The sequence below is a fragment of the Podarcis erhardii genome, assembly GCF_964252035.2.
Source record: "Podarcis erhardii genome assembly, chromosome: 6".
In the NCBI taxonomy this organism is placed as follows: domain Eukaryota; kingdom Metazoa; phylum Chordata; class Lepidosauria; order Squamata; family Lacertidae; genus Podarcis; species Podarcis erhardii.
Window position 1 is genome coordinate 22,823,863 of NC_138510.1, and position 106,472 is coordinate 22,930,334.

At 43.6% G+C, this 106,472-nt stretch overlaps 2 protein-coding genes across 6 annotated transcripts; one reads left to right on the forward strand and one right to left on the reverse strand.

Annotated features, from left to right (window-relative positions):
- Positions 1–3,215: 3,215 nt before the first annotated feature.
- On the forward strand, positions 3,216–32,208 carry PKIG (cAMP-dependent protein kinase inhibitor gamma). 3 transcript variants are annotated; one of them, XM_081868183.1, is made up of 5 exons: positions 3,216–3,528; positions 8,304–8,374; positions 22,281–22,460; positions 30,731–30,909; positions 31,245–32,208. In XM_081868183.1, the coding sequence occupies exons 3-5, from the start codon at positions 22,321–22,323 to the stop codon at positions 31,322–31,324; spliced, it is 399 nt and encodes a 132-aa protein (XP_081724309.1). In that variant the 5' UTR covers positions 3,216–3,528; positions 8,304–8,374; positions 22,281–22,320; the 3' UTR covers positions 31,325–32,208. The 3 variants fall into 3 exon arrangements, with proteins under 3 accessions (XP_081724309.1, XP_081724310.1, XP_081724311.1); XM_081868184.1 differs by lacking the exons at positions 3,216–3,528; positions 8,304–8,374 and adding an exon at positions 21,633–21,747; XM_081868185.1 differs by lacking the exons at positions 3,216–3,528; positions 8,304–8,374 and adding an exon at positions 21,755–21,797.
- A 4,428-nt stretch (positions 32,209–36,636) lies between these two features.
- Positions 36,637–67,589, reverse strand: ADA (adenosine deaminase). Of its 3 annotated transcripts, none has more exons than XM_081868005.1 (11): positions 66,605–67,589; positions 59,284–59,345; positions 57,850–57,972; positions 55,657–55,800; positions 53,233–53,348; positions 46,895–47,019; positions 45,312–45,383; positions 44,083–44,184; positions 43,794–43,861; positions 42,668–42,797; positions 36,637–40,159 (listed from the first exon to the last, which is right to left on the reverse strand). In XM_081868005.1, the coding sequence occupies exons 1-11, from the start codon at positions 66,638–66,640 to the stop codon at positions 40,055–40,057; spliced, it is 1,083 nt and encodes a 360-aa protein (XP_081724131.1). In that variant the 5' UTR covers positions 66,641–67,589; the 3' UTR covers positions 36,637–40,054. The 3 variants fall into 3 exon arrangements, with proteins under 3 accessions (XP_081724131.1, XP_081724130.1, XP_081724132.1); XM_081868004.1 differs by lacking the exon at positions 66,605–67,589 and adding an exon at positions 66,182–66,385 and having other exon boundaries at positions 59,284–59,341; XM_081868006.1 differs by lacking the exon at positions 66,605–67,589 and adding an exon at positions 64,799–64,833 and having other exon boundaries at positions 59,284–59,341.
- Between the last annotated feature and the right edge of the window lie 38,883 nt (positions 67,590–106,472).

Genomic DNA, 106,472 nt, shown 5'->3' on the forward strand with positions numbered 1-106,472 from the left:
TCCTGTTCCCTCATTCCAAAGGAAATGGATTTCAATTAAGCACTGCTCACCACTCAGGGAATTAGGATGTGTGTAACAATATAATAATGTAACTGTTATGTACTGAAGTTCTCACCCTGGGCCAGCAGGGGGATACTGTAGATAGTTATGCAAATGAAGGATCAAAAAGTGACATTCAGTGATTGGATAGTTTTGTATGCAAATGAAGGATCGAAAAGTGATGTTCAGTGATTGGATAGTTTTAGAAAGTTGCTACAGTAACTGTTGTACTGGAGCTCTATATAAGCAGGCTGACTGAGCCCCTCAGCTTAGTTCTGTTCTGGCATCTGAATAAAGAAGAGCTGTTTGAAGAATTGCTGTGTCGTCTGATAGGTTTGCCCACAACTTAACAGTAACGATCTTCACAGAACAGCTCCGCAAAGCAGCCAGTATTACTATCATCCCCCACAGCTGAGATACAGTAGTACCTCAGGTTACATACGCTTCAGGTTACAGACTCCACTAACCTAGAAATAGTACCTCGAGTTAAGAACTTTGCAGGATGAGAATAGAAATCATGCAGTGGTGGCACAGCGGCAGCAGGAAGCCCCATTAGCTAAAGTGGTGCTTCAGGTTAAGAACAGTGTCAGCTTAAGTACGGACCTCCGGAATGAATTAAGTACTTAACCCGAGGTACCACTGTAATAGATAACCTACCTCAAGCCACCTATTGCTCAGGGGGAAGTTTAAGCAGCAACCGCCCAGCTCACATTGAGTTGAGTTGGCATCTGTCTGTTTCGGGAGACAATGCAGAAGCGCACCTTTCGGGGGTGAAACCGTTGGAGAGTTACAGCACCTGCTGTGGCTGTAGAGACCAATAAGGGAGAGACATGTTTTGTTGCAGCTGGGGCAGATGAAAGCGTCTGGTTTTGCCGATACAGGTGCATCATGGCCTTTCTTCTCTCTGCACTCCTCCCAATGGTCATTTTGTTATGTACTGAAGTTCTCACCCTGGGCCAGCAGGGGGATACTGTAGATAGTTCTCACTCAGGTCCACATATGCAAATAAGGAATTGAAAGTGACGTTCAGTGATTGGATAGTTACAGAAAGTTGTTACTGTTGCCTTGTAGTTGAGCTCTATATAATCAGGTTGGCTGAACCCTTCAGCTCAGTTCTGTTCTGGCCTGTGAATAAACAAGAGCTGTTTGAAGAATCACTGTGTTGTGTGATATGCTCACCCACAACTTAACACATTTCTTCTCTGGTCACCTCTGTGGATGCATGACCTGACAGTCTGTTGCCAGGCACCGCAGTCGTCTGCAAGGGATTCCCAAACGGCACGGTTGATGTTGCCAGCCGACATCTTTGTAACGCATAATCACTACAATATACCAGCTAACTCCACAAAAGCTGAGAGCAATTAAGTGTAAAAGGATATCTCACTACCTTTGGATCCTAGCTGTGTATGAAGCCAATTATACAGTTGGAGTGCAGCCAGCACTTAACACAGCCTCTTTGCTAGGCTTGGAAAGCAATCCAGGGTTTAGTTTCCATTTCATGACAGGTTTCAAGCAGCCACTTCTCTGGAAAAGCAGCCACTTCTCCAGAAAGAAAAGCAGATGACTCTGGAGAGCAGGGAGCTTTCTGTCCATGGGGCAACAGGCTAGTCTGAGAACTAGGGATGTACAAATCAGGCCATTTCAGTTTCTCATTTTAATATTAAGTTCAGTTCATCACCTTTCTGCATCAGTCTGCATTTTTGTAAAATATTGCATTGAAAAAGTCCTCGCAAAAATGGATAATTATCTCCCCTAATATGTACACTTTTTGCAAGATATTTTCCCTAACATGCATGATATTTTTATGCTTTTTCAAGGCATACTTCCCCCTAAAATAGGCATTCTTGCACACCTGTTTTGCTTGGAGAATAGCACTGCAATATTCGGAGAAGTGAAAATTTTGAAGGAGGGCTGTGCTTCAGTTCACATATTGTTTCAGGAAGTGTAAATTAGGCAGATACTGGACAGAATTTCCACTAATTCAGGTGACATCAGATGTCATCAGGTGACATCACCACATTTGCTGCATTGATTTTTTAAAAAAATATTTTTGAGTTGCAAATTTAACAAAGGAACAGATGGGAGGAAATAATAACAAAAAAGGAAATGATGTGAATAATATTAATACATTGGTACCTCGGGTTAAGAACTTAATTCATTCTGGAGGTCGGTTCTTAACCTGAAACTGTTCTTAACCTGAAGCACCACTTTAGCTAATGGGGACTCCTGCTGCTGCCGCGCCGCAGGAGCACCATTTCTGTTCTCATCCTGAAGCAAAGTTCTTAACCCGAGGTACTGTTTCTGGGTTAGTGGAGTCTGTAACCTGAAGCGTATGTAACCTGAAGCGTATGTAACCCGAGGTACCTCTGTAGTAAAAAAAACAAAAACAAAAACCATCAGTTCACACCATCAGTTCACACTATGGATACAGTAACCGTCAGTACATGCATCTTCAAGTAAACAAATAAGTTAATGTAAGCTCTCCAGATGTCCAATCAGGTATTTGCATGAAATTGATGTTTATATGAAGTATGTTCAAATATAGCCAGGGCACTGAGGCCCTCAGACCATTGCATGGTGGGTATTTATCCTTCGAAGTACAGTGGTACCTCAGGTTAAGTACTTAATTCGTTCCAGAGGTCCGTACTTAACCTGAAACTGTTCTTAACCTGAAGCACCACTTTAGCTAATGGGGCCTCCTGCTGCTGCCGTGCCGCTAGAGCACAATTTCTGTTCTCACCCTGAAGCAAATTATTTCTGGGTTAGCGGAGTCTGTAACCTGAAGCATATGTAACCTGAAGCGTATGTAACCCGAGGTACCACTGTATAAATGAGTTGAAGGGTCTTAATGTAAAATGGGTAGGTAATAGGGGAACTGGGACCCCATTTCCCATTGCTAGGACTCTGAGCAATTACTTAATTGGCAAATGTCTGAGATGCATTCCACCCACAATATGCCTTGATTTCGTCCATAGCTTCCTTGAGAACAAACGTTTGCCTACACCTAAACAACAGCCAGTGGGTGTATTAAAGTAGGAAGCCTCTTTTGACAAACAGAAAACAGAAGGAAGTATGTTTCAGCCCACAGCTGCTGGGAGATGAGGTTACAATGCGAAGTTGAACAAAAGCAAAGGAAACAGATCCCCTCCTGTGTGGAGGGAGATGGGAGCCAAGCAAGTAGCTGCTTGGTTGACATCACGGAGGCTGAGCATTGGATTACAACAAACAGGGACTTACTTGGCAAGGGAACGGAGTGAGGAAACGCCTCCTGAGCCCTAGAAGTGCGACTGCATTTAGCAGCTATTAACGCAAGGAAACTGGAAGTCTGAAACTGTGACTAAGCTGTCTGCTCTGGCCCTTTGACATTCCCAGCACACTCACGCTTGGACGAATGTGTGGGTGACCGAGCCGCACTTGAGCCTTGAGTTTTAACAGTTGGGGTTCCTAACTCGCCACACTGAGAGCTGTTGGAGCTTGGAGCCATCTTCTGTAAGTATAACTTTGCATTCTGAACAATGGTAGGCAGCAGCCGCGTTGAAACTGTCGCTTTTATTCCACAAAATGTACGGTGTTATATAGTGAAGGATTAAGTTGAGTAGTTGGCTCGTGTCCTCCCTAGAACACATTTGTTTAAAAGATCTTCTCTTCCACATGAACTTTTCGGTGTGTGGCAGAATTGTGTTCACCATGAAATGTATAACAGCTGTGGGGGGAAAGCAATGTTCTAGTGATTTATCAAAGATTAAATGAAGGGAGCAACAGTGAAATGAAGGGTGAGAAATATTTTGCAGTCGAGGGAAAATAAAGTGAAGTTTTTACAAAACTGAAATTCAGCTATTATTAAAATTACTAGTTTCATGCATGTATTGTATTTGTGTGTGCGCGCATGAGTTTTTTTGACTCTGGAAATAATTGTATTTTACATGGTACAGAATGACCATCATATTCTGCCAATGAAGGAGTTGGACAATGAGGAATTTTTCAATTTTATGGTTAAGAATATTGTCAAGCTCCTTCACCTGTTGTGAATGTTAACAACTGTCACCACCAGTTAACAAGTGATTGAGAAGAGAAAGAACATTGTGATGTTCACAGTGGATTGGAGGCAAAAAGTTGGGCCTAAAAGGCAGGAATGGTTGGTGTGGAGGTCCAAACTGAAAAACCCAATTCGTCCTGGTAGCTAGCAAGCTAGCAAAGATGAATTATATATCATAATTTATTATTTATAGCATTCAATTCCTGCCCCTTTGCCAAAAAGACTCTCGGAGTAGTGGCTTACAAAAGTCCGTACTGAGGCAGTCCCTGCCTTCAAAGTTCAGAATCTAAAAAGACATGGCACGTAAGGAAATAGGAATGGGGGGGGAGGAGGAAAAAGCAAGCTCAAGCATTAATTCAACAAGTTACAGGTCTTATAAGTTATTATATACAGTTCTTATGTATGAATATAAATTGCTGCTTACTTAGATATTTGTTTTGTCAAGCCTAGTAGTGGCTGACTTGCAGTAGCTCTCTAAAATACTGAACTTGGAACCCTCCTCATACAGACCACTTGATCATGGGCTCAGTCACTGAAACAGGCTCTTCGCTACAGAGATCTGTTGGCTGTGCGAATTAGACCGAGGTCTGACCAGTCCAGTGTTTCACCTATTTGAGTCTCTTCAACAGTTTTATCTCTTCTCTATATCCATCTTAATGTCTGTAGGAAAAAGTAATGGGTTCTTTGGCCTTGAAGTTTAGGCCGCCTCAATAATCCCTGTGATTAGAAAAGCACCTTAGTACACTTTATGCTGGGGGACGCAGGTGGTGCTGTGGGTTAAACCACAGAGCCTAGGACTTGCTGATCAGAAGGTCGGCAGTTCGAATCCCTGCGACGGGGTGAGCTCCCGTTGCTCGGTCCCTGCTCCTGCCAACCTAGCAGTTCGAAAGCACGAAGTGCAAGTAGATAAACAGGTACCGCTCCGGTGGGAAGGTAAACGGCGTTTCCGTGCGTTGCTCTGGTTCGCCGGAAGCAGCTTAGTCATACTGGCCACATGACCTGGAAGCTGTACGCCGGCTCACTTGGCCAATAAAGCGAGATGAGCGTCGCACCCCCAGAGTTGGCCACGACTGGACCTAATGGTGAGGGGTCCCTTTACCTTTACCCTTTATGCTAGATCCCTGTTGATGGTATTGCAAACACATGACAGTCAAAAAGTAAAGGTAGCCTTGTTGGCCTATGAGAAAAACTCCAAAACCCACATTGGGCCAACCAGAATGTCACAAAATAGTGTGCAAGCTCGAGTTCTCCAGTACTCTTAAATCAGGCTCAAAATTCTCAAAATGTCTACCCTCGGGACCAACTCATGAGGGCTGAGATTTACTGTGTTGGACTGGGAGACCAGGGTTTGAATCCCCACTTGTCCATGGAGCTCCCCATACGACACATACTGGATGACTTCAATCTTGGGTGCGAATTTTCATAAAGAAGTTTATTGGCTGCTGCTACTGGTTAACGGAAGGTTGGAATAAACTTCACCATGAAACCCTGTGTTAGAGTAGGGGCTAACCCGCTTCTCTTTGCCCCATGATATTTTCTATTTGTCCCATGGTTTCCAGCAGTGCCGGATTTACGTATAAGCTAAACAAGCTATATCTTAGGGCCCCACTCTCTTGGGGGCCCCCCCAAAAAATTAAAGAAAAAAACAACCTAGATGTACATTTCCAAAATATAAGATAAAAAACAAATAAAATAAAAACCTACATACAGTAGTGTTGTGTAGGCTCCTATGATGCAAGCAATGGGTCCTGCCTGCTAGCCTGCTCCCTAAAATATCACTGGTTTGCTCATTTCTATATACAGGGGTGCCTACATGGACTGGTTGCATGGCAACATGTGCAAATGGCTTTAGAATCCTATTAGGCCCAAAATTACCATATAGCATATATTCAACACAAAAAACAAAGGACAGTTGGACATATAAAGGGACCCATTACCTTCAGTAACCTAAATCCGGCCCTGGTTTCCAGGCATGGGTCTGAAAGGTTCTTATTTTGTCCTGCCTTTTCCCTGGGGGATCCCACTATTTACTGCTGAATCAATCTGCAGAAAACCCAATTGATGTTTGTTCCTATTCAGTAGTAAACAGTGGGGTTTCCCAGGCAAATGATGGGACCTCTAGGACCCCGTGCCCAGAGATCATGTGATGGACAGAAATAGGGAGGAGCTCTAGAAGTGGGGAGATCTAGATTCAAATATCCACTCAGCCTTGGAGCTCACAAGGTAATTTTGGGCTAGTCTCCATTTTTCAGCCTAACCCGCCTCACGGGGCTGTTGTGACGATAGGATGAAGAGGAGAATGATATATGCTACCTTGAGCTGGAGGCCAGGTGGGATACAAATATATAAAATCAATCAATATTCTTTCATGAGCCTCTGAAGGATTTTTATACTCTCTTTAGGAATACCCAAACTTATATTGCTTCTGTCCCACTTTTTTTTTTTTACAAAGTAATAATAAAAAAATAAATAAGAATAAAACTGTGCACTCCACCCCCGAGACCATTCCATTGTAACTATCCAACCTCCCAAAATTTCAACACCACTTGCGATGGTTTGATTCCTTTCTGTTTTAACAGTACAAATTCTACAGACACCTTCCATATCTCCTCCCACTTTTAACTGTTGCAGTTTCCCTCAAAGAATGCTGGGAATTGTAGTTCCATGAAGCACCTGAGGATTCTTTGTTAGAGCTCCCAATTCCCCATCGTAGGACTGCAGTTTCTAGTGCTTTCCTAGGGAATATGCCTGGCTATTAAAGTATGTGGTATAGCTATACCTTTTCTCAGGTATTGATGCCCACTAGAGAAATAGCAAAACAGATTAATGACCTGGCCTGCACCTCCTCCAATGTTTATTCCGCAAAACAAGAGATGTCCTGATGACCTTCAGATCTTGCCATCACCATGACTTATATCTTTAAAGGATTTCCTCTTTGGAACGAAAACTAGTCTACGTAGCATTTGTTGGACAGCTGTACTTCTGGAGCATCTATACTGAGGTCATTTGTTCCATCGTAGAAATTCAGATAACAACAGTTACATCCTCCATCTATACCTATGGAACTTTTGTAACCAGATATAGTTGTACTTCTGATACCTGCTGACCTAAAACCAGTTTGTCCTTTTTAGGACAGCTTTGTTAGATTTTGAAATGTGAAGGATTATATCCAGCTTTTTAGTACCTACATCATTTGCTTTCTTTTGATTCCGGAGATCAAACTTTGATTAAGAACAAAACAAAGTGGCGATGATCACATCCTTGCTCTGGAAGGCAGACCAGCTCATGTTTTCTTGTTGGTGACATTTTTCAGCTCGGAAGACTGCACTACACTAGTACTTGTCAGAAACCAAAGAAAATATATTGACTGAACATTGGGAACAAGCAGCTGAAAACAAGGAAACCCAGAGAAGTTTTGAAGTGCTGAATGCAAGCCAAAATCATTAAAACCGTGGAGGGGGTGGGGATTTTTCTATGAACTTCATTGTGTTGATTTTCAGCTAACTTACCAAAGACATTTCCGGATCTCGGTCCATCTGCTAGGGAAATTCCACAATGAAAACTCAGCTGGATACAGGCTTATTTGCATACTTCGCAAGGAACCCAGGGGGCAATAAAATAAAACGAATCAGTGAATATATAGCCCATTTTTTCCAAGCCAGAATTAAAAATAAGGAGAAATTAGTGGGAAAGTTTTCCTACACCATCTTGCCACATGATTAGTTAAACAGAATCTCTACATTACAGACTTACCTGATACAGTATAACCGCGATTCTTTGGAATTGGAAGATGGGTACATATTGTCATGAGTGTTCTCAGTATCTCACCAAAGTATTATTCCTGGGATTTCTTAGGGGATGCTAAGATGATATAAATTCAGTATAACTTTCTAAAGCAGATATGGCCCTAGTAGCAGCAATTGCACAGTATCTTATCCACCCTGACCCAGCAAGAATGCTAAAGTATCCTAACCAGAGCAGATTTTAGGAAGCGGAAGCGGGAGGAGAGGAAGGGGAGATTCTGTTGTGCAGATGGAAGTCAACTTATGCAGTGCTGGATACAACCACGGTGTATCTTTTAAATTTTCCATTTCCCTTCCATTTCCCCTTTAAGTCTTCCCTTCCCTTCACACTTGTGGTCACAGAGTCCTCAGAAGGGTCCAGAATAAGTGTTTGCTAATGATTAAGGACCACATTCACCCTCCTTTCCTTTCTACTTCCTCTCCAGAACTACTTGGTGCCTTCTGGTGCATGGAGCTAGATGTCTGTCCTCAGCAGAAGGAAAATGAATTAAGTAAGGTAAGTTCCCAACACACACACACACACACACACACACACACACACACACACACAAAAGTTGGTGGTGTTATAAACAAAATCTGCCCTTTTCCCCTTATGGGGTATCCAAGAGCCGGTATAGAGTCCTTACGTGGGTTCCCTTTTGGTAGGAGAAAATAACAGAGGCCAACCAGAGAACATTGAGAAGCAAAGCAGCTAGTAAGCCTGATCTTTATTGATCTGTTGCAACAGGGTGCTCCCCTCACATGCAGAAAAGGAGGAGGATCCAGAACGAAGGGTTGCCTGCCCTTATATAGATATTTTAAATTCCTTGTCCTGGAGCTCATGACCACCCCTCCATACATCATACATACATCACAGAAAAGGTGGTCTACAACAGAAATTTGAATGTTGTTGTTTTTCCTGTCTGTCAGGTTATCCAATAATGCCTTATCTGATTGCCTTTCCTGGTAGTCTGCCCATTCGTTTGAAATGGTGAATACTTAATTCCTGTAACAAAGAAGGTTTTTTTCACCTCCTCCCTCCTTGCAGAGAAACATTTGGTCAGCTTGGGAGTCAAAATGGTTTCAGGACTGTCTTCCTGTGCTGATCTATGTACGTGCTTGGTTGGTACATTTATGAACATTTATTATATATATAAGACCTTAAATGTTATTATTACAGTGGCTGTATGAGTGTGCAAGCGCTGCACTATTGCAGATATTCATATTTGGCAGTTTGAAGCAACTGAATGCATGAAAACTGACTCCTTTTTGGAAATGAAACACTGCCAAGGCCCATAAGAACTGTCTTTAAAACAAAACGAAAGCATCATATGATGGTGGCCTCAGAGCAAGCAAGCAAGCTAACAAACAAGTAAGGGGAGCTCAGCCAGCCAGTCCACCAGCCCTTGCTATTGCAAATAGACAAACAAGTGGGAGGCCAGGCGGGCCAGCAGGCAGCCAGGTGTTGTGCTGGCCTTACTTGTGCTTGCTGTGTGACAGCCAGACATAACAGCTGTTGAGCATTTTTTTGTGCAAAAACGGAAAAAATATGAAGCCTGGACACTGTTTCCGGCCAGCCAAATCCCTTTGGCCATTCTCCGTTGGGTCACAAAGGCTGGGGGCATCCTCTGTGCCCCAGAGAGGGGGCAGTGTGGGGAGAGGCACCCCTCTTTAGGGTAGGGGAGCAGCTCAGAGATCAGGGGCAATGACAGCTGCTGCCTGGCGGACTACCAAGGAGAGGGGAGAGGAGACTGAGGGCACACTTCACAAGGGAGGGTGTTCGAAAAAGGGTGAGAGGCTGCCAGCTCTGCGGGCAAGGGGTGACGTAACTGGGCTCCTGAGCCCCACAGGGGTGCCGCAGAAAGAATGTAGCTGGTCAAGGGAGCTGAGGACTCAAAAAGGTTGAAAACCTCTGGTTTAAGGACTCCACTTGGTGTTAAGTTGGTTTGAGAAACTGCATTGAACAGTACAGTGGTACCTCGGGTTACAGACGCTTCAGACTCTGCTAACCCAGAAATAGTACCTCTGGTTAAGAACTTTGCTTCAGGATGAGAACAGAAATTGCGCAGCGGTGGCACGGCGGCGGCAGCAGGAGGCCCCATTAGCTAAAGTAGTGCTTCAGGTTAAGAACAGTTTCAGGTTAAGAACAGACCTCCAGAACAAATTAAGTTCTTAACCCGAGGTACCACTGTAGTATTTTGTGGGTTAAACCACAGAGCCTAGGACTTGCCGATCAGAAGCTCAGCGGTTCGAATCCTCGTGACAGGGTGAGCTCCCGTTGCTCGGTCCCTGCTCCTGCCAACCTAGCAGTTTGAAAGCACGTCAAAGTGCAAGTAAATAAATAGGTACCCCTCCAGCGGGAAGGTAAACGGTGTTTCTGTGTGCTGCTCTGGTTTGCCAGAAGTGGCCAATAAAGCGAGATGAGCACCGCAACCCCAGAGTCGGCCATGATTGGACCTAATGGTCAGGGGTCCCTTTACCTTTTTACAAGAGACATATGCATTTTGGATAACGTCGTGTGAACATGGGAGTAAAAACCCAGCACTAGCGATGTGGTGAGTGCTACAAAGCATGCATATCTTATTCATTCTATATGCTGCATCGGACAGTTCTTGCCAAGTCAAATCATCTGTCCCACTCATTTGCAGCACTGCACTAGGACTGAAGCAAGGGATCTAAATATAGTCCTGAATTCTGTGCCTAATGAATAGTCCACTGTGTGTAGTACGGCAAGACTGCTGGAATTTACCCTAACCCATCCTTGCTTTGTTGAGGCACACTACAGTCTTTTTTGGACATGCAGTATTTACTGTACATCCCTGAGAAAATCAGGAATTTTCCAGCGCCTTCAAAGGAGCTCAGACAAAATGAAAGCATTGTTTTAAAACAAAAAACCAAGAAGATGGAGGAAGACAAACAACAGCATCTTGGGAGAGGAGAATGCTCCCTGCTGCAATTCAGCATAACTTCATTCCATAGTGACACCCTCTTGGGTCCTACTTTATTTCTGTTTACTGAGAGCTGCAGAGAGAACAAAGTTTTCTGCTTTCTACAGATGATTCAGATTTCTTTTGTGGGGAAAAACCAGAAGCTTTTCTTTTAGGAATAATTGGTGGAGAGGTACCTACCAAAGAGGGGGGGAAAAGTTTATGTATGCTACCACAGCTGCTTGAATGATTTATGCCCAAAGATGGAAGCAAGAAACAGTTCTGACAAAGGAAGATTGGCAATTAATGGAAGAATAAGAAATCAAGAGGAGAGACTTTTAAAAATAGAATGAAGGAAATTGATTGACTATTTGAAGACACATTGGAAACAAAAGCATTAGCGGGACTGATAAAAACATGTGCAGTAAGAGACAATTCAGGGGAACATAAAGGGAAAATTATAAATATATTTGAATTGGATATACAGTAAAAAAAAATATATGAAATAAATATCCACAGAAGGGAGGGGAGGGAAGTTGAGCGGGAAGGTAAATTAGATTTGTAAAGATTTTGTTTTTCTTGTTAAAATATTTATAAAAGCTGTTTTGTTTTGTTTTTTAAAAAAATTATTTCGCTACCAATGGTTTAAAATTCATCTCCTACGCAAAATAAATGTGCTGTTGGAACGTTGCAAATTCTGCAGAATTCAAGAAGATCACACAGGGAAAAGGAGGCTATCCCAAGCTTCTCCACAATCCCCAGAATATTTATGAACTTTAAAAAGTTTCCTTTTGAAGAAAACCGAATAAGGCTACAAACCAACAGCAACACAAGAATATTCATGTGGAATTAATATTAAAAAAAAAATTTTTTTTTTAATTAAAAAGATGGCCGGGCTGCCTGATGCATCATGTGGAAGGGCAACACTGATGACTCGGCCAGCATTCAATTCTCCAGGATGCTTCTCCACCTTTGGTCCCCACCTTCCACTAGGGTCTCATCTAAAGCTCCTAGAAGCTGTCAGCATGCAACAGCAGCCACACCCTGGGTCAACGGGCTGGCTAAACCAGCTGAGGATAGCTAATAGATCTCAAACCCTTGGTGAGTTAGGGATTTCCCCTGCAGCGGATTGAGTGGACAAGACCAATAGTGGGTCCAATGGTCAAAAAGGAAGTTTCTACATGTGCATGTACTGTAGGAGGAAGTGAGAGGTAGCCCATCTAGGAGAAGGAAAACTCTGATCCTCAACCTCCATGACCATGCGGGATATCTTTGGGAGAAGAAAAGGCTAAGGAGTAACACCTAGATGGATTTGGAGTGGAGTCCCTAAGATAGCTGGATGGTGCCTTGGGCATCTCCTTCCAGCAACTGCTGAAGCCAAGCTGTTGCCAGGCATATTGCTCTGTTGTGGGTGAACATATCAGATGACACAGTGATTCTTCAAACAGCTCTTGTTTATTCATAGGCCAGAACAGAACTGAACTGAAGGGTTCAGCCAGCCTGCTTATATAGAGCTCCACTACAACACAACTGTAACAACTTTCTGTAACTATCCAATCACTGAATGTCACTTTCAATCCCTTATTTGCATATGTGGACCTGAGTGAAAACTATCTACAGTATCCCCCTGCTGGCCCAGGGTGAGAACTTCAGTACATAACACTCTGCTTTCCTTTGGACCACATCACTGAGAGTGAGCTCCCTACACATTGCCCAGGCTTGCGCCCTGGGGAGGTCTCTTGGGTGCTGCTAACATTGTGGTTTGACTTCACCCCTGGAGACGCACTCCATTGTCTCTCGAGACAGATGGATGCCAACGGGAACAAGGGATATGAATGTATTAGCATATTAAGGTTAAACTCACCCATAATTTGTACTGCATTTATCAGATTGTAGTGACTGAAACTTTATTTTTGACAATTTCTCTGCTTGTGGATATGAATTTTTTGGGCTTAAGCACATTTTCAGGACCACACACATTTTGACTCACGTGAAAAGATTCATCTCTCTCATGTTCACATTTTTGGGTTCATGTTCTAATCGTGCTTATTATGCATTTTCCTAGAGACACATTTAACGCTGATAACTTGTTGGTATTTACCTGTGCAAGCCAAGTTGCAAAGCCAGGACCGTACTGCAGGGTGCACATTTGATGCCTGCATTCACCTTCCGTGTCAGAGCTCTGCCCATATTTGTAATATGCGGATAATGATAATATGGGGATAATGCTGGTTGATGTGAAAAGCACAGGCTGCAGGCTGCACCACGAGAGGGAGGGGAAATATGTGTCATTTCTCCTGTGGTCCTTACTACCGCCACCCAGTGGATATCTTTAGCTCCTGCCGGACTAATTTCTTTCCTGGGTCAACCAGCTCTCTAAACTGGATAGTATGGTAAGGCAATTAGGGGCCTAATTGTTCCTTTTTGGGGGTGGGGGAGAGACACTATTCGTAGTACTGCATGCTTCCAATATGTTCAACACCACCCCCCCCCAAAAAATATCTGCAAACAAACCAAATTTAGCTTTTACTAAAGGTTTCTATAAGGCAACAATTTAAACAGCTGTGAAGTTGTTAGTAAAATAAAAATCAAAATGAACATTTAACCACTAGAACAAATGCAAACTACACAGGGAAACACACCCTGATACCCAGTTGAGACTAAGTGTTAAAGCAACTCCCAGGCTTTTCAGTGTTAACTTTGATCCTGGAAAATCTGCTGAAGTCCTCTGGCTTTTTCCTTCTGGTTTCTGTACTTTTTTCTTCAATAGCACTCTAACAAGACAATCTAACGATGTCTACTCAGCTGCAAGTCCTATTGAATTCAATGGGGCTTCCTCACAGGTAAACAGAGCTAGCTCTCTTCTTTGTCCGTTCTACTTATACACCTCGTTTCCAGCGCTTGCCAAACCTGTCAGCTAATCAGAAGCGCAGTTTTATTTGCATTTATCGTCCTCATAATTTATTTGGTTTCTTCCTACTCCCCCAGTCCCCTTTAAGGCTTTAGGTTTCCTTTTCCCCTTTAGTGCCAAACATCTCGGCTGAACCTTTGCCCCTTCTGATCGAAGCAACTCGAAAAACATAAACCAACCGTTTTTATGATAAAGAACAGAATATAAAATGGTGAAACAATCCTCTTGTAGTGCATTTGAAGTGCTTTCAGCATCTTGAAAGCACTATATAAAAGTTAATATTTAACCTCATAGCATAGCATCAGTTCATTCTCTAATCAGTTTATGCATCAGGTCCATATATGTGAAAGTGTCTATTCCACCTCTCTGTTCATAGAGTCCAATATAGAGTCGACGGCGAAACAAGGCTTAGACTCTGTGGAACTGCAACAACCTTTCGTGTGGATTGTTGGACTCTATGAACAGAGAGGTGGAATAGACACTTTCACATATATGGACCTTATGCAGAAACTGATTAGAGAATGAACTGATCCACTGGGTCTTCTACTTTTTTTGTTGAACTTTATGAGCTTCTTCTGTTGAAATCTACAATTCAATACAATACAATGAATAGTATACATTATTTTTTCAAACGTACAGCCAGTCACGTCTTGTGTGTTTATTGGGTATGCAAGGCTTTGGCAAAGGCGGACCTCACCTTCCTATTCTGCCTCAGGTGGTGAAACAGGATGGGCTGCCCCTAACCCCCACTAACAATGAGTAGCCCATGGGTGCCGAGGTAGGCAGAAGGTAGTTCCAGAGCGATCTACCAGTAGATCTCGGAATGATTTGCAGTACTGGGTTTTTGTGTGGCAGGGCTGAGAGTTCAGTTTTGGAACTGTATGCAAATTCTTGGGCTGAGCATGTGCTCAGAGGCTAGTTTGTACTTGTCTCAAGTTGGCAGATCTTGGGTTCTAGTAAAAAACCCAACACACACACACACACACACACACACGATCCCTCCCAATTCTGAGGTCTGCCTGCCTCTGGCATACGATATAAAGCATTCAGTCTATATGCGCCATAAGCTTAGTCATATTATTCAATGGTTCATGTTAACATGAATAATATTCATCGGTTTGCATTACAGATATTCAGGTACTTACATATATGTAAAACAGGTGCTACCCACTTGATTGACATGCAGTAATTCCTTCCATACCTGGATAATCATCTACTAATAAAATCTCCAGGGAACACGATAACCATATAGCTTTAATTGCTATTGCTAGTGAAATGTTAACAGGAAAATTTGTAGTGATTCTACTTGAAATTTGGTATCTTGGGGAAAGGCCCACAACCCTAATATTTCCCCCTCTCTTTCGAATAATACTGTCACAGTAGCCACAATGAAAAAGCCCAGAGGTCTTCTTGATATCCAATACTTGCATCAAATAAGATCTTAGAAGTAAGTAATCTGTACACTTTAAATCATTCAAGAGCTCCAGGGGAAAGTTTGAACACTGGCTGGAAAGGGCAGGAGGGCAGCTATTTTTAAATGCTGTTCGCAACTTTTCAAATAGTTGTGCAAATTTATAAACTAACTGTATCTTCACCGGAGATTCAGTATGCCTGTGACTGTTGAGGGCAGTTCACAAACGTTTGTTGTTTCACCTGAAAAAGCTGAGATAAGGATATAATATATGCACAGTCAAATCATGAATGGATTACACAATTCATATATTTTGTAGACCCACCTGTGAGGGTTTTAGCCTGAAAGGCAGCCTAAAAAATATAACAACAACAATAAATATTTAAAAAATCTGGATGCCGACTGTCCCATTTTTTCTTGGCATCTTGTGAAGTGAACAGCATCTATTGGAAATCTACATCCCAAAAACACCTAGGCATGGAAAAATTTAAATAAATGGCCTCCCCAGGCCACTCAAGGCCAAATTGGGCATTACATGCAGATAAGTAGTATACTTCATCAGTTCAGCATTCTCCCCCTTTTTTACTATTGTATTTTGCATATCTCTTTTCTCCCCCCTTTTTTTCTTTTTCTATTTTTTAAAAAGTAATAATCACAAATAAATAAGACTAAAAATGTGCACCCCACCCCCAGGACCATTCCATTGTTAACTATCCAACCTCCCAAAATTTCAACACCTCTTGCAATGGTTTGGCCCCTTTCCGTTTTAACAGTACAAATTCTGCAAACACCGTCCATATCGCCTCGAAATTATTTCTCCTGTGTATTCCCTGTCTTACTGTTATGTAGTGAAGTTTCACCCTGGGCCAGCAGGGGGATACTGTATATAGTTTTCACTCAGGTCCGCGTCAGTTATTTTAGGCGGGAACTCTGGGCTGTTGTTGTTACAATGTTGACAGCCGGCTGCCTATAAAAGCAGGCCGGCTGAGCTGTTTGCAGTCAGTTCTATTCCAGCTTACGAAATAAAGAGCTAGTTGGAGAAATCGCTGTGTCGTCGGCTATGTCAACCCACAACTTAACACTGGCGACGAGGATGGGATTGATGGACATCAGAGCACAGCCAGATGCGGCCAGCCTCTGAACTGAGCTGAATCACTGAGCTGAATCACAGAGCGAAATCACTGAGCGAAATCACTGGACAGAACCAATTCAGAGCTGACTGTTCTGGCTAGAGCACTGTGTTCCATCCATCGCCCTTCACGCCGGCATCGGAATCATGGCTTCACTTGTGCCTCTACCGCCGTTTGCGCCAGCCTCTGAATCATGGGATTCCTACCTCGCTCGGTTCGACTGCTACCTCCAAGCCAACGAGCTGACAGCAGTATCAAAGGATCGGAAGCGGGGCCTATTCCTCAGCCTCTGTGGGCCTGAGGTGTTTGAGACGGCCCGAGCATTGGTTGCGCCCGAAGCAGTCCAGGCAACACCATGGGACACGATCCAAGAGAAGCTCCGCAACCACTACGCACCAAAGCCGTCCAAGATTGCTGCCCGCCATGCGTTCTACCACCGGAACCAGGCAGAGGGGGAGTCAATCAACAACTACACCACCGCCCTGCGACAGGCTGCAATGCACTGTGAGTTCCGAGACTTAGACGATGCCCTGATGGATCGAATCGTCTGCGGGGTCCGGGACATCCATCTGCAACGGCGTCTCCTCGCCAAGTCAGACCTCACGCTGCAGAAAGCCATTGAGGAGGCTGTGGCCTCAGAAGCTGCTGAACGCTCCGCCCAGGAGATCCGCAAGTGCAGCAGCCCGCGTCTTGCTAGGGAGCCAGTTCCGGTGCATCATGAAGAGGCCAGCAGTGATGAGGCATCCTCCAGTGAAGGCGATGACGTGCACCAGACAAAGCGGGAGCACAGGAAGTTCCAACAGAAGTCCAAGGGCCAACCGGAATGTGCCGGCTGCGGAGGCAACCATTCCCGTGCCAAGTGTCGATTCAGAGACGCCATCTGTAGGAAGTGTTCCAGAAGGGGCCACATCGCTAAGGTCTGCCGATCGGCTCCGTCTGACACCCCCCCTTCATTGACTCGCAAGTCCAAGCCTTCCCTCCAGTCTGCCAAGGAAAGTTGTTTCGCTCTCACCAACTGCCGCTGCCCGTCTGGAACCACGATTGGCCAAACCGACTCGCCTACGCGACGCAAGCTGAACGTCACGGTGCTCATTGAAGGAGCTCCATGTGACATGGAGATCGACACCGGGTCTGCCCTGTCCATCGTGTCGTGGAGCACCATCAAAAGACTGGTACCCAGAGTGTCCAAAAGGCAACTCGACTCTCACCGCGTACACCTGAGAGACTACCAGGGAAACGACATTCCCGTGGTAGGCGTTGGCCGGTTCCGGATTGCCTTCAAGGATTTTTCGGGCCTGCTCCGGTTGGTGGTGGTCGAAGGTCAGCGGCCAAGCCTCCTAGGGCTAGACTGGTTTGATGCCCTCGGCCTGGAAGTCACCGGCATCAACTGCATCTCTAACGCAGAGACTGAGGGTCTGGTCAAAGACTTTGCCGAGGTTTTTGACGGCACCTTGGGGCAATATACAGGTACGCCCATCTCCTTTAGCCTTGATCCACAAGTCGCCCCCATCAAGCTAAAGCCACGCCGGGTTCCCTTTGCTCTCAAGGCTAAGGTGGACGAACAACTGGACAAACTGATCGCCCAAGGAGTTTTGGAGCCGGTTGACCACGCCAAGTGGGAAACCCCCATTGTCACGCCTGTCAAGCCAGATGGGTCGGTGAGAATCTGCGCTGACTACAAGTGCACGATCAACAAGGCACTTCAGCAGCACGCTTATCCGGTTCCTGTTGTCCAACACCTGCTGCATTCCCTGGGTGAGGGTAAGGTCTTCGCTAAGCTGGACCTTGCCCAAGCCTATCAACAACTGCCCGTCGATGATGCCACTGCTGAAGCCCAGACGATCGTCACCCACCGGGGGGCATTCCGTTGCCGCCGGTTGCAGTTCGGGGTGAGTGTGGCTCCTGGCATCTTCCAAAGCCTTATGGAGTGTCTCCTGCAAGGGCTTCCGGGCGTGGTACCATATTTTGATGACGTCTTGGTGTCTGCAGACTCACACCAGCAGCTGTTCGAGCGCCTCCGTGCCGTGCTGACCAGGTTCCAAGAGGCCGGGCTCAAGGTAAAGAGGGAGAAGTGCCAGATCGCCGTTCCACAGGTAGAGTTCCTGGGCTATCTTATCGATGCCTCCGGCCTTCACCCGACCACATCCAAGATCCGCGCTATCCAGCAGGCCCCCACCCCAAAGAACAAGACGGAGTTGCAGGCATTCCTGGGGCTGCTGAACTTTTATAACATGTTCCTGCCCCACAAAGCCACAGTGGCTGAGCCTCTTCACCGACTCCTTAGTACAAAGACGCCTTGGGCCTGGGGTCATCGGGAGACGGCGGCCTTCAACGCGGTTAAGGCTCTCCTTTCATCAGACAGTGTGCTGGTACAGTACAGTGAATCCAGGCCGCTGGTCCTTGCCTGCGACGCCTCACCTTTTGGCATCGGTGCTGTCCTTAGTCACCGTTTTCCAGATGGAAGAGAAGCACCACTCGCCTACTTTTCCAGGACACTATCTCTGACGGAACGGAATTACAGCCAGCTCGACAAGGAGGCATTGGCACTTGTGGCTGGAGTGAAGAGGTTCCATGAATACCTCTATGGCAGGACTTTTGACCTCATCACTGACCACAAGCCACTCCTGGGCCTCCTCGCCGGTGATCGTCCAACTCCACCGGTCCTCTCGCCACGCATGCTGCGATGGACTGTTTTCCTGGCTGCCTACCACTACCGGCTCATCCATCGCCCGGGGAAATCGATGGGCCATGCCGACGCCCTCAGCCGTTGCCCTCTTCCAGCATTTGTGGAAGACCCGGCTCCAGCTTCATCGCTCCTTCTGATTGAGGATCTTCCGGCAGCGCCTGTATCAGCTGCCACTGTGGCCTCCGCGTCTGCCCAGGATCGCACCATCAGCCGGGTGCTCAACTGGGTGTGGAGGGGGTGGCCACAAGGGCCTTTTGCATCAGAGTTCCAGCCCTTCGCAACCAGACAACATGAACTCTCAGCTCATCGCGGCTGTCTGCTGTGGGGAGACCGCGTCGTGATTCCCCAGGGACTCCGTCAGCGCGTCCTGGAGGCTCTGCACGTTGGCCACCCGGGAATTGTCAAAATGAAGGCGTTGGCTCGGTGTTACGTCTGGTGGCCTAATATGGACGATGCCATCAATGCCTGGGTGTCCGCCTGTCAAGCGTGCCAAGAGTCGAGGCCTGCACCACCGGCAGCTAAGGGACACACCTGGGAGACGCCAAAGACACCCTGGTTGAGGGTGCACATCGATCTGGCTGGCCCCTTTCACGGCCGGACCTTTATGGTAGTGGTGGACGCCTATTCCAAATGGCTGGAGGTCGCCCTGATGCCCTCCACCACTACCGAAGCTGTCATCCGGGTGCTGCGAGGCCTGTTTGCAACGCATGGGTGTCCTGATGTCCTTGTCTCTGACAACGGACCACAGTTCACGTCAGGCACGTTTGAGCGGTATCTTTTGGGACTGGGCATCCGCCATGCCCTAACGGCACCCTTTCATCCATCCAGCAACGGGCAAGCGGAAAGAATGGTGCGCTCGACAAAAGAGGCACTGGCGCGCCTGGACCGGGGAGACTGGCATGAGCGGGTCGCCGAATACTTGTTCGTGCAACACATCACCCCTCATGCGGCCACAGGGAGGAGTCCTGCTGAACTGCTTATGGGCCGCCGCCTCAGGTCACCACTCGACCGGCTACACCCGGACTTTGCCGTGGCTGAACCCCCAGGCTGTGCCAACGCGCCACGGTCATTTGTCCCAGGAAACCAGGTCTTTGCCCGGAACTATGTGGGGGACATTCCTTGGGTGCCAGCCACAGTAGTGGGAGTCACTGGACCTCGCTCGTACCAGGTGGCACTCGAAGACGGACGCTTGTGGCGACGGCACATAGACCAGCTTAGGCGCAGGGTTGGGGACTTGGACACTACCGAGGTGCCCCCAACTGCGCTTGCGGCTCCAGAAGAGACACGTACAGATGGCGAGGCCCCACCTACACCTCCCTCGCAAACTGCCAGCGTGGAGCCGAACCAAGCCGCTTCAGAGGGTCTGCCAGACTTACCACAGACTCAGACCACTCCACTTGCGGAGGCTCCACCCACAGCAGCGGATCCAGGGGATTTGGTTCCAACGCCACCTAGGGTCGCACCACAGCCTCAGCAAGAACTGTGTGGCCCTCCGGACTTGGCTACCAGTCCCCGGCGGTCTGGCAGAGTTCCCAAGCTCCCAACTTATTTAAAGGACTATGTTGTTGGACATGTATCACTGTTGGTCTAAGTATGGGAAATGTAACCAATATGCTTTTGTGCCTAATTGAACCATTACGCGTAGTGCTGTATATAAGGAAACCATTACGATTGTAACTAACGCCTTATCTCGGTGGGGAGGGGTGTTATGTAGTGAAGTTTCACCCTGGGCCAGCAGGGGGATACTGTATATAGTTTTCACTCAGGTCCGCGTCAGTTATTTTAGGCGGGAACTCTGGGCTGGGTTGTTACAATGTTGACAGCCGGCTGCCTATAAAAGCAGGCCGGCTGAGCTGTTTGCAGTCAGTTCTATTCCAGCTTACGAAATAAAGAGCTAGTTGGAGAAATCGCTGTGTCGTCGGCTATGTCAACCCACAACTTAACACTTACCTTAATGGCACATGTTAATTTATCATTAATAGCTATATCCCACACCTCTTTACACCCTTCTTCCATTTTACATTCTGCTTGCCCCTTCCAATTCCTAGCTACCATCATTCGCGCAGCTGTCAATAAATCTGTGAGCAAGTCCTTCACAGCCTGCAAACCTTCCACAACTTCAGCATCCTTTTAAAACCCGAAAAGTCAGGTAGGACTGGAGATATTGGAAGAGAAGTGGGCGCTTAAGCCTTTCTCTTGTGAGCCTTCCAACCCTTCAATGCTTTAAACCAGTGGCTCCCAATTGGTGGTCACCCACCAACGGGGTCTGTGGCAGATACCCATCAACTGTCTGGGACATCTCATTTTGGGGGGGCTGTGCTCTCACACAGGTCACATGACTCATGCGGGAGGGAGCATGGGCCGGAAGATGTGCATCCCGGTTTTGTGCCAGGGGCGTGTTGGAGGGTATGGTGGGACCATTCACAAGACTACCAGAGGGATAACATTTTCAAAAGCAGAGGGTCCATGGCTTGGCTTTTGAAAAACAAGGGGTACGCAGTACTTAGCTAATTGGGAACCACTGCTTTAAATGGTTGGTGTGCACGCAGGCCAGTCCACATGTACCTCCCTTGGGGAAACAGGTAAAAAGCGAGAGAGTTGAGAAGAACTTTTAATAGCTTGTACTACCACAGCCCTTCTCTTGCTTCGGGGGTGTGGCGATATAATCCCATTCTTCTCACTCCATCCCGCCATGTCCTCTGCTCTGACAAGGCTGAGTGGGGCGAAGGATTCCATTCAGAACTTGCAGGGCGGAAAGAATTGCACATGTCTGTTTCACAGTTGAGGCTGTTGGATCTTTAACTGCCAGGTCATTTAAAAAGCGGGTATGTGGCAGGAGTAATGGGGGAAGGAAGTTGCTGGAATTAGATAACGGGTGAGAGGTACGCATGGGAAGAAAGGGGAGCAGCTTCACACATTCATTCCCCATTAGGCCAGTTATAGGCCGAGTTTAAAGCCTAGTTTAAGCTGCCACCCTTCTCTGGAACTAAAAATGGCCACTGGCAAATGGCTGTTGTGGCACAAGATGTAGGGCCTCTGGCTCACATCCACTGAGCCAGTCAGAACCTGAAGTGAACGGAGAAAGCAAGCAAGGAGTAGATAGTACAGGTGGTCGGAGTCAGTGAGGAGCTGAAGAGAGCAGGAGCGCTTATCAAGAAAACAGAAGTTCCCTAAGCATATCTCCATACACTCCAGTTGCCCCTATCAACGGGATTTCAGTGGGCATAAACACACTGGGCTGTGCTAGATAGGAGCTCCTGATTCTAAAAAGGAGAATAGGTGGTTAGGCTGAATTACAGGGTTGCTGCAAACCTACTGTTACGTTGTTAATGCTTTTCCCAATTCCCCTTCGCTGCAGTAAGTCCAGGACTGCTGAGCCTGCCAGTTTAACATTTGGAATGGCCGAGAAAAAAAAGGTAACCTTACTCAAACAATGCCAGAAATGCCTCATCGACATGAATGGAGACATGTTAGATGCACAGGGTATATGTCTTCACTGCAAAGCTGAGGAGCAGCAAAAGAATCAGAAAGGCAAGAGGTAAGGCAGGGTAGAACAGCAAGGTTTGCGTTAATTTGCGGAACTCACCAACTAGATGGCTTAAAAAAAAAAAAGTAATTAGGCACACCATTGGAGAATGGATCTATCAATAGCTATTAGCTGTGTTAACTAGAGGGACGCAGGTGGCGCTGTGGGTTAAACCACAGAGCCTAGGACTTGCTGATCAGAAGGTCGGCGGTTCAAATCCCTGCAACGGGGGTGAGCTCCCGTTGTTCGGTCCCTGCTCCTGCCAACCTAGCCGTTCGAAAGCATATAAAAGTGCAAGTAGATAAATAGGCACCGCTCCAGCGGGAAGGTAAATGGCATTTCCGTGTGCTGCTCTGGTTCACCAGAAGCGGCTTAGTCATGCTGGCCACATGACCTGGAAGCTGTTTGCGGACAAACGCCGGCTCCCTCGGCCTATAGAGCGAGATGAGCGCGCAACCCTAGAGTCGGGCATGACTGGACCTAATGGTCAGGGGTCCCTTTACCTTTACCTTATGTTAACTAGACAGAGCTTCCTTGCTCAGGGCCATAGGGAGGGGAAAATGGGGCAGGAAAAAGCAGACTCTGCTTATATATTTACTGTAACAACTTGGTTGGCCAATACGGGGAAGAGAATGCTGGACTGGATGGATCTTTGGTCTCATTTGGTTCTTGTTAAGTCTGGCTGGGGTTCGGGTTAAGAGAGAAAAGAGGAAGCTAGAGCATTCATTCAAAGACCCTGTGACTTGGCTGGCTAGCAAGAGCATCAGAAGAGCACTTCTGCATCAGAGCAAAGGCCCATTTCATCTAGCACCCTCTTCTCCCAATGGCCAGCCAGATGTCGATGGGAAGCCCACAAGCAGGGCATGAGCACAACAGCCCCCTCCCCACTTGTGCTTCACAGCAACTGGAGTATTACTCAACTCCTGAGAGTAATACTCAGCCATCATGGCTTGTATTCATCAATACCCTCAACTCCCAAGGCATTCTTAAAGCCATCCAAGTTGGTTGCTACATCTTGTGGTTACGAATTCCATACTTTGTGTGCTATGTGAGGAAGTACTTCATTCTGTCTGTCCAGAATCTTTGAATATTCAGATTCACTGGATGACTTTGGGTATTATGGGAGAAGGAGAAAAACTCCCATCTAACTCCATACCACACAGAATTCTGCACACCTCTATCATGGCCTCCCTTAATTGTCTTTTGTTTGAACTAGCAAACTTGCAAATGCTTCCCTTTCCTGAACCCTTTCCAGCTCTGCAGTATCCTTTTTGAGGTGTGGCAACCTATTCCATCAATCCTGAACACGGAATTTGCCTTCTTCACAGCTGCTATACACTAGGCCACGTTACCACCAAGCTATCTACTATTATTCCAAGGTAGTCTTACTCATCATCGCCACTTCAAACCTCACCAGCACACCTATGAAGTTTTGGGATGCACATCACTTTTTACCTGGCTTATCTCTTTGCACATTGAATTACTGTTGCCATTTTAATGATCATTCAGCCCAACTGAATGAGAAACTGAAACCAACATATATGCTCACCCTTCCTTCTGAAGCTGTGATCCTTCATATTCTAAGCTGTAGTCTCTTAGCTTCTTTACCTAAATCCCAAGATTCTGCTGGCAAAATTCTGCTGGCAAAATTCACTTTTAAACAGAAAAATCAAGCTTGGTTGGAATTTTATTTCTTACTTTCATTTTTAAAAATGCAGCAGTAGCATTGTTTTACACCATTTTCTATTTATAATATGCATCACATCTCTATATAAGGTAAAAGGTAAAGGACCCCTGGGCGGTTAAGTCCAGTCAAAGGCGACTATGGTGTGCAGCGCTCATCTCGCTTTTCAAGCTGTTTCAGGAGCTGGCGTTTGTCCGTAGACAGCTTTCTGGGTCATGTGGCTAGCATGACTAAACCACTTCTGGTGCAATGGGACACTGTGATGAGTGCCAGAGTGCACGGAAACGCTGTTTACCTTCCCGCCGCAGCGGTACCTATTTATCTACTTGCACTGGTGTGCTTTCAAACTACTAGGTTGGCAGAAGCTAGGATAGAGCAACAAGAGCTCACTCCATCGCACGGATTCAAACTTCAGACCTTTCTATCAGCAAGCCCAAGAGGCTCAGTGGTTTAGACTACAGTGCCACACGTTTCCCTACATCTCTAGATACAGATACCAACACCAGTCCTCAAAATTTAAATATTCAGTGCCACCTCAGTTTCAAATGACCGGGGCTGTGACTTTGCACTCAGTGAAATATGCACGCACGAACTGATCACACCTTTATATCCTGCAGATAAAGTTCTGGGCTTGTGTTACCAAGATAGTGCCAAGTAGGTGAAATGAGATTGCAAAACTGATCAGATCTAGTACACCTCCGTGGCCAATCTTCTTCTTATATGCACCTGCTTCTATTGACAAATTTTGAAATTTCAGAAGTGAAGCCAATGAAAGAACTCCTTGTGCTTGCTTCACACCTCTTATTCTCTAGGACCAACTTAGCATTATGGGTGCTTCCAGATGACCTGTTTATTGTGCATTGATCCTGATTTGCTCACAGGGAGGCTAGACGAAGTTGCATCAAAGTAAGTGATATCCTGCCCTTTCCATTGCATTTGCCCCTAACTTTCCATATCACAAAAAGTTAGATCTCTTGAGGAAGTAGGTTTGTTGCCCAAGAGCTCCAAATCAATTTAATTTGCCAGCATGTGAATCCTCCCTGAAAAAAACCCTCACACCTTGATCTCCATTCTATCACCACCACTGGCCTCAGGGAAAAACAAAGCAAAACTCAGTTATAGCTATCGCTCCGGAGCTTTTGGAGATCATCAACTGAAACATCAGATGAATTAGAGTGGGATACATTGCCACTTTCCCTCCTCACATTACAAAAAATAACTTTTCTTTCTAGTTGGTGTCCTACATTTCTTCCATCAGATTCTGATGGCCTCACTCTCAGGCTTAGCTACAGCAAGATGAATGCATCATGTATCTTTGGACCATGCCTTTGGACTTCAGTCTTGCTGCTTGAAAACAAAAACAAATAAGCACCATTTCATGTGAGAACCTGCTTGATTAATGCCGCTTCCCATACAGCTTAGCCAATCGCCATGCTGCTTATTGAGAGCATCCACAACCTGCTGCAGAACATGTGAACCTTGTCAAGATCCCATGTTTTACTGTAATGGGAGTTAAACATAACCCAAAGACTCCATCTGCTGGCCATACAATGTACTCAGTCCAGCACACCAGACTTGTCTCTTCTCTGTCTTAACAGGAGCCCCAGTATTTCCTAACTAGAACTCTAATATTTCAACCTCAAAGATAGTCCATGAGCAATGAGTCCTGTCAAAATCTATCTAGCAAAATAGGATGCAGCCCACAAAAGTGTATCTTACAAGAAATTTATCATTCTACAAGGTGCTATTGGACTCTGTTCCTCTGGAACTACTTAAATAGCACTGGTCAACAACAAATTTGTTGTCTGCGTTTTTTCAGTTGATTTAGGACGAATCTGATGCACTGAATCCAAAAATCACATTGGTTTTGCTCAATCAGGTCAAGTTTTTGAGCTATGGCCACATGTCTTTTTTCACATTTTTGTACGCTTGTGTGGAGCATTTTAGAAGAAGTTGGTGGGGGTAAAATGCCATGTCGAATAATTGTTTTGATTGGAAATGATTATTTTAATGACAAGAAGTATTCAGGTTCGATAGTTCTGGGTGATTATGTCGAAAAGGGATCAGTTTGAAGTCATAAAACCTCGAAATCTTCCATAAATTGGTGCGGCTGGGATCAACAGAAAGAACCGGAGCAGCCTCAAGTATCCTGATCTTCAATCAGCACGTCATCCTGTAGCTCATTGTGATGAAATTCCAGTGCCTATCTTCGGAGAACTTCCTGACATTAGTGACGAAGATGCCTCCAGTGTTGAAGGACATGAAGAAGAAGTGGTTCTTGAAGATGATGCTCCACATCCATTTTCCCAAAAGGAGTTGAATGATCTAGTTCGCGACCTCAGCTTGTCAAAGGACTCTGCCAAACTGTTAGCATCCAGATTGAAGGAAAAAAACCTTCTCTCCGACAGTGCTCGCATCAGCTTCTTCCGCAACAGGCATCAAGAGTACTTCCGTTTTTTCTCGGAAGAGAAGGACTTGGTGTACTGTGCAGATATTGTGCAGCTTCTGCTCAAGCTTGGAGTGCCACAGTATGAACCCAAAGATTGGAGACTGTTCATTGACAGCAGCAAGTGATCACTGAAATGTGTTCTGCTACACAACGGCAACCAGTTTGCTTCTATACCCCGGCTCACTCGAGTACACTGAAGGAGAACTATGAAGCGGTGAAGTATGTGCTGGAGAAAATTGGTTATGATCAGCATAAGTGGTTTATTTGTGTTGACCTGAAGATGGTGAACTTTTTGTTGGGACAACAGTCTGGCTTCACCAAGTACCTATGTTTTCTGTGCATGTGGGATAGTAGGGACCATGCTCAGCATTACACGAAGAAGGACTGGCCTGTGCGGGAGGAATTGGTGCCTTGCAAAGAAAGGAACGTCATCAACGACCCTCTGGTGGACAGAGACAGAATACTCTTCCCACCGCTGCACATCAAGCTCAGCTTAATCAAGCAGTTCACCAAGGCTCTGGACAAGGATGGTGACTGCTTCACTTACTTGTGCCAGGCTTTTCCAGGATTGACCATGGAGAAGTTGAAAGCTGACATCTTTGACGGTCCTCAGATCCGTCAGCTCATCAGAGATCCAGAGTTCGGAAACTCAATGAACGAAGTGGAACTGGAAGCGTTGAAGGCATTTGTTCTGCTAGTGAAGAACTTTCTTGGTAACAATAAGGCCAGAAACTACGCAGAACTTGTCAACAACATGCTGACTGCTTTCAGAAACCTGGGCTGCAACATGAGCGTCAAGATGCACTACCTATTTTCACATATGGACCGGTTTCCTGAGAACCTGGGTTCAATGAGTGACGAGCAGGGGGAGAGAGTTCATCAGGACATGAAAGAGATGGAGACCAGGTATCAGGGTCGCTGGGACGCAGTCATGATGGCTGACTACTGTTGGACTCTGAAGAGAGACCTCCGTGCCGCTGAGCATTCCAGGAGTTCCAAGAAACAGAAGTTCAAGCCCTGAAGTATGAAAAATGGTGACGCAACATGCAATTTACGTGTACTTACCTTTATCAATGCCCACCATTCAGTTTACAGTAAACCTGACGTGATGGAGAGAAAAGGATGCCATTTCCTGATTCAGCAGTGCAAAAATACCCTAAATCAGTTGTAGAAATCTAGATAACATTCAAAAAGTAAAAAATTGTTGCCCAGTGTAGTAATCTCCTGAGAGGACTTTTACATTTTCCAGCAAATATATTTATAAGTTATTTACCATGCCTTTTTTCTTATTAAAATCAAGGTTATTTAACACGTATCAAATGCTAAACAAAAACCAATGATAGGAAATGGTGCATGAATTCTGGGAGGGGGACTAGCTTCATTAGCTACTTCTTTGCGAAAGCCACAGTGGGTAGAGGACAATCTAGTTAAAAATGGAAGGAGTCAGAGAAGCTTATCACAGTTTATTGTGGACCCAGTGCTGCAAGTCTTTCACACTGTACACACAATGTTGTCCTCATCAAAATGCCACACACACCCATACCCCCCGCAACCCAGACTTACCACTTCCACATGTATTTTCCATGGATATGATGAATCCAGATTCAACAGGAAAATAATACGGGGCATGACTTTGATGAGGACATTGCCATGTGGAAAACACGGTGCAAAACATGCTTGCATGAGCATGACCACAATGAGCTGCTGTGTATGGAGGCGCCCAGAGTGTCATATGAAGAGTGTGTGTGGTTGGTGTGCAAAACAAAAAAGAAGTTTAGTACCGTATTTTTCGCCCTATAGGACGCACTTTTTCCCCTCCAAAAATGAAGGGGAAATGTGTGTGCATCCTATGGGGCGAATGCAGGCTTTCGCTGAAGCCTGGAGAGCGAGAAGGGTTGGTGCGCACCGACCCCTCTTGCTCTCCAGGCTTCAGGAAGTTCTGCGCAACCCTCGGGAGACCGGCGCGACTTCGCGCTGGTCTCCCGAGGGCTGTGCAGAGCTGCCTGCAGTCCCGGGCTTTTTTCTTTATTCCCCCCCCAAAAAAAAACTAGGTGCGTCCTATGGGGCGAAAAATACGGTAAGTGGTTTGTTGAGACCTCCAGCATTTTTCAAGTGCTCTGATAAAAGAATAGTTTCAGAACTGAGGCAATAGGGTGTCTAGATGCAAAGAAATGACATCTTTAAATGTCCTTTAAATGTCTATAAGAAGAGAAAAAATGCAGCTTGTCATATAGGGATGGGGGAAAGCTGCTTCATGGTGCATTTCTAAGTTATTGGCACCAACCCGACATTCTCAATATATGTTGCCAGAAATACGACCAGCAAATGACTAGTATCTATAGTAGCTGCTGTGAAAGCTTGCAATAAGAGAAACCACATGCTGTCTTTAGTCCTCTCCTCAGAACTTCCCTCATTTTTGCAATTCATTGTAGGCTTTATGGTGGGATTGTTGCAGCTTTGACAGTTATTTGTTTTTAATTTGGGTCCTGAGTGTGTCTTTTAATGCTAGGTACATGTGCCCGGGCCTTTTCTGAAAGCTCCCATCTCACTGGTCCCTGATTGCTGTTCTTGAATACAGCTGTTAGGTCAACTCTGTGTCACCTTCTCATACCAATGTAGCAACCTGATCAGTTGGTTTGCCACAATTTATAGCATGCTTGTTCCAGGAAATAGCTCCAAAAGGACAACACCACAACTCAGAATGTAGGCGTGTATTCTCAGATCCTGAAAAAAGAAATCCAGATCTGGACAAGAGGAAAGACAGTGTGAATTCTATAGACTTCAGGAGTTCAGTTCAGGTCTTTCCATTTTGGACTTCAGACAGATAATATTTCTTGATGTGGCAGAATGCCCCGGTTGGAGAAAGGGCATCTTTGTAATGCTGAAGGTGAATACATTTCTCAAGGGTAATCAGTTTTTAGCTCTGTGTTCCTTAGCTCCTCATCAATCATGGACTTTACAGCTGAGCTTGGGGGGAAGGAGGGCAGGGGAGAAAGGATGTTATGCCTGGCAGTATTTTTGTACCAAACCTGCTAAGCTTAGTAGGGTGGTGGGGCCCCTTCTGATAACCTGTGTATTGAACTGTCATCCCAACGGTGGCCAGCTTTTTTAGTTTCTGTGTTGCATGTTCTCATAGGTGTGAGGTACGATGCTGATGCCACCGTGCCAGCCCAGCCCTGTGCCCTAATCTTTGGGGCTGCTGGAAGCCAGGCACTTTCACGATTCTCCCTCTCTCTGCTTTTAAAAATTCAGCCAGGGGAGACTGAAATCAGGAGTGGCAGCCCGGCTGGAGTGCAGAGACGGGCTGTTTAAATTGTTACCTTCCTTTCCCAAAAGCAGGTGATGCGCAGGACTGGGAGAGAAATTTGGTTCGGTTCACCTTTAAAGGTGAATCTCCCTAATTTATGCTTTCTGAAACAATACATGAAGCAAAGCATTGTTATCTTTTGAAAGCCGCACTTCTCTGAATTTTGCAGTACAATTCTCCAGCCAAGAATATGCACATGTTGGTGAAAACAGCATACAAAAATGCACTGTATTAGCGAACATTGCTTTGCAAATGTGTGTATATTAGGCAAAGTTGCATATTTCTTAAGAAATGTGCATATTAGGAGAGATTTGTACTAAATTGAAGAAGTTTCATGAGGACTTTTAAAAATTGCCACCTGTTGTGGATATGTGGAGAATTCAGCTTAAGAACAGAAAAATGAGAAACCAACATTGAGACAGTCACCCATTCCTGCTTCCCATTTTTGTGAAAATGGAAATGAAATTAACCTCTTCCCCTGCCAGCCCTCCACCCCTGCTTTTAGCCTTCTGTGGGTACTTTTCATACCAAATATATATATACAGGCCTGGGTTTACTCTACTGGCATCCTAAGAGGCTTTCTGTTTTCCAAATTGTATCTGGCACTTCCTACCGAGCTAGATGGACACGTGGTCTGCCAATAGGAATTTCCTCTTAAGGCAGTGGGTCTGGCTTGCAACTCCTGAGCTATATGGAGAAAGTGAAAAGGCGTAATTTCAAAATGGCTCCTTGATTACATTGGCTAGTGACAGTGGTTTCATATGATGCTTATGAATTGTTCAGTGAAAATGGACCTCATGCCCCTTGACATTTTCTCAGCCGTACACATCTCTGTTACACAGGGATCCTGCCTCATACAATGTGAATGAGACGATGGAGACCGAGCCTGCCTATTCTGACTTCATCAGCTGTGACCGGAGCGGCCGGAGAAACGCAATACCCGACCTTCAAGGAGATGCAGCTGCTCTTAAACTGGAGAAACTGGCAAGCACCATGGAGGATATCGCTATTGCAGGGGATGGTGAGTCCCTCTTTGCCCAAGTCCAACCCGAGCCGCTTTTCAGACAGCTGATCTAATCAGGAAGCTCAGATGAACATGTTCTCTGCAAAACACACAGGGCTTATCTAAATCACTGCACAATGTATACCAGCTACATCATGTAATGCAGATGGGACATAGGTATATGCTACTAACATCCAACTTCTCACACTTCTTAACACGTTGCTGAAGAGCTAGTATTCTGCTGGTACCACTGAACCATTGGCAATAGCCACACCAGCTTTATTTGCTAAATAAATCAATTTCCATCGGATCCAATTCACACAACTCTCTGTTTGATCATTTATTTTTTACAGAAAACCAAGATTCGGCCGATGCTACCGAGAAGCAATCTGGACTGACTCCTAAGAGTGAAGACGGCAGCCCGACCTTGTGAGAGCTCTGATTTAGGCTGCGGAAGGGTGGACGACAACAACTATGGCTCTTCCATCTGTTAAGAAAGCAAATTGCAATAAGGAGTCCCCACTTAAAGGTTTCTGCCATGGCCATCTGGCTCTTACAGTCACTTTCTGTGGCAGCTGGTACCTTCAGAGAACTGTCTCTCACTCTGCAACACTACACACCAAGAGATGTTTAGTGACTTGAGCCACTCAGAGAGCCTTTTGGCAATTATTTTCCTGTATAGGAAAACACAATTTCAGTAATAATATATAGACCTCAGATTTTATCGTACAAGGTACATTTTGCTCACACGATAAACTATTATTTATTCCTATCTCCCTGTAGATTGTTAGGAGACTTGTGGTATATATCTCCCTTGTGCACCTGCTGCATCTCAGAAGTGCTGATATTTTTTGGGCTGTGAACATTGGTGAAGAGAAGTATGGGACATAATCCGCCAGCCACTTCTCCAACATGAACGCCATTGAAACCAATGAAGTTTGGTTCTTTTGTGGCATAAGGGCAGGTGCAGCCTTGCACAACACTAATTCAGTTCAGTGGCAATTCCACAGGAAGTGTTCTCCATGAAAGAGGCATCAGTGACCACTTCTGCTTACGTCGCTGCTTCTTTCTGGTATGCAGAAAAAGGATTTCAGAGGCACAAACCAGTGGATTGAAAAATTGGTTTAATTGTGTGTGCTAAAAAGTCAAGGCAGCACTACTTCAAGCTAACTCATTAGCAAGTTCTGGAGTTCCAATGCCTCTGGTAAATTGTTGCATCCTCTGTTAAGAGTTGTATCTTGTGGTGAAACTTGTATGCAGATCCATAAACCTGTTGTCCCCCCACCCCAGCAATTAAAACTAAATGAGTTCTTCGTTCATGTGTTTTGCTCTTTTCTAGCACTTTATGCCCCAGACTCGCAGGGTTTTCATTTGGTCTTATAACCAGTGCTTTTAAAAAAATAAATAAAAATGTTTAGGGGTACTCTCATTTTCCTACTCATATTGAAATACTGCCCCTCAGTGAGGCCAAACTTAGAATCCCAAAATGTTTAGGGGTATGCGTACCCCCAGGAAAAAGCACTGCTTATAACCCAATCTTAACTATGAGTGTGCCAAAAAACGTTTGCGTTAATTGGAGCACCCCAATTCCTGTGCCAATGTAAGTTACTGCTGCAGTGCTGCAGGGACAGATATTTATGATCGGAGTTGTTGTTGTTTAGTCGTTTAGTCGTGTCCGACTCTTTGTGACCCCATGGACCAGAGCATGCCAGGCACTCCTGTCTTCCACTGCCTCCCGCAGTTTGGTCAAACTCATGCTGGTAGCTTCGAGAACACTATTCAGCCATCTCGTCCTCTGTCGTCCCCTTCTCCTTGTGCTTAGGGATTTTTTCAAAAAAATGTTGTTCCGCAAGTGTAATCTTTCCCAACATCAGGGTCTTTTCCAGGGAGTCTTCTCTTCTCATGAGATGGCCAAAGTATTGGAGTCTCAGCTTCAGGATCTGTCCTTCCAGTGAGCACTCAGGACTGATTTCCTTAAGAATGGATAGGTTTGATCTTGCAGTCCATGGGACTCTCAAGAGTCTCCTCCAGCACCATAATTCAAAAGCATCAATTCTTCGGATCGGAGTACAGACAGCCATGTCTATCCATGGAATATGGCAGGATTCTCAAAATGGCCTCTGGGGGGCATTAAAGCACTGGTCTATGTGTGCACACCTCAAGCAGGGTGGGGTGGAAATGGCAGCTGGCTGCCTCCTCACAGCAACATGATTTTAGCTGTGTGAGTGTGGCAATCTAGGAACAAAAGAACTTTGTTGGATCAAACCCAAGGATATAGCCCAGCATTGTTTTGCCCAGCAGACGAGCATGACATGATAGCCATAGCCCTCTCCTGCTGCTGGTATTCAGGGACATACTGCCTTGGTTATATACTAGTACTAGCCATTGAATATCTTGTTCTCCATCAATTTGTCTAATCTCATTTTAAAGCCATCTTAAATTGTTGGCCATCTCCACCACAGTCTGTAGAAGTGAATACCACAGATTAACACTGAGCTGTAGGAAGTTCTTCCTTTTGTGTGTCCTAAATCTATCCCCATTCAGCTTCACTGGATAATCCTGGATTCTGGTTATTATCAGGGAGAGCACAAAAATTATTTCTATATTTTCTCTGTACCATGCATTAATTTTATACAACTGTCTGTCATGTCTGTCCATACACTTCCAAACTAAGCAGTTCTGGACGTTGTAATATTTCCTCATAAGAGAGTTGCTGATCATTTTGGCTGCTCTGTTCCAGTTCTACATTCTTTTTTTCTAAAAATATACATTAAGTTTTCAGATTTACAGTTCTCAAAGAAAACACCATTGCCAAATGTAACACAGAAACAGGGTTGGGGTGGAGATAAAAGGAGGAAAGGGAGCAGAAGAGAAAAAATGGAAAAGGGGGGGGTCAACAGGACAACATTCATTCACACAAAAAAGAAAACACAGAAAATCTGACAAATATGGCTGTTGTTAAGGGATGGGATGGGATAAAAGGAGATGTTTACAATTATGAATTTAAGAAATTATTTCTACATTATTTTGAGATAAGACCCAAACTGTACACAGTGTCAAATACACACAGTCTACTGGCTCACTCCTATCCATATGAACTCACTCAAAATAATTCTAAAGGTTTACTGAGACTGGCTGGACTTACCATTGCGGAAGCCTTGCTGATTCTTCTTCAGCAAGGCACGTTCTGCTAAATGCTTGATAATTTTTGTCTTTCATATCTTCCAGTAATTTAGACATTAGGCTACCGGGTATGTAATGTTTTACACACACACACACACACACACACACACACCACCCTCCAGATCCACTGTAAAATTGGTGTTACATTGGCAGCTGTCCAGTCCTCTAGTACATTAGGCCAAATGACACATTTCTGTTAGAAGATTAGCAATCCAACACACTTGGGTGGATACCAGCGATGTGTTAATTTTTAATTGACCAGTAATTCATTTAACTTCATCTATTGCCAACACTATTTGTGTCAGCTCTTCAGACCTACTTCCTGAAGAAGTCAGATCAGGCTATCTATCTCAGGCATAGGCAAACTCGGCCCTCCAGATGTTTTGGGACTACAATTCCCATCATTCCTGACCACTGGTCCTGTTAGCTAGGGATCATGGGAGTTGTAGTCCCTAAACACCTGGAGGGCGGAGTTTGCCTATGCCTGATCTACCTCAATTCTTCCATGGTTAAAACAGACTCAAGGGTTGGAGTGGGACTATTAGATCATCTAACACAACTGCCTACTCAATCCAATCTCTCTCAGTAACATGCCAGTCACTCCTTCCCCTTCCAGAAAGCCAAGAGGCTTTGTGTTACCTCTTTCAATAAGAAACCAGTCTCTGCCCTTTCTCCTTGCCCTTTAATTGGGGTGAAGAGTTAGAGGGTAGTGTCAATAAGAAAGAGCTTTCTGGGACATAACCAACAGAAATTACCCTGTTCAGCAAAATGACTTTTCCTGTTTGTCTCCTACGCAAACCCACAATGGCGAAAAAGAGGGACAGTAGGTTATTCACTAGTAACTGTGATATCACAGGAGACATGCTAAACATAGTGCTTCTAGCCTGTTAAGTATGCCTGGGTTAAGTATTATATTTAGCCAAATCCCCTGTGAGCTGGTTCCAAGCTACTTCAGCATGAAGTTTCAGTGGGGAGTTAACATATGAAGAGCATTTGCCAATGGTACTGAAATATCATGCTCTTTTAAATCATGTAACATCCTGTTTTCCAAAGGCATTTCCCACTGAATGACATGCAGCCATTTATTATATCCGGGTTATATAGTACGGTATTTCCTAGTTCCTTACTATATAAGTTGGCAACCAAAAGTTGATGGATCTTGCATATGTAGCTGTATAGAAAGATGTGAATATTCAGTTTCAGACTTCATAGAATCATAGAACTGTAGAGCGGGAAGGGACCTCGAGGCTTATCTAGTCCAATTCCCTGCAATGCAGGAATTCAACTATAGCATACATGAAGGATGACCATCCAACCTTTCCTTAAAAGCCTCCAATGGAGAATCCACCACATTCCAAGGCAGTCTGTTGTCAGTAACTTGTCTGTAGGCCTGAATTACATTGGCCTTCCAAAGTACTGTGTTACCTGCTGGAATATTTGGTGATGCAGTGACCATTCAAACTCTTATAAGTTTTATCTGCTCTATCTAATGGCAACCACTTAGTCCCCCTTGTAAGAAGTTTCCCTTTGACTGATGTCCTTTTTGGACAAAAGATTCAAAGCAAATTCCAAAAGTGATTGGATTATTTCAGGCCAATCTAGATAGGAACAAAGGAAGCTGCCTTATACAAAGGGTGGACCAAATATCCCACTCATCTTTCATAGGACCCTTCGTTTCCTGGTGAAAGTTAGATGGTATCAGTGATTGGGGAGCGGGGCAGGCAAAAAACTAAACAAAACGTAAGGCAGGACTGAGCTTACTTTAAAGATGAGGTGGCCCATTTATTTATTTTTAAGAAACAAAAAGCAAAGCTTCACCTTTGCTTCAAGCACTGGCTTAGCAGCCTGGCATTTCTGTTGGGAGTTTATGCCCCAGGGAAATGATACATCATGATATAGCATCTTCCCAGGATCATTCTTTTGGGGTGTGGGGAGAGAAATGGCGGCTCTCATTAGGACCTCAGGCAATGAAGGATCTTCCTCATTACCCCCTTTTTCACTGGAAATGCCAGGGCTATCCACCTATGGCTTCTTTCTAAGTAAAAAGAATCCCCGAGAGTCTGTGGTTGTGGAAGAATGACATGAAAACAGTGTGTGCAGCACTGTTTAACCCTTTCCTTTCTTCCCTCCCCCAGTTGCTATCCTATACTCAAACTCAAAGCTTTTAATTTCTATTTTTTTTAAAAAAAGCAGCTGCAACAGCTGCTGGGGAAGAGGCATGCAATTGGGTGTCACATCTAATTTGGCCTTGAGATGCATGAAGAACAGTAGCACAAGTTCTCGTTACTTCTGTGTTATGTAGCCACACACTGGCACTCTTAAGCGGATGTCTAGCCCACAGTTCCTTCATTACCGTTAATTTTGCCCATCCAGCTGCCATAACAGGTTCCATATCTACTGCAGTCCAGGTGGAATCCAACTGGACATCCCTCCATCCCCTTGTTCCACCAAGTGACAGTACCTGCCTCTGAGATAAAATCACAACATTTCTAGTTTTGTTTTTTAATTGAATCACATCTTGCAGACTTGGGCTTGAAATCAGCAACAACAATGACATATGCATATAGTTAAAATGGAATTTATTTCATTAAACCAAAATAAAAATTCTCCTTTGTTCTTCAGGATGTGAACAACATAAGAAAAATTTATAAGGATAACTTTTCATTGACATTATAAAAATAACAAAATAATTCCTATATATATATTCCTGGTTATACATAAGACATTATAGTTTACATTCAGAACTTATTTTTGGAGACAAGTGCTATGCAAGGCTCAGTCTCTTTTTCACATGCAACCCAGTGATGTCAAAGCCATTCATCAGAGGCATATTTTTGGTGTCTGAAGCTTTGTAATACCAGCCTATATAACCACCGAAATATGGCATTGTATGATTTCCTCAGCTGTGTTTATTAACTTTTAAAAACATTGTAAACCTAAGCCTATATCACTATTATATAGAAGAATTAGTAGTACAGCATCAGAAATACAGTGATAGACAGGCTCTGGGTCATGCAGACTCAGGTTCGCCCATACCACTTGTTATCTCTGGTGCTAGATATACCTGATAGGAATAAGCCCTGCTTGCACTGTGATGAAAGCAAAGATGTGTGTCATTCCTATGTCCTACAAAACTAACACTTCATGGCCACACTTAAGACAAAAAAGAACCACTATTCCCAGCAATGTCAAGAGCTACTTGGTGATAAGCTCGAACAGACAAAGGGCTCTGTGAAGAGCTTTCCTTTCACAAAGAAACAGTGTTTAAAGCAAGTCCAGCTCCTTGATATAGATTCTTTTCATTTTTTAAAAAAGCATAAAGATATGTTTGTTTTATAAAGGGCCTCAGTCTCATTTTCAGTTCAGGGTAGAAGTCTACAATAAGCCTCCATTTGTTGTGAACAGTTTAATACACATTCAGATTGTGCACCAGCCATATTCACAAGTACGTCAGTTCAGAAATGTTAAACTAAGATAAGAAATCCTGCTCTGTCTATAGAAAAAACACGATTGTGTGAATTCACTTTTGTGTGGCTGAAGACATGTGTCTATGGACCAAGCCAGATTTATATTAAGTGCACAGCTGTTACTGAAAATGGTAACTGAGGTTTTAGGCACCACCCTCCTGTCCATGACATCTAGAAGAACTCATCTGCATTCTGATGTCACAACGCCACTTCATGTTGTTGGCTGCCACTTGGAAGGAGGCAGAAACATGGTGTGTCGTGATGTAATCAGTAAGTTCTATTAAACATGGAAGGGGAGCTAAACATGTGGTTGCAGCAGATGCACTTTTGCTAAAGTATCTGTTTGTGCCCTCAACAACTATTCCTTATGAATGAAGCACAAAGGTAAAATAAATAAAACCTGGGTATTTTAACATATGCTGAGCCACTGCACAAACTAATCATGCTCTACTACTGAAAGCACCTTGAGGCATCTTTAGAGGTTCACAAATGCTGTTCACTTTTCTAGAAATCTGATAAAATTGCATAATTTAAAAGATCTACTTTAAATGCTGCTCTGTTCGTGTAAGAGGGGGGCAAATCTTGCCAACTCCTTCCTCCATCTGTAGCCCCACAACGTATCTCACAACACATCCAAGGCTCCCTAGTCCCTTGGAGCAGATATGCAAAGGGAAGGGAGAATCAGGAAATCCCTGTTCTGTGAACTCTGTTCTATTCATGAAAAGAATAGAAGTTCAAATCAAAGCACATGTATTTGGGAGTTTCAAGTTCCAGAGTGGAAGATTTCTGTGAGTCTAGGAGACAAATTCTGTAGTACATCAGTCTTATCCTTGCAAGTACAAGACTTCCAGGTTCCTTGGAATACAAGGACAAAAGGATCTGCTCAGATACATGGAGACTTTGTGGTTATTTTTAAAAGATTCTCCAACAAATGAGTATTTCTAAAAGATGCAAAATAGAATATTATAATCACTAGAAGAAATCCCACAAATGTATGCGAGATGAGGCCTCCTGGCATGGTGCTGATGCAGTATTACTTAGATTTGGATACTATATTTTCTATTTCTGCAAAAGACCACTGACATGTGGTTTTTAAGGTATTTACTTACCGACTGACCATAACTTGGTTAAACCAAAGTATTTGCATAAGTCAAATCAGTCCCATGGATGGGGGGGGGGGGCGTGCATCAAAAGACCATGAAGTTGAATTCCAGAAATTCAGCCTAACTGGTTTGTGTACCAGGCAGTTGAAAACCTACCAGATAACTTAGCACCATTAGCTAAATTTACCATACTGTTGGTAACAGACAAGAAAAAAAACATTATGCTATATAAAAGAGAGCTTAGTCAAAAATGCTAGTTAAAAAGGGCAGCAGTTCCAATAGTGCAGGCAGCAGACAAAGCAAGTGTAATGGAATAAAGGAGTTTGCTTCTTTTGCAAATCAATCCTTTTTAAAGTGCTGTGTTGTTCTTTGAACATACACAGCTTAAGACATATTGAACAAGTCTGATTTGGGGAAAGGCAAGATGCTGATTCTGGACTACAGTAATTTGCCCCAATTCGGCAGCGATCCCTTGCTATATTGGGACCTATATGCACAGATCAGATGCATGTGACTCAGAAGAGTCTTTCAAGGTGATCACCATTGACACTGTCTTCTGGATAGTGATGCATGCTCCTAGCATTCTTGAAATATAGGTAGGAACTGTTATCTTCCAGGTGCACTCAACAATCCTTGGATCAGAACCACTATTCTTTAAGTATTAGCTCCAAAGAATTTGATGACATTTAAATAAGTATTAAGTTGGTATTAAGGCCAAGCAGAATCAAGAAAGGAATAAACCCAGCCTATGACTGTGTCAAACAATCAGACAACCAGGGATAAAGTGAAATACTCATTTCTATCAGAGATTCCCCACTACAAGATGTTAAACATCTGAAAAAACTCAGTTGTGATTCTCTCTGTTTCAAGTGTATGGGCATACAGAAGACAAATTACAGAGAAATCTCAGTAAGGCCAGAGATAAGTTATAGCTTTCAAGAGAGAGAGGGAAATGGTTTGAGAGATGCTTTGCTTCCCCATTGTATATACACATTCTTTTGTCTCTCTGTCGCTTCTGGTCAACTAGGTTCTTGAAATAATCCAGTCTCTAAAACCTGCTTCTACTTTGGTAAACAGAGGTAAATTCAGCCATTACAAGAAGCAACCCCTCCTCCAAACTTTCCAGTCTCTGAAAAGATTATTATCTTTAGCCTAAAAAAACAAAGATGTAAACTCATAGCACGCATCTTATTTATGGGATCTGGGTATTCTAGGCAAATATAACACAAACATTGTAGGAATACTGTTCTTTATATATACTGCATGCCCCCACTCTGTGGATGGTAATAGTAAACAAGATAGTAACACAGTACTAAGTTTGTGCGTTGTCTTCAAAGAAACAAAATGGAGGTCTCTGACTACCATGAAGTTGTCAGGAAAAGAGGTCACGAGTAGACGGCATCATATGGATCAGAACTCTGTGCTTTGTACCATCCCATAGGCTTCATACAGCTTGTAGAGAAGCTCCTTTTTTTCTTTCTCTGGCAAGAAGCTAGACTTGGCAGCATTTATGTTCTGCGAAAATTGGAACAAACACATAAGTGAAGCTCAGCAAGTATAATATTCTGCTAGTGTCTTAGTATGCATTACTAGCGAAGTCTAAGTGAAAGTAATGGATGCAGTTTCCAACCCTACCTTTTCAGCTTTTTGTTAAGTGGGGAAATGACAGCCTTTTAAAAACAGTCTCTAGGCTTTGATCACTTAGCTGGGATTAAGTCCCGATACTCCTGATTAGACATGCAAAGTGGAGCACTTTAAGAAGCACACACAGTCATATTCCAGAGATCTGGTAATCAGTTGGTGCAACACTGTGTTATGCTAAGTGAGAGCAATGATCCATCTATCTATCAGGACTAGTGAGGGCTCTATGGAATCAAAGGTAGCATTTCCCCAGCGCTGCTCCTACCACAGAACTTTTAAGTAGAGATTCCAGGGATTAAAGCTGGGACCTCCAGCATGCAAATTATTATTACCAGATTTTTCTACCGCTACTACAAAGCTTCCGTATTCATGATCACACTCAAGGCATGGAGTATTAGAAATCAGAGAGGTTCCTGGTGGGAAAATCAAAGTTTCAATCACTTGGCCCACTTCTCACTCCAGTGGCCCACCATCACTGCCACCAAAAGAGGGCTCCAGTTCCAAGGGAAACCTAAGTGCAGAAATCCACATGGTTCTCTCCCTTCAGTTGTCCATGCCTAATATATGGATGTCAGGGCTGCGGCAGGGGAAAGCTGTGTGACAAAGCAGTACAGCCCTGCTCCCTGATGGGATGGGGGAAATGCATTGGCTTATAAATTAAGGACCCATTAAAAATCAAACAAATGTTTTCCTTGCCTGACCAATTTAATGCCTTTGCTGGTCATTCCTATGGTATGGGACATGTCTCAGTTGCCAGTGTTAGGGTTCTGAGTTTTTAATACCTTCCTCATTACAGCTACAAAGGTTTATACTTCTCTTTTGTTCTCATATTACTGTCTGTGTCAAAATGACTTCTGGTCTGGGGCATTATGCAGGGATCCCAGACAGGAACAAGTGGACTTCCAACCTGTCCTCATGGGGGACCCTTAGCGGTAAGGGCTCACATTTCAACCTCTTTAAAGGGCTGGGTGGTACCTGCCACATCTCTTGGTTAGTCTCCATAGGTGAGAGAAGCAGACTACACTATGAGCTGCCCTATGTTAGTGGCCTTCTTCCCCCCAAACTCCTTACCTGTCAGGCTGGTGTTAACCACTGGCAGCAAACCATGGTGATGCACAAAAGTTGGAGCCTTGTGGGCTTATTGTTCAAAACTAAAATACTGCTCTGAGAGCGCAGCAATGCAAGCAATAGATGGTTCTGTGTTTTGACTTCCAGAAGCAGTTTAACTGCTGATCTCTGGAAGCAAGAAACTATCACCTCATTTTTTGTAAAGTGCCATATATGTTGGTAGTGTTGCTACATAAATAACATGTCATATGCTGGCTTGTTGGCTAAACGATGTGGTGACTCAGCACTCTCTTTCCTCCTGACATGTAATGTGCCTGCCAAGATGAGTCAACATTTCTCCAGAGAGATTGTAAACGGAGATTGTTTTTCCTGGCTTGTAGTGAAACTGAGCACTTGTCTCCATTTGTATGCCTTGTGTCTTTGTTTTCATAAGTCAAATCCTAATATATTTTCTGCATATCCACATGCTTTCTTCCTACATAGTTCTTCCTTTTTATGGGCACAGTGTTTAAAATAAACAATTATATCCATGCTCCCACATACCAAGTCAACAAGGCTCTTGGGGTGAATGGGCAGATATGTGCCCATTTTTAAAAAAATGACTAAGCAAAGAACTGACAGTTCTGGAGAAGAAGGAAGGGCTGAATGGGTGGGCAAGTAGAAATTCAGCTAAAAATGGTTTCAAGAATGGGTGAGGAAACACTCCAGCTATGAAGTGGGGAGGAGGACAATGGCTGCAATAAAGGACACTGTGTCCTGTAATAAGCACTTGAATGAGTTTATATATAATTACTCTTCTCAACAACTCCTTAATGAGTTAAGAAGCACTCTTCCTGGTTATTTTTTTATCTGAAGTAAGGAGCTAAATCTATCAATCAGAGCATGGGTTGAAGAGCATCAGTGCCTTACACAATGACAAAGTTTATGAACATATGCAGATACAGATTGTGAATTAAGATGTCCATTTACAAAGCAGTAACCTTTCTGCATTGGTCTTATAATTATGTGGGGAGCTGACTATCTACTGCGCCTGTCTATATGGCAGTTAAGAATCTCACCATACCTCTACAATCTAGAGTTGTGATTTGGTGCAGGTGTGGGGTACAATTCACGGAAATGGACAGGCTGCAGATGTGGTTCTATGCCCACTATGGTGAGCTCCTATAAGGCCATTTCTGTTTTGGAGAAGTAACTTTGAGAAGATTTACTTTGGCTGCAGATCGAAGCACAGCTTACTTGGAAGTAAGCTATTTTTTCAAAGCAAAGATGTTTAGGATCAAGCACAACCAATGCAAAAAACCGAAACCAATTTACCAGCCTCTTGAATTCTTCCTCAGTGAAGCCCATGCAATCACGAGCTATTTTGTAATCCGTGTTAACTGTGGAGTTGAAAATGAGTGGATCATCTGTGTTCAAGGAATAATTTGCTTCATCTTTCATAAACCTGAAAAAAGCAGAATTAAAACATCAGGGTTTTTTTAAGAGTATAATTAGCATTTTCCTCACGGGGAAAAATATAGTTAAGCCTGTTTTCTATCCCACTTGTATTGAACCTCCTAGACAATTTCCATTAAACTACAGTCCAAACACCAAATATACTTTTTATTTATTTTTCACTGTACAGTCATACCTTGGGTTACAGACGCATTGGGTTGCACGATTTCAGGTTGCGCATCGCACTGAACCCAGAAGTACCGGAACGGGTTACTTCCGGGTTTCGGCGCTTGCGCAGAAGCGCTAAATCGTGACCTGCGCATGCACAGATGCGGTGCTGCGGGTTGTGAACGTGCTTCCCGCACAGATCACATTCGCAACCCGAGCATCCACTGTACAATAATGTGACATGATACAACACATTTCAAGTAATCCGCAGAAAATATCACAGGGGGAGAAATCCCTAAAAAATGTTTTATCACACATCAAATCATATTAAGTTTTCTCAGATCTTAAGAATAATATAAGATCCAATGTATATTGTTGAATATTTTCTTGTCATACTGTGTTACTTTTCTTTGTTATAGAAAAGACAAATTAGATAAAGTGCTAACTGAATGCTCTAGAAGGCAGACGGCTTTCTCAGAAGTGGCACCCTCCCTGTGGAACAGCCTTCCTTCAGATGCCAAGGAGATAAAGAACTACACAACTTTTAGAAGACTTCTGAAAGTAGCCCTGTATCAGGAAGTTTTAAATGCTTGATGTTTTATTATGTTGCTATATATGCTGTAAGCCACCCAGAGCAGCTGCGAAAACCCAGCCAGATGGGCAGTGTATAAATAATAAAATTATTATTATTATTAGATGGCAAACTGGGAGGCTTAAACCTCATGGCTCGCCTCAGTATTAGGATTTGAGCTGATAACTGGGTAGTGATTTTGATCCAATAAGTGAGAAGTAATGTCAGAATAATTAAATAAAAAAAAAACCCAACCCAAATCCTTACCTTACTAATGGATGCTTACTGAAGCTGGTTTGGCATGCACTAGTGAGGTGACTAGACCAAGGGCAGATCTGTATATTTATATAAAAAACAAAACAGAATCAGTACACATCCCCTTTAAAATACCTATGTTCATAACTCAGAAATGCTGGGCAGTGGCTGTCAGTGAATATACTGAGCTGGATGGACTAATGGTCTGCCTTGATACAAGGCAGCTTCCTCTGTTAATATCAACTGCAGCTATTATCTGGTTCACGTAACAGAGTTGGAGACTTGAAAGACATTCCATTACCTCGAAATGCATATTTTCTTTCAACAGCCATTTATATAGACTTTCATCTTCCAAGACATGGTAGCCATGGCCAATTCGCTCTGCCTTTAGGATGTTGACTGCCTATAATGAAAGACAGGGGGTGGTGGGAATGTAGAATCAACTTTTTGCTAATTAGGTTACTCTCAGTTGCACAGTTCACGATAACTACAGCCCACAGCATTAATGTGAGAGCAGCTCTATAAATTGTTTTGAGCTATTACTCCTATTATATAAGGTATACTTATCACAATCTGCTAAAAGCTTATTTAGAAACACAGCCATACTATGTATGGCACAGGCCTTCTGGAGACCCCTCAAAACCCTTGGATTGTAATATTTAAAAAAGTGGGAGAGTATGGTTTAGTTTGTCATTACATGAACAAGCACTGGGCTCACACATTCCTTCCTCTCTTTATGATCTCCAATGCACTGTCTTTTGCAAATAGCAATAGTTTTCTTACCTGAAAGATTAAGCTATGTAGCTTGCACTCAAATCACAATCAAATTCGAGAGATGGGTGGAAGACAGAAATTAAACACCTGGTATAACTTTTTTTGTCTTTTTACAGAAGTGGGTGCAGCTCTGTTTGCCTCAACTGAGTGGATTACTCCTGTGAAATTACACCACACAATGGTGGCTTTTTTTTTTTTATTATAAAAAAGGAACAATTTATAACTGTTTTGATTTTTTGTAAGAATTAGAGGAAACATACATGCATGTTTGCCCCTTGTGAGGAGACGAATCCCACCAAATCTCAGAAGGGTAGCTGCAGAAGTCTTCTTGCAAGGGCAGCTCTTACAGTTTGGGGTGTGTGTAACAAAAAAGAGAGGAATCATTTAGTCTCCCTTAGCATCCTGTGGTCTGAAAATTGCAGATATGAGAGGTGGCTCTAGGTAAAAGTATCAAAATTGCACACAAATCGGTCTAGCAATTTTTGAACTAGGCACCTTTAAAGTTGAATGGAAGGGAGAAAGAACTAAATAGGATTCACTTTCCACCCTCAAGACGCTGGAAATGGAGAGTCTAGGTAAAATTGTTCCCTCTGATTACAAACTTGACCTATCAGTCACAACAGAGCTCTCCTTTCTCCCTTTCCCCCATTGTTCAGATTGTACATTCTACAGTTTGCTGTATATTCAGTGTCAATTGTCAGCTTTTCCAATGACACAACATCCTTTTTTTTTGTGTTCTGCAGTACAACTTCTTACCTCCTTGACAACCTTGGGTGGCCCAACCTCACCAGCATGAACAGTTCGATGAATGCCATATCTTTCAGCTTCCTGAATAAAAGGAAACACAAGGAAGAGAATAAAAACTGACTGGCAAATGCTAGAGATCCATAGAATTTCTCAAGGTAGCATTTGCTACCTTATCTTTCTTTGGCTGTAGTCTAAGCAGAGCTGCTAAAAACTGGAATATGCACAATAGAAAAATCTGCTTAAAATTGGTATTTCTCCCGAAGAGGAAAATTTGTTATTTTATTAAAATACATGTAAAACTAAAGATTGTCACTTTTTGCTTCACAACAATCATGATAAAATTTGTAGCAAAATACCACTTAATGCCAAAATAGGCTTCAAAGTGGTTTACAAAATATAAAAAAACACAATAAAAAACACAATTACAGCATTGTTAAAATACACAATAAAACCATTCCATTAAAACATAAACATGTGGAATTAAACTATGCAAAAAAGCTCCTTGGAGATTAAAACAGGAGACTGCTTGAAAGTTCTTGGGCACGTCTTCAAATGCTGGTGGAATAACTTTATTGTAACCGAAGGTAACAATGATACCAAGATTTTTCAATAAGCCTAGCAGCAGTACATTTCCTTCCCTATCTCCTTCCCACTTTTACATGTTATGGCACCATTCCTCCACTCTTTCCAGGCATGGTCTGTGCTTTAAATCTTCGTGTCTGAGCACACGCACACGCACACCCTCCGAGTTTTCCCTGCAGAAACCCACTCTTTAAATCTTAATGGGAGGAAACGGCAAAACATGGAAAACAGAGGAAGCTGTGCAGGTTGCAGGGCAGTGGGAAATGCTCAGACAAAGAGGTTTTAAGCGTGGATCTGTGCCTAGAAAGACTAGGGCAAAAGGGTAAGCGTGGACAAGCTTTTAGTCTGGAGGAAAATGTATTTCTCGCATCCCCAAGAGTCTTAAGTCTTTCACAGAAGAGCCTAGCATCAGTCGGTGGCACCCAAGAGTCCTTGGCTAAAACTGGTGGAGCACCTGTATACCCTCTAACCCTATGTATAACTGTTCACATGGTTGATAAAAAAAATCCAGCAAAAGCATATTAATTTATACCTGAGTGAATTTACAGAGAGGAGTAACTACACCAAACTTCTATTTGGAAAGCTTTAGCCAGACATTTCTTATCTCTAGTCTCAGTCTGTGACTGAAGGTTTGCTAGCGGTTGTGATTAGGTTCTCGTACCTGTAGACCAGTCCCGTTTTAATAAAAAGATGTAGCAAGTTTTACATGAGTGCATGATAATAAAACCCTGGAATGGGAGTCTTATATGTTGTTCTTCTCAGATTGCATGTAAGGCAGGCAGTGGCGTAGCGTGGGTTGTCAGCAAGGCAAGTAATTTGCGCCCCCTAACCCTGAGTGAGCCAGGTAGGGGCAGAGAGCTGCGAGTGCGAGCGCGCCCCCCCCATGTTGCGCCCGGTCCCCCCTGCACCCCCCACGCTATGCCACTGGAGGCAGGCACTGAGGGTTTTGAACTACCCAGCTCCCCCCAATCCTGTTCTTTTGGCTCCTTACTCATATCATCTGAACAAACCTCATAAGCCTTCCGATGATCTGGGTAGGTCTCAGCATTTATCAACTCATCGCCAGCTAAGTCTATAGCAACCACTGTATCATTCTTATACTTCTTACACAGTTCCACCACTTCCAGTGACCAGCCTGGAAAGAAAAGCACAACAATCTTGTAAGGATGCAGCTGAGTTTCTGCAGCTGCCAATGACATACACATACACACACACACACACACACACACCCCATGTATAGGAAAATATTTGTCATACAAAAACATCACTTTGTTTTCTAGAGTTTCCCTCCTTTGACAAGGCCTTCTGAGAAGATCAGGCAATTGTTGGTAAGGTAAAAAGGTAAAGGACCCCTGGACGGTTAAGGCCAGTCAAAGGTTTGCAGCGCTCATCTTGCTTTCAGGCCAAGGGAGCCGGCATTTGTCCACAGACAGCTTTCCAGGTCATGTGACCAGCATGACTAAACCGCTTTTGGCACAATGGAACACCATGATGGAAGCCAGAGCGCATGGAAATGCCCACCTTGCTTTGATAGAGAACAATTAAAAAAACACACACCATGGTTCTATAGAAAGCACATTATGCAGGCCACTAAGCTATCCAGAATCAGAGAAAAATATAAATCCTAAAATGGCCTCCTGTGAAAAAAGTACCTAAACTTGCAACAATAGCTATTTTTACAAAAGCTGTGAAGTCCAGAGGTCAGGAGTTCAGAGAATGCCAAGCATCTTGTTAGGTGTGATTTAATTGGGTCAGCTGCCAGACAAAATAGAAAGCAGATGGGAAGATAAAGATAAGCCTCTTCTAAAATACTGAGGACATCTTAATAGTGTGTGTATGAGAGGATGGGGAGGAAGATTTGCGGTATAATTGCAAACATGGCTGGAAAGCAGTTTCTGCCAGAACCCTTTCCATTTCTTGGTTTTCAGCAACTCTAGTTATGATTTTATAGAAAACTAAGTTTGGCATGCAACCAAACTCAGCAAACACTCTGGATGCACCATGATTTTTAAAAAAAATCTAGAATCCCATCAATTATTGCATTACTCTACTCACTCCTTCGTGCATGGACCACTATAATTTATGCATGATTACAAGTCGGAGAAAAATGACACACTGTATTTCATTGATCCAAGCCAAGGGTTCCCAAACTGTGGTCTGTGGAACACCAGTAGTCCAAACTTCATTCAGACAGTCCATTACATGTCTGGATTTGTGGTTGAAGACAGTTGAAGATGGGAGATGGCACACCCATCACATTAAAATTTCACACTGATTTTTAACTCTATATTTATTGTGTCTTTTATTTCTTATATATTGTATTTTCTTGTATTAGTCTATGGAATTCAAACTGAAATACAATAAACAGGGTGCACCCAGGGTGTTAGCTGAGTATGTTTGAATGCAATGCAGACAATTTTTAAGAAATAAAAATATAACTGGTTTCCCTAAAAGTCAATTAATGGGAAGTGTTCTGACAGAAGCTGTTTTCAAGCACTGTTTACAGGTATACAGTACTGCATTCTCTCTCTCACGCACACACCCAACTTCAAAAAGCAACACCAACAAACTTTCTTTCTTTCTTTTTTACAACTGAAGACGTCCAAGTAATTGCTATATTAGTGAATCAAATGTAGTTTTGTTTAAACATTTTGCTTTTTATTGTACCACTTCCTAAGTGCTCTGGAAAGCAAACCATCAAAACTAATCAGCTAATTAAAAAAACAGTATACAGTCACTCTAGATCTTTTCCGCCTTTATTATTTGGTTATTGAATACCAGCTGAAACAGGTAGGTATTGCATCGTTCACGCTTAGACAGACTTTAAGGCAATGGGAGGTTTACAGCCTTTTAACCCAACAAGAACACCTCTTTGCATGTTATTTAACGTAGGCATAGAGGACAGTTGGTCTTCTATCTTAAACATCAACTTCAAAGGTCCATATAGCGAAATATGTCTGCTGTTGTCTAATCTAAACAGCTTCCATGCTTTCTTACGCTGAAGCGCTATCCCTGCATTAAGGTCATGTATATCAGAGTGTTTGAAAGAACAAGGGGAAGGATATCTCATTATCTAATCTGTAATTGCAAAGGTTCTTTTCATTATTGCCCTGGGCCAACCGCAAGGAAAATAAAGGAGCAGTGAGTTCAAATATTTTCTTCAGGCAATAGTTAACTTATAATTGAGACTTGACTATTTAGGTTAGACTTTATTGGAGAAGACCTCCTCAAGAAGATATTTTAAGGAGATACTCACAACTGCTTCCTATTATTTATTTTTTTACATTTGTTAGTCAATTTCCTCTAGACATGCTTGTTACTACATAATTCCATAGCTGGTTTGAAAGCTGTATTATTGCTCATTGCTCAACTACAGTTCTGAGTAAACACAGGGTTAGCACAGAAGTCACAATGGAGTTAGTTATGCAAGTGACTATATCTGTACTGCAGATTATCTTGGCCCTGAACTTGAGTCATTCCAACCACGATGCCAATCATAATATCAGAGCTGTCAGATTTCCACACACTAACAGGAAAGTGTGACCCTTTCCTTATAAAGCAGTGGATTAACTCTGTCCTGACAAGTCTCAGTATAAATGCCAATACATTTTCAGAAGCTTAATATGGAAATCACTTAAACAATAACCATAGCAGTCAATTCTGTGACTTCCAGCTGTGAGCTAAGGGAAGGCACGTTTGGCAAATCCTCACTGTGATCAACTCCCACCTGGAAACCTATGTCCAGACTATGGAAGGATGTGCGGATCCTGAATTGGCCTCAACAGTCACTTATGGACACACTGTTAAGACCATATTCATGGAAGACAATCCTACTCGGCTGCAAGTGATCACCAAAGAAGCAGCAGCATCTGGTGAAGCAGCCAAAGCATTTCAGGGTTCAATCCTGCCCATACCTGAGGTTCAGATGTGGAAGAGCAGAGGGATGATCACCCTCCAGCAGATCCAGCCCTGCCAGTGATCCTGAGGAGATTGCCTGGGTTTCTGGCTGGCTCTGCCATGTAAAACAATCCTGCTAGCAGGAACAGTCAATTCCACAAATATCTCAACGGAACCTTCCATCATCATATTTGCCTTGTCTAATCTGAGCTTCAAATTTATTCATCCACAGCCATCCACCACCCATTACAGAGGTTGCACCTGGTTCAAATGAAAGGGAGAAATAGGGCAGCCCTACCTATTCTTGTGCCCTCCTGATGTTGTTAGACTACAGCTCCCATCAGCCCCAGCCAACAAGGCCACTGTTTCAAGGATAATGGGAGCTGCAATGTAACAACATTAGGAGGGGACCAGGTTGTGGAAAACTGAAGCAGAGTGGGTCCTATGGTACATTCCACTTACTGTATTTTTCTGTGTATAAGACTATATTTCCCCCCAAATTTTTAAAGTTTAAAATTGGGGGTCATCTTATACAAGGAATGTTGCAACTAAATATATAAATAAATTTATTTCTTAATTTTGGGCTCAAAAAATAGGTGTTGTCTTATACATGGGGGCATCTTATAACGAAAAAATACATTTTTAATTAATTTATTAAAGTTGCAGTCACTTTATCTTGTCCTAAGCAACTTACAACCAATCAGACAATAACTCCATATAGATACACTGAAACCAAGAGGAAAGAGAAAGACATTAAAAACATCCCACTCACTTCTAAAAAGCCACAGGTAGTTAAAGCCCAAAGGCTTGGTTATAGAGGAATGTTTTTGCCTGGTACCTAAATAGATATAATGATGGCTCTTTATTAAGAACAGCTGTTTGTACTGCACATAGCAAAGCACCTGTTTTTAGGTGTTCCAATTACAATATTATTTTTAAAAACAGATGATAGTACAGACAACAGCAGCTTAAACCAAGAGGCTTGACTGATCTGAACTTCTGCCTTTTGCAGCTTCCTTTCAACTTGCAGTCTAATTCTATGCAAAGTTAGGTATGCCATAGTCCACTCAAATGAATGGACTTAGGTGCACCTAAATATATAGGCTGTAAAGAGGCTGTTCTAAGTTCCAGGCAATATTTTGAAATCAGCTCAGCAAGATCTTTAATACCTGCCAAAGTTTCAAGGCATAGGCAAAGCTTCACTGACACCAACTTTAACTGACTGCTGCTTTCACAAAACTCAAGACAGAAAATTCTTGTTAGCTCAGCAATCTGTGATTAAGATGGTATGCGGACTCTTAATTTATTACATAACCATACTTCAGCAAAGAGCAGAGATAAGTTAGCATGTTGTTAACAATTAACTACCTTCTGTGTAGTGCTCTGACACATTAAGACAATTTGTTTCATCATTTAATAAAGATCAAACCTCACTGTAATCATTTCAGACACTTCAGCTACATTTAGCAGACATTAATAGCCAACCTGCCATTTTCTCCAAAAATTCTGCAACAAACATCTTCTAAGATCAAAATATTTTTAGTCCAGAAAGCAGAACATGAGCCCAGTCCACCCAGGGACAGTTGTGGGCAAGATTCCTGCATTGCAGGTGGTTGGACCAGATGACACTGAGGTCTCTTCCAACTCTACAACTCTATGATCCAGCACTGCCTCACCTGGCCCTTCCTGGTGAACACAGCTCTGCCATCACTGGGAGGGCACAGTTGCCACTCTACATGCCACATGTTCCACTGCTGCTAGCTTGTGAACTATAAACTCTATTTGAAATTAACGCGGGTGGTGCTATGGATTAAACCACAGAGCCTAGGACTTGCCGATCAGAAGGTTGGCGGTTCGAATCCCCGCGATGGGGTGAGCTCCAATTGCTCAGTCCTGCTCCTGCCAAGTTCGAAAGCATATCAAAGTGCAAGTAGATAAATAGGTACTGCTCCGGTGGGAAGGTAAACGGCGTTTCCCTGCGCTGCTCTGGTTTGCTAGAAGTGGCTTAGTCATGCTGGCCACATGACCCGGAAGCTGTACGCCGGCTCCCTCTGCCAATAAAGTGAGATGAGCGCCGCAACCCCAGAGTCGTTCACGACTGGACCTAATGGTCAGGGGCCCCTTTACCTTTATTATGAACTCGAAGAACCACATCTGCCTAAAATAGCGCAGAAGCATTTCTGTATTATACGTCCATATGCCCACAATTTAATAGCCCCAGGAGATGAAGTTCTAGATGTTTATTCAGAAATTTATTTATTTACAGACTGCACTTACATAAATACATAAAAGTATTTACATTCTATTTTGCAAAACATCAGGGTGGTGACAACTTTTAAAACCAATACAAAGCAATCATTAAAATGACTGTCAACTCAAATGAACACACAAGCATTAAAGTATGACTGAGACTTCTTGCATGGATAAAATAAATATTAAAAAGAGGGGGGGGGTTTGCATCTTATTTGCCTTAAGGATATTGTTAAGAATTAGATCAGCATATTGTTCTCAGTGGCTGAGAAGATGCCAGCAGGCAGGACCTGAGGGCAATAGCACTCTCCCTTCCTACTGTTCCAAGCAACTAGTATTCAGAAACAGACTGCTTCTGACCATGGAGGCAGAGCACAGCCATTGTGGCTAGTAGCCACTGATAGCCTTACCCTTCATGAATTCTTTTTAAAGCCATCTAAGTTGGAGGTCATCACTGCTTCCCATGGGAGTGCCTTCCATAGCTGAATTATGCATACATTTGTATCTTTCTTTTCTACCCAGGAACTCAAGATTGTGTAGGTTTTCCTCCCCCTCCCCTTTTATTTTTGCAACAGCGCTGTGAGGTAGGCTAGGTTAAGTTAACATACGTTCATAAGCAGTAGGTCTGAGTCAATAGATTGCAGAGAGGTAGCTGTATAAACGGCATATATGTGAAATTAATATCTGAGGAAAAAATAGAATGCCAACGTAGAAAATACTAGGATGTAATAATTTGTTAATTGTGTCATTAGAACCATGCGTAGAAAGTGAATGAATGATGGCAAATAGAGAGAAAAGAACAACTGTGGAAGAAGTCTAAGATTACCAATACCAACCACAACAATTGCACTGTTAATTCATACTTGTCAAAAGTTCCCAACTAATTACTACAAAATTAGCCCACTCTCTCATGCCTGAATGGTTAGCAACCTGTTCAAGTTTTCTTAGCTATTGTTATATGACGTTATCTTCCTTCTGTCTCTATTTGTTCCTCGGTTTCTATCCCTGAACCTACACTTAAGTGAGAATAGTTAACAAGGTTATATTGTGATTGAGCATCTAAACATAATGAATTACTTACTGATATATTGCAAAAGGATTTGACCTCAGTATGTGGGGAAAGGGTGGGGAAGCAGAGAGGTGAGCAAGACAGATTTGATAAAGTAAGAATCAGAGCCACAGATGACCTGTAATACATTACTTGGCATGTGGCGCATGCAGCATAGAATAGACCTGGCTTTGATGTTAAAAGCCTTCTCTCCAGCTTTTAACCCCCGATTAACAAGGCTAACCACTTCATCTGGAGTTAGGTCTCCCCTGTACAAAGAAAAATACAAAGAGATCAGTTAGGCATCGTTGTTTCCTATTATCAGTGCTCAAGGAAGTGCTCATAATCCTATCACTGAGCTGCCTGCATCTCAGGCTGAATTATAAAGGACTCAGTACAACCAACATCTGGGTACAAATAGCAAACAAGTCTGCCAGATAAAACCTAGTTCAGTGGTAGAACAGATGACAGGAATGCAGAAGATCCAGGTTCAGTCCCCAGCATCTCCATTTGAAAGGATCTCAGGGCTCATCCACACTTGCAAAGTACGAGAAGTTTTCTGTTTGGGTCTGAGCAGTTTTCCATTTGCCCTGCCACTTTCCCCGAGAAAACCCGCTCTTTAGCGCTGAATTGGAGCAAACATCAATTCACAGAAAACCTGACTGATGTCAGCTCCAATTCACTGGTAAAGAATGGGTTTTCCCAGGAAGAAAGTGACAGGGCAAGCGGAAGTGTGGATGAGCCCTCAGATAGCAGAGTTGGCAACAGCAGACAATATTGGTCCTCAAGGGATCAGTGGTCCAAATCAGGCTAAGGATGTCTCCTCTGTTCAGATTCAGCAGTTCCCAAAACATTTTCTAAGCACTATAAACATACCAGAAAAAGTCTAGGTGCTATTCTTGGTATTAAGTCAAATGAATTTTACATCTATATTGGTAATGTCCATGGTAGATCATTGAGTATTTCTATAAGGAAATGGGTTTTTCCAGCTGGAATAGCATCCTCCCTGCTATCTATTAACATGCACAGCTTCAGTCTTCCCTGGCAGGAATTGCAGGCAATAGCAGCAAACTTTCCTCCCTTCTCTATTCTCACTCCCGAAACTCCCTTATACAAATTAGCAATGTATTGTCAAACAAAGCTCTGGTTTCTTCTAAACAAATTAAGAGCTAGAAAGATCACCTGCAGGGTTTCAAACCAGTAGCTGTAACAGTCAAAACTGCAAGGATTTTTTTATTTTTAAATAAGAGCTGGGGAAGAAAAATGCTTGTGTTTGAGCTCTGGTTCTTTTCTTCAGCTAAGAGTAACTTCTGCCAAGAACTCTTACAGCTGCTTCACACAGGCAAGATGGATGAAGTACTCGGGGCAGGAGGTCTCACTAACGTGGCAGCATTCTCAGAGAAAAGGAGGGATGGAGGGAAAAATACGACAGGCTTGATAAATCACCAGCTCTGCTTTCTAAAATGGAAAGCTAAAGGCAGATGGACTTTGTGTGCTCTGTAAATACAAAAGCTGTGGATTCCATATTCTAAAACTAAGGTTATTTTCTTGTCAAAAAAGTAGAAACACAAAGCAAGCCTCAACAATTCTGTTAATTGTGGGCACATCACAAATACTTATTTTATTTATCCTACACATGTGGTGCCTTTTATTTGCAACCTGTTGTAACATAGTCCTATTGTAACTTATTTTAAATTTGGGTGTGTGGGGGCACGCAAGTTGTGGCAACTACATAAGGGTAACTAGAGATCTTTGTCTCCTGACTAATTACAGTAACCTAATATTCAACTCTGCTATGTCATATTTGAGGTGCAGGATTTTATTATCTGTTCACTGTCTACCTCAAGCAACGACTAATTTTCTAAATATCCCTTTTCTGTTTTATAGTTGAAAGTTTAGTTATTTTTCTATTGTGCACAGTAAAGAGTTTTATGTGATCTGAAGAATCTAAATATGCTGCTCCATTAAGAGAGTGAGTGCTTGTGTGGATGATCCAAAACCACGGAAGTATTTTAACTAGGGAATGAAATTTCGGAGTATGACTGATTTCTAAGGGAAAGTTAAACAGTTCCTAATCCCTGTCTATGACACCAATTGGACTTTAATGCTGCAAGCTTATGCATGCTTATGTGGAACTAATCCACACTGAGTTCAACAGGTTTTACTCCCAGGAAAGTGAACATAGCCTAAAACATTAACTTTAGAAACAGTGCACTTTCATACTTTTCTCTCATTCTCTGGGGAAAATATAACAATAGTATATGCAAAGAAAGTCAATTAGATATCCATTGTTGAACCATATGTATCAGAAATGCATGGGAAGCAACCTTTAAACAAAGAGACCGGTATGTTTTATTATTTAGACTCTAGAATACTGGTTGGGCATACTGCACTGATCCCTCGTGCAGGGTGGAGTGCAATGAGGCATGTGAAGGAATTTTACATTGCCCTTGAAGATGTACTTAGTTTCAACATATTTTCTTTAACTGCATGCTGCCAGTTAGTAATATGCCACCATCCACTCTTAGGAAGGTTACTTTATATTCTGTTATCTTACACCTTTAAGAAGGTACTCACTCTTCTTGGTTCCAGGGGATAGGATGCACTTTGCAGTTGGCTAGGAGGTGAGGGCTGTACCGGGCTTCAACATAGATTACACCTTCCTTTGCTTTCATTTCTACAAATTCATAAGCAATTCTTTCCACAGCCTCACGGTCCCCCCTGTGGATGTAGAAAATGTTGATTTCTATAATTGCTGTAGTCAATTAACAATCTAAACTCTACAAAACATGGATATGTGGTGCTGTGGGAGTTAATGCTTCTCAGCAGACAAAAAATCTACACTTCAGCAACACACTGTTCAAACCCTTGTGAATTTGCAAGCCTGATCTGACCACAGATTAATAAAATTTTATTTGGTACATTTATATGCTGTTTCCCCAAAGGAATTTAAAATGGCTCACAATAATCAAAATCAAATAAAAGGAGCCAATATGGTCTCATCCAATTCTAAAACCCAAAATATTATGAAGCAGCTAAGCTATGTTTGTCAGATTAATGCAGGAAAAACATTTTTCCTATTTCAGCATGAGCTACATAGGCTAATGGGAAAATTCAGGATACTTAAGTAGCCAATTAGCTGCAGCAAAGAATCTTTTCGATCCTTTTTGCATTCCAAGTGGTAAGGCACTCAGTTTAACTCTCACACAGAGTTGCAGATAAGGAGCTGAAGAAAGTGGTTGTAGTTCTAAGTGTGCAAGACAGATAAAAAGCAAAGTGTACTTTGGATTAACTGGATAAGGGCTGTGTACTTATTCTGTTTTGGAACCAGCACTTTCTCTACTTGCCAATGTCCTCCTACCAGTCATCAAAATGTGACATTTCTGTTATTCATGAGTGCCTAAATTTTAAGGTAGTGTCCATAAGTTATGAGTCAGTTCTAACTCACGATCTGAAAAAACAACAATATGAGCCAACACTGTCATTTCCTAAGCAGCCAAATTTCAAGGGTGCCAAAGAAGTCTGTAGGTTCCAAAAGAAACAACCCAGTTCTTTCCAGTTTTTAGACACTGTGACTTGCCTAGTCAGTTACTAGCATTCACACACCATGCTAGTTCAGATGTAATACAAACTACTGTTTGAGGTTGCATGAGATTCAAACTTACACACTACCTCTCTGTCTCCTCTTGATTTCTTAATTGCCACTATTGGCAAACCACAGTTTGCCTTTTCATCCAAAATGTGTATCTTATGGCACATATCAGTGGCAAACTGTGCAACACCAAAATTCAGCGCCTTCCCATTTCTGGCCTTACACTGTTTGTCATTGCTCAGCACTCAGTGTGGGCAAATGGGTTGCGCTTCTCTAAATCTGCCAATGCCATACTAATCAATGATTATTTAAGGATTTAAGAGTGTTGATACTTTCACAACTGAATGGATGTTAATTTGGATTTCAGGAAGTAGTACGCTCTCTATTTTGAATCATCCCTAAGTGACCCACTAAAAGTTTAAAGGGTTCAAGGAAAAGGAATGTCATGTTTGTTGTCATCTGTGACCTTGGTCCTGTATTTCCCTCTCCCCGACCCTGCAAATTAGGATCCTAGTTGGAAGAGAAGTAAAACCTCCCCCTTTTGCTATTAGAGTACAGAGCAAATCAAAATCCCCCAAAAGCCATATTTCTCAAGTTAGTTGTGCTTTTCCTAAATATGGCCTGTCAGCAATACAATTAAGCCTGTGTTCGGTTAAGATCTAGATGGTTAATGTGGACCAGAATTTATTCCAAGAATCAGAATGCAAAAAATCTATGTACTGGAAGAGATTTATCCAATGTGTCAAAATCAGTAAGCTCTGCAACCAGTTCAGGATCTGGTGATCATTTTGCTATGCTGAAAGCATATTGTGCTGGTCCGAATCAATCTAATCCTGCTGGCAGCAGTTCTATGCCCACACAGGGCTTCAAGGACAAAGATAGATTATGAACCTGTTCCACTCATTAACTACTGATAGGGTACAGGGTCACCATGCACCAGCAAGTCACATACACCAGGCTGTTTCTTTCTCAGCGGGAATAACGGCACTGATCTCTAAGCAATCTCACAAATTAAAGGTTTGTACTATTTTGGTCTAATGCTTTAATGGCAAGAAAACATAATCAGGGCAAAACCAAAGCTTGGTGGTCATATACTATGCAACACGCATCAACAGCAACTCAAAGGGATAGAAGGGAGGTTTGACAACAGTAAAGATGGAGCAAGTTACTTTACTCACGCAATTGCTGGCATGTAGACAGAAAATTTTTCTAGGAACTCTGTGAGACTGATAGGTTCGCTGTAGCTAACATATTGCAGAAGGCCTTCTACTGTATCTGCAGGAAGCTGTTTTCCCCTTTTCCTAGATGTTAAACAAAATACATGTATCAACTGCGGTAGGCTTACTTGGGCAAGTTCTGAACTAAATTCTTTTAGTAAGTCAGTGAAGAAAACTGATGGTCAGAAAGCCCTAGATATTTTTCATGTAGTCACTGATTAATCTGATGGCACTTTCTGTGTCTATAATTCCTCTCTTATGCTCTGGAAGACTATAAAAATATACATTGTAACATATGTAACAACATACAAAGTGACTCTATGTGATTAATGGAATTATGTCTTTATTTTTAGATTATAAAATTTCTTGTTCTTATGTTGAAGGAGGCAAAGTTGACAGCCTGAGGACAATTCTCTTAAACCAATTGAACAAAGAATGTACATGAAGCACACATTTGTAGAATCTTGGCTTTCTGATTAAATAAATGTTTGTGTAGAATCTCCATCCTCAGCTAAAAGCCAAACTAAACTGAGTGCTGGCTAATGAAATAGCAAATTCCCCTTTTGGCGTACAATTGCTGGTAAGATATTCTTGTACTCCAGATGTTTCATGGCCCTTACTTTTGGTTCTTCTGTCAAATTTCCCTTTTTCATCGAAACTGGTATCTCTGTAAACAAAAGCATCTGACTTCGGCCTTAAGCAGTCCCCTTTGCAAATCTGAATTCCTAACTCAGTAACCTTATATGACCTTCCCATTTTGCTGTAATAGTTAGGTCTGAAGTATATTTATAATAGGTTATTATTTACAAAAATCTTTGAACTTTTAAATAGATTTTCACATCTGGAAAAAGTTTTAAAACAACAATACCAATCAGTGATAGTCTTGATTCTGAATAGACTCTTTAGTTCTCTGCAGAGAATCAGGCTCTCTCACACTTCTTAGCTTGCTTGATTCTTTTCTGTCTCTGACTCCCAGATTCCTCCACCTTCCTGACCGGGGATGGATTTCGAAATAATTGCAGAGGGATAGTTGATGAGAAACATGCCACTACTGCAGCTTGCAAACTTTGAAGGGGAAATCCTATGCACCCTTACCTGGGGATAAGCTCTATTGAACACAGTGGGACATACACATGCACAAAACTGTGCTTTTGATGTATTTCCCTTACCAAAGCACACTAGTTGTTCTATAACAATAAGGTGGAATCTTACTCTCTAAAATTGCATTAAACTAACAAAATGCAAGTAATGAAGCCTGATCAAAGGTTTTGATGTTTCATTTGCTTTTATCCTGGAGACATTAATGACCAAGGAACATTTTGCAAACAATTCAGACTAAGCATGAGCTTCTGAAAAAATAAAAAGGAAAAACAGCACCCCAAACCACTCACTCACTTGCCAAAGTATAAAATGGTTTCTGGTTTAATGGCTCCATCTAGGTGGACATGAAGTTCTACCTGCAAAACAGTTGAAAGAATGTGAATAGTAATATACATTAAAGCCCTTGTGACCTAAGAGTGGAAAATGACATTTGTGACAGATATATGCATGCAGTCATAGTTTTTAGTTTAGCACAGCAGCTCTCTCTCCCCATCCTCCAAAATATAAGCTACTTGAAAGTTGGTAGCATTTAAAACTAGCATAGGGAAATGATAAGCTTTCGTAAAAGAAACTTACTAGCCAAAGCATCTGGTTTATTTTGCAATTACAACAACTGCTCAGTGTCAAAATTTCAGATGTAAAAAGAGAACCAAATATTCTTACTCTCTGATCTCTGCATAATGCCTGCTTACACAACACAATCTAAACAAACAAAATGAGGATAGTAATTTGGCTGATGGTTGCGTAGCAGCTTCTTATGAAGAAGAAGCCACAAACATATCAGATTCCAAGATTTGCTTCATTTGCCTGCTCCCAATGAAAACGCCTATTATGGACGCTCTTTTGAACCTGTTTGTAAAAAGCAACATAGCTCATCATGAGTGCACTAGTAATTTCCTTTTGTGGTAAAGAGATGTCTGTGAGTTTTGGGTTTTGCAAGCTAACAGCATTTTGGAGTGCTGGCATTCTCCCTCTGGAGATCTGATGTGAGAGCAGTTGATCTTGGAATGCTTAAGCCCTGCCTTCCCTTACACCCAACCTATATATTTGTAAATACACTCAAAATATTACAGAACACCATACACTTCCAGTGACCCTTTTCCAAAGAAAACTAAACCTAGTATATGCTGAACTTCTCACCACTCAGAGAAGTGGAGAGAACAGAACACTATTCACTATAATATGCCCAATCCAGGCAGCCCAGGGTTGTGAGCTGAAAATAGAATGTATTCAGCTAGTTGAAGAATAGTGGTACACTTCAGCAACAAGTAGCAGACTTTGTTTCCAACATATTATTTCTGAAATTTCTATCCCACCCTTCCTCCCAAAAGAACCCAGAGTGGCTCCTTATGTACATGACAATAACCCTGTCTGTAAGTCAGTGAGTCTGCAGAAGGCTCATATTAAGATATAAAGGTAAAGGTAAAGGTAAAGGTAAAGGTACCCCTGCCCATACGGGCCAGTCTTGCCAGACTCTAGGGTTGTGCGCTCATCTCACTCTATAGGCCAGGAGCCAGCGCTGTCCGCAGACACTTCCGGTTCATGTGGCCAGCGTTACAAGCTGCATCTGGCGAGCCAGCGCAGCACACGGAACGCTGTTTACCTTCCCGCTGGTAAGCGGTCCCTATTTATCTACTTGCACCCGAGGGTGCTTTCGAACTGCTAGGTTGGCAGGCGCTGGGACCGAATGACGGGAGCGCACCCCACCGCGGGGATTCGAACTGCCGACCATTGATCGGCAAGTCCTAGGCGCTGAGGTTTTACCCACAGCGCCACCCGTGTCCCTATAATATTAAGATATACTGTATTCAAAATTCCAATGCCTTCCTCTGACATTGCAAAAGCTGCTAGAGATGGAAGGTATAATCTATCAGGCTGCCTGATCTGGTCTAGATCTGATAAGTCCACAATGCAATGTTTCAACTGCTGTCCACGAAAAGGAAAACTGCTCAAACCTCATACAAACCAAGCTGCACATTGTGAGAGTTCTGACAAACCATTAGGATTGCGCAGTACATAAGATCTCTATGTTACATTAAGAATTTATTTTCTTATAGTTCCTTGTAAAAATTTATACAAATTTTAGATGCATTTTAATTTCATATTATTAAATTGTTTTATTACTAGTAACTTTATTACTAAAACCTAATTATATAAAGCAGGTTAAACCAATTCTTGACTTCTCTAATATGTTTCTGCCCAATGGGGGACTACTCTGATTCCCTGACATCTATTGTACTGAATTGCCCCTCACTAATAAGTGTATTTTCAGATTAGTAGCAAAGAAAGCCTCTAATTTATGAGACGTAAACATAGTCATTACTCTCATTTCCCTTCCTAACAAAAGAAACTGGTACAAGCTGAGGTATGGTATTTATAGGACATGGATAAAATTGTACTACACTCCCTGGGAAAGGATCAAAGTGATCTCAAGACACTCATGCAACCAAGTGAAATCATAGCAATGCTAGTGTTCAACAAGCTGTTGCAACGCCTCAAGGGTTTTAGTAGATGAATAAGTTCACAGCAAGTCCACAACACTATCATTACTCTAGAATACTTCTTCCCACTCAACCAGTTTCATTAATTACAGCTTGACAAATACATACAGTCTTCTTTTCAAACCTTTTATACTGGGAAGAGCAGTGCATTGTAAATGACCTGGTAGAATCTTAAAATTGTAGAGTTGGAAGGGACCCTGAGGGTCATCTATTACAACACCCTGCGATGCAGGAATCCTGCTCACAGCTGTCCCTGTGCGGGCTCAAACCAACTATCTTCTGGTTAACAGCCAGGCTCACTGACTCATTGTACCACATACTTACATTGATACAATGACTGGGTGTCTCAATGGTATAAAGGAGCACCGCAAAGCTTGAAAAAAATGCCCTCCACCCAATGAAATGAAGCCTGTTCAGACATTACTTTCTGGAACCACTATCAACACATCTCAGCAGGGAGAAAATGGCAAATGAATTGCCCTGTCCCAGCTACCACATATCTCTCTGGAATAAACGGATGGTTCAAAATTGGGAGAGAAATGTGGTACAGCTCAGTTTATTATTTTACCTAATTTATTAATAACATGTTTATTATTTACAATCTAATTTGCTACATTGAATTTTAATAAATTATTCTTATCAGATACTTGGAAACATGCATATGATTTTAGGTTTGATCCCAAAATGTTGTTTCATAACTTTTTCAGACTAAACATATTTAGTGGAATTATTCTAATTACATTGCTTTGCTTTTAAAATTATTTCATTAATAAAATTTGGCTCATTGCACTGCAAATCTATGACACGCTGTATTTTCTAACAATAAAAATGTAAGCATGATAGATGGCTGTCATCCAATTAAAGAAATCCTGCAGTGTAATCCTAACCATGGCAACTCAAGAATAAGTCATACAGAATTCCGCTGGTCTTAGGTAAAAAGGTAAAGGGACCCCTGACCATTAGGTCCAATCGTGACCGACTCTGGGGTTGCGGCTCTCATCTCGCTCTATAGGCCGAGGGAGCCGGCGTACAGCTTCCGGGTCATGTGGCCAGCATGACTAAGCCGCTTCTGGCGAACTAGAGCAGCGCACGGAAACGCCGTTTACCTTCCCGCCGGAGCGGTACCTATTTATCTACTTGCACTGGCATGCTTTCAAACTGCTAGGATGGCAGGAGCAGGGACTGAGCAACAGGAGCTCACCTTCTGATCAGCAAGTCCTAGGCTCTGTGGTTTAACCCACAGCGCCACCCGTGTCCCTCTGCTGGTCTTATTTCCAGGTAAATGGGGTTAGAAATGCAGCTGGGAAGTTAATTAATCCACCAATTAAATTTATTTACAGGTAAAAACAATACTCCTGAAGCAAGAATAAACTTTTGCTTGTTTCTAGATGATGCATTCCCGAAATAAAATTTCACAAACTGTGTTCCATTGAACGTATCCAATTCTGAATAGGATCAAGAGCAATATTGTTAAGGATCAAGAGGATCAAAAGCAGTATTCTTGAAATTCTCCTAGCTGTAACCAAACAATTGTCTATCTTCAGTACAAGTCTGAAAGCCTCACCATATGATTATTATGCCTCTGTTGTTTATCTTTTCATAAACAAATTCAGAGCCAAAGACCAAGAACTCACTTAGATGTTATATATAAATAAAACAAGGAGCACTGATGCCTGATACTGCAAATTCTTCAGTATGCATACTGAACTTAACTACCAAAACTTTTCCAGCTGATGCCACTTATCAGAAGAAAGCAGATGACTCTTCCTCAGTCTGTGACGTCAACAAGACTACTTAGGGAGGGCAAAGTGCTTTTAAGAAACTAGGGTCAACATTTTTATTATAATAAAATGCTTAGAGAATACTGTAGTCCCTGCTTCTGGATTTCCCAAAGGCATCTGGCTGGTCACTAACATAAACCAAGATGCTGAACTACATGGACCTTTGATCTCATACAATAAGGTTTATCTTATGATTTAGAACCAGGGCTGACAAACTTATGGCACTGTCCTCTTCCAATATCCTACTGAAATCTGTAATCCATCATGAGTGTCATCATTATAATATTATTTGGAGTCTGAAGCATCAGATAAAGGCAGTCCAGACAATTGCACCATTGCAGTAAAAGTCAGTTTCCTAAGGGTTGTCAATGTTTCAGCTTATTTCAAAAGTGTTACAAAAGATTACCAGATGTTCATGTGCTTCCTTCATAGGAGGTATGGAGAGTGGCAACACAAAAATGGGCCTTTTCTGTAGTGGCTCCCTGTTTGTGGGATGTTCTCCCTAGGGAGGTTCACTTGGCGCCTTCATTATATATCTTCAGGCACCAGGCAAAAACCTTTCTCCTCAACCAGGCCTTTGGCTGATTAATATTCTAGTATTAAAAATGTGTTTGTGGGAGGGGGTTATTGTTTTGTAGTTTTTATTTTAACCCTGTATTTCTGTTTTTAACCTGTGTTTTTATCTTGTGAACTGCCCTGAGATCTTGTAATGGAGGGTGGTATATAAATCTAATAAATTAAATTAAATTAATGTTGTTTTAGGGATGCAGTAATATCACTGCTACCAATATTTTTTAAAAAGAGGTTGTGTTTCACTGAATTTGTGTGAACTTTATTATTTAATGAATTAAGTTGAGTTTGAGCAATGAAGAAACCCACAAAGGGATAAAATGAGTTGGTACAACACAAAACTACGCCAACTCATTTTAACCATAATATTTGGATCTAAGTTTAACTACTCCCACTGAGTAATGACTAATGGCACAACTTATTTCGTAAATATGTAAAATCTTGTTTTATCAGATTTCTGCAAAAATGTGAAGATATTGTGTCTCAAAACGGCAATGAATCATAAAAGAAAAGCTATTTTTAAACTTCATGTCTTATTATTGCAATTCAGCATTGCATATTTAACTTCCTCATCATTTGGAACTTCCCCGCTGTTTGGAACTTTACTCACTAGCAAGAATGTGCTGTTACTGAATGTTAAACAAGGCGAGTGTCAGAGATACAAGCCATATGATTACTGCATAGATTGAAGTAGTTTCCAGGGTTTTTTGTTTGTTAAACACTCCTACTTCTTTCTGCTGAGCTTTGTTGAAGATAAATAAGCTGGTTCCAGCAAAAAGTTGTAGTGCCATCAGCAATTGAAGCAAGTTCATCAGTGCTGAATGGATTAGATCTACTGTATATATTATTAGTCGATAAGACTGTTGGACTACGAGCTCAGAGGCCAGGGTTCAAATCCCTGCTCTGCCATGATGCTCACTGGATGAGCTTGGGCCAGTCAGTGCCTCTCAGTCTAACCTACCTCAGAGAGTTGTTGTGGTGATCAAATGAGGAGAGGGAGAACCATGTCTTCTACCACCTTGTGCTTCTTGAAGAAAAAAGGTGGGATATAAATAAAGAATAAAGTGCTGTTTTACTAAACGATTTGTGCAAAGTTATATGCTTAAAGTTGGTGTGTGCACTTCAGGTTGCAGGAGCTGCTAAAATACACCAAAAAAAAGCATACTGCAATTTAGCAAAATTTTCACCCATTGACTTCCCCTTATAAAATGTGGATGTATGCATCCATGTGGAGACAGTACTCATGAATGTCTTAACATACATTCAGATCATGTTACTACACAAAGGGTAGTAAAAGAGAGAGAGAGAGTTATGTCACACCTGTCTAGCTTGCAATCAGATTCAGACTACATTCGTTGAATTACTGACAAAAGCAGAAGTCGCACCATAAAAACACTTTGATGAACCAGATACTGTTTGCTCACTCTCTGTATCAGTACTTAAATCTGAGTGCCTATCCTGACGTGGCCAAAACAGCACTTATCTATGAGCAAGACAGAAGTAGAGTATCAGGAAGCTCTGAATGATGAGTAACTCAGCCACAAGTTTCACTGGGTGTTATTGGGCCAGTCACTATCTCTCATTCTAGACTACCCCACAGGGTTGTTGGAATGTTAAAATGAGGAGGGAAGACAACCCTATGCATCCTTGAGCTCCTTGGCGGAAAATAAATGCTGTAACCGATAAGCAAAATCTTGTTTTCTGTGTAACGCTCGGTGATAGAAACTGGGCAGACCTACAAACGGGATGCCCAAAGTGGGGCTAAAGGTCATAGGAGTAGCAACGCTAATGTTATCATTTGATGGATAAGACAAGAGGACACTTAGGGCAGTGTCCTCTGTGTATCTGAAGAAGTGTGCATGCACACGAAAGCTCATACCAAGAACTGACTTAGTTGGTCTTTAAGGTGCTACTGGAAGGAATTTGTTTTGTTTTGACTTAGGGCAGGAACAGGCAAGGTGAGGCAGGAACATGTGCAACGGTAGATAAAATGCAAGAGATAGGAAGCAAGTGGGGGAGAATAGGCAGTTATTTGCTATACTGTATGTATATATATATGTCTTAAATTTCTATTCCGTCATTTTCTCAGGGGAGCCTAGGTATATCAGGCAGGAGCAGTAAGGCAGGTAACATTAAAGGTAATAGGGTGATGGGAGGGAGAGGCAGGAATTGAAAGGGAACTGGGGTTTTGGGAGTGGGGTGCAAATAAAGTGGGGAAAGACGAAATAAAAAGAGGTGGTTATACAGAGGTAAGCGAAGGGGGCAAGTAATAATAATAATAATGATACCCCGCCCATCTGGCTGGGGTTTCCCCATATAAGGCAGAGCGGGGAAGCCCACCTACCTTCATAAAGCAGCAAATAGTAACGAAACAACAAAATACCACCGGGTTTTTTTTTGGGGGGGGGAGTTGGGTCATCTGTTTCAGAGACCCCGTTTCTGGGAACGGGTGTCTGAGGGAGAGGTGAAGCGGGCACCTCCCCGAGGCGTTAAAGAGGCAAGAAAAACAGAAATAACGTTGAGGGGGGAATGAAGGTGGGGAGGAGTTGCTCGGGCAGGAGAGGGAAGCACGGGCAGGGATCCTCCCGCCAGGCGCGCTTCCCTGGGAGTAAGTCCCGCTGAGGCACCGCGGGGCTCCCTGCCGAGCAAGCGCCCCTGGCGAAGCCGGCAGGTCCGCGGAGGTGCCTGGGCAGGGCGAGCCCGGCGGCGGGCGGTCGCCCCCTCAGCGGCCCGGGAAAGCTCTGGGACGCCCAGCTCTCTCACCTTGGGCTTGTCGAAAACCCGCGGGCTGTTCTCCATGCTGCTTCCGCCTCCTGCTCCTCCGCCAGTCCGGGCTTCAGTGGCTGCCGGCCCGGCCTGTTGCTCTCCTGCAGGGCTGGCTCCGCCCAGCGGTCTCTTCTGGGACCGGCCCGCCCGGTGTGTGAGGCAGCGAGAAGGGCGGCTGAGGCGACGGGGAAGAAACAACAACCCTTCCCTGCCAGTAACAGACGCTGCCGGTCGCGGCCGGGGCTGTCAGGGCTTCGAGGGTTACGAAGCCGGCTCATCTCTGACACACATACAGAGTTTTTCCCCCCGCCCCCTACCCTCACCACCAACACCTCTAGGGTTCAGTGCAGGTTATGAATGCCAGACAGCAGGGCCGGCCCAAGGCATTTTGGCGCCACAAAATGGCGCCCCCATCCTACCAGTCAAAGGGTGAATGATGAACAGCTGCACCAGCGACCAGAAGGGACTAAAGATCTACATCGGGATCTCCTGCCCCTGCGGGTCCTGACGCCTGAGGCGGTCTCCTCACCTTGCCTTTGCAAGGGTGGGCAGGCCCAGCCAGAGAGGCACACAAAATCAGGTTAATACTTCCACCCATCCTTGAGCATGTGCAGAGTTCGGTTAGGAACATGCAAGCCTGCCTTGAGGCCTTAGCTCAGGATTGTCTGCACTGACTGGCAGCAGCAGCTCTCCAGGGTTGGGGGCGGGGGTCTCTCCTAGCCTCATCTGGAACAGACTTGACTGATTGGTTGATTGATTGTTATACATATACAGTGGACGCTCGGGTTGCGAACATGATCCTTGCGGGATGCACGTTCGCAACCCGCAGCGGCATGTCTGCGCACACGCGGGTTGCAATTCAGTGCTTCTGTTCATGCGTGACCACCAAAACCCGGAAGTAACGGGAATAGGTTACTTCCGGGTTTTGGTGCGTCCGTAACCTGAAAAAACACAAACTGAAGTGTCTGTAACCCGAGGTATGACTGTATTGCTTGATTGTAGGGAAAACGCCCCCCCCAAAGAAGTTTACAAAAAAAGCTAAAACTATCCCTAAGAAATTTACAACTGTAATTTGCAAAATTGGGATAGCTCAGCTGGTAGAGCAAGAGACTCATAATAATAATAATAATAATAATAATAATAATAATAATATTGTTTATCTCTTTGACATCTGATGGGAAGTACTGCTAACGAGAAGGCCCTCTGCCTGGTTCTCTGTAACTTCTCGTTTTGCAGTGAGGGAATCGCTAGAAGAATGGCCTCAGTGTCTAGGCTGAACAATGGCGTGGAAATGCTCCTCCACAATGTATACAGGGTGAAGCCATTTAGGGCTTTAAAGGTAAGCACCAGCACTTTGAATTGTGCTCGGAAATTTACTAGGAGTCAATGTAGGTCTTTCAGGACCGGTGTTATGCTGTCCCAGCTGCCACTCCCAGTCACCAGTCTAGCAGCTGCTTTCTGGATTAATTGTAGTTTCCGGGTCACCTTCAAAGGTAGCCCCACATAGAGCGCATTGCAGTAGTCCAAGCGGGCGATAACTAGAGCATGCACCACTATGGTGAGACAGTCTGTGGGCAGGTAGGGTCTCAGCCTGCATACCAGATGGAGTTGGTAAGCAGCCATCCTGGACACAGCCTTGACCTGCACCTCCATGGATAGCTGTGAGTCCAAAATGACCTCCAGGCTGTGCACCTGGCCCTTTAGGGGCACAGTTACCCCATTCAAGACCAGGGAGTCCCCCCCCCACCTGCACCTGGCCCTTAGGGGCACAGTTACCCTATTCAAGACCAGGGAGTCCCCCCCCCACCTGCCCTCCCTCTTTCCCCAAAACAGTACTTCTGTCTTGTCAGGATTCAGCCTCAATCCATTAACTGCCATCCACCCTCCAGTCGCCTCTAAACAGTTACATAGGGCATTCATCACCATCAATGGTTCCAATTTAAATGAGCCACATGACCCCTGTCTGAAAAACAGGTGGCATTCCTTTCTGCAATAGGTAAGGAAGCTTAAAACGGAACTCCTATAACTGTTAATACTGTCTTAAATCCAAAACAAGTTTTACATGAGTTCATATAGAAGAAAAGACTGTAAGATACTGATGGCACTGACAACATTCTGCAAATATCACCTGCCATGATACTAGATGAGCAGGTTTGAACTAATCTCTGTACACAAATGTACAATGAGGTATTTGACTTGGGTTTGATGCTGCACATTAACAACACAAAAAGCAGTAGTTACAGTTTAAGTGAGTGCTAAAAATGTCAAGCTTGATTAATTCTTGATTTATTTATTTTTTGATGGAACCCCTTATATGGGATTTTGTATATAAATTTTCCCTCGGCTCTTCTTGCTGGCCCATGTAGGACCAGCATGGATAGTTGGCCCCGGTGAATATTTGACGTTTTCTCCCCTTACGGCTTTGATCTATGGGCTACCACTAAAACGAGACTGCATTTTAAGCTGCATTGTAAACTATATTCTAATTTATATTTTAATCAACTGTTTTGTTTTGTTTTTAATGTTTTTACTGTATTTATATCCGGTGTTAGCCGCCCTGAGCCCGCTCTTGGCTGGGAAGGGTGGGGTATAAATAAATTTATTATTATTATTATTATTATTATTATTATTATTATTATTACCCACATAGTAGTTTGTTTCTGATGTTTAACATAAGGGATTTGTATAAAACTAAACTTCAGATTAGTTCAAATTATTAAAAGCTTTTTCTGAGTTTTTCTCTGCTAAATGTAAATATCAGTTTTCTAGATTTGTTCCTCGTTTTCAAGAATTAGGATGAGATCCCCACCTCCCGCAAATGTCAGGAATACAAATTAAACAAATAATACAAAGACCCTGTTCATACATTGCATCCTTGGTCCAGCAAATTATGATCAGGAATGCATCACATGATTCCTTTCCTTTCTTCCCTTGTAAACTCAAATAAACTTCAGACTTTCAGGTTTGTTAAACTACAGTTTAATTACAGTTTCTGAACGATGGAACTGTGGTTTGAGCATACTTTACAAACCAGAATTGCAAAGAGCACTTAGATCTAAGGATGAGTTTCGTGTAATTGGATGGGGTTGCACTCCCCGTGAAGGAGCGGGCTTGCAGTTTGGGGATGCTTCTGAATCCAGCTCTGTCACTGGAGGCTCAGGTAGCCTCAGTGGCTAGAAGGGTCTTTTACCAACTATGACTTGCTCACCAGCTACAGCCATTCCTGGAGCCTGCATGCACATTCAACTGCCTAACGGCATCTGTGTCACCCAGGGAATCGCAGCTGCAGAGATGAGAAAAGGAAAGTTGTTCCATTGTCTGGAGAGGTCATTTCCTGGTTCACATGGAGAAATGGTTTTCAACAGAATGCAGTGGTAAAAGTGCACAGCTGTATTGAGGCAGCACCGGGTGTTGAAACTTTGCGCCCCTGACAATTTTGCACCCAGGGCAACTGCCCTTGTGTCCCCCCCCTCCGCTACGCCACTGACTGTACAGTACCTACATCTGCCTTATTTCGAGGCCCCTTTTCAAAGTGACCCCACTGAGTAAAGGTGTGTACTTTGGAAATAAAATTGTTTGGGGAAGCCATAGACAAGAAGGGGGAAAGCAGGGAGCTAGAAAAGAGGGGGAAAGGGTCAAAAGCATATCTGCCCATTAAATCTCTAACATTAAGAATTTATAACAGGATTGGGGGCCACTAGGGGCGCATTGGAAGATGGCCGACAATACCATCTCTCCGACCCACACGGGGTAATTAAAAGGCTGTTATGGGAGTAGGCAGCCTCCCTTGTTGCCCCAAGGGAATGGGGAACACTGCCCTTGCCTGCTATGCCCACAAATCACCCCCAAATTCAAAAGAAGGGGGTGAGGGCACTAGGCAGAATGCCCCCGTGTGGACCTCGGCTCTCCTGGACGCTGTCTCTGATAGCGCACTAGCTGCAGCAATTTGGAATAATTAATTACAAAAGAAGCAAATGCACATATTTCAAGTGAAGAAGGGGAGTGAAGACTGCTAAATGAAGGGACCTCTGCGAAAGAAGACGACGGGTTAGAGCAACAGGAATATTTTACGATGAAGATACATCAAAGGCTGGGTATGTCGGCAACGGGACTGAATGGGGGGGACGACCTTTTTTACTTTTCTTCTATGTGATTTACCAAGAACCCCTCCTCATTAGACCCCTTGGTTTAACTGACCCAAGCAGGATGATTAAGGTCTGTGTGGAAATAAACTTTAACCAAAAGTATGCTTTATGGAGATCGAGAAGGAATAACAGCTTTTGGAATGGCGCAGCAATTAATTCAGAGTCGCCATCTTGCCAAAGGATTTATAGCCGGGAGGAGGAACAGACTTGTTTTCAGACTGCATTCCTGGTGAATTTCCTCACAGGTTTGAGAAAGGAGGCAGATTGGTGAAGATTAATGATGCTAAGACTGTTTTGCTGTATGGAAGTGATGTTATATGGAAACCGTCTGGATATAGCTACTGGATAAAAAAAAAATATCCACGCAGGATTACAAACTGTTTTAACCAGCTTGTGGAGACTATCAGAGGTCACAGAGAGAAAGGAAAAATATATGAAAATAACAACAAGAGATGTGGAAAAACAATAAGAAAGGACTGGGTAGTACTGTGAACATCATATGGTTAGATTTGTGGACATTAAAACAGCAGCAAGAAGCAAGAAGTTGATTGGATCCCCTTCGGAACTTGAAATATGGGTACCCCCAACAAAAATTTAAAATGCGGCTGTGTAATTTGGAATTTATGTAATTTGGTTTGATTTGATGTGATTGGTCGGTTAATAAAAAATTATTCTTAAAAAAAAAGAAAGAATTTATACCAGGATTAGCACTGTGAAGATCTGAGATAGGAGGCTGGCTTCAATTGAAGATGGTGGTTTGGTCCTAGGCTTTTAAAAAATCATTACCATTTGAATTGGGCCCAAAAGCAAATAGGGAGCCGGCCAATGAAACTGATGCAACGTTAGTGTTATATGATTGCTCTACCAGATTCTAGCCGGCACTTTTGCTGCTGCATTTTGTACCAGCATAAATTTTCCAGTTCTTTCAAAGGCAGCCTTGCACAGAGCTCAGTGTAGACTTGGGCAGGATTTTAACTTGATCTTGAGTAGCAGGAAGTAATAGAGCTATAGTTTTAAGATGTTATTTTTGTTTTGCATTTATCTGTTATTGTTTTATATTATAATGCTGACTGGTGTTATTTTAAAATTGAGTTAGTGTATCTAGCCTTGCTTTGAGGGACAGACTAAGCATTTTTTTAAAAAATTAAATGAATAAAAATTAGCACCTGCCATTTTAACAAGAAGTTCAAAAATTAAAGAAATTTGGTTACACATTTCTCATCTAGCCTAGTCTGTATTTTGAATTCTTCCCTTCGTTAATGGTTTTGGATGGTGTTTCAGGCTCACAAGGATGTCAGTGCTTTAAATACACACATTTATCCAATTTTGTATTGAAAACATTGGCATTTTTGTTTTTGTTGATGTCACAATTGCTGGCGGGGGGGCGGGATCTAGAAGGGAAGCCTTATTAGTCTGTTGCAGGGCGTACAAGTTCTGTATTAGGGTTGTCGTCACCCCTGTTTTACAGATTATGTGCCTCTGTTTGAGGAACTGTCAGATAACAGCCCTTTATCTGAAGGCATTCTCTGTTTGAAGGGATGCCTAGTAGTCCATGTCCAATTTAAAGATTAAAGAAACATCAGAAGAGAGAACAGAAGGGACCTTGAAGTTATCTGTCAGCAGTTTGTACCTGGACAGCAGACTAAGCAGGCACGAAGATCTTCCACACTATGGCGAGATGCGTTTCCTTTTAAATTCTAAAATAGTGTGCAATTTTTATGCAAGTTTGTGCTTGCTTTTCCCTTTCCCCTTTCCTCTCCCCACCCCCTTTTTTGAGGGTGGGGGTGCATAAGTGACAGCTCTACCTGCAGCACCATGAAGATCAAGATCTACACATCCACTGTGGCATAAGCCTTTGCGGGGCCCAATTTGTCAAGTGAAAGGTGCAGCCATTCTGGAGATAGTGCTCTAGGACTAAATGTGTGCATGGCTGCTTTGTAGCTTTTGTCATCTGACTAAGTTTTTAACCTTGCTGTATGGGGCGCTTGTATCTAATTCTTGTGAATGCTTAAAACAAACTCATGTGAAACCTGTTTACAGTTCACAGATGACTGATGACTGATGGTGCATAGGACAGGCAGGAACAGGCAGGTTCCGGCAAAGCTGGGTAAATAGATGTGGTTTCAGTTCGCCTTTTTGGGGAAACCACAAGTGGGCACTGAAAGGTTGACAAGGAAGTCCCTAGATTTTGTGACATGATTAACTTAAAAGAGTTGCTATGGTGGTTTTTTTCCATGCTGCTTCAGCTGCACTGCTTCAGCATGCTGTGCATAGTATTCCAAACTGCCAAACCACACTATTTTGTATCTCCTTTATGATTCTACCCCCACAGTAAGAAACACTACATCTGCGTTGTTCATTTTGCCTATTTGGTTCTTGCCATCAAATAGTGAGTAGTGATTCTAGTTGCTAGATGCTTCTCAGCCTTGCTGTCTTTTTCAGTGGGGTATAAATGCCTACTGGCCTGCAATTCTAGACACACTTTCTAGGGAACAAAGCCCCATTGAACACATGGAACATACTTCTGAATAGGCACATGTGGTATTGTAGTAATAGGGCAGGGATCCCCAGTCATTTTGGACCTGGGAGCACATTTGGAAATCTAAGAAATTGTAATGTGTACCACAAAATAGCCATCTAACTGAAGAAAAGGTGGCAATGCTCACTACCCGCCTTCAAACAACAACAACAACAGGGAACACACCTATGCAGACCCTAAAACAAATAATATACAGATAAGAAAAAAAACAGGCCACCATCCCCAAACAACCAAGTGAACAATAAACCCTCATAGATGGGCACCAAGGAGGGTGTCTGGGAGTGCCATGGTATATCTGCCAAGTGCCCGGAAAAAACAGGACATCCCATTTTTTCGGGTGAGATCCTGGCAGCCATTTGGGTGTTGCGATCTTGCACTGAGCTCTCATCCCGAAAAAGTTCTTTTGGGGGGCATGGGAGAGTGAGGGGCAGATCACATGACTCACTTGGGAACGCATCCTGAAAGACGTGCATCCCAGTTTTGGGTCTCCAAAAGTTGGATGGTTTGCCATGGTCCCACCATTGCCACCTTGGGGACCCCAGAACTAGTGAATTAGCTACCCGAGAGTAGAATCAGATTCACTCTTTTGTAGACTAGAAGTCATGTTCTTGAAATAAAAAGATTGCCTTTCCATTATGCTGTGCGTTTGGTTCCAATTGCTCTCTCCCTTCTTCACGGAGTGAGTAATCATTGTCCTGCTGCATTTATTTATTTATGCAGGCCTATGCACATGATTGGAGCATAAGCAAATAATGAACAGGTTCCTACTGACTCTGAGTAATTTACAACCTGCATTTTAACTGTGGTCAGGAAAGAGACAGCAAAAGGAAGGGAAGAAAAAAAGGGCAATAAAGGGTAAATGTAATCAAATGTGCATGCATATACTTAGGTACACATACTTAGATCTGCTAAGTGCTATCACACTTCCTACTTTACTTCCAGGCTTTGTTCTGTCCATCTCTTTTTCAAACACAAGCCCAGAAACATGCACTGAGTCTCTTACACACTTCTAGTCATGTACATTTATTTGCTTTTCACCTACCTGAGCACAGAATCCTGCCACCCACTGAAAAACCATACCACTTTATCCCATGGCAGCCACAAATTCTTTCAAGTAGCACCTATAGGGAAACTATAAACCTATAGGGACCTATAAATATGCTTGCAAATGTGCCTTGTTAATTGCTCACTGTGATTATTTTGTTTGTAAGTAATCGTCACTGCCTTGTTCTTATTGCATTGTATTTCTATGACCTCACTCTAATACTTCTCCCCACTACAACCTAGTTACATTGCTACCCCTCCGAAATTCATACAGAAATGGTGTTGGGAGGTAGAGGGGAGGCTCCTCTGAGGATTGTTACACTTTTACTCCAAGGAAGCAAACTGTTGGAGGTGAAAGTGTGAAGTGTGCTTCTAATTTTAATTTAAAATAGAAACTCGTTTGGGAAGTGCTGGTGTAATGATCTGTGATGCTAACATTACAAAATATATACCACAGTATGACACACCTTGATACAAGACACTCCAGAACAGGGTTGGTCAATGTGGTGCCCTCCAGATGTTGATGGACTGTACAACTCTCACCATCTTTGACCATAGGCTATGAGGCTGATGGTAGTTGGAGTCCAACAGAACCTGGATGCCACCATATTCACTATTCTTGCTCTAGAACCGGTTCACAACCTGTGGGTCCCCAGATGTTGTTGGACTACAACTCCCATCATCCCTGAGCTCTGGCCTTGCTAGCTAGGGGTGATGGGAGTTGTAGTTCAGCAACATCTGGGGACCCACAAGTTGAGAAAGGCTGCTCTAGAAACATTCTTCAGGGAGTGGTACGGGCTTCTCCTTGGCTGGTAGATGGCTAACTCTGCAAGGGTTATTGCCTATGTCTATGACAGTGCAAAAACAAAAAAACTGATATGCCTTTCCCAGTAGCCTAGCAGAGAAGGAAGTTGTATGGACCAATAGGGCTAGTATGGTTTAGTGATTAAGAGTTGTTGGTATAGGACAGGCATAGGCAAACTCGGCCCTCCAGATGTTTTGGGACTACAACTCCTATCATCCCTAGCTAATAGGACCAGTGGTCAGGGATGATGGGAATTGTAGTCCCCAAACATCTGGCGGGCCGAGTTTGCCTATGCCTAGCCTAGGAGCTCAGAGGCCAGGGTTCAAATCCTCACTCAGCCATGAAACTTACTGAGTGGCCTTGGGTCAGTCACTGTTTCTCAGCCTCACATATCTCACAGGGTTGTGAGGATAAAGTTGGGAGGGAGAGAACCATGTATGCATGGTCAGGAGTTATTGGAGAAAAGGTGTATTTATAGGTAATACGAATTATTAAAACCAATAGATGGCAGATCTAGAAAGAAGCTGTTATGATCACCAGTTAATGGTTGCTGTGAATGATCAGGTCACTGTTTTCATCCTGTATACATTCGAGCTTTGCATAGAAACATCACATGCAGAACTCTTGTTGTTTTTGCTGCAGCAGTAACCAAGACAACAAAGGGGAATAATCCCTGACCCAACAAAACTATGAAACCATGTAAGAGTCAAGAACAACAATATAATGCAAAAACATTTTGCTGCTTTACTCTCAGTGATATAAAATCAATAATTTTAAAATAAAACTGAGATGATTAAAATGTTAACATGTTATTTACATTACTGTTGTACAACAAAGAATAATAAACTAATCACCAATATACCTGGCGATCAGAGATTCCAGTTCAAAATTATGAATACATAGTACACCCCCCCAGTCATGATACATAAAATTATTAAGAATGATCCATCTGTATGATGCAAGTGTCAGAAACAAAGCGGAGACTTCTTTCACATGTGGTGGGATTCTAATTTGACCAACGCTTGAGGAAACTCACAAGCCAAATAAATACTAATGACGCTATGAAATTCCTCTCCATCTGGTATTTTTCTTGCTAAATTATGTGGAAAGATCTGTGAATATTACATATGTTAGCAGCTGCTAGAATATGATTTGAAAGGAAGCTGAAATTGTTTATGATACCTTCCATCAAATAATGGCAGGGCAAAATATAGGAATTTAGCCATTGTGGCTAAAATAACACATTTTCTTGGATTTAGAGAATAAAAACACACACCCAGTTTTTTATTGAATACTGTAAAAGAAATCATCTGATGCCATATTTAATCTATGGTTTTACAATGTTCTAAGATTGCTCAGAGTCTACAGTAAATTAGGATACTGCAATCCATTTTTTGAGAACAAAAAAGGGCATTCAATTTTGCAGCCTCATTGGTGTTTCCTTTTGTGCATTGTTGAAGCTTTCAAATGCTACTTTTGCAAGACCTTCCTGTTATTGTTAATTACAAGATAATAACAATTAAAAACAATCTCTTTAAAAGTAGCACATTATTTACATTATTGCCTCAAGAGAGAATAATAAACAAATTACCAACTGGTGAGTAGAGATTCCAAAGGCCAGAGGTGTTGCAACACTGTAGTCTTCTCCCAGTTCTGTCACCTTCCTGGGCTGTGATGCACTTCACATTCCAATCTGTCACCTAACATAGGAGTCACCAACATTGCACCCATAGGTGTCAGTGTGCCCGCCAGTAGCTCCAACTGGTGCCTCTGAAAGTTCTCAGTAAATATCCCCTCAAAAATAAAAAATGCACAGTGGTCTGCTTTCTCTTCCTGATCAGCTCCTGTTTGCACTGGCTTTGCCTCTCCTGCGTTCAACATACCCCTTCAGATATGCCCACATTTCATTGGATTCAAGGACTGTGTACCCATTCACACTTCCATCTGAACAGGGGAGAGGTGTAAAGAGCTTCTCTCTGTGAGTGTGGCTGATGTAGGAGCCTTGCCCACATTGATGGTGGACCTTTTTGTGGTTCTGCCTCTTTTTCTGCTCTTTTAGATGCAGCAGAATGGGTGTAGCCAAGGGAGGGGCAGCTCCCCCCCCCATCAATAAAAATACATAGCAAATTGAGGTTTGGTCCCCCCTCCTAACAAAAGGCCTATCCACCCCCACAAAAATCCTGGCTACTCCCATGTGCGGCAACCATTTTGTCTGATACCATACTCCATACCCATCAACTGTCCCGGCCCGGGACATCTTGTTTTTCCATATGAGAGGACAGCGGTCATTTTGAGCACCACCATCTGACCCTGAAAATGTGCTTTTTCAGGGCTGTGATCTTGCCACTAGCAGGAGTGTGGCCTGGAAGATGCCGTCCCAGTTTTTCGTCACAGCGTGTTGGAAGGTATAATACCCCACAGCAACAATTTGGTCTTAACGCCATGCCACCCATGACAGCCATTTTATGACTGGCACCCACAACACTTTTTCAAAATTTCAAATGTACATAGTGCCCGCCACAACATTGGTGACCCGTGATCTAACTAGTTTCTGTAAAGAATGCAAAATCCCCATTAGGGTAATTCCTCTATTAGGTCAACCAAGACGTCACAAAAGTGTGTGCAAGCTTTTAAGTTTTCCAGAACAGTTCAATATAGTAAGCAAGGCAAGGTTCAGAGAGAGCACAAAAATTGGCTGACATTGTAATCTGTATTAGTCACAGTCTTAAGATGGTATTTGGAAGGAGGTAGCAGACATTCAGATGTGGATTTGATTAGGTGCTATGCAGCTTTCTGATTGCACGGATCTGCTGGAAAGAAGAAAAGTTAAAATGGTAAATCTCTCATTTTTTAAAAAAATGCAATCCAGCTTCTATTTCCCTAGTTAGTTATTAAGGAACAATAGCCAATCATATCTCTTCTATGCATACTGAGACTCATTCATTGTGATCAGATAACAGAGTTCTGGGAACTGTTCATCAATGGTTTTCTGGTAAGGTGGACACACACTTCTGCTTTGAATCAAACAGCAGGATGAGGAAACCTTGTTTAGAAAACAACCTGGCCTTCAAAGCCATAGCAACATCTGATTAAGGATAAAAATAGATACCTTGGATCAAGGTCAGGCCAATTAAAACCACCCTGACCCTAACTACAAAGCTTTGCACAAGAGGATTGTGTGTGCTATGAACAATGGCATCCTTTGGGAATGTAGCACACACTATGCTGGCTCAGCAGAACAAATGCATTTAATGGGCAGCTGCAGTGCTTCTTTCCAAGAAAGTAATCATATATGCTAATAGCAAAATCAGTTCTCTGAGTCCTGCTCCTTATTGGGAGGGGCTAAATCTAAATGAACCAATGGTCTGACTTGGTAGAAGGCAGCCTCCTATTTTCCTGTGTAGCATTAAATGGCATAATTCACACACGAAAGTATCAGTGCTATTAATGGGACTGCAGGAACTCCAAGTTTTGTAGTTGTACCATCCCCACCCAAAAAACAATTCTAAAATAAAACACTTAAACACAGTTTTTTGTTGTTTGTACTAATACACACACACACACACACACACACATACATATACACACAAAGTGTTAAATATATTTTTAAAGTAAATACTGTCATTCCATGCTGGCTGCAGTTTCCCAAAGAGAAGTTGGGAACAGAACAAAACAAAAGGAATTCCCACCCTGTTAATGTTCAGGTAAACTTGAAAATGTTATAACAACGTTGGCAGAAACAGTCAGACTCTGTTTGGCAGCCTACCTTCTGCGTTAGGTTGCCTCCATTTTAATTTATGTTAAGATAAAAAATGAGTACAAAATAGCCTGGCTTAAACCCACACAATTTGTTTCCTGCAGCATGCTTGTTAGATGTATGCTTTTCCTGGGGTCAGAAAGTTAACCTGCACCAGGCATATGGAGGCTGAAAACTGATAAAGGGTTCATCCATTGGTAAAGTCTCTTCTTCATGAAACATACACCTCTCAGAGTCAGACAGGCTTTCTTAATCTGTGTGTACTTTCACATGCGAGTCTTAAAAACAAGAATAGAAGGTGGCCCCTGGTGGATTAGCCCAAAGGCCTATTTAATCCAATATCCTGTTTCCCACAGGCCCACATGTGAAGATCACAAGCAGCACAATAAGGGCCATATTTTTCTCTAGCTTTTGATCACCCGGGAACTGGTAGCATTCAGATGCATGTTGTCTCTGATTATGGTGGTAGCATATGGCCATCTTGGATGTTTCTAGCCTGGTAGATCCCAGCACAGCTAATCATTGGTTTTTTTGCTATAAACTAAAGGTGCATTTGCAGTCAGAAAATATTGTGCTTTTCCTATGTGTGTATCTCACTATTTGCCACCCACATCTATGGTCATGACACGGCCCTTTCTTTTTTTCCACAGCAGGGAAAACTGATGCCATCTCCTAGAGCACTCTTGGGCAATCCTCTGCATACCAGATAAACAAGCCTATCAATTCAGCAATCAGAAAATGCTCCCGGTTAGTGAGGAAAGAACTTAAACACAAGCCTGGGTACAGATGGCACACTAAGCAACCGCCTCTGCACACTTGACCTCTTTATGTGCAGCGCACTGCAGAGAGTATCTCATTCACTTCCTCTCTCACCTGCACTCTGCCTCAGGTTAGTTGGGTGGATTGAACCCAATGAATTTTGCAAGTTAAGAAATTTAAAGTTCACTTCTGTTGTTTGGTCATAATGAGGGTGGGCAGGTATAAGGACTCGTGACGGGAGTCTGCACTCCTATATTTACCACTACACCGCTGGGGCATCCGCCAGTTAGACCAGGGACCACATTTCCTTGTCGACAGCCTTTTGCAAAGGGCTCATGTGGTGGACATGGCCAAAACAAAAGTGGGCGTGTCCAAAATGGGCATGGTTGTATCTTGTACTGAATGAGGCCAGCACACACCACACACACACACACACACACACACACACACACACACACAGAGCAACATATCCCTCACATACACATTCACATAAGAAGAGCCTGCTGAGCCAGGCCAATGGTCCATCTAATCCCCCATTCTGCTTTCACAGTGGCTGGCTAGATGTCTTCAAGCAGGACCTGAGTACAACAAGTAAGAATAAGAATAAGAATAATTTATAACCTGCCCATCTGGCTGAGTTTCCCCAGCTCCTCTGGGTAGCTCCCAACAGAATATTAAAAGCACAATAAAACATCAAACATTAAAACAGGGCTGCCTTCAGTTGTCTTCTAAAAGTCAGATAGTTGTTGATTTCCTTGACGTCTGATGGGAGGGCATTCCACAGGGCAGGCGCCACTACCGAGAAGACCCTTTGCCTGGTTCCCTGTAAACTCACTTCTCGCAGGGAGGCAGGTGCAGAGGGGAGCGGAAGGGGTGGGCCACCCCAGGTGCCATTTGGGGAGGGGTGACAAGATGGCCCCTGCCTCCCCCCAGCTGTAGAGCAGCCAAGGGTGTGCACCATCGTACGGGCTGCCGTCTGTATGGGATGCCGCTCGCATGGCAGCCTGTACAGTCGCCATGCAAGCGGCAGCCCATATGGCCACCACGCACGAGTGGCAGCCCGTACGGACTGCGCCTGTGCGGCATTCCGTATGGAGTGTGCACACACAGGATGTCTCAAATGCACAGTCCGTACGGGCTGCGCCGCCCTGGGTGCTGGAGAGGGTTCCTCCACCACTGCAGGGAGGGAACCGCCAGAAGGCCCTCGGAGCTGGACCTCTGTGTCCATGCTGAACAATGGGGGGTAGAGATGCTCCTTCACGTATCCCTCATGCGGTGGTTTCCAGCAGCTGGTATTCAGAACCACTGCTGCCTGTACCGTGGAGGCAGAGTAGTTCCATTGCAGCTAGTAACCTTATCCTCCTTGAATTTGTCCCATCTGCTTTTAAAGGCTACCACCACCTCCTGCGGCAGCAACACCTGGAGTTTTAACTATGTTCTGCATTAAAAAAAATGCTTTCTTTTATCTGGCTTGAATTCTCCGACATTCGGCTTCGCTGGATGTCTGCGTGTTTTGGTGTAATGAGAGAGGGAGAAAAGCAATTTCCCTGCCCACTCTCACTAGGCCATGCTTAATTCTGTCAACTTCTATCGTGTCACCTCGCCTTTTGTCTAAATTACCGGTAAATTGTCCTGCGTATGCATGCTGCCACACATAGCCCTCTCTCAGTCTCCTTCCCCCCTTCTCGCTCTCTCTCTCACACAGTACATTTTTCACTTTGCCAGGCTTGAAAAAGGCTCCTACTGGAAGTAACTGGAGTCTTTCCCCAAGCCTAAATGTACCATTGTGGGGCATTTTCAGCAGGGTTAACCCTCCCTTATTGGCCACAATAGGAGGCCTTTTTCTAGCCTATTCACAGTGGTGGGTGGAGGAGAAGCTTTGGGCTGGATGGGGAAGCTCCACCTGGCCCACTGCCCAGTGGTTCTTCTAGGGACCAAAGGTTTGTCTCCTTAGAGTGTAACTTCCTGCATTTCTAATGAATCTGTCGGTATCTGTGCCAAGCAGCCATTAGAGGGCACTATGCGCTTGCTGAACTGGCTGCAAATCAGGCATGTTCCACACAGGCCAGTCCCTTTTGCCATCACATAGTCATATTTTATTCTCCACAGGAGGCTCTCTGGCTTTCCTGTTCAAATAAATGTTCCGACCTCTTTTGGGAATTGCATGGGTCTTTGAGGCAAGCTCTGTGTAGCCAAGGTGCCATATACATTCTGGAATGCAGCACAAGAAATTCGGCACATTGCTGACTGTTCTAGGGGCTTGTGGAGGCACAGCATGGCATAATGCCATGCTGTGGCTGGTCCCATAAGAACTGTGGAGCTGCAGGGAACCTTGGAGGTCATCCAGTCCAACCCCCAGCTATCTTTCCCCACAGATTTCAGCTCAAACAGGCTTAAAAGGAATGATAGATGAGAACAGGAGTTTTATTGACTTGTACTCTAAGTACACTAAGGGACGCAGGTGGAGCTGTGGTCTAAACCACCTAGCCTCTTGGGCTTGCCGATCAGAATGTCGGCAGTTCGAATCCCCACGACGGGGTGAGCTCCCATTGCTTGGTCCCAGCTCCTGTTAACCTAGCAGTTTGAAAGGACGCCAAAAGTGCAAGTAGATAAATAGGTACTGCTCCAGCGGGAAGGTAAATGGCGTTTCCGTGTGCTGCTCTGGTTTCGGTGTTCCGTTGCACCAGAAGTGGCTTAGTCATGCTTGCCACATGATCCAGAAAAACTGTCTGCTGACAAACACCAGCCTCCTCGGCCTGTAAAGTGAGATGAGTGCTGCAACCCCAGAGTCGTCTGCGACTGGACTTAACTGTCAGGAGTCCTTTACCTTTACCTTTTTTTACACTAAATTTATTGCATACTGCCTTGGTATTTTTCATGAGCTTATAAACGTTCTTGTAAATAAATATTCTTATAAATATAACTGTTTTATCTTTGCATGGGCTTACTTCCGTTTTACCTTCTTGCATATTTTGCTACTTATATTGGCTGCATTATAGGGTTGCCATATTTCAAAAAGTAAAAACCAGGGCACCCTGAATGTTGTGCTTTTTTCAGGAAGACCTCAGAATTGTTGAGCTTTTCTTTAGGAAACCACCAAAATTGATGAGCTTTTAGGAAAACCTAAAAACTTTTTTTAAAAAAATCCAAAACACAATTTTTTGATTGACTTGTCTAAGATCTAGGACAAAGCGCCACATTTCAGAAATTCCTCTCGAACATCAATTCCACCTTTGAAATCCCAGTAATGTCCATGATTGTGTTGCAAGTGTGGTCTGTGAGATGACATGCATATGTTTGCTTATGTGAGAATGCTTGATTGGCGAGTGTGAAAATGTGTTCTCTTCTTGCTGTCATAGACAGAATATTTCACTTGTAAAATAACCCTCCTTGCTTTGCTAGCACAAATATATATAGTGCTATGATTCTAGAAAATAAAGTTGGTGCACAGAGTGTGATTGCGGCTATCCCCCAGTGTTAGTGTGGATGTTGTGTGCTCACCTTTCCAACAATGGAGAGGGGTGTTCCGGAGGGGGGTGTTTGTGTCACAAAACCTGTGTGTGAGATTTCATCAACCTTGTTAGCAGCTGCAGGGGCTACTTCAGGAGAGGTGGATAACTTGTAAAAATCGCAGAGGCTTGACTTCTCCTGCTGACTTGAGGTTCCAGAGGAGACAGATTGCTGCCATTATGTTTTCTGCTTTAAAAAGTACAGTGCCATTGTCTTTTCGTTGGACATGATGCATGGACTCACTTTGACCGTGGGCAGTGCAATCCAAACCCAACAGGGCATGGCAGAGTTTCAGAGACACTGCTGCATCTTCAGTCCTGTTGCTCATACTGGCCAGGGTAGAAGGTGGGGGGAGAGGCAAATTGTTGAATGAGTCTGGATTTGAGACTGCTGTTTCAGGATCCAGTCCATCACAGGCAGGCTTCAACGCTCCCCATTGCCAGAATGCCCCACTTGGGTGGTGCTCTCACCTGTCAGTGAGTTTGTTGGGCAGAATGGGGATCTCTACCCCTGCAGGGTGATGCTGGTACCACTCACTGGGCTGAAGTCAGCAGGGCAAGGCGCAGGGACATCTCCAGCCAGTCCAACTCCCTTGCAGCCCATTGCAAAGGGGGTTGGGATTGTAGTCTTAAAGTGGTCAATACAGATAGCTGCCATAGCAATTGCTATGCTTGGCAGACTACTACTGATTGCTGCCCGGTATCCACAGCCGCCTGTAACAAGCCAGTTCAGCATCAGAGGAGTGCAGTGGGAAAAGGCATCAATCTCAGAGGACTGCATGTTCAAATCTTTTTCAAATCTCTTACATGACATATGAAATGTCACAAGACAACCAGACAAAGCACTCATAGAACCTATTTCAATGTGCTTTGCATAGTACAAGAATTCTGTAAATTAAGCCAGGATTATTATCCCCACAATTGCAGAAAAAAAGTCAAGTTTTTTTCTGTGTATTTTGTTTTGCTTTGAAAGGCAATGATACCTATTTCTTGCAGCTGAGATTTTCTCACTCCTTGAATTGTTGGCTGTTGCTGTGTCAAAACTCTAAAAGTGTTTGTCTTGTGTGTGGATGTTGGCAAAAGAGTCAATTGTCGAGAATCTGGAAACAGATCATTAGGGAGTCAGCTACCTCGGTTTGTGGACGACTGGCTGTCTCTCATGAAGTTGGCACTCCTCTTGATCATTCCTTAACCATGATGCAAGTCTAGGCTAAAATAAGTTTCCCTCCAGGGTCCACAAGAAAACTTGGGTTCAGAGAAAAGGTAAGTGACTGGGAATAGTGCTGCTTCAACGCCAATATTCCTTCATTTTTGGAAATGAATGAATCCACTGGGGTCAAGTTTGCGGCACATCCTGAATGACACATAGTTTATTGGGCAAAAACATTAAGAGTTAAGGAAACATCAACTTGTGGACACAGAATTTTTAATTTGCATTGAAGACCAACCTCTCTGGGGCTGAAAGTGGAATTTGGCAGCCATTGGCAACATTTTATTAGGATTAGAGTAACTTCCCCTTCCAAACCCATGTGAAGCAGCCGGAGGAACTCAGAGTGTGCATTTGTCACAGAGTGTACATTCCTAAGGATCTAAGGTTACTGTGATCCCCGTGACATTTATATCTGGCTGTACAGATTGCTTTGCATGCAGAAGGTCCCATGTTCAACCCCAGCTTCTCCAGGTATGGCTGGGAATGTCAACTTGCCAGAAATCCTGCAGATCCACTGATAGTCAGTGTGGACAATACTGAGCTAGCTGGACCAAGACTCAGTATAAGACAGCTTTCTATGTTCTTATGCAAGAAGCATTTGCCACATTTACATATGCACACACAACACGGTGCTCTGGGTAACTACTTCTGGCTGCAGCTTCCTTTTATTAGGAAGATTGCTGGCTAATTGCTCAGGATGCCTGGTTGATGTTTATGCAAAGGGAAAGGCTATGTGAAAGTAACACACTGCTTCCGGAACTGATCCGAGGTCTCTCTGTGTGAAAAATCAGCTTTTTAGACAGCAAGCATGCTCATTGCAAGTTGCAGGGCCAGCCCTACGATTAGGTTGTTGTTGTTGTTGTTGTTGTTTAGTTGTTTAGTCGTGTCCGACTCTTTGTGACCCCATGGACCAGAGCACGCCAGGCACTCCTGTCTTCCACTGCCTCCCACAGTTTGGTCAAACTCATGCTGGTAGCTTCGAGAACACTGCCCAACCATCTCGTCCTCTGTCACCCCCTTCTCCTTGTGCCCTCCATCTTTCCCAACACCAGGGTCTTTTCCAGGGAGTCTTCTCTTCTCATGAGGTGGCCAAAGTATTGGAGCCTCAGCTTCACGATCTGTCCTTCCAGTGACCACTCAGAGCTGATTTCCTTAAGAATGGAGAGGTTTGATCTTCTTGCAGTCCATGGGACTCTCAAGAGTCTCCTCCAGCACCATAATTCAAAAGCATCAATTCTTCGGCGATCAGCCTTCTTTACAGTCCAGCTCTCACTTCCATACATCACTACTGGGAAAACCATAGATTTAACTATATGGACCTTTGTTGGCAAGGTCTATTAGGTAGAGTGGGACAATTGACTCTGATGATAGGTGCTAGGGGATAGCAGCAGCAGCAGCAGCCTGCTAGCTGTTCCTCCTGAGCCCCCAGGCATTCTCCCCTGTGGGAGCATAGAACTGTGTGTGCCAGGCAGTCTTTCCTGCACCCCTGTCACTAGATTGCTTTCCTCAGGTGTGCTGTAGGATAAGGCTACAAGTAAGAGTCAACTGACAGTCTAGTCTGCCTCTCTGCATGGAATGGGAATAGAGTTAGGTGTCATCTTGTCCTTTGCCTCAGGCTGCAAAATATCTTGGGCCGGCCATGGGAACCTGTGAGGTCTGGAAGAATCTTGGGGTGTCAGATCCCTCTCTGGAGATCTGAAGTGTGGCACTGGATCTGCTCTCTTCTTGAATTCCTATATTCTGGCTTTCACCTGTGCTCTGCTTCCATATTTGTAAATAAATCAAATATAGTTAAAAAGCAATATGTCTCTAGTGATCTCTCCTCCAAGAAGGAGCCATGCCCAGATCGCTGTGCCCTGGAATGTCATACTGCTTGGGGGAAGTGGAGAGCATATAACAATGTTATAGGTATACCTAAAATATGGCTTTAAAATAGGCACGGGGAACCTGTGGCTCACAAGATGTTTTTGGACTCTAGGTCCTATCAACTCCCAGTGTCCCTACCATTAGCCATGCTCGCTGGGACTGATAGGATCTAGAGTCCAAAAGCATATCACGAGCCAATGGTCCACATGCCTATTTCTCCTGTTTCACTGCAAACGATTAGACTAGATTACCCCCAACTCTATAATTCTATGATTTTCTATAATCACAATCTGTAAGACTAAGCTTTCCCAGTATGATATTACAGTCTCATAGCTTTGCTGCTCATAGTCATCATTCACAGGGCATTTGAAGCACTGTCAACAACAATATCTGAAGAGTGGAAAGTCAGCTGGAGTCCCAGGTCTCTCTGATGAGCTGCTAACTGCACTTCAGAGCCACCAGGGCTGCAGGATCTCTTCAACTATTTTAGGGGCATAGCATTCAGGCCACGCAGAGAGGCCAAAGTGGCAAACCACATAAAGACCTAAACATTTCAGAGTGTTGCCACCCAGTGTTTTTACAGGGGTTGGTTTATGAGCCATCGGTCAGCACTTATTATAACCGCTTTATGACCTCTTTGGTACTTGGTCATACAAACACACCAGGATGGAATTAATAACATCACATCACACAAGACTGTTATTTTAGGCTCTAGGGTAGGTTGTGGGCAGGCATAACTGTTGCACTGCTAGAGTCTGGTTATGTACTTGAGGTCAAATAAACCATTCGCAGGGATGAAAATGTGCTCCTAAATAACTTGAGTGGTGGTGGTGGGAAGAGCTTGAAGCCGAAAGAAGAACATCTCTCTCCCTTATTTCAGCATGCAACCTGGCTTGGTATGGGCAGCCCAACTATTTCACTGGATCAGGGAGAAGCGTTTGCTGTGTAACCATTAGTATTAGGCAGGGCCAGCCCAAGACACCTGAGGCAAACCACAAAATGGTGTCCCCTTCCACCCAGGGAAGAAGGGGTGAGTGAAGGTTTACACGGAACAAGTGGGGAAATAAGATCTACACTGGGAACAAGAGTGGCAGGAGACTAGCAGTGCATCCTATACTATAGAGGTGGCTTTGGGGGAGGCTGTTAAGGAAGCAAAAGATCTGGCCTCCAAGGAACATGCCTCAACTCTTGCTGCCAATCATTCATCTGCTGCCCCTGTGAATCTTGCTGCCTGAGATGGTCGCCTCACCTTACATCATGAGTGGGCTGGCCTGGTATTATTGTAGTCATTATTGGAAAAATGGGTCTTTATAGGAACGCGGGTGGCACTGTGGGTTAAACCACAGAGCCTAGGACTTGCCGATCAGAAGGTCAGCGGTTCAAATCCCCGCGACGGGGTGAGCTCCCGTTGCTCGGTCCCTGCTCCTGCCAACCTAGCAGTTCGAAAGCACGTCAAAGTGCAAGTAGATAAATAGGTACCACTCCAGCGGGAAGGTAAACAGCGTTTCCATGTGCTGCTCTGGTTTGCCAGAAGCAGCTTAGTCATGCTGGCCACATGACCCGGAAGCTGTATGCTGGCTCCCTTGGCCAATAAAGTGAGATGAGCGCCGCAACCCCAGTCGGCCACGACTTGACCTAATGGTCAGGGGTCCCTTTACCTTTACCTTTATAGTGGTCTTTATGAACCACTATGCCTAGAGGGCTTTATAACCTATTGCTAGTCTGCATGGTGCTACCCTAAACGTGCATGTTATAGAACTTGAAATTGCACCCCTCAGCTTTTTGGTGGGGAGATGAAAACACGGCAGGGGTGAAAGAACTAAATTCACCTCTGGATCCCTCTCTGGAACACCTGGTTGGCATTCTGCTGATTTCCTAAAAGGGATCCTGGCAGCTAGATCGGGGCAGGAACCATGTGCATGGTGCTTGGGCCAGAATTTGAGTTACTTTGGCTCCAAAAGTTCCTCAGGCATGCAGCATACTCAGCCCTGAGCACAGCGAGCCATTGGAGCAGCCCCACCCCTTTCAGGTGGCTCAGAAGACAATCCAGATCTGGTAGTATTTGCTTTATGTGCCGAAGTTTATTTCTTGTAGCTGCAAGGAGTGCAAAGAGGGCCAAAAAAGGTGGAAGATAGAAGCAAACAGGAACTAGGCAGGTTCCCTTCGTGGCTATTTTTAAATGCTTCAAACAGCTCCAGCTGGCCCAAATTTAGAAAGGAAAACAGAGGGCTTCCTCCCTTTCCTTCCAGCTATTTCCCAGCATGTGTTTTTATGGTCCAATGGGAAGAGGGGAGAGAGAGAGGACAGAGGAATGCACTTCATTGGCAAATGAACACCCAGCCACATCCTTGCCATCCATCCATCAAAGTTAGCAGAGCAGGCTATGAAAGAGCCTTGTCATAAACACCTGGATATCACATTCTAGTGCCTGTTACTAGGGTCCATCTTCGGCCTCAAACCAATAGCTGCCCCTTCTTCTTCCAGATGTGCTGTACTTTGCTTTGCTAAATAATGTCCAGCCTGGAAGCACACTTTCAGGTTGGACAACACACTTTTTGCAGAAGTTCCCTGGCTCCACCCCTAACATGGCCAATAAGGCTCAAGTGCTCCACAGTTGCCAGGCCCAGGGAGGCCAGGCTGATGCCTCTCCAGGTGTTGCCATTGTCTGTGGGCCTCCTGTGATGTCACAAAAGGACATGGTGGTTGAGGGGAAAGAGGGTCTCCCCCGTGACATCACTGGGCCACCCCTAGATCTCAGGAGCTTCCCAGAATCTCAGGTTCTGGGAGGCTCCTGATCTGGCAACCTTATTTGTCACCCATATGCTGAAATGATCATATTCTGAGCCACCTGAAAGTGACGTGTCTGTTCCAAGAGCTCCCTGTGCTCAGGGTTTGAACCTGAAGTAACTCAAATTCTGGCCCAAGCACCATGCACATGGACCACATAATTATAGAGTTGGAAGGGACTCTAAGGGTCATCTCGTGCAACCCTGTCCAATACAGCATGGTTCCTCCCCTGATCTAGCTCTCAGCATCCCTTTTAGGAAATCAGCATAATGCTAACCAGGTGTTCCAGAGCGGGATCTAGAGGTGGATTTAGGCTCTCCCCAATTTACTATAATTCGTGTGATTTCTATCCCAGCTTTCCTCTTGAAGGAGCTCAGGGTGGCAGTTTTTTCCTTCCAGCCCCTATGCTGTGGACCTGGTCCAGAATGGGATATTCTCTGGGTGTTGTATGTGAAGGCATGAAAGAGACAGAGATGCATGAAAGAGACAGCATCTCTGCTGCAATGTGTCATTTGGCCCCAGCAATTTCCAAGCAACCTTCACCCATCCTCCTCCCCATCATCTCCTGCCGTTGCAGCCACTTCACAACTTTGGTGTGTGTTTAAAAAATAACAAAACACACACACACACACACACACACACACACAAAGAGAGAGAGAGAGAGAGAAGTTGTTGGGTGAGTTCAGCTCCCCCCCCCAAGACTCCCCACTTGAATTCTATAGGTACCCTCCTCTCTGAAGGTCCAGGGAGCAGGAGACAGACTTCTGCTTTCCACATTAGCCATGTCTGCTTGGTGCTGAGTTCTTTCTCCTCATATTTGGAGACGCAGGCAATGGAAACTTCAGCTGCTGCCGCATTCCACTAAGAAATTCTTCAAATTCCCCAGCCTCCCCGGGGTCCTGCCTTAGTTATTTCATGTTGTATTATTCCCATCTGGAAACTGATCTGAAAACAGAGGACTAGATTTGAAACAGAACTGAAAATCAGTGACAGGACAAGGAGCTTTTGGGCAGAGGCATGTTAACCAGGAGACCTAGATGTCTATGTGAGCTCTTCTGTTCTAAGTGGAAGAAATTGTGCCAATCAGACACATCTGCTTCCCTTGTTTTGAGTGATGTGTTTTGTCCCACCTGCTTCCTGTAGGATCAAGGACAGAACTGTTTGTGTGACCTCTCCTTGCACAGTGGTAGAGACCCTATGGGTTTTCTTGACTGGGCAATGTCAATGCCAAGGGCAGCATCTTATAAATAGACATTTGTTGGGCTATGCTGAATATTTCTTTACCCTAGGGCTTAATTTGTGTAGGGGCACTGGGAATAGACAAAAGTGCCCCCATCAGGTGCAGTGTGGCCACATTCACCCTATACTATTAAAGCACAAGTTAAGCTACATTGCTTCCCCCAAAGAATCCTGGGAAATGCAGTTTACCCCCACAGAGCTACAATTCCCAGCAACCTTAATAAATTACAGTTCCCAGGATTGTTTGTGTTTTAAGTGATGTGGATGTGAGTTTCCGTCCCCCACTGAATGACAACAGAGAGTTTTCACAATCAAGGATTACAGGAAACGGCTTCCAGATCAGAGAATGCTGTGTCCAGGCAAGCTTGAGTCCCATCATCTTTTCCTACTCTTGAAACACTGCTTTATGGTTCAGAAGCTGCCACCTACTAGAAGCCGGGCCCATCCAGCCCTACACAGCAAACGCAACAACAACATGTCTTTGCGTTTAAGCCAAACACCTTTTACAAATTACTTCGCATGCTTTGCATTCTCAGCCTCTTTACAGGCACTTCAGTTACTCAGACTGATCGTGGCTGGAGCCGGAGTAATTATATTTCCCACTGATTTTGAATTCAATCTGAGCCGCCGTCCTCCCCTTCCCGTTCGCCTCCCGATACAGGATGTTCTCTTGGCCTTGCATAGTTTCCAGGCGACATCGTTTCTTTCATAACCAGACTAGACCAAAAGTTTATTTTTCTCGGCTGAATCATACAAACACATAACACAAGACACACTCTCGCACACAGGTTGCAGCTGCATCTTTACTGAGTTGGCTCAGGATGCTGAGGAAGGAGGACCCTTCTTGGACTGGTTTATATAAATTGTATATGAGTGAGAGGCCACCAGATATGTTCAGGATGGAGGGCAAAGGAAGTACATCTCCAAAGGAGCCACCACAGCAGGGATGGAGAACCAGTGGCCTCCCAGATGTTTAGTAACATCCACAGCTACTACCTGGGGGCACGGGTGGCGCTGTGGGTTAAACCACAGAGCCTAGGACTTGCCAATCAGAAGGTCAGTGGTTCGAATCCCCGCAACGGGGTGAGCTCCCGTTGCTCGGTCCCTGCTCCTGCCAACCTAGCAGTTTGAAAAAACGTCAAAGTGCAAGTAAATAAATAGGTACCGCTCTGGCGGGAAGGTAAACAGCATTTCCGTGCACTGCTCTGGTTCGCCAGAAGCGGCTTAGTCATGCTGGCCACATAACCCAGAATCTGTATGCCGGTTCCCTCAGCCAATAAAGCAAGATGAGCGCCGGAACCCCAGAGTCGGTCACGACTGGATCTAACGGTTAGGGGTCCCTTTACCTTTACCTTTACAACTACTATCATCCCTAACCACTGGCCATGCTAGCTCTGGACTGATGGGAGTTAAGTAGTCTGGCAACCTTTCCTCACCTCTGTTGTATACAAAGGTCATAAAGAACTTTTTTTTGTTCTAAGCTAAAGTGGGAAGATTGATGCACTATTGGGCAGGGCTCCTGGGCCAACCAGAGGCCGTCTCCTCCTTTGGTAGACTCTAGTAGGCTTCAAACAGTCCTCCAAGCAATGCTCTAAACAGCACTGGGCAGCTGAACCCAGCTGCCATTTTAATTTCCCACAATGCCTATGACGTAGTGTCACTCTAGAACACTTGGGGAAATTTAAATGGGAACTGGACCTGCTGTTTGGGGTGCCAGGTTGGCAACATTTATTTTGTAAGGGGGCTTGGCAGGCAGTGGTTCCCTGTGGCATGTGACAATGTTTATCTTGTATCTATTGTTGCCTATTCTTATGAAATACTGCATTTTAATACTTCTTTTCTCAAACCAGCTTTGATCCAAATTGAGAAAAAGAATGACCTAGCTGCAGTTTGAGCCGCTAATGTGCACAATGGCGTGATATGTGGCACTATGACTGCAAAAACAATTATTAGGAAAGATTTTCGCTACCCTTTTGTATCAGTTTTGTGCACATTTATGCACATTTGTGATTTTCTTCAACAAATCCTGGTGGAGATACTGGTAATTCTTCATCCCCTCCCCTTCAAACTGTCCTCAAAGACCTTCTGGTTCAGATCTTGGCTCTTAACTGTTAGCTATAACATTAGGCATGGTTCTTTCTTTAAAAATGCCAAGTTAAAAGCTTCTGAAAGAGCAAGAGAAGGAGAAAGGTTGCAAAGTGCCACACAGACAGGGACATGGACACGAACATTCATGACCTGCCAGCCAATAGGTGTTCATGATAATCGTGCAGCCACTACCACATGGCAATCTCAATATGAATGTGTTGTGTTGTGTGTCTTTTTGAGATGCAAAACCATGCATTCATTATTGGGAATCTGATATTCCTGAGGCAAAAGCTCAAAGATGGGAGGAATCTGTTTAAAATGTCAGCCAAAAATGGGTAAGAAAGAGAGACATGTGTTGGCCACATTCCTCCCCAGTGTGCCTGTAGCCACACACACATGTACTGAGGGATTTGTTAAGGGGCTAGCAGGGTCCTCCTTGTGTGCATTGCTGTGGATTGGCTATTGCCCAGAATGAAATGCCAGCCAGCACACTCCCTGATTCCACATCTAGCCCTCCAACCCAGGAGTTGCCTCGAACTCATGTTGCACATTCTCCTCCACTCTGCAGAGCCACAACCAAATTCAGCTAATTTGTGATTAGGGGAGAAGAATTTCTACATGAAAGGCCATGCTATGTAGGTTGGTTCAAGAACTGCAGCTTTATGCCTGCCATAGGCAGGGAAAGAAACTAAATTGAGTTTAGGTGCAGAATAGCATCCCTTCGAACTAGGAAAACTCATTTCCTCCAGACCATGCACTACTATGATTTTAGTGTAGCTGGAAAAGATGTTTGTGAAAATAAATTAAATTCTTCATCCAGGAAATAATGAAACACATTTATTACCTGTTTTGCATCCACCCTTTCTCCTCCCTCCCTTGTATACGTTTCAAAGTATGAGCAGAGGAAATGCAATCATGCTTTGCACGTCAACAAAATCTTCTTTTGCAATGCTTCCACTAGATGGCATACAATGCCAGGAACCAGACTAGTCCATTGCTAGCCGCTAGAAAGAAGGGATACCTTTGCACCTGAAATGCCTCTGATGAAATTCATTGTGTTGGCTGCAGCTGTTAAGAGCTAAAGCACTGTCTGAGTCTCAAGACCATGGAATAAGCTACTCTAATGGCTAAAGAGCTATGGGGATGAATCATAGCTCAGTGGCAGAGCAAATGCTTTGCATGCATAAGATCCCAGATTCAATCCCCAAGTTCTCCACTTAAAAGGATCAGTTAGTTGGTGGTGGGATAGAACTCTGCCTGAGACGCAGGAGAGGTACTGATACTCAAAGTAGAAAATCCTGGGCTATATAGACAAATAGTCTCACTTGGTATTAGGGATTGATTTAGCATTTAAAGGCAAATCTACCTCATTCACACCTCAATGAATTTTGCAAAGCGGTTTTCCAGCCAGGCAATGTCTACCAAAAAATCATTTGTTGTTGTTGTTGTTGTTTAGTCGTTTAGTCGTGTCCAACTCTTTGTGACCCCATGGACCAGAGCACGCCAGGCACTTCTGTCTTCCACTGCCTCCCGCAGTTTGGTCAGGCTCATGTTTGTAGCTTCGAGAACACTGTCCAACCATCTCGTCCTCTGTCGTCACCTTCTCCTTGTGCCCTCCATCTTTCCCAACATCAGGGTCTTTTCCAGGGAGTCTTCTCTTCTCATGAGGTGCACAAAGTACTGGAGCCTTAGCATCACGATCTGTCCTTCCAGTGAGCACTCAGGGCTGATTTCCTTAAGAATGGAGAGGTTTGATCTTCTTGCAGTCCATGGGACTCTCAAGAGTCTCCTCCAGCATCATAATTCAAAAGCATCAATTCTTCGCGATCAGCCTTCTTTATGGTCCAGCTCTCACTTCCATACATCACTACTGGGAAAACCATAGCTTTTACTATACGGACCTTTGTTGGCAAGGTGATGTCTCTGCTTTTTAAGATGCTGTCTAGGTTTGTCATTGCTTTTCTCCCAAGAAGCAGGCGTCTTTAAATTTCTTGGCTGCTGTCACCATCTGCAGTGATCATGGAGCCCAAGAAAGTAAAATCTCTCACTGCCTCCGTTTCTTCCCCTTCTGTTTACCAGGAGGTGATGGGACCAGTGGCCATGATCTTCGTTTTTTTGATGTTGAGCTTCAGACCATATTTACACCAAGGCAAACTGCATGGAATTCTTATATTAGTGAAAATTGCATACAAGAATGCATTCTGCTAGAAAATGTATACATGTTAAGGGAAATACGCTTTGTAAAAATGTGTATATTTGGCAAAAATGCAAATGTTTATGTTAGGATAAATTCATTCATGAGGACTTTAAAAAAGAAAATCAAAAACCAATGAGAAAATGTGAATAACTGAATTTAAGATCAGAAAAATGAGGAACTGAAAGAAACTGAAATGGATGGATTTGCCCATCCCTATTGTGAACAAGGCACTTCCCTACATCTCCAACTATGAACTGCAATGCTCCTGGTTCAGATATTGCTTCTACAATGTCAATTGGCAAGCCTCAGCCTCCATTTCACTATGAGCATAGTCACCGTTCTACCTTGCAACTCAATTAATGCAGAGAGCTTCCTTTGCAACCTAACAGATGAGTAAAGCAGTAGTTTATGAGAATCTAGTAAAGAATGCATTGATTACTACTAACCAACATGGGGTTTATCAAGAATAAAGTTTGGTCAGGCGTGATTTATTCTTTGAAGGTGTCTGAAGGCAGTGATGGATTGGATGAGGGCCAATAAACTGAGGCTGAACCCTGAAGGACTGAAGTGTTGTGGGCAGGTGGTTCCCGTGTCTGGGAATTAGGTGTATGCCTGTTCTGGGAGGACCAACAGTCTCCCTGAAGCATCAGGGTCAAAGTGTAGGAGCACTCCTAGATTCCAACTTGACACTGGAGTCTCAAGTAGCTTCCATGGCTAATAATGCTTCTGCCTAGCTTTAGGCTGGTTTGCCAGCTCTAGTTGCTCCTGGACTGGGATATCCTAACCTCAGTTGTCCATGCTCTAGTGACCTCCAGCTTGGACTACTGCAATGCACTCAATGTGGGGTGGCCCTTGAAGATGGCCGCTGGTGCAGAAGGCAACTGATTGGTTGGTAAGCAGGGCAGCCCAGTGGGGCCCTGTGACACTAGTCCTGAAAGCACCGCACTGGCTGCCAGTGAGCTACTGGGTCCAATTCAAGGTGTTAGTACTAGCACTGTGGTGGCCAAACTTGACCCTCCAGCTGTTTTGGGACTACAATTCCCATCATCCCTGACCACTGGTCCTGTTAGCTAGGGATGATGGGAGTTGCAGTCCCAAAACAGCTGGAGAGCCAAGCTTGGCCACCACTGCACTGGCATATAAAGCCCGAAATCGCATGGGACCCAAGTACCTAAAAGAGGCAATATCAGTCATCACAGGCCCTACGATCGGCAGGTGAGGCCTTCCTGGTTGGTGCTGCTGACCCATGGCAGGGCCTTTCCAGTGGTGGCTTCCTGGCTATGGAATGCCCTCCCTAGTGAGGTGTGCCTGTCTCCATCCATCATTTTTAATCTTTCAGGAGGAATTTGAAAACATTCCTGTTTATCTAGGCACTTGGCACCTGAAGAATGCTGTTCCGGGCAACCCTGAGGGTGCTGCATGAAATAATGTTTTGAATAATGTTTTGAAGTGTATCTGCTTCTAGAGGTTTTTACTTGTAACTGTTTTTAGAATGTTTTATTTAGCTGTTAGGTTTCTGCTTGCCACCCTGGGCTCCTTTGGGAGGAGAATTTTTTATTTAATTTTAGTTCCCTAGAATAGCCTGAATAGTCTTTTACAGGGGCAGGAAGGCTTCAGGGTCGTGAGATCTACTTTTATCTTTTTAAATAGAACATTGAAATATACCAGTCAGAACAAGGTGAAAAATTGTGAGGAGGACAACGCTCTTAGAATTAAGAAGAAGGGTGCCTGTGAGTACGTAACTCAGCCAAGAAATTTGGATGCAGTACCAGAACTTGTTGCACACCAAGGTCTGCCCCTCTCAGCTTTCTTCATCTCAGCATCATAATTTAAAATGCGAGGGGAGGTCTTTTTGCTGTTGCTAAGCTGTTGCTAAACAGAATTCTTGCTGGTCTACTGCAAATGACTCAAAGATCTACCAGTAAATCCCATTTTACTGTTTGCCCACATATGGTCTTTCTAATGGGACATGTACACAGGACTTTCTCAAAACACTGTGCTTCATTTATTAGCCAAGGTTGTCCATAGAGAGCATTTTACACCAACGTGACCTAGCCTGTCTCACTAAAATCACCTACCCCTATTGCTCCAAAGGCACTTTGCCACAGCACTTTCATTGAGTGCTACCCATTTCCTTGGATTGCTGTTATTTAGTCGTGTCCGACTCTTCGTGACCCCATGGACCAGAGCAAGCCAGGCACTCCTGTCTTCCACTGCCTCCCGCAGTTTAGTCAAACTCATGCTGGTAGCTTTGAGAACACTGTCCAAACATCTCGTTCTCTGTCGTCCCCTTCTCCTTGTGCCCTCCATCTTTCCCAACATCAGGGTCTTTTCCAGGGAGTCTTTTCTTCTCATGAGGTGGCCAAAGTATTGGAGCCTCAGCTTCACGATCTGTCCTTCCAGTGAGCACTCAGGGCTGATTTCCTTAAGAATGGATAGGTTTGATCTTCTTGCAGTCCATGGGACTCTCAAGAGTCTCCTCCAGCACCATAATTCAAAAGCATTTTTTTAAATTCCTTGGATTAACCTAGTGCAATTGATACACAAAGGAAATATTTTTTTGTAGGGGCAGGCTGTGGAGAAGGCAGATAAGCAAACAGATTAGCTCTGTGAATAGCTCAGATCGGTGCCACCTGAGCTGGGAATTAAGGATAACTTCCAGTGCAGACATGAATTACGATTATAGACTCACTGCTATGTTTAAAAGCTCTATATAAACAGGGTGCCTGGAAAAAATATCCATCACTGTGTGGGGAGGAGGTGCACAGGAGGTCTGCCTGTACCAACTCACAACATTCACTACACAACTATAAATAATTTAGGAGAGGAGCTGAGCTCTTTCTCAAAGCAAAGTTTGCCAAGGGGAACAAAGGCAGACAGAACTGCACTCTGATCAGAGCGTGTTTAACAATTCAGCTCCTTCACACAAGCCTCGTGGGATCACAGCGATCAGACTCTTGGTTTTTACAATCATGCAAAAAGACTAAACAGTCACAGAATGAGAATAGCGTGCTTTAACATTTTGCAGGAATAATAATAATAAACCCAACTGTGCTGCTTGATGCTTTATGATATCAGACAGAGCTTATCAAATGATGAGGTTTAATTGATGGCAAGGTTCAGGAATTCGCTCTTGTCCAGACTTCCAGTGACGGCATGGTATAGCAAAGAAGGACAGACAATTACTGCACAGGATTTGAGATAGCCTTTAGAAAGCACGTCTCACAATGAATGAGGAGGTGGATACGCTGATATTAAAATAATTATCCCTGTGGGCTTGGATTATGAATTCTTTCTTGTCTTTGGCTGACTTATTATTTACTGTTGGCTTTCCTGATGGCAATATTGAATTGAACCTCCTCGCTTTAATTCCTTGCTTCTTCCTGGCTGTCTGGGAACAGAGAGTTACAGGGAATCCAGTTGTAAATCCATCCGTCTTCTGTATGTATCTTGCCTGCCCTCACTGCAGGCAGCAAGGAATATTCACGATGCACACAGACCTTATGGCAGGAGCTGTGCAATAAGCCCCATGAAAGGCAGGCTGCATTTTGACCCATCTGTTGCCCAAATATTTGCTCTCCAGTTATTCCTAAAGATCTATTTGAATGCTGAGTCTGAATAAGAGCCCAAAACCAGTTTCCAAATTTGGGGGGCGGGGGGCCTTTGAGCAAAGTGGAGATCAGGATGCTCCACAGAGCCGGCTGACACTTAGCATTATCCAAATAGATTTCTTTTCATTGGCTAGAAAAAATAAATGGGGTCCTTTGCCTCAATAATCAAATGGTCTTGGGACAACCTGTCAGTCCACACCACCCCCAAATTCAGGGATGATAATAATACGGAATGGTGATAGCAGCCACGAAATTAAAAGAAACATGCTTCTTGGAAGAAAAGCAATGACAAACCTAGACATCATCCTAAAAAGCAGTGTATTCACCTTGCCAACAAAGGTCCGTATAGTTAAAGCTATGGTTTTCCCAGTAGAGATGTATGGAAGTAAGAGCTGGACCATAAAGAAGGCTGATCACCAAAAAATTGATGCTTTTGAATTATGGTGCTGGAGGAGACTCTTGAGAGTCCCATGGACTGCAAGAAGATCCAACCGATCCATTCTGAAGGAAATCAGCCCTGAGTGCTCACTGGAAGGACAGATCATGAAGCTGAGGCTCCAATACTTTGGCCACCTCATGAGAAGAGAAGACTCCCTAGAAAAGACCCTGATGTTGGGAAAGATGGAGGGCACAAGGAGAAGGGAATGACAGAGGACGAGATGGTTGGACAGTGTTCTCGAAGCTACCAGCATGAGTTTGACCAAACTGCGGGAGGCAGTGGAAGACAGGAGTGCCTGGTGTGCTCTGGTCCATGGGGTCACGAAGAGTCGGACATGACTAAACGACTAAACAACAACAACAACAATACAGATTTACATATGCATTAGAATGTTACAGTAAAGTTTTGAGGTGAAACAGAATGCAATATACTAAAGTGAGTCTACAGGAGGGGATCACATTTTTGAATGCTCCTATGGATAAACATATCCCCATGTAGAAAACTTGCATAGCAAGAAGCACTCTGAGATGAAATCTTTTTCCTTTTAAAAAAGATTTTATTTGTATATTTTTCATAAATAAAGTGGTTAATCAAACATTATCCTATATACCGTCACTTAAACAGTTGACTTCCCTCCCACCTTTCCATGGTTTTCTCATGATTATCTTTTGCCACTGCATATTATAATTTATCTATACCTTCTTTTCTTAACTTTATTCTCAAAGTAACTTTTAATGGCTGAACTTACTCCAAGCCTGCTAGTGTACTAACATGTTCACAATAACTTTTTTAATAGTCAACAAATATTTTCCAATCCTCCTTGAAGGCTGTTTTAACTACAGTCATACCTCAGGTTACAGATGCTTTGGGTTGTGCGTTTTTGGGTTGCGCACTGCGCCGAACCCAGAAGTACCGGAACAGGTTACTTTTGGGTTTCGGCACTCGCGCATGCACAGGAGTGCCAAATCGCAACCTGTGCGTGCGCAGATGCAGCGCTGCGGGTTGCGAATGCTGCAGGTTGCGAACGTGCCTCCTGCACGGATCACGTTCGCAACCCAAGTGTCCACTGTATAACACCCATTCTAAAGGATCTTCATTGGCTCCCAGTGTGTTTCCAAGCACAATTCAAAGTGTTGGTGCTGACCTTTAAAGCCCTAAATGGTCTCAACCCAATATACCTGGAAGAGCGTCTCCACCCCCATTATTCTGCCCAGACACTGAGGTCCAGCTCTGAGGGCCTTCTGGCGGTTCCCTCCCAGCGAGCAGTGAGGTTGCAGGGAACCAGGCAGAGGGCCTTCTTGGTAGTGGCATCCTCTCTGTGGGACACCCTTCCTTCAGATGTCAAGGAGATAAAGCACTAAACAACTTTTAGAAGACATCTGAAGGCAGCCCTGTATTGAGAAGTTTTAAATGTTTAATGCTTTAATATGTTTTATATATTCTGCAAGCTGCCCAGAGTGGCTGGGGAAACCTAGACGGGTGGGGTATAATAATAATAATAATAATAATAATAATAATAATAATAATTACTGCTGCTACTACTATTACTATGCACTATGGCAGGCTTCCTCAGACTCGGCCCTCCAGATGTTTTGAGACTACAATTCCCATCATCCCTGACCACTGGTCCTGCTAGCTAGGGATCATGGGAGTTGTAGTCCAAAAACAACTCGAGGGCTGTACTATGGGAAGAAGTGTGCCTTGTGTCCCCTAAGCTAGCTTGCTGCATTGGGGTTCGATGGATGATGCTGTCCCATCACTTGTCAGAGACTGGACTGGACTGAAGGGGACGAGATTGAGGAGGAATGGTGGAGATTGCACGCCCCTTTCTCCTGACTCTTCCAGAGTCAGTAGGGGTTTGAGGAAGATCACAGCTCAGTGGCAGAAGAACAAAGGAGTTGGGAAGTGTTAGGGACAGGGGAGGAGAGGCTGAGCAGCCAGCTGACACATTGTCACTGGAGAGTATTTCTGACCCCCCCCTTCTCCTAGAACTCAGTGTTCACTAAGGGTGCAGGAACAAAGGACGCAGAGGCACTTGGCCACAAGCGGCCACTGTAAATGGAAATGTTGTTGCTAGGAAGAAGGAGGAGATGCTCAGTTGGAGCAACGCCATTGTCAGGGCTTGTTGCATCCTTTTGTATCTCGCTAGCATGAATGAATAAGCTCATTAAAAGGGACTCTACCTTGTTTTCTCTGCATATTGCTGCCACAAGGGAGGAAGAGAATTCCAAATAGGACTGCCCCAATCAGTGTCTGTACATGGATGGGGTTGGGGGTGAGGAAACACTTTGTTGTCCTTCATACCAGGCAGCAAAGGGTCTTGAGGTGGCTTTACAAGAGACAGAATAAGGGTATCAAGCTGGAAGTCAGCTGGCAGTGACTTCTTCCCAAGCTAATAGACCATAGGTTGTGGGACTCCCTGCATCTCACAAGCCACGATGGCTGCAGAAACAGATGGAAAGAAAGGAGATTGCTTGGCAGCCAGCCCATCTCACAAGGTTGATGCTTGCATTGCCTCTGTCACATACGTTAAGTATAATTACAATATCATCTTCCTTTATTTGTTTACGATGCCAGAACTAATAATCTTACTAGTTCATAAAGCTTACTTGAAACTCTAGATGTTGTTTAGTTTCCTTGGGAACAATATTTGCATTTTCTAAGTGGGAGGGAAATGTAAATTCTGAAGTCAAGGTTTCCCAAATGGTTTGGAGGGACGTGGCAATCACAAAGCTGTTTTTCATACTGCTTGCTTACATTCAATAAATACTCTCCTCCTTTAACGTAAAGCAAGTGTATCCGTTTCCATCTGGCAAATATCGGAGGGTATGCTGAAAATCTTATTTGAGATGCAACTGGCATCGTCATCCAAGGGCACAGGCTTGCCAGCCAACTGCACAGAATCTGAATTGCTTGCACTGGTTTCCTCATTTCTATAGTAACACAGGAGGACAACTGCCAGTTCCAGATGCAAAGGAATGTGATTCTCGTCCTTATGTCAACTCTTGTCTTACACAACTGGCTACAGAAAGAGAGTCCAACTGTTTCACACCATGGAAAATGTAGAGACTGACATTGTGATTTCATTATGCATCTAATGAAATTGTATGTCAGATATGACACAACCAAGTGTGCAAGTTGCATCACTGAGAAAAGTGTGGAGTCTTCTTTGCCTCCATGCACCGAAAACAGAATCACCAGGGTGCTAGATGTAATCTGCAGCGATGTGTGTGCTCCACTTTATGTTCCCTCTCTAGGGAAAAAATAAGGACATACTATTTTTTCTGGGTGACTTCTCGAGGGACTGTGTTGTGTACTTTCTAAAGGAGAAAAGCGAAACTGCGAAGACATTCAGAAAGTACATCACCAGGGTGAGCAATAAGATTCAAAGGAAACCCACAACCTTGGTCAGCAACAACTCTTCAGACATTCGAAGATGGCTGTTGTACCACCTCCCACCTTCTCTTCTCCACTGCTTTTTCCAATGGATGATCGAGCCCCCCTACAAGCTCATTGATTTGCAACTGCACATGGAATCAGCCTGGCCCATACTGGTCTTTGGCACCTCATTAAATGACACCTAGCGTAGGGCACAAAGGAACTGATATCAGCAACCATGGCAGTTTTGTGGTGGAGATGCTGTCTGGTTCCCAGGCTGCCTTCCCCGGAGCAGCTATGAAATCTAATGAGGCGGGAGCAAATCCCTCTGGGGGACACTTAGTCAGTGAACAGCCTTGATAAAATCTTAAGTATGGGCCATTGGCTGTTTTCACATTTGTGGTTTTGGCCTCCTTTCTTCCTTGGTATTTCCAGAAAATTACAGCCGCTTCCTTCTGCTTCCTGAGCTCAGCAGGGTGGCTGTTGGCATAAGGTTTATAATATGGGATTCTTCACTGGTTTCAGACTTGCTTTCCCTCAACTCTGCGAGTTATACAATATGGGGCAAGGCTTCTCTGTATTGTTACACGGTCCTTCCCCACGTGGTGAGGTGTTCTCAGGGCAGTGTGACGGAATATCGTTTCCTTTGGAAGCGAGAACACTGGAGAGAGAGAGAGAGAAAGACTCATGTGGTCTTTGAAATGTTTGTTTTATGTGTAAGTATTTAAGCAGAGGATAAGCAGAGCCAAAATAGACACTCCTGCAAAGTGGATCCTGAGAGAGCAACTTGGCCACTCTTAAGGATGCACCCCAGTTTGAGCTAACTCCAGACAGAAACTCTTGGGTTTCTCTCTATGTTTCTGGCCCAGCCCTACCATTAGGTAGAGTGAGCTGGCTGCCTCAGGCATCAGATACTGGAAGACAGCAGCAGCTTGTCGGAGAACAGACCTGTGTTTCCCATGCAGCCTGCCCTGTGGGCGCCCCTCACCCACTGTTAACCTTGGGCCAGCTGCCATTATTTCAGCCTAACCTAGCTCACAGTGTTATTGTGAAGATCAAATGGGGGTAGGAAAGGAGCATGTACACCACTCCTTCCTTGGCAGAACAATGGGATTAAGATGCAACAAGTAGATCATACACACTCCTTATTGAACTGAGAGTGTGGTACAGGAGTAACTGCATGAGGAGACGTGGAGAGTCAGGAGGAGACAAATACCCTCCAACATTTCTTGGATGAAAATAGGGATCTTCTATTCAACAACAACGACAACATTTATACCCCATGCATCTGACTGGACTGCCCCAGTCACTCTGGGTGGCTTCCAACATATATCAAAACATAATAAAACATTAAGCATTAAAAAAAACTTCCCTATACAGGGCTGCCTTCAGATGTCTTCTAAAAGTTGTATAGTTACTTTCTCCCTAGCTCAGGGGTCACATAACTCCACACCCTCCAACATTTGTCCAATGACAATAGGAACAGCCTAAGGAAAAGCAGGACATTCCGAGATCAAATCAGAAACCAAGGCAGTTTCTGTAAATCCGGGACTGTCCCTGGAAAATAGGGACACTTGGAAGGTCTGGCAACATGGCCCATAGCAGGTTTTGCAAAATGCAAATAGTATCAGCTGGGAGGGGATGATATTGCCTGGAACTATAGCAGGTGTCCTCCTGCCTCAAAGCAAGTATCAGCTTCAGATGAAGGAGTTTCCTTAGGACTACTGCAGGGGAAGAAGGGGTTAATTTCCTACTCCATTCACACACAAACTCACATGCTCCAAGCTCTCCCCCCAGCTGATTCTATTTCTTCTTTTTTAAAATCTCCACATTAAATGCAAAAACACAGTTTACATCAGGTTTGGCCTTAAGACCAATCATGATGCAAAAGCCATTATTGCTGTTATTACTGTATAATATATCCTCAGTGGAATGCATGGTACTTTACAGAGCACAAGAGAATAGGTCCCTTTCCCAAGGTGCTTCCAAGTCAAGAAATCCATACAGGAACAACAGAGGAAGGAGAGGAAAGTGAAAGCAAGGCGAACTGCGTAGCAATGTGTACACCATGATTTTCTCTTTTTAAAGTCTGCCGCCTCAATGATTGTGGGGGAAGCTTGGAATAGGGATGGAATTTTCAGAAATTCTTGATGCTGAGTTTATCCACATGGATTTCTTTTTTCCTAATTCCCATCTTAACCCATAATATTGTCAGGAAGAGAGTCCCCATGCTCCCCACCACACTCTGGGCCCAGTTCTACTAAAAGACATCTTTTTCACCCAGGCTTTCCCTGACCAGAAGACTGGGCCCTTCTTAATAATAATAATAATAATAATAATAATAATAATAATAATATATTTATACCCTGCCCATCTGGCTGGGTTTCCCCAGCCACTCTGAGTGGTTCCCAATGGAATATTAAAAACACGATAAAACATCTGACTTCTAAAAGTCAGATAGTTGTTGATTTCCTTGACATCTGAAGGGATGGCAGGCGCCACTACTGAGAAGGCCCTCTGCCTGGTTCCCTGTAGCTTTGCTTCTCGCAGTGAGGGAAACCGCCAGAAGGCCCTCAGAGCTGGACCTCAGTGTCCGAACTGAACAATGGGGGTGGGGACACTTCTTCAGGAATACTGGGCTGAGGCCGTTTATGTGATTCAATCCTCTGTTTTGGTTTTATAAGATTTTATGCTGCTGTTTTATTGGTTTTGCATTGCATTTTTGTTTTAATGATATTGTTTAGTTTTTATATTGTACAAACACTTAAGAGATTAAAAAATTAAGCTGCTGGTAAATGATTTTAAATAAATAAATAAAATTTTTGCATACTAAGTGCATTATTATACCCATTGTTATACATCTCAAATTATATTGTGATTTTAAAATTCAACAGAACACACACATTTTCTGTATGCAGCCTTGACTAATGTACTATAAAGCACTTTAGCATGTTATTTTTTTTACTAATCAAGTGATTTTTATGCACTCTCCTGAAATATATGCATTTTTCTAAATGTTGGTTGGTTGGAGAACTGCATCACACAATTCAGCTAAGTTCAAATTTCAAAGGATAGCTGTGGTTTGGTTCTCATATTGTTCCGGAAAGTGCAAATTTGATAGATTTTGTCTACTCTCCTTTTTAAGCTGTCTAAACTGGTGGCCACTACTAAGTGAATTCTACACTTTAGCTATGCACTGTGTGAAGAAGTACATTTGTCTGTTCTGAATTTCCTATCATTCAATTAGATAATTCCCAAATTCTCATATGACCGCACGTGCACACAAAACATCTCCCTATCCTCTTTTGTCACACCATGTACAATTTTATACCCCTGTATCATTTCCCTGTGTAAGTTACTTTTCTTCCCCTAAAGTATAAAGCCCCATTTTTTAGCCGTTTCTCATAGGGGAGATTCTCCATCCTTTGACAATTTTCATTGCTCTTTTCTGCACCTCTACCTTTCCTACAGCAACATTTGCAGGAACTAGAACTTTGCACCGCACAGCAAACATGGCCACACTATAGATTTTCTTTAAAAGGCAGTTTCAGCATGGGCAGTTTTGTTTTTCACCCCCTTTCCTCCAGTTTAAGCTTTCACACCCACCAAAACCTGGATTTTGTCAATATCTAAGTAGCAAATGAAAAATGGCCCTAGGAAGCCCCCACAATGGTTTTATGAGGTGACCTGAATCTTCCAGAGAGCAAACATGCTAGTTTGAATCCATTATACAGGGATCATTGGTTTTAGCAGGATCACTCCTACTAAAACCAATGGGATTTCTTTCAAAGCATAATATTGGATTGAAATGGAAGACAAATGAGGCAGGTAAGAGCTCATTCACTCTGCATATTTATAAGAAAATGACTATAGAAGGAAGTGGTAGCTTGTGCAGAGCCATTGCAGCGCCCAAGTTGCAATGCTTTTCAATGAAATTAAGAGACACATTATTCTGTGCTCCATCATAGCCTTTTCCACAAGTCACTACCACCTAAATGGGGTGGGGAGCAAAGCTATTGACTTTATGCCCCCAACTTACTCTGCATGACATCTGCAAAGAGGATGTCCTGTTACATGCTCATAGGATTTCATGTGACTCAGAACCCCATGCAATCTGGATTCCCCTTTTTATGTAGCGCACACTGAATTCACCAATGCTGGGGGAGGGGGGTGATGGGGTGCAATATGATGTTGGGGTCAGCAGATGCAGCCCCTCCCCTCTCCACTGAGCTGACACATAGAGGCAACCTTGTGAAGAGGCAACAAGTGTTCAAATAAGCAACAAAGGTGCAAGCAATGGCAGCTTGTAAACTGGAGAGGAGGGTAACCTGCAGCCATCGAGCAATTATTGAGGGAAAGGAGAATGGGGCTAGGACATAGCGTGGGTTGCTGGCACCCAGGGCGAGGCAAGTGTTGTGCCCCCTGGTGGACTGGGCAGCGGTCAGTCCCTTCGCAGACCAGCGTCCAATCAAGGGAGTCTCTCCTTGCAAAC

What these genes read in the sequence shown, in the direction of transcription:
- ADA (XM_081868004.1), bottom strand. Translation starts at nt 66,260, where the DNA reads ATGACCCAACTCCCCCCCCCAAAAAAAAACCCGGTGGTATTTTGTTGT. An exon ending in ACCATTTTATACTTTGGCAA is followed by an intron (nt 57,973 to 59,283) that starts GTGAGTGAGTGG and finishes TTTAACATCTAG; the next exon opens with GAAAAGGGGAAAACAGCTTC. An exon ending in AGTAAGCATCCATTAGTAAG is followed by an intron (nt 42,798 to 43,793) that starts GTAAGGATTTGG and finishes TGCTTTTTTCAG; the next exon opens with GTTTATGAAAGATGAAGCAA.
- PKIG (XM_081868183.1), top strand. Translation starts at nt 22,321, where the DNA reads ATGGCCGAGAAAAAAAAGGTAACCTTACTCAAACAATGCCAGAAATGC. An exon ending in AAGAATCAGAAAGGCAAGAG is followed by an intron (nt 22,461 to 30,730) that starts GTAAGGCAGGGT and finishes TCTGTTACACAG; the next exon opens with GGATCCTGCCTCATACAATG. An exon ending in TATCGCTATTGCAGGGGATG is followed by an intron (nt 30,910 to 31,244) that starts GTGAGTCCCTCT and finishes TATTTTTTACAG; the next exon opens with AAAACCAAGATTCGGCCGAT.